The sequence below is a fragment of the Eutrema salsugineum genome, unplaced genomic scaffold (genome assembly GCF_000478725.1).
Source record: "Eutrema salsugineum unplaced genomic scaffold, Eutsalg1_0 scaffold_1, whole genome shotgun sequence".
Lineage (NCBI taxonomy): Eukaryota > Viridiplantae > Streptophyta > Magnoliopsida > Brassicales > Brassicaceae > Eutrema > Eutrema salsugineum.
In genome coordinates this window covers 13,560,805-13,704,983 of record NW_006256909.1, presented here as the reverse complement: position 1 = coordinate 13,704,983, position 144,179 = coordinate 13,560,805, and the positions used below count along the sequence as shown (strand labels likewise).

The window sequence follows — 144,179 nt, the reverse complement described above, 5'->3', positions numbered from 1 at the left end:
TGGCACAGACGGGAAACAGACTAAGATTTCCCGCGGAAAACCTCGGGGCTCCCGCGTGTGATCGGCACGCAGGGACATGAAGTGATGTTTTTTGTTGCTTTTTATTTTTGCGCTTCTCGAGGATGCTATCGAAGCTGCGTCATCATTAGGGTTTTTCCAAGTGTCGATCGCTCTTGCTTTGATTGGATATTTCTCTTTCCTTCTCTATTTAAGTTCTCTTCTTCTTCTTTCTTCTCACTTTTGCTTTTGCGAGACAGAACTGAGAAAATTCTTCGCAACTTTTTATTCCTTCGATTCCATTTCTCGTTTTCTCGATCCTTTGCGCTTTGCAATGGCAGATATTCTCAAAGGGATTTCGGTCAAATCTCAAACCGAATCTGGTTCTCGTGAGGATTGCGGTAGGGTGCCCTCAGATAGCTCGTCGCCGGCCGCTAGTTCTGAGCATACGACCTCTCCTCATCGTGAGGAAGAAGATGAAGCAAAACAGACTCCCTACTCAGCTGGCTCCGCGGAGATGAGACCATCGATGTGATGAAAGAGATGCACGAGGGCGCTGGCGGTAGTCATTCAAGCGGTCGTGCCCTCGCACTCCGGATCCGCAATCAAGGGCACTACTGGCCGACCATGGTCAAGACGGCAACAAGTTCGCAGCCCGGTGCGAGAAGTGCCAGCACCACGGTCCTATGATACACTCCCCGACCGAGCTCCTCACACAGCATCACCGTCATACCCCTCCTTCTAGCGCCAATTGTTAATCTTTGAGATCACTAAGTGTATTTAAGAGATTTTATAGAATATTAATGGATGAGTTTGGGGCAAGATTTCCGTACAATGAAAAAGATTCGATTTGGACGAGGAAAAAAAGTCAGGTCGGGACCGTATGCAATATGATAAAGAGAGAATATTTAGAACTTCGAACTAAGTCTGAAGAGGGTTCAGCTCGGCGTTCTAAGCACTATTACAAAGAGCTCGGTCTGAGAGATAGAGAGTTTTTATGTAGAGAGAGAGTGTAATAAATTTTGGATCCGTTCATAAATGATCTATGGGGAGTATTTATAGCGGGGGTTAGGTGACGAGTTTCCTTCAAACCGGGACGACGTGGCAGGTTCAGCGCATCCCGCGGGTATGGCATCTCGAGCCGTGCGTTTGAACCATTCCGCGGCGAGTGATGATGCTTCTTCGCCGAACTATTTGCGCATATAGGCCACTGTAGACGAACTGCTTCTACACGTGTCAAATTCTGCTCGGTTCCGCACACTGTAGATCGGCGTCGTGATGATGACAATTTGGGCAGAGCCATGCTGACTAGACTCATTAACTTTGGTTAGGTTCTGTTAACCTAATTCATAAACCTTATTATTCAAGATGGGTTTAGTTAAATAGGAGTGCTAAATCCACCTCCAACAATAATTATATGTTTATAGGTGTTGTCACATTTTCATTCAAAATTGAAAGTTTTGATCTCGCAATGGAATTTGTTATTTCATAGCCAATAAGAGTTAATTACATTGAAACAAACGGTGCAGTCCTAATCGGAAGCTCTTGAATAATAGCTAGGTTTTTGGAATGTAAATTAATAGGTTTAAATATGATATTAAAATAAAAAATCTAATATTACAGAAACCTTAAAAAAAAAATATTACACAATTTTTTTTGGTACCTAAAAAAGGGGAAAAAATTATACACAAAAGAAAGTTAATGTTTTGCGTGTTTATATAAGTTGGATTGACAAATTATTTGTGTTGTGGGCAAACAATCTAACTGGAATTGATGGCTGGACTTTAGATCCTCCTATTTAGTTTTGAAAGCTGCACGAAACCCATATCTTGTTTTTTTTTTCATTTCTTTTGTACAATAATTCAATTCTTTTTTTCTTATCGAAATGTTTGTATGAGACAAAGTAACAGGAAACATACGCATCTCCAATATTTAACAGAAAACATATGCACCTCCCATATTTAACACTTAACAGATCCAAAACCTGTTAACTTTTTCATCATAATCAATATTTAGATATTAGGCTTTTCAAAATTATATATAAGTGTCTTTTTAGGGGAAAATGTTTAGACATGTACATGTTTACATTCAAGAAAAATATTTAAGGAGACAGAATACTTTACATGCATGTTTGCATTTTATGTTTTAAAAAAAGCTTGCATTTTATGTGTTACAAATGTTGTAGATGAATATGAATTTCCAATTCGAAAGTCATTAATAATGAGTGGTTATGTTAGGTTTATTCTCATTTGGTATATTTGATTTCTAATGTGTTATTTTTTTCATTACTCATGACTAAAAAATAGAGCAAAAACAGATCTAAATATGTTTATTATATCTTTTATGATCAAAATCTGATTAGTTAATATAATATAAGTAAAATCGTTTATCGTAATCGTGGGTTTTAGTAGAACGGGTAACATTATTTTTTGTAAAATTATCTTTCTAGTAGTTCTCATAATTTCTATTAGTGTATAAAAAAGTCTAATTGATTAATATGAGTTTACAAATACATGTGTATAAATGTCTACACACAATTAATGTGGTTGTTTTTTTTTGTTACAGATATTCTTTTTGCATTTCTATGTTGATAGTCATTATCATTATTAGGAGATATTTATATTTCTGATTGCTTCACTCATGGATTTATGATTGCTTCAGTCACAGATTTATGATTGCTTCAGTCACGGGTCTATTTATGTATATTGTATATTTGATATTAACTCATTTGTAATACCCTAGCTCAACTCTCTCGATGTATATATTCCCTCTCTTTGTGAAATAAGAATCATCACTTCCACAAACATCTTTATGGTATCAAGAGCCACCGATCATTAGATCTAAATTTTTTTTTCTAAACATTCTTTTTTCTCTTTCGTTCCCATTCAAACAATCATGTCATCCACCGACACTACTTCATCCACACCAGTGAATAAAACCATCACTCTCAACAACCAAACACTTCTCACAATCAACATGTCCAGCGTTTCCAAACTAACTGCCACCAATTACCTCATGTGGAAGATCCAGGTTCAGGCTTTGCTTGATGGTTACGGCCTAGCTGGTTATCTCGACGGTTCCACCGCTGCTCCTCCCGCCACTCTCACTCTTGCCGGCGTTGTCACTGTGAATCAAGCATACACACTGTGGCGGCGTCAAGATCAACTGATTTTCAGTTCCCTCATTGGTGCTATCTCCGGCTCCATTCAATCTCTTGTTTCTCGTGCGACCACCTCCTCCGAGATCTGGACCACGCTAGCTGAAACCTACCCCGAACCGAACAGGGTCATATCAAACAATTGAAGACTCAATTGAAACACTGAAAGAAATAACACAAAACCATTGACGTCTACCTTCGAAGTATCACCACACGTCTCGATCAACTTGCCATTCTGGGCAAAGCTGTTGAACATGAAGATCAGATCGATCTTATCCTTGATGGACTGCTTGATGAGTACAAAACGATTGTCGATCAGATCAAAGGCCGAGACGTCTCACCGACACTCATTGAACTCCACGAGCGACTGCTCAACCATGAAGCCAAAATTCTTATGACGATGGACACTACGCTTCCTAATGTCCCCGTCACCGCCAATGTCATCCAACAACGCCACACCGGCAACAATTCCAAGAATCAGAATTGTTCTCGCTACAACAACAACGACACCAATAACTGGCACCACTCGCAACAATACACCAAAACTGACTCTCGGGGACCACGACCGTATCTTGGTCGATGTCGATATATGGAGTTCAGGGTCACAGTGCAAAACATTGCCCCCAGCTTCAAGCTTTTCAATCCATGACCCAACAGCAGCCACCGAGTCCTTTCACACCATGGCAGCCTCGAGCAAATCTTGCTATCAACTCTTAGTACTCTGCCAACAATTGGCTTCTCGACAGCGGAGCCACTCATCATATGACCTCTGACCTCAACAACTTAGCCCTGCACCAGCCATACCATGGTGGCAACGATGTGATCATTTCAGACGGTTCATCTCTTCCAATCACAAATACGGGTTTCACATCCTTCCCTACCAAAGCTCGTGATTTATATGTACAGAAAGTTTTATATGTTTCTAATCTACATAAAAACTTAATCTCTGTATATCGGCTGTGTTACACTAACTGTGTTTCTGTGGAATTCTTTTCTACATCCTTTCAGGTGAAGGATCTCAGCACGGGGGTCCTGTTACTCCGCGGTAGGACTAAAAATTAACTGTATGAGTGACCGCTAATGACGTCTCAACCTACTGCTATGTTTGCAGCACCATCATCTCCGACGTCTCTCTCCTCTTGTCACCCTTCCTCTTCAATTTTAAACACCATCATTTCCCATTTTTCTCTTCCTGTTTCAAATAAAATGCAACACACTATGTCTTGCTTAGATTGCTTCATCAATAAAAGCCATAAAATTCCCTTTGCTCAATCTACTATTACCTCTTCAAGACCCCTAGAATATATATATTCCGATGTATGGAGTTCTCGTATTCTATCACTTGACAATTTCAAATATTATGTCATCTTAATTGATCATTTTACCCGATACACCTGGTTATACCCACTCAAGCAAAAATCACAAGTCAAAGACACATTCATTGCGTTCAAAACTCTGGTGGAAAACAAGTTTCAACACAAAATTGGGAGTTTTTATTCAGATAATGGAGGAGAGTTCATAGCCTTGAGAGCATACCTTTCTTCCCATGGCATCTCTCATCTGACGTCGCCACCACATACTCCCGAACATAATAGGCTCTCAGAAAGAAAGCATCACCATATTGTGGAGACTGGACTCACACTTCTCTCTAAGGCCTCGGTTCCAAAGGTGTATTGGTCTTATGCATTTGCTACTGCCGTTTATCTGATTAATCGCTTACCTACGCTGGTTCTTCAACTGCAGTCATCTTTTCAGAAACTGTTCGGTGTTTCTCCCAACTATGACAAATTAAGAGTCTTCGGATCCACGTGCTATCCATGGTTGCGACCATATAACCGCCATAAACTTGAAGATCGATCACTCTGCTGTGTTTTCCTAGGATATTCGACCAGCCAGAGTGCTTACTATTGCTTTCACATTCCGACAGGCCACATATACACCTCCAGGCATGTACAATTCGATGAGAATCTTTTCTCGTTTGCCTCTTCTTCACCAAATTTGCTTCGTGAAGTCGATAAAACAGTTCCTAGAACGGGAAATTGGTTGCCTCACATGATGATTCCACACACTCATACGGTTCCGCCGCCAATACCCCCCCCCCCCCACTGAGATTTTTCACCACGTACCGCTGTCACCTGTCATACCACCGACCATTTCTGCGACATCTCAGGTATCTCCTCGACACTCTATTTCTCTTTCTTCTTCCCCTCACAATTCTGAGTCCACTGCTCCAATACAAAATGGGCCGCAACCCACGGCCCAGCAACTTTCCCCAAAGCCCACTGTTCTACTTGAAAATAGGCTGCAACCCACAGCCCAGAATACCCAAAACCCATCTATAGCCCAACAACCACAAATAGACCAACAAAATCCAAGCCCAACACGAAATGACAACCCCACCAGACCTAACCCAACCCGACAACGATCCCAAACCCAGAAACAAAATCACAATCTTCGAACAAACAACAATCCCACTCCATCTCCAAATCCCGACACCTCCACCATAAATCATCACCCAATGTCTACTCGTGCCAAAGCTGGAATCTCCAAACCAAACACCAAATATCTCCTCACCACTGTTACAAAATCCACACTGGATCCTGAGCCCCGAACAGCCATTCAAGCTCTTAAAGACCCGCGGTGGCGTAATGCCATGGGATCTGAATACAATGCTCAAGTTGTTAACCGTAATTGGGATTTTGTACCACCTCCCCACCGAATGTCACCGTCGTAGGTTGCCGCTGGATATTCACGAAAAAATACAACTCTAATGGTATTCTGAACCTCTACAAAGCACGCTTGGTTGCCAAATGGTATAATCAGCGACCCGAACTTGATTATACGGAGACGTTCGGTCCTGTCATTAAGTCCACTACTGTTCATATCGTTCTTGGAGTTGTCGTCGATCATTCATGGACAATACATCAACTAGATGTTAACAATGCATTTTTGTAAGGCACATTAACGGATGAAGTCTATATGTTCCAACCTACCGGTTTTGTTGATCAAGATAGACCCCACTATGTATGTCGTCTTCAGAAAGCAATTTATGGCCTCAAACAAGCACCAAGGGCTTGGTATGTGGAGCTACGTACTTATCTTCTTTCCGTGGGTTTTGTCAATTCCATTTCCAATACATCATTGTTTATTCTGCGCAAAGGAAGCTCCATTCTCTATATGCTAGTCTACGTTGATGACATTTTAGTAACTGGCAATGATAGTATTCTTCTCCAACAAATGCTTGATGCCCTGTCCAAACGATTCTCCATCAAAGACCCTGAAGATTTACACTATTTCTCAGGCATTGAGGCTAAGCGCGTCAAATCTGGACTTCAACTGAATCAAAGGAAATACATCACGGATATATTGGCGAGGATAAACATGCTATCAGCAAAACCGGTCACAACACCTATGGCTGCATCTCCGAAGCTCTCTCTTCACTCGGGCACTCGTTTCTCTGACCCAACCGAATACAGAGGTATTGTAGGAAGCCTGCAATATTTAGCTTTCACACGACCGGATTTGTCTTACGCTGTCAACAGACTGTCCCAGTTTATGTATGCCCCGACCACTGATCATTGGCAAGCCGTGAAACGAGTTCTCCGATATTTAGCAGGTACTTCTGATTATGGCATTTTTCTTAAGAAAGACAACAATACCGCACTTCATGCCTACTCCGATGCAAACTGGGCTGGTGACAAAGATGATTATGTCTCCACAAATGGTTACATAGTTTATTTAGGTACTCATCCCTTATCCTGGTCCTCAAAGAAGCAGAATGGCATTGCCCATTCATCTACGGAGGCTGAATATAGGTCAGTGGCGAACACAGCATCAGAACTCAAATGGATATGCTCCTTGCTTGGAGAACTTGGCATACATCTCTCACAACCGCCGGCGATTTACTGTATCAATGTCGGCACTACATATCTATGTGTTAACCCCATCTTCCATTCCAGAATGAAACACATTTTTTTAGACTACCATTTCATACGGAATAAAGTTCAAACAGAAGCTCTTCGGGTTGTCCATGTCTCCATTTATGATCAACTGGCTGACACACTAACCAAACCACTCTTCCGCTCTGCATTTCACAATCTCACAGGCAAGAGTGTAATTACAAAGGTCCCTCCATCTTGAGGGGGCGTATTAGAAGATATTCATATCTCTGGTTGCTTCACTCACAGATCTATGATTACTTCAGTCACAGATCTATTTATGTATACTGTATATTTGATATTAACTCAATACTTGTAATATCCTAGCTCAACTCTCTCGATGTATATATTTCCTTTCTCTGTGAAATTAGAATCATCATTTCCACAAAACATCTTTAGTCATGTCACTTTGGATTGCTCACTTGGACCAATGAAAAGACACATAAACATAGCAAATATGGACTTTTTGTCAACATTTCAGAAGTTCCTTTAAAAATTATCAGTAAATGAATGAGACACTTTGTTTCACCATTCTTTTGAAATCAATCTACATATATCTGAATTTTAGGAGTAGGCACGTACGAGAGTACGTGTAGAACAAATTATTCTAAACATTTGGATATCTGAAAGAATATTTCGAAATTACAATTAATCTTTTCAGTCGAAATTTTGATTTTAAGAACTATTCAATATTTTACTAACCATAAACATAAATTTAATCAAATTTGCTCGAAATATGCTAACTATTTAGAGCTCCTACTCGTGGCTTTCCAGTTTCAGTATATATTTGATATGTTGATCTAACTAAATATCAATTTTAGGAATTGATTTGCTCTATTCGATGGTCTATCTCTGAAAACATATAAAATCAGTTTTTTTATATATTGTAGTTACAATCCGGTTTTGTCCACCTTTTTATGAAGTTAATACTGTCATTACTATTACTTTGATGCATACACATGTAATAAACAACAAGAAAACTATAGCCCTTTGTTTTTAAAATATCACAACTAACAAGTTTAATAATGCTCCCAAACCTAATGATAATAATGTTGCAGTCGCATAAAGAATAATTAAAGAAGCTTTTGGACGATACGGCGCTGCCGCACTATGCGTTGACATTTTGTTCTCTTTTAGTTCATCGCTAACAATGATTGTTTGTGATTCTTGGTTTGCTCTTTCTAATGTTTATACGTAAAAGAAAATTTATTTCAATCTGCATAAATTATAAGAGATATTTACACCCAAAGGTACTTTTTACAACTCATATTACAGCAAAAAGTACTTCTTGCTATTAAGTGACTTTTCTTTGTTTTCAAAATTTTTTGGACTTTTTTGCCCCTCAATAAAACGAACACCCTAAAAATAAACTAAAATTGCCTTATGTGTTCACGATAATGGTGGATGCAAACGAATGGATACTCGATTACATCCAGATTTTTAAAAATATTAAATTTTTCCACATCTGTTTTGTTTTGTATTTTTCTATATTGTGAATGATTGAAAATAATTTTTTTTAGAATGAATCATAATTTTATTTTCTCATTATTTTAAGATCCATTATACTATAGTTTATTTATCAAACAAGAAATTCTTCAAAAAGCATTTATAAAAAAATTTTAAAAAAAAACACAAGTGTAGTTAAATATCCATTCACAAAATAAGATATGGATGATACATGATGGACATAAAACATGGACATGATAGCGTGGATTAGTTTTAATTGATGTATTCGACGTGGATATACATTTTACATTGTCTACAATATGGACATGATTGCGTGGATCTGTTTTCATTGATATATTCGACAAGGATATACATTTTACAACGTCTATAATCTATTCACATGATGCATGATGGACATATAACATGGACATGATTGCATGGATATGATTTCATTCATATATTTGACATGGATATACATTTTACATTGTCAATAACATGGACATGATAATGTGGATATATTATAGACAATGTAAAATGCATATTCATGTCAAATATATGAATGAAAACATATCCACGCAATCGTGTCCATGTTATATGTCAATCATGCATCATCCACATCATATTTTGTGAATGGATATCTAAGTAGATTTCTGTTTTTTTTTGAAATTTTTTTATAAAGGTTATTTGAAAATTTTCTTGTTTGATTAATAAAGTATAGCATAATGGGTCTTAAAACAATGAAAAAATAAAATTAGAATTCATTTTAACAAAAAAAATTATTTTATATATTTCACAATACAGAAAAATACAAAACAAAACAGAAGGGGAAAAAAATTATTGTTTTTAAAATCTGGGTTTAAACCAATATCCACGAACTCGTATCGACCATTATCGTGAACATGAGGGGCAATTTTGTATTATTTTGATGTGAAATTTAAAAAGAAGAAAAAAAAGTCCCCTAATAGTTAGAAGTGCCTTTTTGTAAGAAGAAGTGTAAAAAGTGCCTTTGAGTGTAAATCACTCAAATTATAAACTAGAAACAGCCAGTTCAGATTCTATTGGTCTTTATAACATGCTAAAACTGTATAAAAAGGGGATACATTATTTAGGTATTTGTAATAGTCAAATCAATCTTAAAATTATCTATTCTATTAAAACAGAAGCATTTTTAGTGCTTGTATCCAACACTCATAAAGTTTTTTTTTTTAAAATTGTTTAGAAATTGTTTTAAGATTATCCTATTTTTGTTGTAATATTATTTTAAAAACATATTTTTTATATATAAATTTTATTTTGAAAATTTGATATTAGTTTATATATCTAAAGATTTCTTTAAATATAGGTCATATTTAATTTAAATTTTAAACTATTTATTTTTAATTAAATTTAATTCTGAAAATAGATATTAATTAAAATTATTCTATACTTCCTTAAATATAGGTTAGATATGATTTAACATTTGAAATTTAAATAATATCAAAATAACACATATATGATTAACAAATTATTTTTTTCAATCATATTCAATCAAACTAAAATTTCACATATTAAAAACTGATAAATATTAATATTATATAGTGGGTGAATTAGATATTTTTTATAATTGTGCTCTTATACGGGTTAGGTTATCAAAACATGCAAGATATTAAGATAAAAATTATTTCAAAATTAGTAAATATTTATATTATATAGTAATATAAACAGGTGGGTTAGAATTAGGGTCTTTTAACCATGATTCTTTTCGAATTAATAAAATGAGTAATTTAGAAATATATTTTTATAATAATAGTCAGTTTTCAATTAATAGAATGGCAGGATTAGAACTATGGTTTTATGATAGTGATCATAATAATACTAAAAAAGTATTAATTTTTTTTTATAATTAAACACAAAAATGAATTTCTCATTTATTAGAAAATATAAATCTATAAAAAAACATAAATTATGTTATAATTTTTGTCTTAAAAAAATATCGTGCGGATGCACGGGATAAAATCTAGTTTCGTCATTAAATTTAATTCCTGTTAAAATTAATTTTCATTTTAAAGATCTAAGGAAATTAACAGTTTTTTAAAGAACCGAGAAACAGAAAAAGTATATAAAAAGTACTTTAATGAATATATATAGAATTAATTACATAATAAGACACTTTCTGAGTTTAGAATTACAGAAAAAGTTACTTTGTGCTATTGAGGCACTTTAAACATACAAGATTACATTTCTATCCTCCATGACATATGACGACAATTTCATTATTTTTTTAATTCTGTCATGAGAAAACTTGCTCCCCTGGTTTTCTCTTTCTGCAGTAAGAACAGAAAAAACTCAGAAATTAAATCTTCTAATTCAAGAACAAAGATGAGTGTAAATCAAACCTGACTTTGAAGAGATCTCAAATTCCCCAACACAGACATCAAAAAGCGTGAGGATATGGAGGGATGATGGCGGTTGGAGATGGTGAAGGGAAGAGAAGAATGGAACAGATTGATGAATTATCGGAAGTGGAGTTCTCTTTGTTCTTCTCTTTATGCTTCTTTCTCTCCACATCTATTCCAATGACGAGAATGTGCTGTCAAATTGTCGCTAATTAAGATCTGCACACCTTTGTTTGATTGTAATTTCTAACCAATTTTTATAAAATTGTGTCCTTACCCAAAGAATACAAGTTCGAAATATAGATTCAATACATTTTTTTTTTGCTCCGAATTTCTAGAACCAAATTGAGTAAACATGGGTTTCTTATCGTTGTTTTTGTTATCATGTCTTTTAGAGTATACTTCTTCATTTCTTTATGGTTTCCGTGGAATTCATGACCAAATTTATTGCAAATATTTGTTCTTGTGATAAAACAAATAAGAGATGCTTGGTTTCCTTTTTTTTTTTGACCTCGAGATGCTTGGTTTCCTTTAGCTTAATGTTGCAGAAACCTCAGGTAATCAGGTTTAATGTAGAGAAGCCTGCAACTTCTGAATAACAAGTTTATTGGAGATTTTGTTCTTAATACTTAAGAAACAATCCACTTATGTCGTACACGAAACTATATCCACAAGTCTTTTTCCATAGAGACCATAAACTTGTTTCCATCTTCAGTATATCCATAAACCATATCCACAAACCATATCAATATACCACATGTCTTCGTCCATAAACGCAAACTATATCGATGTCTGAACATTGCATTCTGCTAAGAGTGTACTTACTCCAAATCTACCATCTCTATATCCATATGTTCGGGTATATAGGTTCATAACATTTCATTTGTTTGAATATTTTTCCAAACCAATTGCATCTTATTATTTAGTACTTTACACCTGAAATTATGTCCAAAGCTGCCATTTTTAAACATTTATAGCCAACTTCTTAAACTCCTAATCCACATATTCAATCTTCAATGTACACAAATTCTGTTTACATATCCACCTCGCCATATCTACAAATAATTTGTCCATATCTTCGTCCATAAATGCATATCAAAGCATTAACATCACATTCTGCTAAAAGTGTACAAACTCCATATTGATATGACGTCCATGCTGAATTGTCTATAAACTCTTAGTTTATCCACATCTGATTCTGCCAAAAGCCACATCTAATTTGTCTAAAAATGTGCATACTCCATATCCACCAATTCATCATCCACCATCTATATATCCACATGTTTGAGTATATAGGCTGATTGCATCTTGTTATTTACTACCTTACTCCTGAAATTATGTCCAAAGCTGCTTTCTTAAACATTTGTAACCAACTTCCTAAATTCCTAATCCACTTATTCAATCGTCAATATACACAAATCATATCTATATGTCCACCTCGCCATATCCACAAATATTTATCCATGTCTGCAAGAGTACATCATCATCAATCGACATCGTCAACAGAACACCATCCACCTTATTCTATCCATATTGTAAAGGAGTTACGTCAATTAGAGCTGATATCTGAAGCAGATATTTGTCATATCTGTAACTAGAGGCTTCAACGGAGGAGAAATCTGCTCCGCCGCATTGTTAAAGAGTTCGGTCGTCGCTGCGGCGAGCATCAAAGACTCCATGGAAGTGAATCGCTTCGCTTTGCTTCGCCGTGAATGAGAAAAGAGAGAGAGAAAGTGTGATTTGATTCAAACACAAATTCATAAAGGGACATTTGTTGTTGGTGTTGGATTTAGCCCAAATCCATCATAAAGGACTTTGAGTGAACAAGCTATTATAAAGGAAGTTTTGGATCTTATAGGCCCGTAACTAAGGCAAAGAAAGCATCTCCAAAGAATATATTCAAGTACAAGTCAATATAAGAGGACGCGGAAAGCTGGATAAAAAGAGATCGTGGAGATCTCGGAGAAGAAGAGGTCGTGGAGAGATAGATAAAAAGAGATCACAGAGATCTCGGAGAAGGAGAGAACGTATCAACCTGCGGATCTCGGAACAGTTCGTCTCGTTCTATTTAGTATGTTTCGTTCTATTTAGTATAAATAGGATTTGAATCTTTTGTAAAGGGCATCCAATCTTTAGCTCAAAAAAGACTTTGTAAACATTCATCTTTCATCAATACAATCCAAATTCGTCGATCTTTGTCTTTATTTTTACATCGCTCTAACCAGAATTCTTGTCCAAATTCTTCTACCACAAAATCAACACACTAAATCCTTGAGTGTGGATTTTAGGATCCACATTTTTGCACCGTCTGTGGGAAAAAAACAGAGAAATTCTTACACCTGAGACCGATCTCAAAGACAAGTAAGAACGAAATGGATCCCAGAAACGTTGAAACATCTGGCTCAAAGACAAGCTCCGGCCTCGCACTAAACTTCAGCATCGCAGGACGATCTGGAGGTGCCGAGATCACCTATCCACAAAGCTCGTCTGCCCATGAACAGACAAACGAGTCGAGCGTCGTAAATCCGACAACCAGCTCGACTCAAACAGGTACTTCGAGCGCGATGCGAACTACAGGTATGCCTGCCGTGTCACGCTCAGAGTCCATAACGGCCCCAATATTCACATATTCGCGGACTTGGGCAAGATTTGGAATTCCACCGATCGGATTCACCAGTTCGAATCGAACTGAATCCGTCCGGGCCGGATTGTCTCAGACGGTAACCAGCGACGACCTAGAGGAATTCCGAAGGATGCTAGCCTTCTTGGCAGAACAAGCCCGCGAGCAACGAGCTATTCTCAGACAAAATGAGAAAGAGATAGCTAACATGCGACGAGAGCGGGCACAACCAACTCAGTCTCAGGGCGAAGATCACGATGATCTATCCGAAGAGGAAGATCGAAGTCCACCTCCGACTACTCGCTTGGAGTTCGAACACCTCGCAAATGACAATCTGTTAACGCAGTTCGTCACTCCACCGCGAACTAACAACACCCCAATGTTTAGAGAGATAGTCAATCATCTGCCGATATTCGAATCCGGAAAAACGGAGCACGAAATACCCGCGGCAGATGATCGTCAAGATCTGCTATCGTCGCCTCCGCCACTCTTCTGCTGACCACAGGGTTGCAGTGCGACTCACACTAACCTCCGTACAGACAGGCGATCTAACGAAGAACGGACAGCTAACAACACGTTCCCACTCAGAAGTCAGCATCAGAGGATTACGCGTGATAAAAAATACGCAGATGACTCTCCTACCATTATAGATCCACAATCTATAAACAACTCTGACGCGCTCCAGCGATACATCGAAGCTAACAACGCCGAGCTAAAACGTATGTACGCTGCAGTGCATAAAGCTACGAGCTCAGCCCCCGATATAGACCGCATGTTGGACGAAACTCGAAGGACTCCCTTCACCAACCGCATAGCTAATGCTACGGGAAAATGCGATTTCCAGAGTATAACGGAACAGCAGATCCCCTAGCCCATCTCAGAGCTTTCAGGCTAGCCGTAGCTCGAGCCCATCTCAACGACGAAGAGAAAGAGGCAGGCTATTTCCGGCTTTTTGCCGAAAATCTAGTCGGATCCGTCCTAGAAAGGTTCGCCGGACTAGAAGAAAGATCCATTGACAATTTCCAGCAGCTCGGTTTGGCCTTCCTTAAGCATTATTCAGTGTTTATAACGTCCAAGGCCATGGAAGCCGACCTATGGACCTGCAGACAGAATCACCAGGAGCCCCTGCGGTCTTACTTTGCTAGGTTCAAGGAAATCAAATCCAAGATATCCAAACTAAACGAGGGAGTAGCACTCTCCGCGCTCAAACAAGGGCTATGGTTCGACTCACCTTTTAGACAGGAACAATCGGTTCGCTGTCCGGTGTCTCTGGACGACGCTTTGCATCAAGCTTCGAGCTTTGCTCGCTAGGAGGAAGAACAAACCTTCCTCCGAGAACAGCTCGAAGCCGGGTTACTGACACCCAACCTCTCCACCTTTGCAGACACAAACTCCCTTATGAGATCGTGACAGACATTAGTACTAAGTATCCGCCGGACCTTTCTGTCCGGAAAACGGAGAACTTAACAAAGAAATGCCAAAACATCGGCAAGGTGATCAAATAACTAAGAGATCGAACCCTTATCCGAATCCAGAGTTACCAGCAGGCCGCAGTCCGCTACTATAATTATGGTGAAAAACACCTGAGCTTTAGTATTGGCGATCTCCTGCTACACAAGGTATTCGATAACACTAAAGAGTTTGACACCGACAAGCTGTGCTCTAACTGGGAAGGTCCTTACGGGATCGTCGAAGTAGTCCGCAGCGGTGTCTACAAACTCGCGAACATCAGAACCGGAGTGCCAGAGATAAGAACGTGGAATGTTTATAAATCTCAAACATTATCACCTCCGAGCACCAACAATAATCGAACTACGTTCAGGCTTGATCCCTTGACGGGGTACGTAGGCAGCTCAACACCGAGTCCAGCCACTATCTTTTCTTACATACTTAGTCAAAATTATAAAAAATGTATGTAACATCGCGTTTGTGAATAGAAACCCTTATTCCAAAACTCGCTCACTTCAAGATCTCTTAAAACGATCTCATAGCTTGAGGCCCCGAGCCCGCTAAGTAACGATTGAGCCGAACAATCTCAGCTTAGTTCGCTATCATATTGGGTAATTAATAGTCATAGTTTATACCTCGCTAAACGATAACGAACTCTACCAAAGTAGATTAAAAAGTCGTTATCCGCAGTAAACTATCATAAATCGATCTAAACAGAACGATCATCAAGCTCGTAGCTCGCTGAGTAACTTGGCGCCTACAAAATAAAAGTTACTATCACAGTTCGCTACTCGCTACTTGGCACCACAACGCGATCTCTCTAAGGCGATCGTATGGTCACAACTTATAAAACTTCGGCACATTTTAAACAAAGAGCATTTATAACGCCTTGTTCGAAATCCTGATCCCATGATCAAAAATCACGCGATATAGGTCGTTCGTATAGGTCTCACGGGGTGAAAAATCCTCCATAAAATAGTCTGTCCCTTTAGTTTGTTTCTCACTAAACGGGCTGGGGGGCAATTGTTGGTGTTGGATTTAGCCCAAATCCAGCCCATAAAGCACTTTGAGTGAACAAGCCAATATAAGGAAAGTTTTGGGCCCTATAGACCTGTAACTAAGGCAAAGAAAGTATCTCCAAGGAATATACTCAAGTACAAATCAATTTAAGAGGACGCGAAAAGCTGGATAAAAAGAGATCGCGGAGATCTCGGAGAAAAAGAGGTCGTGGAGAGATGGATAAAAGGAGATCGCGGAGATCTCGGAGAAGGAGAGAACGTATCAACCCGCGGATCTCGGAACAGTTCGTCTCGTTCTATTTAGTATGTTTCGTTCTATTTAGTATAAATAGGAGTTGAATCTTTTGTAAAGGGCATCCAATCTTTAGCTAAAAAAACACTTTGTAAACATTCATCTTTCATCAATACAATCCAAATTCGTCGATCTTTGTCTTTATTTTTACATCGCTCTTACCAGAATTTTTGTCCAAATTTTTCTACCACAAAATCAACACACTAAATTCTTGAGTGTGGATTTTAGGATCCACACATGTCCACAAGTATTCATTCACATCGAAAACCAGATTTAGTATCACCAAGGAGATGAACGTTTGTAATTTCAGGAAGATGTAAGTTTGCAATAGTGTTAGATGATGATTTAGAATAATAAAGGATGAAAGTTAGATATTTCTCAGAAATTGGATTGTTTGTCGGGTCTAGAGATGAAGAGGAAGTAAATTAATAAAAGAATAATTTGGGATTATCGTATTTCAAACAGTAAAAAAAGTGTTCAAATAGTTGAAAGTGTCTTTTTATGTAGAATAAGTGAGGAAAGTGTTTTTTTATGTAATTCACTCATATATATATATATTATAATATATATAATATATATATATATGTTTTAATATGTTTTGATGGTTTTCAGTTGGTCCCAACTCAAAAATGATAGTATTTTCTTGTTTACTGTATATGTGAGACTTGTATAACCGCCTTCTATTTTCGGGTCAAACATAATATTATAACATGTTAATTTATATTCGCATTATTGTATGTAGATTCCAGATCTGGACAAACGTTCAATCTCGAGTTAAACACGTGATTATTAAAATTACTAAAATAAGAAATGACGAACGACAAGACGAAAGCTTGACATTGGTTGTAAGCACAGCTAGTTGACATGGTTTTGTTTCTTTTGCGGTTGGCGATTGACAAGTGTTTAAGGGCCTCCCTAAGTACATTTAAAGTTCCAAATTATCAAAGCACAACTATTTGATTAATTGAGTTTCGTTAACAAACCAGAAACAAACTGATCAATTAGGAGGTTTGTCTCCTTCGTTGGTTTCATTGATTATCAACAAGTTCAGTTTCAACCAATGGATAGCGCGCTGGTAGTTCTAATTGTTAAAGAGTTGTCCCCTATATCTAAGCCAGAGATCATTCTCTGCAACCGTAGACCAAATCAAGCAAATAGGAGTGCTAAATAATGATGTTGTTCTGCGACATGGAAATGTGTGGAAGCTCATCAACGGCATTAGAAATGTTCAGAAACTTTCGTTATGTTCTTGTACGTTCGAGGTCAGTTTCTATTTTGTTCTCTCTTGTAGTTTGGCTGGAAGTAATTAGACATCCTTGTTTAGATTCAAATTCCTGAAGCATGAGATTTCATAGCCATGTTAGATTCTAATGCACATCAAAGATTGTCTTAATGTTCTAAGTCTCCTAGTTTTAAATAGAAAAACGATCATTGTGAATTTTGAAACAAATATTTCAGTTATGTTTTTTTTTTTTTTTCTTGTTTCGGTTGCTTTGTCTATGCTGTGAATTGATGCCGTTGTTCATCAACCTCAAAATGTTACAAATTAGGAGCAGCCAGGGAGGGGGATGGCAAGCAATGCCGGTTCTCCTAAAGAACTGTCCACATTTAGAAACTTTCCTCTTTGAGGTATAACAACACACAACTCATTTGTCAAAGCATTACCAAATAGAGAGACTATTTTTTGAAGCCCCTTATTGACTCTTTTGTGCTTTCAGAGTCTCTTACACTACGTGACAGATAAATGTGGGGATGCTTGTAACTGCATTATTATCCGGGAGGACAAAGGTTGTTCGCTCATATGTTGTCCAGTGAAGACGATACAGATTAATTTTTTTAGAGGAACAAAGAGGGAGATGGAGATGATAGAACATTTTTTGGACTCTTTCCGGTGTTTGAAGGAGATGGAGATAGATGCCAAAGAGAAATATGAACACGTTGTGAAGATGGTGAATCTCTATGCTGCACTGAGACATGAAACTGGGATGGGAATGGGGACGGGAAACCGCAAAATAAAAATTTATAGATATGGATACGACATAAATACATCAATAATAATATAAAAAATAATGCCTTTAAGTTTTTTTTTTCTCAAGATAATACCTTTAAAGTTATAAATAGAGAGTCCATCATCCAAGGCCAGCCCTCAAACTATTATTGTTTGTGATTCTTATTTGTTTTTTTCCTATTATTATTTGCTATTTTTGGTTTGCTCCTAATATTTATAGGGTCAAATTATTTACCAAATACAGCTATTTTAATGTGCATAAATTATTTCAACGTGCATAAATTATTTACCAAATACAGCTATTTTATTGGTCTTTTCACATCCGAAGACTGTTTGGGAAAACCTGGTATTTAGACATATGTAGTGGTCAAGTCAATCTCAAAATTATATAGTCATTGGAATTCAGTTCCCTTCTAAATCAATTTTCTTTTTGGAGTTCTAAAAGACATCAACCGTTCTTAGGAGAACTGAGAAAAGAAACAATATATAAAAAAATACGTTGATGAATAATTATTTTTATTATGTTATGTTGATTTAAAATGGTCCCAACTCAAAAATATATTTCCTCCGTTTTGATTTAAATAATGTTTTAGAGGTTTTTTTTTTGTTTTTACATATTTGATGTTCTTATTAATCAAAAAAAAATTAATTAACTTTTTATTAGATTTGACTTTTTATATTCTGCAAATTATTTTTTATTGGTTGTGTTATATTAAAGATGATAAAAATTAAAGTTTTAGTATAAAAAATAAATTAAATGTTTTTTAATCATATACATCAAAATAAAAACGGAAGGAGTAGTGTTTTGCTGTTTACTTTATATGTGATACTTGTATAGCCCCCTCTTATATTAGTGTTAAACACATATTATTATAACATGCAATTTTTAGTGATTATAATTGTAGTGATTTTACGCTAATTTTTTATTTATTTAGAATTTAAGCCATTCTACGATTTACTTCCTCGATCTAACTCTGTTTGTGCTCTGTTGTGCAGGTATAAACGAAATGAACGAGAAGACACAATATACAAGTTTCCAAGGCCTAAATCACCGGCCAAGGTACGTCTTGGAAAGCTAATGCCAGCTCTCAAGGCTTTCACTAAGGATCAGAGTGTTTACAAGACACTAGAGGTCAATCTACAAAGATTACAACTGAGATTATCAAGGATAGAGAAGAATGAAGAAGATAAGACCCTTTCTCACCCTAATCTCTCTCTCTTAGATCAGCGCCGACTCTCTGCTTGCTCACACACTCTTCTAGATCCTTCGTAACGTCTTTCATATGCTTGTGCAGGTTCCAGCTCATCACTCCGAGCTCATGCGAATCTCCTGCGTAACAACCTGATACCTTTTTTGACCAGAGTTGACTGCATACTCTCTGCATTATGAATGAATGAGCTTCATTGATGCCTCTTCCGGTTTGGGCCTAGTAATACCAACCAAGGCCCAGCTCCAGGATCAGCCGAACTGCAGAAATGAGGATCGTATCTCACATTCTCCACTTCGATCCACATTCCGACAACCTTTCCATCTTCTTACCTTTGTTCCGACCAACCATTTTTCCGAAACCCTAGCTCACTCCAGAGATAGACTAGCTCAACCTCGAGCTAGATCTGAGATCTCTAATTACCTTGAGATCACTTCTACCATCCTCGAATTTCTTCACTGGCAACGACTTAGTGAGTAAATCCGCAGGATTAACTTTTGTGTCGATCTTCGTTAGCACCACATCACCGTCTTCAACTACATCTCGGATGAAGTGATATCAATTATCAATGTGCTTTGTTCTCTCATGGAACACGTTGTTTTTCGCCAAACAGATCGCACTCTGGGAGTCACAGAACATCTCAACCAACTTCTGCGGAAACCCTAGCTCACTAGTAAGCCTTTTCAACCACAATTCCTCCTTAGTTGATTCGCCTAGGGCCATATATTCAGCCTCTATTGTTGACAGGGCTACAATTTGTTGCAGGCCCGATCTCCAGCTCACGGTGCCCACCCACCTGGAATGCATATCCTGTGATAGAACGCCTTTGATCCAGGTCAGACGCATAATCACTATCACAGAATCCTTTCACTTCGAACTTATCCGACTTCTTAAAAGTTAGCTTGAAATCTAAAGTTTCTTTCATATATCTGAGTATCCATTTAACTGCTTCTCAATGTGTTTTGCCAGGTGCACTCATGAACCGGCTAACCAGACCCACCGATGAACCACATCAGGACGAGAGCCAACCATCGCGTACATCAAGCTTCCGACTGCACTGGAGTAAGGTACATTCTTCATCTCTAACTCGGTCTCCTTTTAGTACTAGACAGCTTATAATGACAACCCATAGGACTTTGAACAGACTTGCAATCAATCATACCAAAACTCTTCAAAACTTTTGCAATGTAAGCTTCCTGCGAAAGCATTAACAAACCTTTAGCTCTGCCTAGGATCCTCTTTGCAGGTCCTAGGTCCTTCATCTCGAATTCCCTGCTCAAAACACTCTTAAGTCTTTGGACCTCATACATATCCTTAGCCACAACTAACATATCATCCACGTAGAGTAATAAATAAACCAAACTTCCATCACCATAACCTCGAAAATACACGCAACTATCACTACCACTTCTTGAATAACCTTGAGATTTCATAAACTGATTAAACCGTAGATTCCACTGCCATGGAGATTTTTTCAACCCATACAATGACATCTGAAGTAAACAGACTTTGTTTCCTTGGACATACCCTTCTGGTTGCTCCATTAAAATCATTTCTTCCAAATTCCATGTAAGAAAGCTGTTTTAACATCTAACTGTTCCAACTCATAATCGAAATTGACCACCATTGATAACCTTATGGTCGTATGTTTCACCACTGAAGAGAAAATTTCATTATAGTCAACCCCCTCAATTTGAGAATACCCTTTAGCCACCAACCGGGCCTTATACATGGGTTCTTCAACTCCTGGAATACCTGGTTTCAACTTGAAAACCCATTTACAACCAATAGTCCTTGCCCTTTCTGGTCAGTCTATCAACTTCCAAATCTTGTTTTTGTCTAATGAATTCATCTCCTCATCTGTAGCTCCCTTCCACTTTCTTTTGTTTTTTCCCTTCATGGCCTCTTTAAACGATTTTGGTTCTTCTTCTTCAATCAACTCGGCCACTATTAAAGCATATGCAGCTACATCAGCATCATCAAAGCAGCTTGGAGATTTGATCCCCAATCTCTTTTCCCTATCACGAGCCAACTGATAGTTACTTAGGTCTGGTAATTCAGTTTCATATTCAGATTCCTCTTCTGAATCTTCAGCCACCTTAGTTTCTGAGATAGCTCCACCTTCTTGTGTATCTACTCCACCTTGACTTTCAGAAGCCTCACCAACTCTTGTTGATACCTCCAAAGAAACATTGTTTTTCCCTTATGAGATATCTTTATTCGAATCTTCCTTAGACGACTTCTGTAAATCCTTGTAAACTACGTCTTCACAAAATGTAACATCTCTGCTAATGATACATTTCTTATCTTCAATAATCCAGATCCTATATCCCTTCACTCCTTGAGGATACCCTACAAAAATTCCCTTATTGGTCCTAGGCTTGAGCTTTCCTTGATCCACGTGAAAGTAAGCCAAACAGCCAAATCTTTTCATGTGTGCATATTCTGGCTTCTTTCCAGTCCAGATCTCTTCAGGGACTTCAAAGTTTAGCAGAACAGATTGTGATCTGTTTATCATATAAACCACAGTAGAAACAGCTTCAGCCCAAAATGATTCTCTTAAACCAGTTTCAGCCAACAAACTTCTCACCTTCTCTAAAATGGTCCGATTTAGCCTTTCAGCAACTCCGGTCTGCCGAGGGGTATAGAGACATGTCTTATGCAATACCATGTGTTTTACAATGATCATCAAATAGCTTGTTCACATACTCTAAGCCATTGTCCCTTCTTAGTGCTTTCAGCTTCTTCCCACTTTGTGTTTCAGCAAACACTTTCCACTCAATGAACTTACCAAAAGCTTCATCTTTAGTTCGTAAGAAATAAACTCATATCTTCCTCGAGAAGTCATCCACAAAAGATATGTAATATTGGCATCTTGAAAAGGCTTGGAGTCACAAATCCAAGTGGACATACTCGAGCTGTTGACTTGAAGTATGTTTATCCTTTCTGAAAGACAATTTATGTGACTTTCCAAGTACGCAGAACTCACAATGCGTCAATTCTGAAACCTCATCAGGCTTAATAAATTCTTTTTTGACCAGCAACTGAAGTCTTTTAGCACTTATATGTCACATCCTATTGTGCCACAGCAGTGTCTTGTCAGACGATTTCACTGCTGCATTCACTTGATTTATGACAGGCTCACCATCTAATATGTACAAAGTATCCTTATAGTCACCAGCCAAAACTTCTCTATCTTTTTGAAACACCTTGAATCTAAAATCCTTTGACTGGAACCAACAGCCTTGTGATTCCAGTTGACCAAGAGATATCAGATTCCTTTTTGCAGTAGCCGAGAATCTGACTTTAGTTAACACAACATTTGTATTGTTATAGTTAACGATTTTCAGTTTTCCAATTGCAGTAATTTCACAATGTGTGCCATTCTCCATAAGAATTTTCCCTCCGTTCACTTCCTCAATATCAAACAGAAAATCCTTTCTAAAGGTTAGATGGTAGGAACACCCTGAATCAAGGACCCAACCATCCCTTGAGGATTTCTATGAAGCAGTGAGAACTAGAGGTTCATCATCTTGTGCATGACCCACACTTGCCTCTCCATTTGATCTACTAGTTTGTCCTCTTCTAGTGCAGTCTTTCTTGAAATGCCCTTCTTCTCCGCAAATCCAACAAGCTTTCTTGCTCTTAACTTTTGCTTTTCCTTTATCTTGTTGCTTGCTTTTAGTGTTAGACTTCTTGCTAGTCTGTGACTTAGACTGAGCGTATATGTAACGTCCCCGATCCGCAATAGGATCGCCAGGACGGACCATGGCCGTGAAGTGGGGAATAATGACCAAGAATCTAAGGAAAATACGAGCCATGGTCCGGAATGATGGTTAAGTCTAGTTAATGTTGGACTTAGCTAGGAAAAAGGAGAGAAAGATAGCTCACTAGGGAGGACCGAGCTAAAGATGAGTTGGAAATGTGAGCTAAGCTAGCTGGACCAGCTGCCGGGAAGCTCAGTTCAGCTGGATTGAGAGTAAGCCAGTTGGTCTAGCTGAGTGGCCAGTGAACTAGCTGGACTGGGGTGGTTATGGGCGGTTATGGCCGAAGGGTTGCAAAGTCTATGCGCCTAATCAATGCACCTGTTCGGCCAACAACTCGCGCCTGTTCGCCCAAAGCGGTTATCGCAAGAGAAAGTCTATAAATAGACCCCTTGGACCATATTTTCGGGTACACACAAATAGGGAAAGAAACTCTGCCCAAATTTCTACCAAACCGTGAGACTAAGACAATCCGAGAGAGGGAAATAACTTGACCGGCGGTGAGGAAACCGACCGGAGCGGCTGGTGAGGATCGCGGAAGAAAGAAGAAGGAAAGGAAACGTGGCAAGAACAATCGACCGCGGGGATACTAAGGTGCGTTCTATTAGTAGATGCGTATGGTTAAACTATCGCACCGCCGGACGAACCGAACGATCGACCCAAGTATGGGCTAGGCCGATCAAACGGTAAGTCGCGGCTGAGACGATAAGGATCCGAACATGCCTGACGATCGGCCAAAGTATGGGTTAGGCCGGTCCGATCGCGAGCCTCGGTTGAATTTATAATAAAGGTCGCCGGCCATGGAATTGAGATTGGGCTGGCGATGATGCGCGATGGGTCGTATGGATGTAGGCCGGATCCGGTTGGTGCGACGGTTGAGCGGCTTGGGAGACAGAACGGATCTCGCCAAGACTCGGCCTGTCTAAGGCTGACCGATGATCCGGAATAGAATAGTTTACCGTGGGTTATAGTCGGGGTCGGGAATCATAAGCATGAAATGCATACATGTGCATAAATAATACTTAGCCAAAATAGCGAGTACTTATGATGTTGGTTTACAGGAAATGATGAACGCGGAAAGGAAAGAGGATAGGCGATGTGATAGAACAGATAGTTAGGATCATGCAAACTTATAATAGCTTATATGCAAACTCTTAAGTTGTATTGAATCCATTATTATATCAATACAATATCTGTTCTCTTACTTGTTTATTACATATTGACTCTAACTTAGTGAATCTCAGAATACACATATCGAATATGACTTAAACAAAGGACTTGACCCTAAAATTGGACTGATGGGGTCGGAGCCGTATAGCGGTCCGACCGGGAACAACCTCCACGGGCATAGAGTCCGGGATGGGGTGTTTCAAGTTGGTCTCAGAGCATGCTTGCTCCTAGGACGATTTTGTTGGGTTTTGGGTATACCACTCATCGGCTAAAGGGTCTCGCGCTAGGTTGTTGCTTAGGCTTGTCTAGAAATTTTGGTAAAATTTAGGATGCACTAACTAAACGATTTCTGCAGATGGTTAAAAGCAACAAGACGGAGAAAAGTAAAAAGAATAAGGAGACGGCCGAAACAAGTCAGGCCAATGTGGCGGATCAGCCTGCTCTCAACCCCACCAGACCTGAGGCTGAGGAAAGAGAGAAAAGCAACGGGAAAAGGCCGATGGTTGACCAGGATGGTCATGAGACGATGAATCGTGAGGATTTTGCCGAGACGTCGGATAAAGGTGCTGGGAATAAAGAAGGTGCGGCGGCTGGAACGGGAAACCAGACCGCAGTACCTACGCCTGCGGAGATGTGGCAAACACTCCAGACTATAATGACGCAACTGACGGTCCTGAGTCAGGCTGCAGCACCAGTGGGAAACCTGTCTGATGGGCAATCCACAAGGATCCGTACGGCCATTCCGATCGTAGCAGAGAAGGAAGGCATGGCTGCGGAGGTGGTGGAACTCGACTCATCACCGACTAAGCCAACAAAGAAGGTGGACTATTTGGTCGTGTTGGATCACGTGGCCAGGCTTGGAATTTTGAAATTCTGGGGTAGTTCTGACCCGATTGAGGCAGATGAGTGTAGAAACCGCCTAGTCCAAAATTTTCGATCCACAAGATGCCCGGAAAATTACAAGAAGGACATTGCGGTCCATTTTCTTGAAGGAGATGCGCACAATTGGTGAGTATCAGTGGAAAAAACGCTCGGGAGGAATTGATACTTTTGCCGAGTTCGAGGAGGAGTTCAACCAAAAGTATTTTCCTTTGGAAGCTTGGGATAGACTTGAACAGCAATTTCTGGAATTAACACAAGGAAACCGGACTGTCCATGAGTATGAGGTGGAATTCAACCGTCTGCAACGGTGTGTTGGAGGGGAATTGGGGAAGGAGGATACACAGATCCGGCGTTTACTCCGCGGCTTAAGAGGAGAACTTCGAACCCATTGCTCCTCACGCACTTTTAGATCAGTTGCAGAATTAGTGGAACAGGCTGCGGCTGTTGAGTCCAGCATTGAAGAGTAAAATAAGGAAAGAGCCCCGACACGTCCCAACCTGACGAGTAAGATCGTGGATAACAGGAAACGGAAATAGGATCAGGTCGGTGAAGGCGGTCAAGCCTCGGCTAAACAAAAGGAATGTGCGACTTGCGGAAAGAAGCACAGGGGTACATGCTGGAAAATTGTTGGAGCATGTGCCAAGTGCGGAAGCAAAGACCACACGGTTCAAAGCTGTCAGCGGATTGAGCAAGGGCAGCTCAAGGTTAAAAATGAGGAAAGATCCTGTTTCTATTGCAGAAAGGCCGGACATTTCAAGAAGGAATGTCCTAAGCTGCAAGCTAAAATACGGATGGAACAAAGAGGAAACCGTAGCGGGGACACACAGCAAGCCAAGAGACAGGCTGTAACACCCCGGATGTACGAGTTGTCCAAGGAAATTGATGAGGCCGGAAGTTACAGTGATATCACTGGTAAGTTTCCTAGCCTATTCAATAATTTAAATTTCGAGCATGGCATTGCATCAGGGTAGAAAGGATAGGGAACTTAGCATTTAGGAAAAAATGTGTAGGGACCCTAGAGATAGGCGGTGTGTCAACACACGTCTTATTTGATACCGGAGCTACACATAGTTTTGTGAGCCTGGAAATGATAGGAAAAGGCAGGTTCTGTAGAGAACCTGGGAAAGACTATGGGATAGTCAATGCTGCAGGTGGTCAGGTCATGTTCTCGCAGGGAACAGTCCATGACATCTCGGTAATGATCGGGGGTGTGAACCTACCGGCGGACCTGGTCATAGTCCGACTCAAGCATCACGAAGTGATATTGGGAATGGACTGGCTCGGAAAACATAAAGCAACGCTACACTGTTACCGGGGATGGGTGCGGTTCGAGCGAGATGCTGGAAAGTTGGAGTTTCAAGGAATTTGACCAATTTCAGGGAGTTTGATTGTCTCAACAATCCAAGCAGAAAAGATGCTAGAGAAGGGTTATGAGGCTTACTTGGCCACAATCAATCAAGGAAATCCCGGTAGTAAATGAATTTGCAGATGTGTTCCAGGCCTTAACAGGTCTACCACCTGACCGGTCGGATCCATTTACGATAGAACTTGAACCGGAAACAACCCCACTCTCGAAGGCACCTTACCGGATGGCTCCGGCAGAGATGGCCGAGCTTAAGAAACAGTTGGAAGAGCTATTGGAAAAGGGATTTATCAGGCCAAGTAGTTCACCATGGGGAGCGCCGGTTCTATTTGTTAAAAAGAAAGACGGAAGCTTTAGGCTGTGCATTGACTACCGAGGGCTTAACCGAGTAACTGTTAAGAACAAGTATCCATTGCCTCGGATAGACGAGTTGCTGGATCAGTTGAAAGGGTCGACGGTGTTCTCAAAGGTGGATTTGGCTTTGGGATATCATCAGATTCCCATAGAGCCTACGGATGTGTGCAAGACGGCTTTCCGGACTAGGTATGGCCACTTTGAATTTGTGGTCATGCCAGATTGACCAACGCACCAGCAGCCATCATGAAGATGATGAATGGGATTTTCCGTGATTGTCTGGACAAGTTTGTTATCATTTTCATCGATGACATTCTTGTTTATTCAAAGGACCGGGAAATGCATCAAGGTCATTTGAGGGCGGTGTTGCAACGATTAAGGGACCAAAAGCTATATGCGAAATTGAGCAAATGTAGCTTTTGGCAAAGGAGTATTGGGTTCCTAGGACATATTGTCTCGGACCAAGGTGTATCAGTGGATCCGGAGAAGATCAAAGCCATTGAAGAATGGCCAAGACCTAAGAACGCCTCGGAAATAAAGAGTTTTCTCGGTTTGGCGGGATATTATAGGAAGTTTGTGAGTAGATTCTCGAATTTAGCTAAGTCATTGACACGGTTGACTGGGAAGGATGTGAAATTCACGTGGACGGAGGAGTGTGAAAAGAGTTTCACCGGGCTGAAGGAGAAATTAACAAGCGCACCGGTTCTAGCCTTACCAAAAACAGACGAGTCGTATGTGGTGTACACGGATGCATCTATAAATGGGCAGGAATGTGTCCTTATGCAAAATGGCAAGGTGATCGCCTATGCATCAAGGCAGTTACGGAAACATGAAGGCAATTATCCAACCCATGATTTGGAAATGGCGGCAGTAGTCTTTGCACTTAAGATATGGTGATCTTACCTCTATGGAGCCAAAGTGCAAATCTACACCGACCATAAGAGTCCGAAGTACATCTTCACGCAGCCTGAATTAAACCTAAGGAAAAGGCGGTGGATGGAACTTGTGGCGGATTACGACTTGGATATAGTTTACCATCCTGGTAAAGCTAACTTAGTTGTGGATGCTCTAAGCAGAAGACGGTCCGAAGTGGCCGCAGGAAAAGAAGCGGAGATGCTAGTAAACATGATTGGGACATTGCACCTTAATGCCTTGTCCACCGAACCGGAACCGTTGGGCTTAGGAGCGGCAGATCAAGCTGACCTGCTTACCCAGATTCGGATTGCACAAGGAAAAGATGAGGTCTTGTGTAAGGCTGTGCAGAACGGGAAGACGGAGTACCAAACCTCATACAATGGTACGATTGTGGTTAATAGCCGGGTATGTGTTCCAGAGGTGAAGGAGTTAAAGGAAGAAATCCTTAGAGAGGCGCATCAATCTAAGTTCTCGATTCATCCTGGACTTAACAAGATGTAACAGGATCTGAAACGGTATTATCATTGGGTTGGGATGAAAAGGGACGTGGCTGAGTGGGTGGCAAGATGTCCTACTTGCCAACTGGTAAAGGTGGAACATCAAGTCCCGAGTGGGTTGCTACAGAGTTTACCCATTCCGGAGTGGAAATGGGACCATGTAACGATGGATTTCGTGACTGGTTTTCCCCGAACAAGGACCGGACGTGATGCGGTCTGGGTTGTGGTGGATCGATTAACTAAGTACGCTCACTTCATTGCAATTAAGAAGACGGATGGTATTGAACACATTGTGGACAGGTATTTGGATGAAATAGTCTGTTTGCATGGTGTTCCGGCAAGCATAGTTTCAGATCGGGATTCTCGGTTCACGTCTTTCTTCTGGAGGGCTTTTCAAAAGGCCTTAGGGACAAGAGTGAACATGAGTACGGCTTACCATCCGCAGACAGACGGTCAGTCAGAACGGACCATACAAGTCCTCGAAGACATGTTACGGGCTTGCGTTCTGGATTGGGGCGGGTCATGGGAGAAGTATTTACCCTTAGCCGAATTCGCCTACAACAACAGTTTTCAAGCCAGCATTGGGATGTCGCCATATGAAGCCTTATATGGACGGTCGTGCCGAACACCACTTTGTTGGACCCAAGTGGGATAACGGAGTGCAATTGGACCGGCTATTGTGGAGGAAATCACGGAAAGAATCAAGTTCCTAAAGATAAAAAATGAAGGAAGCCCAAGACAGACAGAAAAGCTATGCGGATAAGCGTCAGAAAGACCTTGAGTTCGCAGTGGGCGATCTGGTATATCTTAAGATGATAACATTCAAAGGAAGGGCTCGAACTTCCAAGAGGGGGAAGCTTGATCCAAGGTACATAGGGCCATTCCGGATCGCGGAAAGGGTTGGGGCAGTTGCATACAAGTTGGATTTACCACCAGCGATGAAAGCATTTCACAATGTTTTCCATGTATCCCAACTACGAAAGTGCTTAACGGATCAAGATAAAGTCCTGGCCGAGATTCCTTCAGACTTTAAAGGGAATCTGACTGTGGAAACAAGACCAGTCCGGATCATCGATAAGATGGAAAAAGCAACAAGGAAAAAGGTGATTCCGATGGTCAAAGTCGTTTGGGAAAGTAACGGTGTGGAAGAAGAAACTTGGGAAACAGAGTATCGGATGATGGCTGATTATCCCGAGTGGTTCGAGGAATGGAACAAGGTTCTACCCATTAGCCCGGATTCGAGGACGAATCCCTTTCACGGGGAGGAGACTTGTAACGTCCACGATCCACAATAGGGTCGCCGGGACGGACCATGGCCGTGAAGTGGGGAATAATAACCGAGAATCTAAGGAAAATACGAGCCATGGTCCGGAATGATGGTTAAGTCTAGTTAATGTTGGACTTAGCCAGGAAAAAGGAGAGAAAGATAGCTTAGTAAGGAGGACCGAGCTAAAGATGAGTTGGAAAGATGACCTAAGCTAGCTGGACCAGCTGCCGGGAAGCTCAGTTCAGCTGGATTAAGAGTAAGCCAGTTGGTCTAGCTGAGTGACCAGTGAACTAGCTGGACTGGGGTGGTTATGGGCGGTTATGGCCGAAGGGTTGCAAAGTCTATGCGCCCAATCAATGCACCTGTTCGGCCAACAACTCGCGCCTGTTCGCCCAAAGCGGTTATCGCAAGAGAAAGTCTATAAATAGACCCCTTGGGCCATATTTTCGGGTACACACAAACAGGGAGAGAAACTCTGCCCAAATTTCTACCAAACCGTGAGACTAAGGCAATCCGAGAGAGGGAAATAACTTGACCGGCGGTGAGGAAACCGACCGGAGCAGCTGGTGCGGGTCGCGGAAGAAAGAAGAAGGAAAGGAAACGCGACAAGAACAATCGACCGCGGGGATACTAAGGTGCGTTCTATTAGTAGATGCGTATGGTTAAACTATCGCACCACCGGACGAACCGAATGATCGACCCAAGTATGGGCTAGGCCGATCAAACGGTAAGTCGCGGCTGAGGCGATAAGGATCCACCGAACGTGCCTGACGATCGGCCAAAGTATGGGCTAGGCCGGTCCGATCGCGAGCCTCGGTTGGATTTATAATAAAGGTCGCCGGCCATGGAATTGAGATTGGGCCGGCGATGATGCTGGATGGGTCGTATGGATGTAGGCCGGATCCGGTTGGTGCGACGGTTGAGCGGCTTGGGAGACAGAACGGATCTCGCCAAGACTCGGCCTGTCTAAGGCTGACCGATGATCCGGAATAGAATAGTTTACCGTGGGTTATAGTCGGGGTCGGGAATCATAAGCATGAAATGCATACATGTGCATAAATAATACTTAGCCAAAATAGCGAGTACTTATGATGTTGGTTTACAGAAAACGATGAACGCGGAAAGGAAAGAGGATAGGCGCACAGACCGTTTAGCCAAGGATGATGGGTGGTGTGATATAACAGATAGTTAGGATCATGTGAATTTATAATAGCTTATATGCAAACTCTTAAGTTGTATTGAATCCTTTATTATATCAATAAAATATCTGTTCTCTTACTTGTTTATTACATATTGACTATAACTTAGTGAATCTCAGAATACACATATCGAATATGACACAAACAAAGGACTTGACCCTAAAATTGGACTGATGGGGTCGGAGTCGTATAGCGGTCCGACCGGGAACAACCTCCATGGGCATAGAGTCCGGGATGGGGTGTTTCAGTATAACCCTTCACCACTAGACTTAGACGAATAGATTCCTTTCTGCTTTAGTTCTATTTCTAAAGAATATGCAGCTTTTGTGACTTCTTTGAGCGAAATGGTTTGCTGTCCTCCTCTGTACTCTAGAGTATGGACTAGTTGAGCAAACTGAGACGGTAAACCATTCAATAGAGTCACTGCTTGATCCTCGTCACTTAACTCAACATCTAAATACGCCAAATGTGAAACCAGCTTTTTGAATGTATCTAAATTCTTGTCAAGATTTTTTCCCTCCTCCATCTTGAAACTATAGAACCTTTGCTTCAAGTAGAACCTATTTGGGAGTGACTTGTCCTGATACAACGACTCCAGGGAATCCCACATAGATTGAGCAGTCTTGTGTTTCATTCCAACCTTTCGAAGCACCATGTCTGACAAGCTCATACTTAGTAAATTTCTAACTCTTTGATCCTTTTCTATTTTCTTAGGATCTACTGCCTTCGAATCATCCCCATCGAGTCCTTTTCCCTTCAGATCTGGTGTTGAAGAGTCACAATTCACCTGAAGAACCGAGTCGAGACCTAGAATCTCGAGCTGAGCTAGAACTCTATGTTTCCAGATAGTGTAATCACCTTCTCCATCAAATTTTTCAACCTCCCACCTGCCTTGAGTAGGCTCAACCATCTTCCTGACTTTGATCGTACGCAGATAACCCAACCAGAAGAAAGAATTCCACACGCAGACGAGAATACCAAACAGAACAATCACCGAAGAAGAGAAACCAAACGACATTCGACGAAGAAAACCAGAAACCCAAAATAGCACTTCCAGATTCAGAAACCAGGTAAGATGTATTACCTGCTGAATCAGTGCCTTCCAAAGAAAAAAACTCAGATCTGCAGATGACTAAGTAAAATACACTTTAGATCAATTCAAACCATGAGCTCTGATACCACTTGTAGTGATTTTATGCTAATTTTTTTATCTAGGATCTAAGCCATTCTACGATTTACTTCCTCGATCTAACTCTGTTTGTGCTCTGTTTTGCAGGTATAAACGAAATGAACGAGTAGACACACGATATACAAGTTCCCAAGGCCTAAATCACCGGCGAATGTACGTCTTGGAGAGCTAATACCAGCTCTCAAGGCTTTCACTAAAGATCAGAGTGTTTACAAGACACCAGAGGTCAATCTACAGAGATTACAACCGAGATTATCAAGGATAGAGAAGAAGGAAGAAGATAAGACCCTTTCTCACCCTAATCTCTTTAGCTTAGATCAGCGCTGACTCTCTGCTTGCTCACACATTCTTCTAGATCCTTCGTGACGTCCTTTATATGCTTGTGCAGGTTCCATCTCATCACTCCGAGCTCACGCGAATCTCCTGCATAACAACCTGATATCTTTTTTGACCTGAGTTGACTGCACACTTTCTACATTATGAACGAATGGGCTTCACTGATGTCTCTTCCGGTTTGGGGCTAGTAATACCAACCAAGGCCCAGCTCCAGCATCAGCCCAACTGCAGAAATGAGGATTGTATCTCACAATAATTAATTTATGTATATTCACATTTTCGAATGTAGATCCAAATGTGGATACACCCTAATCTCGGGTTCAAAACACGTGATTATTGGAATCATTTAAAATAAATAAATAACTAAATTATGAATTATCAACGACAACCACGAAAGCTTGTTGTTGTTTGTAAGCACAATAGTTGAGATGGTTTTGTTTATTTTGTGGTTGGCGATTGACAAGTGTTTAAGAGCCTCCCTAACATATAAAGTTTCAAATTATCGAAGCAACAACTACTTGATTAATTGATGTTCGTTAGCATAAAAAATATGATTAATTGAGGTGGTTAGTCTCTTTGTTGTTTTCACAGATTATCAAAAGGTCGGTTTTGCTAGTAGGGTGTATAAAAACACCAAACCTATACGATTTCAAATTTCTTATTGATCGACAATTTGCAAACCAAACATGAAAATACAACCATTCTTCTTTGTTAGTGTTAAAAGAGAGTCAAATGAGGCCAGCTCATTTTACTTGCAAAGAGAGGAACTCCCAATAATGTTTAGTTTTCCCGTTATATGTATCCTGACATTGTCATTTTAAATTAATAAAATAAATCGGATAAAATAAATCAAAAAGGTTATTTTTTTTTTCGGTTTGTTTTTTCGTCTACTGAATCTAACTTCTAAGTATATATCTCTCTAGGGGTTTTAATGTGTGAGATAGTGTACTGCAAATCTAAAGAAAAAAAGGTAGATAATATAATGGTATAGTGTGAGAAAGTTAGAAGTCTTGCGGAAACTAGTAAAGTCTATAACATATGTTCTTTTTCTTTTTTTTTTCATATGTCAAATTTGCTATGTACCAAAACTGTGAATGGTGAATAGAAATTGGACTAGCTCTTTCCATTGTCAACATTTAAAACTTTGAAAACATATTTGGTTTATGCTTTGTTTTAACAACGGCTTTGTTTATAGGTCAGTTTCTATTTTGTTCCCTCTTGTAGTTTTGCTGGTTACTTTGGAAATAAAGAAATCAGACATCCTCGTATATATTCAAATATCCTAAAGCATGAGATTTCAAGCCACGTTAGTTTATGTAAGACTTTGTTTGCACAGATTCTAATGCACACGAAAGGCCTGTTTTAAATGTTCTCTAAGTCTCCCGGTTTAACTTAAACAGAAAACGACCGTTGTGAATTTGAAACAAATATTTCAGCTTGGGTTTTGTCTTTGTTTCAGTTGTATTCTCTATGCCGTGAATCTAAGGCCGGTTTTCAACAACCTCAAAATGTTACAAAATAAGAGTCACATGGAATATGAATGATGAATGAGCCGGATTTCCCAAAGAACTGTCCACATTTAGAAATTTTACTCCTTGAGGTATAAGCACACCTCATTTACCAAATAGAGAGATTATTTTTTCAAGCCCTTAGACCACCTCCATGGGTGATACCCTATGGGATATTAAAGGAAAAATGGATTTAAAATTAGTTGAAAAATGCATTTAATCTTAAGAATCATTTGTAAAGATCGATCTTAATGAGTCTCTTAATCAAGTGTCGTGTTAATTGATTAGGGAAAGCAGCTTAAAATTTGGGCCTAAATATTAAGAATCCCTAGTGGGTTTAAGGGGTGGAAATGCTCTTATACTGACTCTTTTGTGCTTTCAAGGTCTTCTACACTATGTTATCGGAATCACATATTCGGTTAACAAAAGCAAAACGGCATTTAGCTCTGTCGTTTTCTAGATCTGTAAGCCAAACAAAAGTCAAAATCAGAATTAAACAATAACAAAAGTCAAAATTGGAAACCAAACCCTAAGCTTTACCCCCAAATCACTTCTCTCTCTCTCTCTCGAAGGGGATGATGGAAAGCGGAAACCATTTGGTTGCGTCGAAACTGATTCGAGTCTCTCTACACGAAGTCGAAAACCATCTCGAACTCTCGCTGCGTCAAGCTTACGAGAGCCTCGAGCCGAAACTCCGGCCACCGTTTTCCCTGGAAATCCCAGACCCGCAAGAGTATCTTGAGCTCAATAGAGCCATCGTCTATGGCGTTTTATGTGATTCCGATTCTCGTAAAACCCATATCAAGCATCTACACGCTCTCGTCGCTGATGGGTATGCGTTTTTCACTAGTTTGCTCGTTGGAATCGTCGTTGAATTGTATGGTAAGCTTGTTGATTCCGCTAAGGAGCAGATGATTTGGGTAACGAAGGAGATGATCGGTGTTTCGAGTGTTGGGCTTGAGGATTTGCTCGTGTATTTGCTAAGAAGAATTGGAAGTGGGGATTATGGTGATGAGAATGTTTGGCTTTGTTCTGAATTGGTAAGCTTGTTTCTTGAAGAATGGGATTGTTTGCTTGAAGATTCTCCTTTGGTTTTGACTAGTGCTCTGTATGGTTTTCTTCGTTTATTAGCGGAACATTGTAAGGTTTCAGGCGTAGCAAAGCTCGAAAATTTGAAGAGATTGGAGATCAAATTCTGTGTTAAAATGTTTAGAGAGCAGATGGATTTGTGTTTGAAGATTGGAAGAGATCTTCTCCGGTTATTGCTGGATCTAGTTCACTTGTCTGAGTTCAGAGAGATATGGAACGATTTGTTCGTAAACTTTGACATTTCGCGGATTTACAAGTCGAAAACTTCGAGTAGATACTTCCTTCTCCGAATCACTCCTGAGATGGAAACTCAACTAAGGTTCTTGCTTGGAAATGTGAAACTAGGAAGCCATAAGCGGCATCAGATATGGTTCTTGAAGAAGTTTCTCTTAGGTCCTGAAAAAGAAACGCTTTTGATCGATATAGTGCGATTCATCTGCTGTGTGATTCACCCGAGTAACGAAATCATCCGATCAGAGATCTTGCCAAGATGGGCTATCATAGGATGGTTTCTTGAACTTTCTAGGCACAACCAATACATCGAACAAGGCGTTAAGCTGGCTCTGTTTTACGACTGGCTCTTCTTTGACGAAAGAGTCGATAATATAATGAATGTTGAACCAGCTGCTCTACTGATTGCATGGTCAATACCACAGTATCCACACATCACTCGCTCTTTACTTGAGTTCTTGCTTCATCTTGTGGACACTCAGGACACAAACCATCGAGATTTGGTTGCGAGAGGTGTGGCATCAACGTTTAGAGAGATTGAGCGGAAAGGAGTTGTTCGATCGTTAGATGTATTTCTATCAAATCCTGCAGTTGTATCAGACCTGAAGATGAAGCTAGCAAATCTGTTGTCATCTCATGGAGAGAAGGTGGAAGTGGAGAGAGTTGACAAATGAATTGGGCCTTTATATGAAAAAAGAAAGCCCAAACTAATAAAACTTGGCCTTTATATGAAAAACTAAAACTTTTATCTCGTCTCCTCCAATCATGTCATTTCAAAATCCCATTCTTGCTCCAGGGTTCTTCTTCTATCTGAATCTGAATCTCTCTCTTCCTCCGTAAATTGTCTCGGGAAAATTTTCGGAATCTCCACGATTAACGAAGAAGGTGATTAATTCGTCTCCTTTTAGGATTTTCCTTCACTTTCTGCGATTATTTGTTTGGTCTGCTTCTCATGGCTTTTATCACCTCTCTTTCAATGTTCAGCAGATTGGATTTTAGTTACTTCTCTGTTGCATCGACTTCATTGAAAGAGAAAAAAAACCCAAATAATGCAAACTTTTAGTCAGTTAGGACCGTCGGAGATTTTCTTCATCGCTAGAAGAGCTAATCCCATTACGAGGTTAGTTATTACATCTTCACTTTGGTCCGAATTATTCGATCTCGATTAATTTGGAGTTGAACAAAGAGATTAATATTTACCCAATGCTTCGATTTTTTTGAATAAGTTTCCTCTTTCGAGTGTTTGATCTTATTCATGTGAAATAATTTGAATATCTCAAATCTCTGAATGCATTTGATTCTTAGTAATTGCAGGGCACAGCTTTGGTTCACGGGAAGACTCTCTTTCCGACAAGAAACCTTTGGTGAGTAATTCAGAACGAGTCATTGAAGAAAAGAATCTCATCTCTTTTTCCCAATCTAATAAAAAAATCTTGGTACGTTTCGATGTGTTTATAGGCGTTCGATTAAAGAACAGAGTCGAGTTTAACCCAAGACCTGTGCCTCCAAACTTAATTGCAGCCGAGAAAGAAGAAGCTAAAGCCGTTTTAACTCTCTTCTTCAAGAAACAAGGTCTTAGCAACAGTGTCTCCGTTAGAATAATCAACAAATCCGAACACTTCATTGACCATTTAGTCTCTAGACTCCACTCTGTTCATAAAGCCCGATACCTCGTAGGTTCGATCCTTTCTCTTCATCTTCTTAAAACTTACATCAGCTTGAAAAGTTTGATCATTTGGATGTTTTAACAGGAAGAGAGCTAACCACACTTGAGATCCGAGACTCTCTAATTCCATACCTCGAACATCTTCACGAAGAACACGGAGATCTTCTCTCTGATCTCGTCGTGAGCTTTCCTGATCCACCAACCGACCCAAGACCAGTTTCTTCTTCCTCTCCAGCTCCTCTCTCACCACCTCGTGGTCTCACTGATTCCGCCTTAGACACACGAAAGCTAAGAGCCGTGTCTCGCGTCAGCGAACTCGACACAGAAGGTGCATTACGACCTCAAACACTTTACCTTCTCGACCTTGGCCTAACCCTCGAGCAGATCAAAACCATCACTCGAAAGTTCTCAGCTTTCCCTTACTACAGCCTCGAAGGAAAGATCAAACCCGTCGTCGAGTTTCTTCTAGACCTCGGGATTCCTAAATCAGACATCCCAACAATCCTCTGCAAACGCCCTCAGATCTGCGGAATCAGCTTAACCGATAATCTCAAACCGACCATGACCTTCCTCGAGACGTTAGGCATCGACAAGAACCAATGGGCAAAGATCATTTACCGTTTCCCGGCCATTTTAACTTACAGCCGCCAGAAACTCACCTCAACGGTCGAGTTCTTGACACAAACCGGTCTCTCTGAAGAACAGATTGGGAGAATCTTGACCAGATGTCCGAACATCATGAGTTACAGCGTGGAAGACAAGCTACGTCCGACCATGGAGTATTTTAGGTCGCTTAACGTCGATGTCGCAGTTCTACTTCATCGGTGTCCGCAAACGTTTGGACTTAGTATCGAGTCGAATCTTAAGCCTGTGACCGAGTTCTTCCTCGAGAAAGGTTATGGTATAGATGAAATTGGGATCATGATCTCTAGATATGGAGCTTTGTATACTTTCAGCTTGAAAGAGAATCTGACGCCGAAATGGGATTACTTTCAGACGATGGATTATCCGAAATCGGAGCTCGTGAAGTTTCCGCAGTTTTTCGGGTATAGTTTGCAGGAGAGGATCAAGCCGAGGTACGAGCTGGTGAAGAGAAGTGGAGTGAGACTGTTGTTGAACCAGGTTTTGTCTTTGTCCGGAGTCGAGTTCGAGAAAGTCGTTAAGAAGAAGATGATGAAGAAACTTGTGTCTGATAATAATAACGAAATTGCTGATTCAGAGTAGTAGCGATTTGTTGTGAATTTTTTTTTTCTAGTTTTAGAGTAGGTGAATCAAGAAAACCCCTCTCTTCTTGAATTTGTTTATTAACTTTTGCGCAGTAAGAAAACTCTTGTTCGAATTTATTGAGGCCTATTAAAATTCAGTATTTTTAATTGAAGCCGACAATTGATTTTTCCCTTGTTACAAATTTGGCCAAACCTAATTATAAAACTCCTTAGTTCCTTTCGTTTGTTTTAAGGCGGTATCGTCACGTTTAGCCGTCAATGTCGTCACCGGAGAAGAAGAAGAGGGAGCAGACTCCAACGCAACAGTCGACTCCAAAACCGTCACTTCCTTGATATTGAGCTTGCACGCTTCTCTAGATTGTACTAGGCTCTGTTGTTTGTTCATTTGTCTAGATGATCCATTTAAATGATTCATTTGGATGAGTTATTTGAGTGATGCACATAACAAATGAACAACACAAACATTTAAATGAGAAATTGACAAATGAGCAATGAAAATGAGATTTTACGTTTTTGGCGAGAAAATGAGATTTTATGTTTTGATGGAAAACAAAATTTTATGTTTTCTACGAAATAATAAAATTTTATGTTTTTTGACGGAAAAACAAAATTTTACGTTTTTTGACAGAAAAACGAAGTTTTATGCTTTTTGACAGAGAAAAAACAAAATTTTACGTTGTTGACAAAAAACATGATTTTACGTTTTGACGGGAAAACAAAATTCGTTTTTAAAGGGAAATCAAAATTATACGTTTTTAACGGGAAAACGAGATTTTACGTTTTTAATGGGAAAACGAGGTTTATGTTTTTTAACGGGAAAATGAGGTTTTACGTTTTTAACGAGAAAACAAGATTTTACGTTTTTAACGGAAAAACGAGATTTTATGTTTTTAACGAGAAAACGAAAATTTACGTTTTAATGAGAAAACGAGATTTTACGTTTTTAACGGGAAAACAAGATTTTATTTTTTTGACAGAAAAACGAGATTTTATGTTTTTAACGGAAAAACAAGATTTTATGTTTTTGACAGAAAAACGAGATTTTATGTTTTTAACGGAAAAACGAGATTTTACGTTTTTGACGGAAAGCGAGATTTTACGTTTTTAACGTTAAAACGAGATTTTACGTTTTTAACGTTAAAACGAGATTTTATGTTTTTAACGGGAAAACTAGATTTTATGTTTTTAACGAAAAATGAGATTTTACGTTTTTTTTACAGGGAAACGAAATTTTACGTTTTTGACGGGGAAACGAGATTTTACGTTTTTTTACGGGAAAACAAAATTTTAGGTTTTTGACGAGAAAACGAGATTTCATGTTTTTTTACAGTAAAACGAGATTTTACGTTTTTGATGGGAAAACGAGATTTTATGTTTTTTGACGGAAAAACGGGAATACGAGATTTTACGTTTTTTACGGTAAAACGAGATTGTACGTTTTTTACGGGAAAACAAGATTTTACGTTTTTTATGAAAAAATGAGATTTTACATGTTTTATCGAGAAAAAGTGATTTTTTTGACTGAGTCATGTTCATCCAAATGCTTCAAATTGAATCAGTTGGATGAGTTTCAAATTTCTTCATAAATTTATAAGTCATCCAAATGATTCATCTAGATCATCTAGATGAGTCAATTTATGTAATTAAACAAACATCATTTGACTGATTCATCTGGATGATCCATCCAAATGAGCAACAAATAGGCTCCTATCCGACTCTGTCCCTCGTCTCCAAACGCTTTAATCTCTCCTTGCTTCACCGGAGCTTTACAAGGCTAGGTCACTCTCCGGGAACACCGAGAGTTGTCTTATGTGTGCTTAAGGTGTACTACTCATTCTCGCTGGTACACCCTCTGCCCGAAACCTAATCAAACCCTAACCAATGACAACACCAGTGAGGAGAAGAAGTCATGTGGGTATCTTTTTGCTCTCGTCCAAATTTCCTGTTCTCCTCGTGCTTGCTTTTCTGGTCTCGTTGCGGTTGGTTCTAATATCTACAACATCGAAGAGCGTTCCTCTAGCATCTCGATTCTGGATTGTCGGTCTCACACGTGGCGCAAGGCTCCATGCTTGCGGGAGAAGGTATCTCCACTTTTCTACTAGCGTCGTTGATCAAAAGATATATGTAGCAGGAAGAATCTGCAAAGGTGACTGCAAGAACTCGTTCGAGGTGTTTGACACAAAAACACAAATTTGGGATCCTGAACCCATCCCTGACGGCTACAGTTTTGTTTACCCCAGAAGTGCATGTATTGACGGGAAGTTCTACACGAATGCTGGCACAAAGATGGTATGACACCAAGGTAAGAAAGTGGAGATATGTGATGGGTTCGCTAGATCTACCTGAGTTCCATCGTAATGTTCATGTTAGATTGGCTGATCATGGTGGAAACATGGCGGTTTTGTGGGAAGGGGATTTGCTTAATTCTAGGCCTGGTGGCGGCTATGAGAAGAAAATTTGGTGAGCAGAGGTTGTGCTTATTAGGATCCTTTCGCATGAAATGCTAGGGGTAGTAAAGTGGTGTGGTCATGTGCTTACGGTCCCTAAATCATATGGTCTCGTGAAGGTTCTTGCGGTTACGGTTTGATGGATGGATTTGTCTCTTGTTTCACTTCTAATAATTCGATGTCACTCTTTGATTGTTAAGCTTATCTTGGTGACCAAAAATTGTTTTCGTGTTGAATAGACCGAGATCTCTTTACGTCATTCGTGAAAAGAAAATAGCAAACTTCGAAGAGTATTTGATAATTGTTTATAATTTTGAGTAGTTAATTTTTCAGCAGAATGAGGTTTTGTTGTAAAAGGTAAAACAACTTTAATTTGTTCATATATTCTTGCTCCACAATTACAGTTTTTGTGTCCTATCTTTTATAACTAGGGTCGCTAGTGTTTTTTTATCTTCATATTTTACGAGGTGTAGACGTAGAAGATTTGTGTATATCTTAATATGATTGCATTACTTCTATATAAAATGTATGTATTATATAAGCTTCATTCTTAGGAATATGGAACACGAGATCTTCTAAATCATATCCCCAAGCTCTCATCAATCCAATACGATTGACTCTATCACGTGTCTTCAAGAACACGAGATCTCCTAAATGACTTGATCACTTGATTTTGTTGTTAAAAGAAAACATATATTACCACAAATGGAGGATAGTGTAAGAAATCATCAACGAACAAACATGGTTTGAATATGTAATCATCAACGAAGAAACATGGATACCCAAAATACCTGAGATATTATTACATATTTTCAAAATATTAGTTATATTTAAAAGTAAAAAACCATTAATATATTAGTTATGTGTAGACCAAAATAACCGCAATATCCTCAATTATACTCTTTCCGTTTTAATATAAGTTATTATTGATGTTTTTACTTGTTTCACAATATAAATTGTTTTCAAAATTTTATGCAATACTTATGGGAAATTGTGTTACCAATTATATTTTACAATAACTTTTATGATTGGTTGGATTATTTTTAATTTATTAAATAATACTTGTTAAAGAAGAAAAGTAATTTTCTTTATTTTGGTGCTTTTAACCAAAACAATTTATATGTATTTTAAAATTTGTCTAAAACCAAAAAAAGTATACCGAAATATGAAAGAAAAAATAAATCAAACCCGAATGCACAGGTCTATTGCACAATATGAAATGTATTGTTAAATTTATAGAGGCTTATTAAAAAGTCAGTATATATAATTGAAGCCCAGCACAAGTGCAAAACACCATAATTCCATAGGTTTGTTTTAAGCTTAAACCTAAGGGGATCACGTCACGTTAATTACGTCAATGTCTTCACTAGAGGAGAGGAAGTCGACAACGACGGAGAAGAAGAAAGAGCCGTCGCAGTTGCCGATTCCGGAGAAACAGTTGACCCCAAATCTGTCACTTCCCGATGATTTTCTAGTGAGCTGCTTCGCACGCGTCTCTAGATTGTACTATCCCACTCTCTCTCTCGTCTCCAAGCACTTTCGATCTCTCCTTGCTTCGCCGGAGCTTTACAAAGCCAGGTCACTCTTGGGACACACCGAGAGTTGTCTCTATGTGTGCTTAAAGTTCCATCCTGGCCTTTATCCTCGCTGGTACACCCTGTGCAGGAAACCTAATAAAACCCTAACCAATGACGACATCAGTGAGAAGGCGAAGTCAAGTGGGTATGTTTTGGCTCCTGTCCAAATTCCCCGTTCTCCTCCTGCTTGCTTTTCTGGTCTCGTTGCGGTTGGTTCTAATATCTACAACATTGAAGAGCGCTCCTCTTGGATTTCGATTCTAGAGTGCACTTCTCACACGTGGCGCGAGGCTCCAAACTTGCGGGAGAAGCTAACGTCACTTTCTGCTAGCGTTGTTGATCAAAAGATTTATGTAGCAGGAAGTAACCGCAAATTTGGCTGTGGCTTGAAGAACTCGTTGGAGGTGTTCGACACAAGAACACAAACTTGGGATCTTGACCCCATCCCTTGCAGCGAGACGAAATACGAATTTGTTAATCACAGAAGCGCCTGCATTGACGGGAAGTTCTACGTGAATGCTGGTGCAGAGACAGTTGCTTACGATTCCAAGGAAGGTAGGTGGGATCTGGAGGGAGGAGATATGAATGATCATATGCAACTTGATTCTTATTGCGAGATAGATAACGTTTTGTACTCTGTGTCTTTCGGAGAGTTGAGATGGTATGACAATCAGGTAAAAGAGTGGAGATATGTGATGGGTTTGCTAGATCTACCTGAGTTCCATCGTAATGTTCATGTTAGATTGGCTGATCATGGTGGAAACATGGCGTTTATGTGGGGAGGGGATTTGTTTGATTCTAGGCTTAGTGGCGGCTATGAGAAGAAGATATGGTGTGCAGAGATTGCGCTTAAAAGACGCCTTTCAAGTGAAATTCTAGGGATCATTGAGTGGTGTGATCATGTGCTTACGGTCCATCAACCATATGGTCTCGTGAAGGTTCTTGCTGTTACGGTTTGATGAATAGATTTGTCTCTTGTTTCACTTCTAATAATTATTGATGTCGCTTTTCGATTGTCAAGCTTATTTTGTTGACCAAACATCGTTTTTTGTGTTGAATACACTGAGTTCTCTTAATTTCATTCGTGAAAAGAAAACAACAAACTTAGAAGAGTATTTGGTCGTTGTTTATAATTTTGCAGCAGAATTGAGTTTGTTGTAAAGGGTAAAACAACCTTTGTTCATATAGAGTGTCGCTAATGTTTTTCAGTCTTCATATTTTATGAGGTGTAGACGATTTGTGTATATCTTAATTTGGTTCATTAACTCTTGTTCAAATTTTATTAAGGCTCATTAAAATTCATTTTTTAACGTCTGCTTATATTATTAAACTAGTTAACTTGCACGGATTATATATGTCTATTAAATGTAATTTTATAAATAAATTTTATAAATAAATGATCTAAAGAGAATTATGAATTTTTCATTTTTGTTCTATGTATTTTACATCTAGTTTGTTTGTGTTACTCGGTTGTCTTCTGCTTTTAAAATTAAAGGCTGATTTTTGTTGGATTTAAATGACATATTCGATTGCTATATAGGGTGTATTATGTTAGACAATATTGACTCTCTACACTTCATATTTATGGTTCACATCGATTTCGATTCAGTTGTTATTAACTCTTTATTGTTAAGTATATTTGAATATTTTATGTCTTTGCATGTTAATGTTTGAACAAAGACAAAACAGAGTAGATAACTAAAGCGAAATACATCGATGAAGTAAAGCATAGTAAACACAAAACTATCTGTAACAACAAATAACCCATTCCTGTACGTCTCTAACATGCCTATTATTGACACATAAAAAATATAGTTAAAACAAATGTATAGATAAATAAGATTTGCTCAATTATCTAAGAACATAAAATATTGATAGTAACACCATATCTAGAAAAAAATATGATCATTTTGGTTCATAACAAAAATTAACTGGTTAATAGAGTCTATATAAAAAAAAGTTAGAAATTAAGTGGTCGGTGCTACATCAGCAAAAATTTATGCTATTACCCTTAGGGCATCTCTATCGCTGATCTTTTTAACGGGAATCATAAGAATATTTTAATAATTTTTTTAGAACAATGAAGAACTTGTATTAAAAACCGATCTCTATCCGTGAACCCGTAATTGGGGTTATGCGATTAAATGGTACGAACAAAATTTGTCCCCACTTTTCTTCATAGGCGAATGAAAAACTGCCATGTATCCAGTCATACTCTAGATTCATCGGTATCAGTGAGAAAAATACCGTATGACTGGATTTGGGCTTTTATTATTAATTTTAAAGACAAAAAATGATGTTGGGCCCACCTATCATACTCCATTCATCCTGCGATGGAGATGCCCTTACACCAGTTGATGTCATTACAATTTGTAGCTGCAAAAAAAAGGAATTAACCAACAACAGCATTTAATGCTCGTCAGTTGGGGTCAGAGATAACCTTGATAATTATCTCCTGGATAATGACACCTGTCAAATGCCATAAGATATGGTGTATCCAAGTATTATGTGGTAGATGACGATATAACAATCCATATATTATTGTCATCGTTTGCTAACTTTAATGTATATATATATATCCGATAACTATATATGAGTGTTATCGTTTGTCCAGGTTATGCTAACAATAATATGTAATACAAGTTAACATCTTATGTTAATATCTCTACTTGTTAATAATGATATATGTTAACATCTATACTTATTAACAATAATATCTAAATATGTTACATGTTAACATACTATGTTACTATGATGCAATAAAATATATGATACTTGTTAACGTGCTAACAAAATATCAGATATTTATTAAGATGTTAATAATAATACATAGTGTTTGTTGACGTATTATCCGATATTTGGTAGCGTGATAACAATAATAACAAGTAGTGTCCAAATGTTATAAGTACAATATTATTGTTAATATGTTAATATACTAGTTAACACATTATAAGTATTACATACTGTTAACAAGTTAACAAGTAGAGATGTTAACACATATCATTGTTAACATGTAATAATAAGGAGAATGGTGAAGAAGGCGAAAATTAGAGAAAAATGAAATTTTTCTCTTTCTATATTCTATCATTTTCTAGAAAATAGTTTTGAAAACCGCGAAGAGTTGCGTATGAGAAAGAGAAAATATCAGCTGACACATTTTAATATTTACTAGTCTCACGCAAAGAGAGAGATATTGCATGGATAATAGACATAAGGATTGTTTGAAGATTTCTCGTTGAAAAATGGCGTGTGAATAGTCCTCGATTGTGTTAGTTAATTTTATTATTATTTATTTGGTATCTTCTCATATACTCAAAAAAAATATTAACTGCTAATGATGATACCATATAATCATTAACCATCTTCACATCCAAGCTTGTAAAACTCAATATAATTCTCTTTTTACAAAACTTATGATCAGTTTTTTTTTTCTAGAAAATAATTTCCCATGAAATTTAGCTGATTATTGATCATTCTCGACAAACATGTATAACTAACAACAAATTATTCTATTCACCAGCAAGTATGAACTCAGAGAACCATTAATAATATAATCATCATTGAATCCTCACATATTCCATCTTTGATTGTTCTATTGCACAAGTCTAAAAAATTAACGTAAGAATGTTTTTATACCCGGACCGACACATCCGGTTAGACTGGTTGAACCGGGACCCAGTTATTATTCCGATTTGGATTTACTGTTAAAATCTACCAGCAATAGAATCGGAAAAATCCAGAAAAACCGCTATTAACCTGGAACCCGGTGACTCGGATGAACCGGTTGGGTGCTGGTTCAAAAAAAAATCATAATAACTAAGGAATTTGAATTGATTTTGGATTAAATCATTAAACTATAAGGTTTACACAGTTTGATACCTATTTAGAACTTTTCGTTGAAACTAAGAACAATTGTGTTATCCACCTCGAACACACATCATTAAGTTAGTCTCTTTTATAATTTCTTTTTTCAATTTCTCTTTTTCAAATATAGTTGATTGTCTGTTTAGGATCATAAATTTTGTTCTCTTTTTCATATAATTGCTTCAAATCAATTACTTCTTGGTTTGCTGTGTACTTTGAAAGTTTGAGTTATGTTTGTATCATCACCTGCTATCGTTCATGAAACAAAACATATTTATTTCTTTTAGGAGTTTATCCATCATCAATTTTGTCTTTATTCTCACATGAAGTATCCTTTGATAATCAATGTTTGGTTGAAGTCTATTGGTTTTTTTTTAACAGGTTATTCAAGATAAACCAAACAGAAAATTATGAAAATATAGCTGCTGCAAATCGTTCAATCCAAGGAAAAAATGATATTGTTTGGTCCTATGTGATTCAATCGAAGGATTCAAGAGAAAAATGGATTTTAGAATGTGGATTTTGTCACAAAAATTTTTTTGGAGGTAACATTAATCGGATGAAACACCATCTTACTTGTATTAATCGGATCCGTGGTTGACCCGGTTCAACCTGGTTAAACCCGTTAACCCGGTGATCCAAAGGATACTCCAGTTTGCTTTCTGAGTCGGGTATAAAAACATGAGACAAAATAAAATTTACTTACCTAATCCAAGATTGAATGAAAGAGCCTTAAACTATCAATTTATACCATTATACAATTAAAAATTATTTACAGAGTAGAAAATTAAATCAAAATTTAGTAAAATTGAGATTAAACCTTGTTATATAATTTAAAATTAGTACGAGATTAAAATAAATAATACAATTGATTTGCCAGCGGTTCGTTTTAAGTATACCAGACACATAAACACATCACAACAAATGAAAAATAAACACATGTTTTTGAGATAATTCATTAAAAAAAAAAAAAATTTGTAGCGGAAACTCAACACATAAGCAAATGAACAATTAAGTATAGATGGTAAACGGAAAATACAAGAAATTACAAGTCAAAGTCAAGCAGATGGCACATCTAATATAGTAAAAATTACATCAGAGGCATTAAAATTCAGTTTTTATAAATCATGCCCACAACAGTTGTTTTTTTCCTGCAAAAATATTGCCCAAAACTAGATTATCTTTATTTTTTTTTACAGAATTATAAAACCCCTTAATTCCTTACGTTTGTTTTAACTTTTTTAGCAAAAACCTAAGGCGATTCCGTCAATGTCGTCACCTGAGAAGAAGAAGAACAAAAAGAAGGAGCTGTTGCCGACGCCAACCAAAAATCCATCACTTCCCGATGATTTGCTAGTGAGCTGCCTTGCACGCGTCTCCAGATTGTACTATCCGACTCTATCTCTCGTCTCCAAACGCTTTCAATCTCTCCTTGCTTCACCAGAGCTTTACAATGCCAGGTCACTCTTGGGACACACCGAGAATTTTCTCTATGTATGCTTAGGGATCTATCCTTGTTTTCTCTGGTACACCCTCCGCAGGAAACCTGATCAAACCCTAACCAGTGACACCAGTCAAGTGGAGAAGTCAAGTGGGTATATTTTGACTCCCGTCCCAGTTCCCCATTCTACTCGTGTGAAATTTTCGGGTCTCGTGGCAGTTGGTTCTAATATCTACAACATTGAAGAGCACTCCTCTAGCGTCTCGATTTTAGATTGCATGTCTCACACGTGGCGAGAGGCTCCAAGCTTGCGGGTGAAGCTATCGTCACTTTCTGCTAGCGTAGTTGATCAAAAGATTTATGTAGCAGGAATGAGAGAAAAAGATGAAGGTTCCTTCAAAAACTCTTTCGAGGTGTTGGACAAAAAAACACACATTAGGGATCCTGAGCCCATCCCTTGCAGCGAGACAAAATGCAGATTCTTCTGCCCTAAAACCGCATCTATTGATGGAAAGTTCCACGTTATAAATGGCAGAGAGGTGGACCAGGTGGTTGCTTACAATGCTAAGAAAAGTACATGGGACGTGGTTGAAGGGGTGATGAATCGTTATATGCATCCATATTCTACTTATTGCGTGATAGAGGATATTTTGTATTCTGCTTGCTACGGAGTGTTCAGATGGTATGACACTAAGCTTAGAATGTGGAGATGTTTGAAGGGTTTGGTAGGACTACCCAAGTTCTCTCTCGATGCTCATGTTAGATTGGCTGATTATGGTGGAAAGATGACGGTTTTTTGGAAAGATGATTTGCCCAGGCCTCGTAGCGTCTATGAGAAGAAGATTTGCTGTGCAGTGATTGCGCTTGAAAGGCGCAACGTTTGTGAAATTTGGGGGAAAGTTGAGTGGTGTGATCATGTGTATACAGTTCCTGAATTATATGATCTCGTGAAGGTTCTTGCTGTTACTATTTGATGAATGGCTTTGTCTCTTGTTTCACTTCCAATCATTTGATGTCATTTGTTTTGTTGTTAAGATTATTTTGTGACCAAAGTTTCTTTTAGATCGTTTTTCTATTGAATAGACTGAGTTCTCTTTACTTCATTCGTGAAAAGAAAACAACACGATTTAAAGAGTGTAATGATTGTTTAAAATCTGAGTGGTTAATTTAGTAGCAGTACCACTATGAGGTTTTGTTGTAGAGGGTAAAATACCTTTGTTCAAAAAATTAGTTTTTGTGTCCGATGTATCCATGGGCAACAATATTCCAATTCAGATACAGTGAAGAATTTTCCTTATGTTGGAGTTTCATTGGTAGGGTGATAAGTAATTATATAGATGCATTTTCTTTGTTGTATTGTATGGTGATATTCCTACAATTGCTGAAAATTAGCAGTTCTAAAATTTGAATTTTGGCTAACTTTGTTCTTGTATGTTCTGTTTCTTGAAATGATGTTACTTCTATTCAGCGTTCATTGGCTCAGAGGCTTGATCTTTATGCTTATGGAATGTGGCCTAACCAATAACCTTCTTTTTATTTTCCAAAAGATATGTGAAGGAGTTTATGGCTCATATGACGTCATCTTTTGTGGATTTATCCAATGACAGTGACCTTAAAAACCGAAAAGTACAAGGATTTAAATGCTCAGCTTCAGCTACTGTCTCATCTATGCTCAAAAGATATGGTAACGTTCTGTTTTTGCACTCACTGTATAAACTTTTAGCACATTTCGCTAGTATTCCTAATCTTCTAACAAGTGGTACTACCTTTTGCAGGTTGATTTTTCATCTGACAAGTATTAAGACAGAGCACAAATATATCCAAGAATGGTTTGTGTAAATTCAACGTAAAACTTGTCTCCATATGATCAAGCCACTTATAAACTTTGAAACTCACTCAAGTACCCAAAGCTTTGTTTCGACGTAAGGCCTTGAATTTACCATTGACTAATTATAAACCTATTATAGTACTTTTACTGTTATAAACTTTTAACAGCAGTATTCCTCACTGAAGTTCGTGGGTTTCTGAGGACAAGGTGATCGAATTTTAGAACTAAAAAGGCTTTGTAATTAAGTGATATATTCATCATCTTTATTTGTTCAGGATTTGAATCTTGTAATGAAATCTAAGGACACATGCCGGTTCTAATAGAAAACAAATATAATGAAGATTTGTCATATTAAAACTAGCTTTTAAACTGTTAACAAAGATGGCGGTTGGACTGCCCGGAGATGGAGGATTCTGCTTAAGGAACGAAGCATGTTGACCAGCTTTAGCAACATCACTAGGGTCACTTGCAGAATATATTTCAACCTCTTCAAGACCAACTTTCCGCTTGATCAAGTCCATGTTACTCTCAAGAACTTCCATCTCTCCAAAAGGAAACCTCAAATTTAGAGCCTGAGTGCCAAGAGCTATTGCCTCATTCTTCTTGTATTTAATAAAAGGCATGCAAAGACTCTGAATTTGCTCGAAGTTTTTTGCTTGTCGATCCCTCAGCAATATCTCCGCTAGTTCTGCAAGTATCTCTTCGTTTGGAGGAAAAGAACCTGTCTGTTGGTCAAACTTGCTTTGAAGAATCTTAAGGCAGTGAGCTCTCCATCCATCAAATTGCTCATTCACATATACAAGGCCTTTCAGCTTCTTCTCTGCCACTGCGGTTACTTGCGCATTTTTTTTAGCAGCCTTCTTGGGACTGGGACGTAGAAGCTTTCCCATTAAGGCGATAACATCTTGCAAATATTTTTTAGCACCCTTGAGAACCAAATCTGGCTCATTTGATGTTGGCCAGCCTGCCGTTACCACAGAGCCTTCTTTCTTCAAAAGCTTCCTCCAAACATATTCTGCAAACTGGGGACAGATTGGTTCAATGAGGCGTGTTTGCACATCCATAAATCTCAGTACCAAGTTATGGTTCATGCCGCCACTGCCGCAAGAGTCTCTATACTCATCTCGAGCATTTTGTAAGTCGTAAAACCCATTCTTAAGTGCCTCCCGAAACAAACAATCTTTGTAGGCTTTTTCAGTCAATCTGATAGCAATGTTCATGTCGTTTTCAAACACCTTATCAGCATATGTAGATGGAGAGCCCATTCTCAAAGAGGACTCAGCAGCCAAGACTTCTTCCATCCATGTGAGCTCTCTTGTCAGACCCAAAATTGCAGCATCTGCAGTTTTAAAAACAAAATTTGCATCGTCAACGCCATCACCAGCATCAGCCAAAGCAAACCTTGTAGCAGTGGCAGAGAATTCTTCAATAGCCTGTCGCAGGGTTCTGAAATTGCCAGTTGACTTGGACATTTTTTCAGAATTCAGCATAATGTGGCCATTACATCTGGTGCCACGTGGCCAGTTACGATTCGCCATTAGTGCAGTGTGGTTGTAGATGAAAAATGTCAAATGATTCTGAATAAGATCTTTTCCTGAAACTCGAAGATCTAGAGGGTACCAGTAGTCAAATTCCTGCTTCATCTTACTTAACAGATCCGAGGGAATGTCAGATGATTTTGGATACTGACCATCACAGAAGAGATACTCCCAGACTTCATCATTCATCTGGTGAGGGAGAATCAAAGACTTGCTGCCTTTATACATGTCTCCATCGTGAAAGATATGTGCAACTGTATAATAGGCCATATAAAGAGAAGAATCAGATAACGATTCCACAAGGAACTGTTCGTCCCAGGGAATACGAGTTCCAAGACCAAAAGACCGTGAGCAAGCCCACTGATTGAGCCAGCTCAAAGTGTGCTCAAAGCCATTCCTTGTTTCTTCAGAATAGAGATTCATGTTTGATAAGCAATCCTCAGCCATTTTCCGCCACTCTGATTCCCCGTACGTTATGTACCACTGATCTGTAAGAGCCACAACACATTCATCACCCGATCTTGACATCACCGGTTTCTCAGGTTCACTGTATATAACTGCCTCACGAGAATCTATAAGCTTTGCCTTGATAATGTTCTTGACTTCTTGAACTTTCCTACCAACAAACTCTCCAACAAGCATGGTTCCTTCGGTGAATCCTTTCAGGTAAGTCAACCTTTTTGCCTCTGCAAGCTTCTCCTTATCATTTTGACTTTGAACTTTCAGATCCAAGCAGACCTTCTCGGCAGCCTTATCCCCAAACTCTGGAATGTTGATAATCGGTACAATCTCAGATGGTAGCCACTCATCTTTCACACCATACTTTGCTCGAAGTGCAGGTTTTGCATTTAGATCATGTAAAGCCATGTAATCATCAGGGGCATCACTAGGCACGCTTGTGACAATTCCAGTACCTTTGTTGGTCAGAATGGTTAACATGGGCAGAGCATAGATGATCTCGTTCACTGCCAGAGGAGACCTCAAAGGGAGCCCAATCAGATCATAACCGGTCAACTCAACCAAGCAAGAAGGCTTGTGAGGGATCTTTGACAAGTTCTGGTAGGCAAGGTTTAGTGCAGCTCTCTCAGTAAGTATGAAGACATCGCCAGAATCATTGATTTCATAAGCTCCATATTTCCCATCAGGCAATACCCATGCGTTTGTTTGTCCATACATGGTCTCAGGCCTCAAAGTAGCTGCAGTCAAAAACACTCTCCTTCCTTCCAAAGGACTCAGCTTCAGAGGAAATGGCTTCAGTACTTGCATTTTAATAAGAGTGTACTCTTGAGGCTGAACACCTTCACCGGTAGCACGGTCGTGATCAGCACAAGGTTGCTTATCTAAAGGTGAGAAAATCGTGTACCTCCGGTCTTTGACAATCTTTCCCATAGATTTAAGCTTCCTCATCTGCCACCTCACGAAGGCATCGAAAAAGGGATTAACATCAGTGGTCACGAACGACCGTCTCCAGTCACAATCCAATCCATATGCCCTGAGGTCTTCAACAGCCAATGGCGGGAAGTAGTACAACCATTCGTATGGATCTTGGAACTTTGCTATCTCACTGTCAGTGAGTCCAAAGCGGCGCATAATCTCCCACTGGTAAACCTGTCCACATGATTTCGCAGCCACCTTTGACTTCTTTCCCCTGAAGTTATCAGGTAACGCTGGTGTATCCTCCTCAGCTTTGGGAGCTTGTTTGGTGTTGTCTTCAGCAGTGAACACAGGAGGGTTTCCGAACTGCTGGATCTCACGAGAGAGCTTATCCGCAGAAGCTTTAATTGGCATACCAGTGCAGTGGAAGCCAAATGGAAGAAGAACATTGGCACCTCTCAGTCTATGATAAGCAGAAGCAAAATCAACCTTGGAGAGTGAGAAGGCATGCCCAATATGTAGATAACCATTCATATACGGGAAAGGAAAGGTTGAGAAGAACTTTTCTCCTGGTTTTGGAACTTCCTTACGAGACTCAGCCCTGAACACCTCCTCATCTTCCCACCATTTACGAGCCGCCACCTCAATCTCCAGAAGACGATATCTCCTCGCGTGTGCCATTCCGTGACAGTGACTGCCGGAAACCAAAACCATTCAAAATCCACATAAATATTGAATCAAAAGATGATCCGAACGATTGAAAATTGAATCACAGACAGAGACGATATGGGATATGCGCTTGAGGGAAAACAAAAGAATTTTTAACGCAGCCAAGGTGAGAACATTACCTTGAGTATTGAATTCCCAGGAATAATGAAGAATCGAGTCCAACGTGAAAGCAATTCGAGGTTTTGGTAGAGGCTGAGCCACAGTGGGAGATGAAATAACGAAGGTGATGTCTAGGGTTTTTCAGCATATGAAGTAATTGAAACAACCCTCTCTTTTTCAACTTTGTTAATTAGCTCTTCTTGCACGGCAAGAAATCTCAGGCCCATTACAATTCAGAATTTATAAACGAAGCCCACAACTAAACTATCCCTTTTCATTAATTTGACCCAACCCTATATTTAAAAACTCCTTAATTTCTTGCGTTCGTTCCTGGCGATCTCGTCACGTTAATCCATCAATGTCGTCACCGGAGAAGACGAAGAAGAAAAAGAAGGAGCTGTCGCAGACGTCCACCCAAATTCCATCACTTCCTGATGATTTGCTAGTGAGCTGCTTCGCACGTGTCTCTAGATTGTACTATCCCACTCTCTCCCTCATCTCCAAGCGCTTTCGGTCTCTCCTTGCTTCACCAAAGGTTTACAAGGCTAGGTTGTGAATTACTTTAATGCTTTCAATTATGAAATCTACTACCCAAGACCTACTAGATTTGATTTAATTCAACCACAGAAATTACTTGTAAATGAAGAAAGACTAACCTTGATCCATATCTTCAATAGGCTTCAATGTGGAATCAATTCATCAATTGACTTATCCTCCCTTTCTCCTCTTTTTTTTTTTTTTTAATGATTCTTCTGATGGATGAAGAATCTTAAACTCTTTCTCTTAATCTTGTGTTTATCGATGGATACCTTTCTAAAATGGTGGTTATGTGCTTTTATAATAATGATTACACCTTATTAGTGAAACAACACTAATGAAACCAGACGTCTTTAAATTGCACCTTTTCGTCTATATACATATATGTTATATATATATATATGTTGTACTTTTATATGATTATGTTTTTAATCAACCACACAATATATAACTATATATATATAAGATAAACACTTGTATAATTTAATCAAGGTAAGGGAGAAGGGTTATCAATACACCCAAATTCTAATGACTTTAATCGAAACCGATCCATCACGGTATCGTCTTTTATATTAGAATCTTAAACTTTGATATGAACTTGATCTTTACAATTAAACCGAAAGACACATAGGTCACATAAGAATATAAATATTCTTACATTCTCCCACTTGACCTTTGTGTCGACTTAATGGTTCAATAACTATAATGCGCGCCTTTATATCAAGTTCACTTGACCTTTAACTATCATAATAAAATCGGAACTGATCGAATCATGGCGGTCACACGTCATTGAACGACATGATTCCTTCCATGTATCACAAACCAATCCTAATTCTATATAGATAGTTTTCCTTATGTTGAGAAGAACCTTACTTCTCAACTTAACCATATGTTATCCATGAACCTTAAGTGTATACACATACTTTACTGATAACATACTTAATAAAACAGAAACATAACTTTAAGTGAATTCATAGTAGTGTCACACACCTAATGAGCAAACCATAATCAATACAGCAATGTCTTATCTATAATACCCATACGCTCTACATGGCCAATGAACGCCTTCGGTGGTAATCCTTTCGTTAACGGATCCGCAACCATCATATCCGTTCTTATGTGCTCAAAAAACACTCTACGTTTCTGTACTTCTTCTTTGACAGACAAGTACTTTAACTCCATGTGCTTAGCACCCTTCGAGTACTTGTCATTCTTTGAAAAGAAGACAGCTGCGGAATTATCACAATAAATTCTCAGCGGCCTCTCTATACTGTCAACAATCCGAAGCCCTGAGATAAAGTTCCGCAGCCACAATGCATGAATTGTGGCCTCAAAACATGCCACAAATTCGGCCTCCATAGTGGAAGTAGCAATGACAGACTGCTTCCCACTTTTCCTTGATATTGCTCCTCCAGCTAATAGGAACAAATAGCCAAACGTCGATTTCCTGCTATCGACGCACCCGACATAGTCTGAATCTGAATATCCAATGACCTCTAGCTGGTCGGATCTCCTATATGTAAGCATGTGCTCTTTGGTGCCTTGCAAGTACCTGAGAACCTTCTTTGCATCTTTCCAGTGGTCCATTCCGGGAATACTTTGATATCGACCCAACATACCAACAGCAAAGCTGATATCTGGTCGAGTACATGTCTGAACATAGTTCAAACTTCCAACCACTGATGCATATGGAATTTTTTCCATTTCCTTACGCTCCAATTCATTTTTAGGACATTGCATTTTACTGAACTTGTCCCCCTTCTGAATTGGAGCTATCCCTGCGAAGCATTTATCCATTTTATATCTCTCTAAGACTTTATTGATATATCCTTTCTGAGACAAGCTTAACAGTCCTTGTGATCTATCTCGAAGAATTTCTATTCCGATCACATAAGATGCCTCACCCATATCTTTCATTTCAAAGTTCTTAGAGAGATACTTCTTTACATCATGTAGCATGCCCATGTCATTTGCAGCAAGCAAAATATCATCAACATATAGGACTAAAATCACAAATTTGCTCCCACTGACCTTAATGTAGATACAGCGATCAACAATGATCTCTACAAAACCGTATGACGTGATGGTATCATTAAACTTTAGGTACCATTGTCTAGAAGCTTGTTTTAGTCCATATATTGATTTTCTCAGCTTACATACCAGATGTTCTTTTCCTGTGGCCACAAACCCTTCAGGTTGGTCCATATATACTTCTTTCTCAAGCTCTCCATTCAGAAAGGCGGTTTTCACATCCATTTGGTGAAGCTCGAGATCATAATGAGCCACCAAAGCCAAAACAATCCTTAGAGAATCCTTCTTTGAAACCGGAGAAAAGGTCTCTTTGTAGTCGATGCCGTCTTTTTGGGTGAAACCTTTAGCAACAAGGCTAGCCTTGTACCTTTCAATGTTACCTTTCGAGTCGCATTTAGTCTTAAAGACCCATTTAGATCCAACGGTTTTGAAACCGTTAGGCAACTCTACTAAGTCCCATACTTTGTTATCATCCATAGACTTTATCTCTTCTTTTGAAGCAATCAACCACTTTTCAGAATTGTCACTTTCCATGGCTTTCTGGAATGACTTCGGGTCTTCATCAATGCTTATGTCACATTCACTTTCAATAGCATAAACCACATAGTCATTTGAAATGGCAGATCTTCTTTCCCTTCCAGATAGCCGTAATGGTTCTTGTGGTTCACTATTCTCTTCTTGAATTATGACTGGTTCATTAATTGTACTTTCAGCTAGTGGGGTTTGTACATCATTATGGTGTTCTATTGTGCCATTTAACTGTGATGCAACAATAGGAACATCAACCTTAGGTACAATACCAAGTGGAGGGACTTCAACTTGTATTTCTTGAATGTCAACCTTTCTTGGTTCACCACTCCCACTAGTTTCACCATTCTCAATGAACCGAGCATTACCCATCTCAACTATTCTCGTACTATGGCTAGGACAGTAAAAGGTATACCCCTTTGATTTTTCAGGATAGCCAATGAAAAATCCACTGACAGTCCTTGAATCAAGTTTCTTTTCATGTGGGTTATATAGCCTTACTTCTGCTGGACAACCCCAAACACGCAAATGCCTTAAACTAGGTTTCCATCCTGTCCACAGTTCATAAGGGGTCTTAGGAACTGCCTTACTAGGAACCCGGTTAAGTACATACATTGCAGTCCTTAAGGCATATACCCACAAAGAAAGAGGTAAAGAACAATTACTTAACATGCTCCTAACCATATCCATTAAAGTACGATTCCGCCTCTCAACTACACCATTCTGCTGAGGTGTACCAGGCATTGTATATTGTGCACAAATGCCTTTCCTTTCAAGTAACTTTGCAAATGGACCTGGACATTGTCCACTTTCATCGAATTTTCCAAAAAACTCACCACCTCTATCAGACCTCACAACCTTTACTTTTCTATCTAACTGCCTTTCCACTTCATCAATGAATACCTCTAGGACATTCACTGACTTGGACTTTTCATGCAGTAGATATGTATAACCATAACGTGAGTAATCATCGATAAAGGTGATAAAGTAATTTTCACCGCTCGAAGAAGGAGCATAAAAAGGGCCACAGATATAGGTATGTATTAACTCAAGAGGCTGAGTGCTTCTAGTGGCTGGTTTCTTTACAATATGCTTAGTTTGCTTTCCTTTAATGCAATCTATGCATACATTTAGGTCACTGAAATCCAACTGAGGAAGAATCTCATTCTTTACCAACCTCATCATCCTTTCTTTGGAAATGTGACCTAATCTTTGATGCCACAAGAAAGCAGAACTTTCATCAGATGCACTACGCTTTATGCCTCGACTTTCAATATTAAATAGGAATTCAGAGAACTTTGAATCAAGATTGAACTTGTATAGTGAATCAAACAAAGTACCACTACCATAAAAGTAATCATTCCGGTACAATGAGAAAACACCATGTCCAACCCTAAAGTCAAAACCTAAATTGTCCAATCTACTTACGAAAACAAGATTTCTAGCACATTCAGGTACATAAAGACACCCTTCAAGATCCAAATGACACTTAGTGTCCATGATCAATCTATATGTCCCAATGCCCTCTATTCTTGCCTTCATCCTATTTCCCATGAACAAATACTGTTCAGGTCCTCTTATGGGCTGGATCGAACTGAATCCCTGTTTAATATGAGACACATGAGTAGTGGCACCAGAATCTAACCACCAAGTATTATTAGGCACTTCAATAAGATTCAGTTCTGAGCAAACATAAACCTGATGCGTACCTTTCTTATCGAACCATGCCTTTCTTTTCGGACAATCTTTCTTGAAGTGTCCCATTTGCTTGCAAAAGAAACACTTCTTTTCCTTATGGATTTTGTTTTCAGGTCCTTTCATGAAAGCCTTTCCTTTGTCCTTTCTACTTGGTTTTCCTTTATTGCTGCTGGCACTTCCATGACCTACGAGGTTTGCAACTTGATCCTTCATCTTCTTTAATCTCCCTTCCTCTTGAACCAGCATAGCCTTTAATTCCTTAAAGTTCCACTTATCCTTAATGGTGTTGTAATTCACCTGGAACTGGCTAAAATCAAAAGGTAGAGAGTTCATGATGAATTGGACCAAGAACTGTTCATGAACCTCCATTCCCAAGGTCGTTAACTTTGCTGCCAAGTTAGACATGTGCGTCACATGATCATGGATTGGCTGAGACCAGTCAAACTTTCTTGTAGTAAGCTCGTTCATTAAGCTTCCTACAATTGACTTGTCAGCCAAATCCGAGTGGGAACACTCCTTAATTTTCTGTAAGAATTCCCTTGCTTTCTCTGTCTTAGGCATTGATGGCTTAATACTTTCCACCATCGTCATCTTCATGAGGTTCAAACTCAGCCTGTTAGATCGCTCCCATCTCTCATATCGAGACTTTTCAGATTCGGAGCTATCTTCTGTAATGGCTGAGGGCTCCTCATCAGTTAATATGGCAGAGTCCAATGCCATAACTCCCAGTGTAAACCGGATCTGTTCGGACCATTCCCCATAATTAAGCCCATTGAACTTTATGACAGAGTTAGCAGATGCAAACAAATTTGATGAAGCTGCAAACATTTATACATGCTTACCCATTAGTGCTTTGAGACTTTAATACAGATTCAAAATCCGTAATAAAAACTTTAAAGTATGAATTTAAGCAACCTTTGGGCAATACTTAAATGCATACACTTTCATCGATGCTAAATTTAAACTTTTATAATTAATCAAATCATACGCAAGTCAAATAAGTATTCTACCTTTGGGTATGCATATTATTGACTATAGTAAGAAATGATTAATCTTTTTTGTATTACTAACTATATTCAATGATCAACCTTTGGGTGATCTTCTAGAATATAGATAGTAAAACAATTGATCAATCAAAACTTTAATGTCATTTATAGCATCTCTTTAATCATGATCAATTATAAATTGTATTACTTTTTAATGTATATATGTAATATAACAAGGCCACTTTGGTGACTAACATGTTATATACAATATAAACATTAAAATTTTAATGGATAAAATATATATATATTTTTTATTGTGTTAATATTTCATAACACAAATTATCCTTTTATTCAAATGCACAACGGAAAATTTTAAATTACCCATGATTATAGATTCTGTTCACATTTATGAATCCACTCATGCAAATATTTTATGCTCTTATATACGTGTCTTAAGTTACTACATAAAAAACTTTATTATGCAGAAGTTTTATTCTTTCTTAAATAACTGCATGTCTTCAGTTTAATGGTGTTTTCATAAATTATGATTTTACTATGTAGAGCGACCTGAACAAAAGAACGGTTACATGCATATAACTTTTCATGCATAGCAGTATTATTGTTTATTCTCCAACACCACTAAAATTACGTTTCGAGTATGCCTTACACGTGCATGCAGTTTTGTTTAATTATGCATGCAAACTTCAAGAATTATGCCGATATGCATGCGATCATGAGAACAAAAACCTTTTCATGCATAAACGGTTACTTTATTAACGGCGTTATTACTATTCTTCTACTTTCCAATTGTGATTTGATCCACAAAATAGAACATGTAGTAACCGTCAACAATAAACCCAGAATTTCTAAATGATGCAGTAAAATGGTGTTCATGCGTCTTTTCATTATTATATATACAAGCCCATACATGCATATATAAATTCAGATTCATGCGACAATGAATCTTGATCCAGTAAGCATAACAATTTATGGAACAAGTCTTACGTTCATGGTTGCACGATCAGAATTCGATTATGTTTTGTTCATGAACACATATTTTAATTGGTGAATAAATTAAACCTAGTTTGGCTCTGATACCACATGTGAATTACTTTAATGATTTCAATTATGAAATCTACTTCCTAAGACCTACTAGATTTGATTTAATTCAACCACAGTAATTACTTGTAGATGAAGAAAGACTAACCTTGATCCATATCTTCAATAGGCTTGAATGTGGAATCAATTCATCAATTGACTTATCCTCCCTTTCTCTTCTTTTTTTTTTAATAATTCTTCTGATGGATGAAGAATCTTAAACTCTCTCTCTTAATCTTGTGTTTATCGATGGATACCTTTCTAAAATGGTGGTTATGTTCTTTTATAATAATGATTACACCTTATTAGTGAAACAACACTAATGAAACCACACGTCTTTAAGTTGCACCTTTTCGTCTATATACATATATGTTATATATATATATGTTGTACTTTTATGTGATTATGTTTTTAATCAACCACACAATATATAACATACATATATATATAAGATAAACACTTGTATAATTTAATCAAGGTAAGGGAGAAAGGTTATCAATACACCCAGATTCTAATGACTTTAATCGAAACCGATCCATCACGGTATCGTCTTTTATATTAGAATCTTAAACTTTGATATGAACTTGATCTTTACAATTAAACCGAAAGACACATAGGTCACATAAGAATATAAATATTCTTACATAGGTCACTCTTGGGAAACACCGAGAATATTCTCTATGTGTGCTTAGACCTATATCCTTGTTCTCGATGGTACACTCTCTGTCAAACCCTAACCAATGACACCAGTGAGGAGAAGAAGTCCAGTGGGTATGTTTTGGCTCCCCTCGCGATTCCCCATTCTCCTCATGCTCGCCCTTCGGGTCTCGTGGCGGTTGGTTCAAATATCTACAACATTGAGCACTCTTCTTGTGTGTCGATTCTGGATTGTCGGTCTCACACGTGGAGCGAGGCTCCATGCTTGCGGGAGAAGGTATCTTCACTTTCTGCTAGCGTCGTTGATCAAAAGATTGATGTTGCAGGAAGAATCTGCAAAGGTCCCTATTACTGCAAGAACTCGTTCGAGGTATTCGACACAAAAACACAAATTTGGGATCCTGACCCCATCCCTTGCGAATACAGTTTTGTGAACCCCAGAAGTGCATGTATTGACGGGAAGTTCTATGTGAATGCTGGCACAAACGTGGTTCCTTACGATTCCAAGGAAGGTAGGTGGGACCTGGATAGAGGAAATATGAATGATCATATGCATTTTGATTGTTATTGCGAGATAGAGAACGTTCTCTACTCTGCTTATTATGGAGTGTTGAGATGGTATGAATATAAATATTCTTACATTCTCCCACTTGACCTTTGTGTCGACTTAATGGTTCAATAACTATAATGCGCGCCTTTATATCAAGTTCACTTAACCTTTAACTATCATAATCAAATCGGAACTGATCGAATCATGGCGGTCACACGTCATTGAACGACATGATTCCTTCCATGTATCACAAACCAATCCTAATTCTATATAGATAGTTTTCCTTATGTTGAGAAGAACCTTAATTCTCAACTTAACCATATGTTATCCATGAACCTTAAGTGTATACACATACTTTACTGATAACATACTTAATAAAACAGAAACATAACTTTAAGTGAATTCATAGTAGTGTCACACACCTAATGAGCAAACCATAATCAATACAGCAAGGTCTTATCTATAATATCCATACGCTCTACATGGCCAATGAACGCCTTGGGTGGTAATCCTTTCGTTAACGGATCCGCAACCATCATATCCGTTCTTATGTGCTCAAAAAACACTCTACGTTTCTGTACTTCTTCTTTGACAGACAAGTACTTTAACTCCATGTGCTTAGCACCCTTCGAGTACTTGTCATTCTTTGAAAAGAAGACAGCTGCGGAATTATCACAATAAATTCTCAGCGGCCTCTCTATACTGTCAACAATCCGAAGCCCTGAGATAAAGTTCCGCAGCCACAATGCATGAATTGTGGCCTCAAAACATGCCACAAATTCGGCCTCCATAGTGGAAGTAGCAATGACAGACTGCTTCCCACTTTTCCTTGATATTGCTCCTCCAGCTAATAGGAACAAATAGCCAAACGTCGATTTCCTGCTATCGACGCACCCGACATAGTCTGAATCTGAATATCCAATGACCTCTAGCTGGTCGGATCTCCTATATGTAAGCATGTGCTCTTTGGTGCCTTGCAAGTACCTGAGAACCTTCTTTGCATCTTTCCAGTGGTCCATTCCGGGAATACTTTGATATCGACCCAACATACCAACAGCAAAGCTGATATCTGGTCGAGTACATGTCTGAACATAGTTCAAACTTCCAACCACTGATGCATATGGAATTTTTTCCATTTCCTTACGCTCCAATTCATTTTTAGGACATTGCATTTTACTGAACTTGTCCCCCTTCTGAATTGGAGCTATCCCTGCGAAGCATTTATCCATTTTATATCTCTCTAAGACTTTATTGATATATCCTTTCTGAGACAAGCTTAACAGTCCTTGTGATCTATCTCGAAGAATTTCTATTCCGATCACATAAGATGCCTCACCCATATCTTTCATTTCAAAGTTCTTAGAGAGATACTTCTTTACATCATGTAGCATGCCCATGTCATTTGCAGCAAGCAAAATATCATCAACATATAGGACTAAAATCACAAATTTGCTCCCACTGACCTTAATGTAGATACAGCGATCAACAATGATCTCTACAAAACCGTATGACGTGATGGTATCATTAAACTTTAGGTACCATTGTCTAGAAGCTTGTTTTAGTCCATATATTGATTTTCTCAGCTTACATACCAGATGTTCTTTTCCTGTGGCCACAAACCCTTCAGGTTGGTCCATATATACTTCTTTCTCAAGCTCTCCATTCAGAAAGGCGGTTTTCACATCCATTTGGTGAAGCTCGAGATCATAATGAGCCACCAAAGCCAAAACAATCCTTAGAGAATCCTTCTTTGAAACCGGAGAAAAGGTCTCTTTGTAGTCGATGCCGTCTTTTTGGGTGAAACCTTTAGCAACAAGGCTAGCCTTGTACCTTTCAATGTTACCTTTCGAGTCGCATTTAGTCTTAAAGACCCATTTAGATCCAACGGTTTTGAAACCGTTAGGCAACTCTACTAAGTCCCATACTTTGTTATCATCCATAGACTTTATCTCTTCTTTTGAAGCAATCAACCACTTTTCAGAATTGTCACTTTCCATGGCTTTCTGGAATGACTTCGGGTCTTCATCAATGCTTATGTCACATTCACTTTCAATAGCATAAACCACATAGTCATTTGAAATGGCAGATCTTCTTTCCCTTCCAGATAGCCGTAATGGTTCTTGTGGTTCACTATTCTCTTCTTGAATTATGACTGGTTCATTAATTGTACTTTCAGCTAGTGGGGTTTGTACATCATTATGGTGTTCTATTGTGCCATTTAACTGTGATGCAACAATAGGAACATCAACCATAGGTACAATACCAAGTGGAGGGACTTCAAATTGTATTTCTTGAATGTCAACCTTTCTTGGTTCACCACTCCCACTAGTTTCACCATTCTCAATGAACCGAGCATTACCCGTCTCAACTATTCTCGTACTATGGCTAGGACAGTAAAAGGTATACCCCTTTGATTTTTCAGGATAGCCAATGAAAAATCCACTGACAGTCCTTGAATCAAGTTTCTTTTCATGTGGGTTATATAGCCTTACTTCTACTGGACAACCCTAAACACGCAAATGCCTTAAACTAGGTTTCCTTCCTGTCCACAGTTCATAAGGGGTCTTAGGAACTGCCTTACTAGGAACCCGGTTAAGTACATACGTTGCAGTCCTTAATGCATATACCAACAAAGAAAGAGGTAAAGAACAATTACTTAACATGCTCCTAACCATATCCATTAAAGTACGATTCCGCCTCTCAACTACACCATTCTGCTGAGGTGTACCAGGCATTGTATACTGTGCACAAATGCCTTTCCTTTCAAGTAACTTTGCAAATGGACCTGGACATTGTCCACTTTCATCGAATTTTCCATAAAACTCACCACCTCTATCAGACCTCACAACCTTTACTTTTCTATCTAACTGCCTTTCCACTTCATCAATGAATACCTCTAGGACATTCACTGACTTGGACTTTTCATGCAGTAGATATGTATAACCATAACGTGAGTAATCATCGATAAAGGTGATAAAGTAATTTTCACCGCTCCAAGAAGGAGCATCAAAAGTGCCACAGATATCGGTATGTAGTAACTCAAGAAGCTGAGTGCTTCTAGTGGCTGGTTTCTTTACAATATGCTTAGTTTGCTTTCCTTTAATGCAATCTATGCATACATTTAGGTCACTGAAATCCAACTGAGGAAGAATCTCATTCTTTACCAACCTCATCATCCTTTCTTTGGAAATGTGACCTAATCTTTGATGCCACAAGAAAGCAGAACTTTCATCAGATGCACTACGCTTTATGCCTCGACTTTCAATATTAAATAGGAATTCAGAGAACTTTGAATCAAGATTGAACTTGTATAGTGAATCAAACAAAGTACCACTACCATAAAAGTAATCATTCCGGTACAATGAGAAAACACCATGTCCAACCCTAAAGTCAAAACCTAAATTGTCCAATCTACTTACGGAAACAAGATTTCTAGCACATTCAGGTACATAAAGACACCCTTCAAGATCCAAATGACACTTAGTGTCCATGATCAATCTATATGTCCCAATGCCCTCTATTCTTGCCTTCATCCTATTTCCCATGAACAAATACTGTTCAGGTCCTCTTATGGGCTGGATCGAACTGAATCCCTGTTTAATATGAGACACATGAGTAGTGGCACCAGAATCTAACCACCAAGTATTGTTAGGCACTTCAATAAGATTCAGTTCCGAGCAAACATAAACCTGATGCTTACCTTTCTTATCGAACCATGCCTTTCTTTTCGGACAATCTTTCTTGAAGTGTCCCATTTGCTTGCAAAAGAAACACTTCTTTTCCTTATGGATTTTGCTTTCAGGTCATTTCATGAAAGCCTTTCCTTTGTCCTTTCTACTTGGTTTTCCTTTATTGCTGCTGGCACTTCCATGACCTACGAGGTTTGCAACTAGATCATTCATCTTCTTTAATCTCCCTTCCTCTTGAACCAGCATAGCCTTTAATTCCTTAAAGTTCCACTTATCCTTAATGGTGTTGTAATTCACTTGAAACTGGCTAAACTCAAAAGGTAGAGAGTTCATGATGAATTGGACCAAGAACTGTTCATGAACCTCCATTCCCAAGGTCGTTAACTTTGCTGCCAAGTTAGACATGTGCGTCACATGATCATGGATTGGCTGAGACCAGTCAAACTTTCTTGTAGTAAGCTCGTTCATTAAGCTTCCTACAATTGACTTGTCAGCCAAATCCGAGTGGGAACACTCCTTAATTTTCTGTAAGAATTCCTTTGCTTTCTCTGTCTTAGGCATAGATGGCTTAATACTTTCCACCATCGTCATCTTCATGAGGTTCAAACTCAGCCTGTTAGATCGCTCCCATCTCTCATATCGAGACTTTTCAGATTCAGAGCTATCTTCTGTAATGGCTGAGGGCTCCTCATCAGTTAATATGGCAGAGTCCAATGCCATAACACCCAGTGTAAACCGGATCTGTTCGAACCATTCCCCATAATTAAGCCCATTGAACTTTATGACAGAGTTAGCAGATGCAAACAAATTTGATGAAGCTGCAAACATTTATACATGCTTACCCATTAGTGCTTTGAGACTTTAATACAGATGCAAAATCCGTGATAAAAACTTTAAAGTTTGAATTTAAGTAACCTTTGGGCAATACTTAAATGCATACACTTTCATCGATACTAAATTTAAACTTTTATAATTAATCAAATCATACGCAAGTCAAATAAGTATGCTACCTTTAGGTATGCATATTATTGACTATAGTAAGAAATGATTAATCTTTTTCGTATTACAAACTATATTCAATGATCCACCTTTGGGTGATCTCCTAGAATATAGATAGTAAACTAATTGATCAATCAAAACTTTAATGTCATTTATAGCATCTCTTTAATCATGATCAATTATAAATTTTATTACCTTTTAATGTATATATGTAATATAACAAGGCCACTTTGGTGACTAACATGTTATATACAATATAAACATTAAAATTTTAATGGATAAAATATATATATATATATATATATATATTATTGTGTTAATATTTCATAACACAAATTATCCTTTTATTCAAATGCACAGCGGAAAATTTTAAATTACCCATGATTATGGATTCTGTTCACATTTATGAATCCACTCATGCAAATATTTTATGCTCTTATATACGTGTCTTAAGTTACTACATAAAAATCTTTATTATGCAGAAGTTTTATTCTTTCTTAAATAACTGCATGTCTTCAGTTTAATGGTGTTTTCATAAATTATGATTTTACTATGTAGAGCGACGTGAACAAAAGAACGGTTACATGCATATAACTTTTCATGCATAGCAGTATTATTGTTTATTCTCCAACACCACTAAAATTACGTTTCGAGTATGCCTTACACATGCATGCAGTTTTGTTTAATTATGCATGCAAACTTCCAGAATTATGCCGATATGCATGCGATCATGAGAACAAAAAACTTTTCATGCATAAACGGTTACTTTATTAACGGCGTTATTACTATTCTTCTACTTTTCAATTGTGATTTTTTTTTATCGAAATGTTCCTTCATTTGATTAATTCATAAGCGGCCCAAGAGTAGCCCGGATCTCAGAAAAGACCCACAAACAGTTTTTTGCTACACGATCCGCCAAAGAATTAGCTTCACGGGGAATAAACACAAAGTCCACAAAATCAAAAGATCTTTTCATCTTCTTGATGTCTTGTAACACACCGTAGATCTCTGCTATGTTGATCTCCAAATTGATGCTCTTGTTGAGATTTTCGGAGTCCGAAGCGATCCATATTCGCTGAATGCCTCTATCCAGTGCAGATTGAAGCGACCTTCGGAGTGCCAACCCTTCTGCAACCAGAGCAGAACCCACTGGTGCATGTGCTTCCGATCCTGTGAGGAGGGTGTTTCCCTGTTCGTCCTGGAGAACCCAGCCTAATCCTGCGGCGAGAGTTGCACTGTTCCATGCTCCATCGACAAAACATCTGATCGAGTTCGTCGGGATTGGTGGTCTCCATGCTCTCCTCGTTGATTCAGGTATTGATTGTTTTACTGGTTGTGCTTCTTGCCACTCTCTAGCTCCTTTGACGATGTTGGATATTGTTTCTAGTGGAGTGAATGATCTCTCATTAAAGACTCTTCTGTTCCGTGATGTCCAGATATTCCACAGGATCCAGGGGTAAAGAGGTCCGCGACCAACTCCCGAAGGAGGGAGGCAGATCAGATGTCGCGAGGCTCTAATCCCGGAAATGATATCCAGGATCTGGGTTGTGTCAAGTGAGCTCGAGGTGGGGATCTGGTTCCATATTTCCACAGCAAAGGGACAATGAAAGAATAGGTGTACCTCTGATTCCGAGGCTCCACAGTGAATGCAGGAAGAATCCGAGATAACCTTTCGTTTGACAAGATTGTCTCCTAGCGGTAAGGCTCTTTTCACTAGTTTCCATAGAAACAGCTTTAATTTCTCTGAAGACGTTTCTTGCCAAATCTCCTTATTCCAATCAAAGTCTTCTCTTATATCTGTTGAGAGTGTGTTCATGATCGGTTGTGGCAGTGATGAATGGTATCCCGATCTTGTCGTGTAGTTTCCGGAGGGATGTGGTGTCCAGATGAATCTGTCTTCCACGTCCGTGTGGCTTAGCTTGATGCACTTTATCTCAGTTTCAAACTCGGGTAGTATCTCCCTGATCATATCTTCTTTCCATTCTTTTGTATCTTCGTTGATCAGGTCTGAGACTTTCAAATTGTAAACGTGTTCCAGGGCTGGCCCTATTGGCTTACGGAGCTGGGACGTGGATATCCAGTTTTCTTCCCATAGACTTGTTGTTTTGCCATTACCAATGGCTTTTCCCAACCTTTTCTTCAGTAAGTCACTTCCCACTATTATTCCTTTCCATCCGTGTGATGATGCATCTTGCAAATCTGCCTCCAAGAAATTAGAGCTCATGAAGTATTTCCCTTTTAGAATTCGGTGCAGGAGACAGTCTGGGTTCATTAGCATTCTACAGCTCAATTTGGCTAGCATTGCATCATTAAAGGTTTGTATCTCTCGAAATCCCAGTCCTCCTTCCTTTTTACTTCTCGCTAGCCTGTGCCAGGCGATCCAGCACATCTTTTTAGTATCTGGATCCGCGTCCCACCAGAATCTCGTTAACACAGACTGGATTCTGTTGCATAGGTTGATCGGGAGCTTGAAACAAGACATTGGATAGGTTGGCATTGACGATAGGACAGATTTGAGGAGAACCATCTTTCCCGCACTGGAAAGGAGTTTTGTTGATCTAGCAATTGCTTTCTGTCTTATTCGATCCACAATGGAGCTGAAAAGATCCTTTTTCTTCCTTCCAAAATGCTCAGGTAGGCCTAGGTATTTGCCTACTCCTCCTTCATTTTCGATTTCCAGGATCTGTTTAGCCCTTGCTCTTATAGCTTGAGAAGTTTTCCTTGAGAAAGTTATAGCTGACTTCTGACAGTTTATTTTTTGCCCTGATGCTTTCTCATATTTGTTTAGGATACTCTTCAATGTCTTACAGCTTTTGAGGTTCGGTAAGTGATCTTTTTCTCATCGTCAAAAATAGTAACCGTCAACAATAAACCCAGAATTTCTAAATGATGCAGTAAAATGGTGTTCATGCGTCTTTTCATTATTATATATACAAGCCCATACATGCATATATAAATTCAGATTCATGCGACAATGAATCTTGATCCAGTAAACATAACAATTTATGGAACAAGTCTTACGTTCATGGTTGCATGATCAGAATTCGATTATGTTTTGTTCATGAACACATATTTTAATTGGTGAATAAATTAAACCTAGTTTGGCTCTGATACCACATGTGAATTACTTTAATGATTTCAATTATGAAATCTACTTCCCAAGACCTACTAGATTTGATTTAATTCAACCACAGCAATTACTTGTAGATGAAGAAAGACTAACCTTGATCCATATCTTCAATAGGCTTGAATGTGGAATCAATTCATCAATTGACTTATCCTCCCTTTCTCCTCTTTTATTTTTTTTAATGATTCTTCTGATGGATGAAGAATCTTAAACTCTCTCTCTTAATCTTGTGTTTATCGATGGATACCTTTCTAAAATGGTGGTTATGTACTTTTATAATAATGATTACACCTTATTAGTGAAACAACACTAATGAAACCACACGTCTTTAAGTTGCACCTTTTCGTCTATATACATATATGTTATATATATGTTGTACTTTTATGTGATTATGTTTTTAATCAACCACACAATATATAACATACATATATATATAAGATAAACACTTGTATAATTTAATCAAGGTAAGGGAGAAAGGTTATCAATACACCCAGATTCTAATGACTTTAATCGAAACCGATCCATCACGGTATCGTCTTTTATATTAGAATCTTAAACTTTGATATGAACTTGATCTTTACAATTAAACCGAAAGACACATAGGTCACATAAGAATATAAATATTCTTACATAGGTCACTCTTGGGAAACACCGAGAATATTCTCTATGTGTGCTTAGACCTATATCCTTGTTCTCGATGGTACACTCTCTGTCAAACCCTAACCAATGACACCAGTGAGGAGAAGAAGTCCAGTGGGTATGTTTTGGCTCCCCTCGCGATTCCCCATTCTCCTCATGCTCGCCCTTCGGGTCTCGTAGCGGTTGGTTCAAATATCTACAACATTGAGCACTCTTCTTGTGTGTCGATTCTGAATTGTCTGTCTCACACGTGGAGCGAGGCTCCATGCTTGCGGGAGAAGGTATCTTCACTTTCTGCTAGCGTCGTTGATCAAAAGATTTATGTTGCAGGAAGAATCTGCAAAGGTCTCTATTACTGCAAGAACTCGTTCGAGGTGTTCGACACAAAAACACAAATTTGGGATCCTGACCCCATCCCTTGCGAATACAGTTTTGTGAACCCCAGAAGTGCATGTATTGACGGGAAGTTCTATGTGAATGCTGGCACAAACGTGGTTGCTTACGATTCCAAGGAAGGTAGGTGGGACCTGGATAGAGGAAATATGATTGATCATATGCATTTTGATTGTTATTGCGAGATAGAGAACGTTCTCTACTCTGCTTATTATGGAGTGTTGAGATGGTATGACACCAAGGTAAGAAAGTGGAGATCTGTGATGGGTTTGCTAGATCTACCTGAGTTCCATCGTAATATTCATGTTAGATTGGCTGATCATGGTGGAAACATGGCGGTTATGTGGAGAGGGGATTTGCTTGATTCTAGCCCTAGTACTGGCTTCTATAAGAAGAAGTTTTGGTGTGCAGAGATTGCGCTTAAAAGACGCCTTTCACGTGAAATTCTAGGGATAGTTGAGTGGTGTGATCATGTGCTTACGGACTGTAATCATATGGTCTCGTGAAGGTTCTTGCTGTTACGGTTTGATGAATATGGCTTTGTCTCTTGTTTCAATTCTAATAATTTGATGTCGTTCTTTGATTGTTAAGCTTATCTTGGTGATCTAAATTTGTTTTCGTGTTGAATAGACCGAGTTCTCTTTATTTCATTCGTAAAAAGAAAACAACACAATTTGAAGAGTATTTGATGAATATCTATAATTTTGAGTGGTTAATTTTTCAGCAGAAGGAGATGAAACTACCTTTGATCAAATATCCTTGCTCCACAATTAGTTTTTGTGTCCTATCTTTTATAACTAGGGTCGCTAGTGTTTTTTATCTTTACTAGGTCTGCGGCGCGCGGACACAATCAACATACAAATTTTATTATAATTTGATTTTAGAAATTCTTGTAATATAATCATCATATTTTATTTTCAATAATTGAGACTAAAATATTGTATAAACATAAATCATAAAAATACTAAATATTCATTACTATTATTTTAAATCGATTAATATCAATCGTATATTAGATTATTGAAAATCGTATCTACCTATTAAGTAATATTATAATAAACGACTATCAAATATAATTAGTAATAATAATAAAGAATAATTAAATTGTAGATGAAAATATAATAAAAAGAAATATCAAAATAAATAATAAGATCCAACACGCAAGTTTTAAGTTATATAAATATTTATACAAAGAAATTAAGAGAACACTACTCCATTAAGTATTGTTATATATATCTGGTTTAGGAGTGCCTTTTTATTCTTGTTACGACTTGTGTCTAAAATGTGCTTCACCTCTCCCGAATCCTGGAAGTGTAAGAGACATATACATATGTAAGGGTTGTTGTATATACTAAATTCTCCAATTATCATTTTCAGAATACTTACTTTCTCTTAAAAATCAGGGCATCATCAATGTTAGGATCAAGGAGAAGACAGGAAAAACCAATTGCTTCATGTGAATGGATAGTTCTTTCATCTACACGCATAAAATGATTTATAGGAAATATACATGCAATATAAAACATATATGGGACAAAATGAAAATAATAATGACATATGCTTGATTATCCATATCTTCTTTTTTATTTACACTCCAATCGGTTAAAACAGAAACCGCAAAATGACCAATGAATCTTTTGGTTCTTTTTTTGATATCAGCGGCAAATTTTCCATATGCGATACATTTCAACTTCACATCCCTTTGATTTAAACAATTTAAGTTACAAATTTGTTACCAAGACATAGTGATCGTGAGAGAAAATATAACTTACTCGAGATCTGTGATGGTGAAAGTTATTTTCTGAACAATCTCTCCATCAGGGTTATTTCTGTTTCAATGTTGCTAACATTTTCCATCACACCAATGAGATCTACAAATCAATTATGAGAGAAAAATTTATCATAAATGAACTTCATATATTTTTTTTCTATATATGTACAAATTTATAGATGAAAACACTAAAACGAATATTATAAGTTAATCTTACCAACAGGATACAACTGAGCGTAAGGAACTCTGTATATCTCACTAAAAGGGACAAATTTCATAAAGGGATCCATTGTCAATCGTCGTAGGCTTGAGACTTCTGTCTCAGTAGTGAGAACGATCTGATAATTGTGTCTCGTTGTCCTTCCCTCATTTTTCCATTCAAATGATATCAAGCCGAATTTATACAATTCAAACCACAGTCATTCAGTCCCAACACGGTAAAAATATGGAAAGGCGAGGTTACCACATGAAGCAATAATTCTGTAACCCTATATACAATGAATTTTTAAAAGATATCAAACAAACAATAAATATAGACAAAACAGTTATATATTCATATTAGATAATACTTACATTTTCGTCGACTAAAATGAAATTCATCCCTGGTAAGCCTTGTCGATCAGGTTTATTCCATCTTTTCAAAATTTTGACACGGATTTTCCAATCTCGTCTCGATGCATATAACTCATCAACAAAGTTATATGTAGCCATGGAGATAATGTTTTGAAAAAGTCAAAGAAATGGTTGGGAAGAAGGATTAGTAAATTAAACCGAAATTAGAATAAATTATTATTTATTAATAATTACAAAACAGACTTGTAAATACCAAAAAATGTGTCTAACAAAACTAATAATGCATCTGGATTATCAATTTTGAATCCTTATACTCGGTCCAATCCATTAGACACCATTTGTATCCAGTCCATCTAATTTCTCCCTAATCTTGAAATTTTAATAACAAAAAACAGATATACATAATATTGGCAAATTACTGTTACGCAATTTAGACAGATCTAAATATTGTTTTTTTTCTTCATAAATCAATTTAGATAACACAGAGAAACATACTTACCTATTGCGCAAGGTTAAAATTTCAGCAATCGGTGAATCAGTGATAAAACGGGACACACCATCATCATCATGATCCTTGATAGACACATTCTCTAATATATATATATATATATATATTAGAATATTATTACATTATATACTACGATTTTATAACTAACATATTGATATATCATCAGAAAAAAAACATACACCCGTCAATTGCTACACACCAATCAGTTAACACACATATAGCAAAGGGACCTTCATATTCTCTACACTTATCTCTTATTTCAGTTGCCAACTCACCGTGTGCAACACACTCAAGCATAAATTTCCTATATTTTGACAAGCAATGTAGTTAAGAATTAGTTAGTTAGACTTCAAACATATAGTTTGAGATATACTTACTCGTCATCTATTATCTTAAATCGAATTGATGATGAAGTCGTTCCATCCTGATCACAACGTCTCCAAGATGCATAAAAGCTTTTAGCCATCTCACCGAATAATTCACAACTCAAATTAACACTACTAAATTAAAACACGTCACACATAATCAGGTAGACAGAACAAATAAAACGATAATATACAGTTTAAAAACACTCAGGAGACAGTACCGTTTATCCCTCAGACAGAATGTTACAGTTGAATATGCACCCCATTTTTCAGAATCATATACATCCTTACATGGACTGCCATAGGAAGGAACAGGATGCTCTCCAGAGAGTAAACCACATCACGTCCCAGATCGACTTACATTTAAGACACAACCTATCAAATCTTCATAGACAATAAAAACTAAACCATATTAACATCAGCAACATAATAATAACGAAATTCAATATCTAAACCGAAAATAAACACACTAACTAAATAGTCATCATCATGGGCACGATCCAATATCCTTTGAAAATCAACGAAGTCGAAATAACTGTTTTCACTCCACGTGAAGTCTTGTCAATGATAGTTGATGGTAGGAACAATATTTTGTATCTATGAGAAATCAGTCTACAACTATCCTCACACTCGATAACAGAAAAACAACTGATAATAATCTAACTACCAACATCTATGCGAGACGCTGCGACATCGATCTCACCATCTCTAACAGTGGCCTGAATTTTAACACCCTGTGAATAAAACAGTCAATTAGACATCAACACAATTTTATAATATTTTTTTTCCATAATATAATAAATACTTGTTCATCCAATAATATGAGCTCCAAGGAAGAACGTTTCAAAATTAGCATATGGACCCACGTCTGTAAAACCTTAACAAAGATAGTACAACCATCTTTGGAAGGTCTCCAACGGGACACACACCCTCCAAAACACATTTAACCAAGAGAAACTGTATAAGTACACACCGAATTCTGGTGTCTCGATATACTAATATTCTTTTCGATGAGTATATCATTCGGTTCGACGTTTTGGTGATCCTCACTATCATTGTCACTCTCAGTCTCATCATCCAACATAACATCTTCATCATCATCCTCATCATCATCAGTCGAATCAGCATCGTCATCATCTTCATCTTCATCATCATCATCACCACTATCACCTTCCGAGTTATCACTTGAACCATCAGATCCTTCACAAGACTCACCGTCGTCAATAAAATCATCTTCAGAATCGTATTCATCTGTTTGGTTCATATCATCGGTATCATCGTGCGACTTGGCATCAGACCCCATGTAATCCTCAAAACCATAATCATCATCAGTACCACGGCCAGATAGCACCTCGGTATCATCAGACTCATTATCTTCTGCATAGATAAATATATGAAAAAACAACGTAGTTAGAATTTAAAAATAAATATTAAAAAAGGGGAAAAATGGTGCTCAAAGCAAAAAATGAACCATTGAAACCATTAGATTCTTTATTTATAATCCAAGCATTCCTTGCAAAATCCCAAAGAAAGGTCTTGTGAGCATGATCGCTCGAATTAACATGATCAGAACCTAAATGCACAAAACGAACATCAGAACAAACATAAACACATATAAAATTTAATATACATCATTAACAAAATGATATTACATGAAGAGGAGAAATACCTCCTTTGATCAAAACTTCTGATCAAGAATAGATATATAATACGCAGAATCAAGATCCATATAAAAAATGAATACGTTCGTAGATTAATATATAGTAAAGATACGAAATTGTAAGATTAAGATACAACACTACGAAAGGTACAAAATTGTAAGATTAATATACAGTACTACGAACCTTCAATTACAGGATTATATGTCCGCAAGGTCCACTCGTCGATAGCAAGATCCATAAGTAACTTGCATGGATAACCTAAAAATACAAAATAATTACTAATAAGTAGTATAACTTGCATGAATAACCTAAAAAGGCACAACAACCTTTTTTGTGATATCGACGAAAACGTATGGAGTTACGTAACGATAATCAGATATCTCTTTTTGATTCATATCCTGGCGATATGAATTCAACATAGATCTTAACTCGCGAGCATAAGCCTGGTTATCAAAACCTATGGACAAAAAAAAATTTAGAATCATTAAAAACGTAGAGAGCATATATATTATTATTAATTTGAGGAGAGCTAGATATATACCCGAAGCAGTAGACGAAACTTCCCAAGTAATCATGACTTTCGATGGATGATCAAAGCTGTACTTAGACGAATACATGGTTAGGTTTGCATGCAAATAGACAAACATGATAAATATTTTCTAAAGAGATCCAAAACGTTAATGCTATTATAAAAACCCTAGCAAAATAAATATGGAACTTTAACAGAGAAACTGTAAATTATGAGACGATTGTTTTAAAACACTCATATTTATACGTGTAAACAACCTAGGGTTTATTTTTTTATGAAAAATACTAAAAGGTAATTCTTGTTCTATATACGATATTATCTTCCCATGAATTTTATAGTTATTAACTATAAAAAATGTAAAGATTCCATTCTAGATAATAACAAAGGAAATTATAACATATTTCCGTTTGCAAAATATTTAAAACACTCATATTTATACGTGTAAACAACTTAGGGTTTATTTTTTTATGAAAAATACTAAAAGGTAATTCTTGTTCTATATACGATATTATCTTCCCATGAATTTTATAGTTATTAACTATAAAAAATGTAAATATTTCATTCTAGATCATAACAAAGTAAATTATGACATATTTTCGTTTCCAAAATATTTAGCAAATAAAAATTATTTCCAAACATTGAATTGTAACAAAATCTAAAAATTAAAAAAATATAACTCCATGACTTGAACCCGTGAGCTTTCACTGAACGGACAAAGCACCTAACCAACACAGCTACCATCTCATTCAGTGTAAATGATATATTGGAAGGTATGTATAATGTTTCTATATTTCCACGTAAAGTTACCAATTGCCAAAACCCTAAAACAAATCGTAAAAAAAAATAGTAAATGAATATAAGCGGAGACAGAAAATATTTATTTATATAGAAAACGATTCCGGGTTTATGTGTTTCCTTATTTATTTGTTCATTATTGATGTGATCAACTATTTCTTTATAATTATCACAAACATGGGCTTGTGCTCACTTTTCTCTAGATCTGATCCACGATTGGTTAAAAAATTGATTTAGAAAGAAAGAAATTTAGAAAAAAAACACAATTAAAGTAGTCTAAGATTCGAACTTGCTACCTATGAGATAAGAATTCGGGTCACTAACCATTGTAGTTTGTGTTATTTTTTTTGTTAACCAATCAGCAGTTAAATATATATTTTTATTGTCGACAAAAAATGGTATTATGTCATATATTTTCTGTGGGCTCTACTCCATGTTTTGTTGTGTATTAATTATGTAATATTTCCTTTTAATCAGATTTTTTTTAATTGCAGAATAATCAACTGATCAATCAGAATAAAGTATTTTCATTAATGGCAGAAATGTAATTTAACACATTCCACCAAAACAACAGAAAAATAATAATAATAAATTTATATCAACCAATCAAAATATAACATCAACTGACCAATCAGAACCTAAGAATTTCATTAATCAAAACGACATCAAAAGCTGTGCATTGAACCACAGCTCAAATCACTTTGCAAATACTATAATAGATATTTTACGAAGTGTATACTTAGACTATTTGTGTATATATTTTTTTGGTACAATATAAAAATTCTATTACTAATTTTCGTTTTCTACAAAGAAAACAAGAAACAAAAAATAGCAAAAATAACAAAAGCAATCTACAACTAATGAACAACCACGACCAAAAACAGCCACCCATCAAACAACCGGATAAGGAAACAAGAGAGCAGTGGAGCGAGTAGCGAACAGTAGGAAGGGAAGCTCCTCTCAACAAAACCTGCAATGTTACCACGAGAATCGGAAACCATGCAGGCCTGTCCTCAAAAACCTAGAACACAATGCCTATAGCTTCACCACGAACTTAGAAAACCTTCTTCATACTGATGAGAAAGCTGTTTTCATACACCACTGGACACTCGCGGGTAGAAATTGGTGTACCTCGCACGCAAGTAAGATAGCAAACGCAAACAGCCACACTAAGTCGAGGCCACCAAAATTCCCCGCTATACGAGTCTACAAGGAACTGATGCAAAGGAGACTCATCCCGTGCAATGCTACCAATACCACAAACCAAATGTATATATCTTAATATGATTGCATTAAATCTACATAAAATGTATGTATTATATGCTTAATTCTTAGGAACATGGAACACGAGATCTTCTAAATCATCCCCAAGCTCTCATCAATCCAATACGATTGACTCTATCACGTGTCTTCAAGAACACGAGATCTTCTAAATGACTTGATTTTTTTTTTTAAAATAACTTGATTTTGTTGTTGAAAGAAAACATATCACCACAAATGGAGGATAATGTAAGAAATCATCAACGAACAAACATGGTTCATGTAAGTAAAAGTCAATTAACACTCCAAAACATAAAAAGAGACAAGAGAAAAAGGAAGTTCCGGGAACATTTGCCAGTGTTCCATGTTTATTTTTCGTCTGAAAGCAAGAAGAATCTCTCATCCTTCCCTTATGTTAAAATTTTTCAAGCAGAATAACACACGTAAAAACCACACAATCAACTTAACAATCGAAATGCATCAAATAACTTATCAATGATGGGTTATTATTTTCAGATGATCTTTTCTTGTGCAAATGACGACGCCAACTGTTTTGGATAACCGCCACGGTTTTTGGACTCTTAAAGGTTTTATTGATGATTGTTCATTAGCTCTTCATGCACAGTTGGCCTTGACAAATTAACCGAGCCGGAAAAATCTAACCAAACTGAATTGGAACGTATCGAATCAAACTGTAACCACCATAAATACTCGAATCAATCTTAGACGATCACATACTGTATATGAAACTAGATAACTACCCGTATATATGCAAATTTAGAATAAGATATTTTATAACCCGTAACAAACTAAATAAAATATAAAAAATAGTAAACAAAATGAGATCGTCCGTGAAGATACATATTAAATAAATTTAGAATTATAAAATTATTTAAACACAAAACAATGAAATTATAATAATTAACACATGACTAATGTAACAATAACTCTTTGCATATGCATTAACCTAACGTGAATAATATGAAAAATATATTTGTAGCTTCTATACTAAAAAGATGAGCAAAAAGATTTTTTTTGTTGTAAAAAATTGTATTTATTGTTTAGTTTAAAGAAGTATAATTTTTTTATTTTTCCTTATATACTAGGGTTTTGTTTTTTATTTTTTTATCTATTGATTTTTTTCTTAATCTAAACATATTTTATCTCTTTTTACTTTTTATGATTAGAAATTCATTATAGAATTTCTTTTTCTAATAAAATTATTTAAAAATATGATTAAAAATTTATTAAACACATGTCAAAATCTGGTCGTTTATCTTGACATGTATCGCGTAAACAAGTTACTAACTTTGAATCATTCGTCTTTATATAACAAGATACTGGAACATTAAGGATAACCAAAATACCTGAGATATTATTATTTATTTAAAATATTAGTTATATTTAGAAGTAAAAACTAAAATACAGTAAAAACTCTATAAATTAATAACATTGGGACTCTTATATTTTATTAATTTAGAGAGTTATCAATTTATAAAGAAATTAATTAAACCAAAACATAAATTTGAGACAAAAAAAATTTATTAATTAATCGAGTTTATTAATTTATCGAATATTAATTTATAGAGTTTCTACTGTACCTAGAATCAATTATAAAATGAATATATTAATTAAGTTTAGACTGAAATAACTGCAATATTCTAAAACTTTTCGTTATACTCTTTCTGTTTTAATATTAGTTATTTTGATGTTTTTAGTTGTTTCACAATTGTTTTCAAAATTTATGCAACTTTTATATTTATGGGAAATTGTGTTACCAATTATATTTTACGATATATTTATGACTGGTTAGATTATTTTTAATTTATTAACTAATACTTTTTAAAAAAGTAATTTTAATAATTTTGGTGCTTTTAACTAAAACAATTTCAATTCTTAAATTGGGATCACGACTCCCCTTTTTTATGCTTAGGACTCTCTTGTCGATCTAGAGTCTTTAGTTTTTAGGAAAGTGGGGCTTTTGGTTGGGTTTTTTCCCCTTAGTTTTTTCGTTAAGAGTGGATATTTACAAAATTTTGGTGAATCTTTGGGAAATCTTGGTGTTTGCAGTAGGGTTTGGCTAGTTTTATTGTGTGTTCTTAAGCGCCGTCATCAAACTTTCAAGAACCCTAAATTGGCTAAACTGAGATTTCGTGTTTTGAAAGTCACCACGGCGTTATGGCGAGCATTGACAATGCGATGATGGCTTTATCCATCGAAGAGGAGGAAGAGGTACCCTTTGTGCTTCCAAACCTTCCGAAGTACTGCTCCAGTGAGAGAAACATTCTGAGCATTATGGGGAGAACTCTGAATCCATCGTGTCAGAATATGGCGGATTTAATCTTGGATATGCCAAGGAAGTGGCAGGTTTACGATAGGGTTCGAGGGGTGGCCCTATCAAGTGAACGATTCCAGTTCATCTTCAAGTACGAGCATGATCTGGAGGAGGTTCTCAAAAAGCGTGTATGGACTTTCAATGAATGGTCTATCATTATTGATCAATGGGTGGAGAAACCACCGGATGATTATTTGAAGTTTATGCCGGTGTAGATTCAAATCCGGAATATCCCGGTTAACTACTATACCGAGGCCTCGATCTATGACTTGGGAAGTATCATTGGGGAGGTTAAAGAGATGGCTTTTGATCCAAACAAGCCACAGAGCAAAGATTACGTGCGCGTCAAGGTGAATTTTGATGTTTCGAGACCTGTGCGCAGATCAAAGGAAGTGATCCTTCCAACTGGGGAGACTACGACAATTTGGTACGACTTCGAGCGAATCCAGAAAAGATGTTATAATTGTCAACGTTTAACTCATGAGAAGGATAAGTGTCCTATACTTATTAAGATGAGGAAGGAGAAAACAGAGGCGAGAAGAAGGAATATTGTTTTAGAAAAAAAGAAGTTGGAGCCAATCATTAAGGAAGCTGATCCCCTCTTTGGTGTACTAACAGAGGAACAAGTGGGTAATGATCCCAATTCAGGAAGACCAAAGATCCACCCGGAGGTGTTGCAGGAGATGCGCTTATACTTGCTGTCAGCTGAGGGGCCAGAAAGGAAGATCAGAGAGGAGAAAATAAAGAAGACGTTAATGGATCTCAAGCAGGACTCGAGGAACCAGAATATGGTGTTAAGACTGGAGCCTGGACCGATTTTGACTTCGTCTTTGGATAAGGAAAAAGGGCCTATTTATGAAGGTGAATCAAAGGACAAACTCCCTGAAGACAATGAGAAAATCAGTGGTTCAAACAAGGGTAGATCAGAGGAGAGGGGAGAGAAGTTGATGTCATCAGCCATAAATGCCGGTTTAGCGATGATACGGGGTAATGTGGCTTTGGCTGTGGCTTCGGAGAGAGCTGCAGGTAGTTTAGAATCGCAGTCGTCTGGTTTCCAATCGTGCTCTGGGGGTTTTGAGTTTGGGTCCTCTGAAGGGAGTTCTTCTGAAAAAAGGGTAAGGCGTTACCAACCGAGAAAAAAGAATGCAGCCCCAAGGAAAAGCTTACAAAGCAGATCGAAAGCAAAGATCAATGATATAGCTGAGAAGAATGGAGATGTAAGTCTGGGTGTATCCCCTCAGAAAAGAAAAGCTGATGGAGTTGAGAAGGTGGTGGCAGAAAGCAGGTCCAAAATCGCAAGGCGTAACAACTTGGAGGCGGTCTCGAATGAGGGACTGCCGTCGGCCCAATGAGCTTTATGAGCTGGAATTGTCAAGGCTTGGGCCGGACACAAGACTTGACAATTCCCCATCTCAAGGAGATGCGTCAAAAACATTTCCCTGAGCTTTTGTTCTTAATGGAAACGAAGAAATGTAGAGATGGTGTGGTTGATCTTCAAGCATGGTTAGGGTATGAACGGGTGTTTACGGTGGATCCTATTGGGTGGAGTGGTGGTTTAGCTCTTTTTACAAAGCACAATGTGATGGTGGAAGTGAAGTTTGCTGATAAACATCTCATTGATTGCTTTGTGCAATTCGGAGCTTTTGAGTTTTTTATTTCCTTTGTTTACGGTGACCCGGAGGTTAAAGGACGTGCTCACGTGTGGGAAAGACTTATGCGGATTGGTGTCCAGAGGAAGGAGGCTTGGTGTATGGTGGGTGACTTTAATGAGATTTTGCATAATGGTGAGAAGATTGGAGGCCCTAAAAGAAGTGATGCGTCTTTTAAACCTTTTGCTGAGATGTTGCAAGTGTGTGAGATGACTGAACTATTGGGAGCTGGAGATGGGTTTACATGGGCGGGTGTAAGACATAAACACTGGGTTCAAAGCAAGTTAGATCGGAGTTTTGGTAACAAACAATGGAGACAGGCCTTCCCCCAATCAAACCAAGTTCTTTTTGGAAAAGCTGGGTTCAGATCACAGACCTGTTCTGGTGAATTTGTTGAATAGTCAGCGTGCGTCCCACGGTTCTTTTCGCTTTGATAAGAGACTAATCGGGAAGCCTTTAGTGCTGGAGGCTATTCGATCGGCTTGGTTAGGGAATCATCAAACGACACCTCTCAGTTTGATGGACCGTATGGGTGCTTGCCGGAAAGCTCTGAGCAGATGGAAAAGAGAGAATCAGAACAATTCCATGGATAGAATAATGAAATTACGACATGAACTGGAGGTAGAAGAGTCGGCCTTATACCTGAGAATGAACTATCGCCAAGAACTGAAAGCGGAAATAGCAAAAGCATATAGAGAGGAGGAAAAGTTTTGGCAACAAAAATACAGAGAGAAATGGGTGCAGCTAGGTGACAAAAACACAAAGTTTTTTCATGCATCGGTTAAGGCTCAGAGGAACAGAAATAAGCTGGAATTTTTGGTTGATGACCAGGGGATGAAAGCGACTTCGACGGGCTCGATGGGGGCGGTTGCAGGGAAATACTTTCAAGATCTGTTTACATCATCAAGACAAAATAATATCGATGGTTTTTTCAATGGTTTTCCTTCAAGGGTAACATATCGTATGAATGCAGCTCTCATTAAATCAGTATCAATCTCTGAGGTTAAAGAAGCTGTTTTCTCTATTAAGGCGGGTAGTGCACCAGGAGTGGATGGAATGAATGGTCTCTTTTTTCAACATTATTGGGAGATTCTTGGTCCACAAGTAACGAAGGAGGTGATGGATTTTTTCGAAACAGGGAGGTTTCCATTAGAATGGAATTACACTCAGCTATGTCTCCTCCCTAAAGTGAATAAACCGTCTAAGATGGTGGACCTGCGACCAATAAGCCTCTGTACGGTCTTATACAAAATCGTGTCAAAGATTTTGGTTAAGAGATTGCAGCCGTGGCTTCCTGATATTGTATCACCTACTCAGTCGGCCTTTGTTTCAGATAGACTGATTACAGACAATATCATCATTGCCCATGAAATGATTCACGCTCTTCGAAGCCACCCTCGTATATCCTGTGAAAACATGGCCGTCAAAATTGACATGTCTAAAGCCTATGATCCCATTGAGTGGGATTATCTAGAGTCTCTGCTTCACGGTTTGGGGTTTCACGAAAAGATGGTATCGTGGATCATGTTCTGTGTTAGATCGGTAACTTATACGATGCTCATCAATGGAGAAGCACATGGCATGATCAAACCGGGAAGAGGGCTACGTCAGGGTGACCCTCTTTCCCCTTTTCTCTTTGATCTGTGCACAGAAGGATTCTCTCATCTTATGCGTAAAGCCGAACAGAGTGGAAAGATCAGTGGAATTGGTTTCTCAGAAGAGGGCCCAGAAATTCACCATTTATTATTTGCTGATGACTGTCTGATTCTATGCAAAGCTGATGAAGCTCACTCTGATGAGTTATACGCAATTCTTAAAGAGTATGAGCGAACATCAGGTCAAGTGATTAATTTCAACAAATCGGCAATCACTTTTGGCGCGTCTATAGATGAAGATACCAAAGCGAAAATCAAGGAAAGGTTGGGCATTGATAGTGAAGGGGGAGCTGGTAAACCCTAAATCGGCAATCACTTTTGGCGCGTCTATAGATGAAGATACCAAAGCGAAAATCAAGGAAAGGTTTGCCAGAGTGTTTCAGTGGGTCAAAGGTGGACATGTTGAACTATATTCAGGAGAAGATGAAGTCAAGGTTTCATGGATGGTATGGGCGTTTTTTATCTCAAGGAGGGAAAGAAATTCTTCTTAAATCTGTGGCAATGTCCATGCCAGTCTATGCGATGTCAGTCTTTAAATTGCCAAAGGTCACTTGTCAAAATCTAACAAGTGCAATGTCAAACTTCTGGTGGAATGCACAAGAGGATAAAAGAAAGATCCACTGGGTGTCTTGGGAGAAGATGTGCTTAGAAAAGGAGCTAGGAGGGCTCGGTTTCAGGGATATTGAACTCTTCAATCAGGCTTTACTTGCTAAGCAAGCGTGGAGACTCATATCGTTGCCAGATAGTTTATGTTCAAGGGTGCTTAAAAGTAGATATTACAGAAACTCGGAGCTGATGCAGGCTGGGGTGGGAAGCAGGCCATCTTTCGCATGGAGAAGCATTTTGCATGGAATAGCTCTGCTTGAAAAAGGTTTAAAAAAGTCGGTGGGATCAGGAGACACAATTAACGTATGGCTTGACCGATGGATTTTTGATGATTTCCCCCGAGCTCCTTTTAGAAGACAACTGTTCTGGGATTTAAACTTGATGGTGGGGGATCTCATCGATCCTCAAACTCGAACCTGGGACAGAGGAAAACTCAACGAGGTGATTGTGCCTGAAGATGTTGACAGAATTCTGCAACAAAAGCCAGCTGTTGGAAAGCAAGATAGTTTCGAATGGGTATATAATAAAAGTGGGGAATATTCGGAGAAATCAGGGTATTGGTTAGGGAGAAAACTAAGCCAATCGGAAGTTCGAACAGAGGCAATGGTATTCCCATCCCTGAATCCGCTCAAAGCAAAGGTGTGGCAGGTAAAAACCACATCGAAAATCCAAGTTTTTATGTGGAAGGCGCTGAGTGATGCTTTGCCGGTTGCGGATGGATTGAAAACCAGAGGATTAGTGGTGGATGAGGTGTGCCAGATTTGCGGTGGAAATGGCGAATCAATTAATCATGTCCTCTTTGATTGTACTGTGGCAAGACAAGTTTGGGCGCAGACAAATTTTCCCTTTCCAGGTGAAGGCTTTCATACGAGTTCAGTCTTTGTGAATTTCTCATACTTGCTCCAATGCCAAAAAGACCAACGGATTCCGGTGGAGATTAGGAGGAGCTTTCCATGGATCGTATGGCAACTTTGGAAAAATCGCAATGCTTATCTGTTCGAAGGGAAGCATTATACAGCCACACAAACAGCAGAGAAAGTGTGAGATGATTCGAATCACTGGTTTATGGTGCAAGAGAGACACGAGTTGGAAAGAGAGGAAAGTCTCTCTGGTGGTCCCGACAAGAACCAGAGATGGAGTCCTCCTGATTTGGGTTATATAAAATGTAACATAGCGGTGGCGTGGTCAAGACGAAAACATCTCTGTGGTGCGGCGTGGATAGTTCGTAATGCCGATGGGAATGTGCTCCTACATAGCCGGAGAGCTTTCGGAAATGTCGAGAATGTACGAGAGGCAAAGGCAATTAGTCATCTGTGGGCAATTGAAAGCATGTGTAGTCATCGGCTTGAGAAAGTTTTGTTTGCAACGGAAGCAACGGATATAGCGGATGCCATACAACGCCCTCAAGCGTGGCCGGCATTCAGAGGCCAGGTTGCAGAGCTTACTGAAGCCTTACAAGGGATTGTGGAATGGAAGTGGGTAAAGGAGAGCCATATGAACAACTTACCGGCTTTCAAGATGGTTAGGAGTGTCGTAACGGAAGATAGAATCCAATCATATGTGGCTCAGGGTGAACCGGTATGGCTACACGATCTTTTGCAGGCTGAGAAACCGAACACTGTTGTGTGAGGATGCTCTTTTAATAAACTAAAGTTTTTGGAAAGCCGAACACTGTTGTGTGTGAGGTCTGGTTCGGATGTAATAAAGTACTACTTGGTTTCCTTTTGAATTGGATTTCAATAAAAGTTTTCAGTGTTAAAAAAAAAAAAACTAAAACAATTTATATGTATTTTGAAAATTGTCTAGTACGAAAAAAAAGTACACCCGAAATCTGAAAGAAAAAAAAAATCAAACCCGAATGCTCAGGTCTATTGCACAATTAATATGAAATGTCTTGTTAAACTTAGGGCATCTCCATCGCGGGTTCATAGCAGGTTTATAAGTGGGCCTGTGCGCTTTTTTGTGTTAAAATTAATTAAAATCGGGCCATTTCCAGTGATACGGTATGACTGCAGTGATACTGATGATCCTGTATCATCCGAGTATCATCGAATACGTGGCGTGCTATGATTGGTGCGTGGGTTCAGGGATGAACCCCGAATTACAGGTTCAGGATGGAGCTCACTTTTCGATTCAGGTTCTTCACTGTTTCGAAAAAAAAAATTATTAAACAATTGCTATGATACCCACTTTGAAGATCAGCAATGGAGATGGCCTTATAGAGGCTTATAAAAAATTAGTACATTTATAATTGAGGCCCAGCACAACTATAAGACACCTTAATTACGTCAATGTCTTCACTAGAGGAAAGGAAGTCAACAACTACTACGATGTAGAAGAAGAAAGAGCCGTCTCTGTTGCCATTCTGGAGAAGCAGTCGACCCCAAATCACTTCCAGATGATTTGCTATTGAACTGCTTCGCACGCATCTCTAGATTGTACTATCCGACTCTGTCTTTCATCTCCAAGCGCTTTTGATCTCTCCTTGCTTCACCCGGGCTTTACAAAACCAGGTCACTCTTGGCAACACCGAGAATTGTCTCTATATGTGCTTTACAAGGCCAGATCTCTCTTTGTTTCATGGAAGCTTTACATGGCCTGACCATAACGCTCGCTGGTACACCCTGTGCCGGAAACCTAATCAAACTGTGAAACCTTGACCTTATTAGACCGGTTTGATTTTCTTTTTTCTTGTTCAATTTAATTTCTATTGTAAACAAAGATTAAAACCTCTATATAAACCCACCTTTTTCCAGAAAACTTTATCTCCTTCTTTTTTTCTCTCTTTCTCGACACCAGTCTCCCCTCTATCTCCTTGCGATTTCTCTTCTTCTTCTCTCCATGCCATGCTGCTGCTACTCCTCTTCTCCATGACGTGACTCTTCTTCTCCTCCTCACTCCTTGCTGCTGCTGCTCCTGCTCCTCCTCTCTTGCAAACGCATCTCTCCTCTCTTTTCCATCTCGGCCTCCTCCTCTCTCTTCCGCGTCCAAAATCTCCTAGCTCGTCCGATGAGGAGCCTCGTCAGCCTCGTCATCGTCTTCTACCGCCACTGCCACCTCTGTGGTAACTGTGAGGGTCGTTTCTTATTCAACTCATGCATTGAATGAATTAGGGTGTAGATTAATCATTCTTCATTTTCCTTTCCAGGTTAGCATTGGATCTAGTGTCTAATGTTACTCACCCTTCCTTTTCCTTTTCAGATTAGCACTGGATCTAATGTCTAATGTTATTGTTGCTACACAGGCGTTTTTGGTCCTGGCATTTATGTTGCTCATCATTGGACCAAACCAGGTGGTTAACTGAATGAGGTTAGACTATCGACCTAACAGACCTGATTCTCAGTTATCTCAAGAGATCCAAGATAGGAATATTACAAAGTGGTATCAGAGCTCTGAGAGACTTTTTATTTCTGTCCTAGGAGGTCACGCCCACGGTTTTGACGTTTTCACAAAATAAAAAATGTTTTGATTTAAAAACATGGATACCAAAAAAATAAAGAAGAAGAAAATGATCATCTTGGGATTTCAAAACTGGATGCATGACATGAGTTTTAGTTAGAAATTATGCTTTCTTGAGTGTCTCTTTTTCTATCTTCTATTTCTTGTTTGTTCTTCCCTACTTTCAGCCGGAGATTCTTCCATATTCGTCAGACATTGTGCAAGAAGGTCACGCCTCTTCCTCAAAGAAAGTTTAGCAAAGAGCCAATTATCATTATGTGTGAAGCAAATGAAGATCCATCTTTTGATAGACAATTTATAAAAAAAAAAGTTTTCTTTTGGAGAAGTATTTAGATTTTTAATTTCCTGATTAATTTTACACTACAAAAATGCAAGTTAAAAACCTACGGCAAATATCATCGTTAAAGCGTAAGAAACAGCCTTTTCTTACCCAATACCTACAAAAATAAGTTATAGGAAATCGGCCGTCGGAAATTTTAAATGGTAGAAAAGTCGTAGGAAATTTCCTACAAAAAATACAGATATTTTGGTAGGACTTTTTTCCGTAAATTTATGACCAGAATCCTACCAATATCCTGATATTAATTTTCTTACGATATTTTACCTTTAATTTCAAAATTGAATTAATTCCAAAAATTATTTTGAAATTAACTAATTAATATTAATTATAAATTCTAATTTTGTTTAAAAAATTATATTATATTAAAATCCCAAACTGGGAAAAAGAACTGGTTTACAAAAATATTAAACCGGAAAAAAAATTAAACCAAACCAACTAAATACTCCTCTTTTGACTTTAAAAAAAGAAATGATTTGGTTTATAAGTCAAAATGTTTTTGCATGCATTGCATTCCCTTGAACTCTCTATCTCTCTTTCACATTTTTGTCTACAATGCGATTCCGAACCCTAAACTTCCAGCACTGTGGCGAGTCAGACGTTGCAACCAAATCATTTTTGCAAAAATCAAGATCTCCTCTTTTCGTCTTTTCCTTCCTTTCTTCACCATAAATTCATGAACAAAAGGAAGGAGCTGTCGTAGACGCCAACCCAAATTCCACCACTTCCTGATGATTTGCTATTGAGCTGCTTCTCATGTGTCTCTAGATTTTACTATCCGACTCTGTCCCTCGTCTCCAAGCGCTTTTGATCTCTCCTTGCTTCACCGGAGCTTTACAAGGCTAGGTCACTCTCAGTGGTGGAGCCACATTGTCCAAGACGGGGTCATTCGCCCCAAATAATTTTAAAAAATTAGTGTATTTTATTAAAGCCTAATATCAATGCCTCCACTCCTAACATCATATATACATCTATTTGCCCCCAATGAAAAAAATTCTGGCTCCGCCACTGGTCACTCTTGGGGAACTCCGAGAATATTCTCTATGTGTGCTTAGGGTTCACTACTCATTTTCACTGGTACATCCTGTGCCGACAACCTAATCAAACCCTAACAATGACACTGGTGGGGAGAAGAAGTCAAGTGGGTATGTTTTGGCTCTCCTCGCGATTCCCCATACTCCTCAGGCTCGCCCTTCGGGTCTTGTGGCGGTTGGTTCAAATATCTACAACATTGAGCGCTCCTCTTGGGTCTCGGTTCTAGATTGTTGGTCTCACACGTGGAGCGCTTGCAGGAGAAGTTATCTTCACTTTCTGCTAGCTTCATTGATCAAAAGATATATGTAGCAGGAAACATTTTTGAAGGTGTCTATTACTGCAAGAACTGTTCGAGGTGTTCGACACAAAAATACAAATTTGGGATCCTGAACCCATCCCTTGCGACTACAGTTTTGTTTACCCTAGAAGCGCATGTATTGATGGGAAGTTCTACACGAATGCTGGCACAGAGGTGGTTGCTTACGATTCCAAGGAAGGTAGGTGCATGGGACCTGGATAGAGGAAATATGAATGATCATATGCTTTTTGATTGTTATTGAGAGATTGAAAACGTTTTTTACTCTGCTTATTATGGAGTGTTGAGATGGTATGGCACCAAGGCAAGAATGTGGAGATATGTGATGGGGATGGAAGGACTACCTGAGTTCTCTCGTAATGCTTTTGTTAGATTGGCTGATTATGGTGGAAACATGGCGGTTTTGTGGGAAGGGATTTGCTTGATTCTAGGCCTGGTGGCCTCTATCAGAGGAAGATTTGGTGTGCACAGGTTAAGCTTATTAAAATCCTTTCGCGTGTAATTGTAGGGATAGTTAAGTGGTGTGATCATGTGCTTACGGTCCCTAAATCATATGGTCTCGTGAAGGTTCTTGCTGTTACGGTTTGATGAATATGGATTTGTCTCTTGTTTCAACTAATAATTTGATGTCGCTCTTTGATTGTTAAGCTTATCTTGGTGACCAAAAATTGTTTTCCGTGTTGAATAGACCGAGTTCTCACACATTAAAGAGTATTTAATTTGATGATTGTTTATAACTTGAGTGGATAATTTTTCACCGGAAAAAGATTTTGTTGTAATGGGTAAAACAACCTTTGTTCACATAACCTTGCTCCACAATTAGCTTTTTGTGTGCTATATATATTTTATAAGTAGAGTCGCTAGTGCTTTTTGTGCGTATTTTGATACGATTGCATTACTTATACATAAATTTAGGTGTCCTGTCCGTACTTTGCGTAGGCTCCCGAGAGGTTTAAAATTGTAAAACAAAACTTTTTATTATGTGAATTAAGAGAATTAGAACAATTGAGACGTATATAATCAAAATAAAACAAACCCACAAAATGAAACACCCAAAATACAATACTAAATAAGTGTATAAAACCCACTAATCAACTGAACTAATACAAAAACAAATTCTTCATTTCCACATAATGGTTATTCGTTTTCATTTTTTTTCCTCTTCTTTATCTTTTGGTTGTTCTTCTTTACCGTTTTTTTTTATTATTCTTCATTGTCTTCCAACTATCCAATATCTGTGTCGGTAGATCGTAAATATCAATACTCTAATACCTACGTAGAGATGGCACGATAATCACGTTCAAAATATATAAGAGAAAAAGAATGCACGTATGCACTGTAAGACAACAAAAAGCAATGACCAGTTATAGTCAAAAGCTTAGACAATTACAATATGTATAAACAATAAGAAGAATCATGTATAAAAAATATTATTTTTGATCCTCTTTGCTTTTTCTTCTTTTTCCCCTTATTTATTTTTCGGTTTTCTTATTCTTCATCTTTTCATTTCTACTTCTTCTTTCTCTTCTGATATGTCTTCTTCCTCGTTTTCTCCTTCTTTGTTCGATTCTTCTTCATATTCTTTATCTTTCAGTTTTTTCTTCTTCGTATTTTCCTTTTTATTTTTCATTGTGTTTGATCAATTTTTCCTGTGACTTTTTTTCCGGGTATTATTCGTATTCTTCTTTCTTATCCCATTTCAGTGTATTTTCCTCCTTTCTCTTTGAATTTTTCTTCTTTATCTTTTCCATCGAATTCATTTTTTTATTTTTCCTCTTATTCATCATTCGGAGTTTTTTCTTCCTCGTTTTTTCCTTCTTCTTCTCCATCGTTTTTGACTTCTACTTCTACTTCTTCTTGTTACATATCTTTCAATCTTTTTATCCCTCATCCTTTTCTTCTTCATCGTCTATGTCTTCCCGACTTTATATTTTGATTTTTCCTCACATTTTCTTTGTTTCCCAATTTTTATTGTATTCATCTTTTCAGAATAATTATTATTCTGATACATATTTTCTCTTGTGTCCATATTCTGATTTGTTTAGATTTTTCTTCATCTTTTCTTTGTTTCTCAGTCTTCATTGTATTTGTCTTTTCAGAATGATTATTATTCTGATTCATATTTTCTCTTGTCTCCATATTCTGATTTGTTTACTTGCACGGACAATGGTTTCATCTCTCTCTCTATGTCTCTCTCTCCCACCCTCTCCTCCTCTTTTTGTATCTCCTTCACTCCCCCTCTTTAAATTAATGATAAATTCTACAATATAGCTTTAGCCTTATCTCCTCAACTTCTCCTTCTCTCTTTTGTTCTCTTCGTTACCTTTAAGCCTTTCGTCATCTCTTTTTCCACTTTTTTATATCAATCACACATTTCTTTGCCACCCAACTATCTTTCCTCGTTTCATCCATTGTTTTCTTTAGCTTCCGTGTTTTCCTCATGCATTTCAATCAGGGGTTCAGACTCGTTTTAGTATTGTCGAATTCAATGTGTGAGGGCTCGATCAATCTCTGTTGGCTCGTGTTCAAGGAAACCAGTGAACTTCAGAAACACATAACAATCTGATTTGAGTTTTTTTTTTTAACATAGAAACCTATTCGAGATTTCATCTCATTCTTTAACTCTTATTAGAAGATACAATATGAGCTTTGTCTTGGGTTTTAGAGAAGCAATCAAAGGATGGACTGTTTTAGAATTAAATTTGATTCAAAACTAAATTTTTAAAGCAACAGAGAGTTATACGACACAAGAATTACTTGTTACACATCAAAACATATGAGAAATGCAACGTGTGAGTATGTTCATTCTTCAATTCACAAGAATTTCAGTCATCTATGTTTCTTAGATTCTAGTGTCAGAGAATCATCAATTTATTCAGTACTCCGATGAAGCCTGAAACACTAAAAATTTAGTTCCAGCAAGCTGAAACACATTACAAAGATGATGAAAATTACGACCGGAATATTTCTCTAGCAAACATTCTTTTTCCTCTGTATTGGTGACTCTCCTTCCTTCAGCTGGTTTTATCTCTCACCAGGGGTTGAAAAAAAAACCAATGAGTTCAGTAACAAACGATGAAACTAAGAAGTGGGTCAGGGATTAACTATAATATAATTCAACACCAATTCGATGGTGCCATTTGCAATTGGTTTGCACTCTGTTCTTAATACGATTGTTGTATATCAACACAAGAACTTGACATGCATAAATATTCTAATCACACCGAATCTAGTCTCGTTGTCACCTGTTTTTCCTTTGCTCTTTGAAGTTATAAGACATCACATTCCCGTTCATCGACTTACCAACAAAGATATTGCTGTAATGCCTGATAGGTGTAGTCTTAAGAGTAATTTAATATTTTTCTGATAAAAGAATGTGTTGGGTAAAAATCAAAACTATAAAACATTTTTTTCTTGAAACAACATAATTGTCTTTGGGCAGAAAACAATAGGAAAATTATAAAACAATAGACCTTGTTTTGTTCATGTTACATATCTTTAGTAAACTATGAAACCAAAACTAATCCGAACTGGTTACTCTTTTTTTGCTTAAAGATCTATGTCCACACAAGCTACCACGAAAATAAACCATAAATTAAATTTAGAAATAAAAATAAACATAAACAACAATATAAAGAAAATATATAGTAGAATCTAAGAAGAAACAAAAAACAATCAAACAATCAAACAATAAATAACATCCATTCACAAATAGATTACCAGAAAAAATTAATACGAACCTAAACTAAAACATGAATTATACACACACAAAAAAAAATCTTTTTATGGTTTTGATCCTTCTAAGAAGATCAAAATAATAAATTAAAGAGTTTACGATATTTATTAAGCAAATTAAAAGTTTTAATAATTTTTTGATCCAAAAAAAGAAGTACTAATGATTTATTTACAATTACCAGTTAGATTCATTTGAAGATATGATTGCAAAAGTTTGAACCAATCACCTATAGTTTGCGGGATGAACTCTAGATTGAAGAAAAACATTAAAGAAGCTCAAGTCAATCTATATTTACGAACAATAATTCAAATATATCTATAGGAAAACTTAATAAAGAGGAACACGATTAAAATTACAAAGCAAAACAAAAAACATAATTATGATATCTCTATGACCAATCACATAGAGAGTAAAACAGGGGTTAAAAAATAAGATAACTATGATGCATAGTAATATAGAACACGATAGAGAAAAAGCATATATATTTGACCGGTTAGCATAGAAGAATCCCGATCGGAACAAAACGATTAAAAGGTTAGCATGGAAGAACAACCAACTAAACAAATGATATAATTAAACCAGATTGAGATATACAAAAGATGTATTCGTGAAAAAGAGGTGGATGAGTTTTTGTAAAAGTTGCTAGATCTTAGAAGACGGTTGTTATATGTAAAAATATGTGTAGGTGATATGGGTATATATTGTAGAATAGATGATTTAAGTTTTAGGTTTTCGACGTCGGTGCCCCATTACTAGAATCGGGGGCTATGAATGAAAACAAAATCGGTGGCCCATGGACAAACTCGTTGGCTCATTATCGAAGAAAAAAGCCATATCACCAGTTTTTACACGTAGAATTAATGATCAACCTATCAAAACAAATTAAAACGACACATAATATTTTTTCATTAATGCCACATAGGACAATTGCTCTGAAAACAATACCTAAGATTTTTGACCACGCAAATAATAGTATAAATAAATGTGTGTATTATATTATGCTTCCTTCTTACGATCGAATATGTAACATGAATTCTGGAGATCTCTAAATCATTACAAGCTCTGATCAGTCAAATACGATTGACTCTATCACATGTCTTAAAGAATACAAGATCTTCTAAATGACTATATTTGATTTTGCTGTTGAAAGAAAACATATATCACCACCAATGGAGGATAATGTAAGAAAGCATCACGGAACAAACATTGTTTATGTAAGTAAAAGTCAACTAACACTCCTCAAAACATTCAAAAAAAAAAGACGAGAGAAAAAGGAAGTTCATGGGTTAGCATGGTGTGCAACTAGCCAAGAAACGAAGCTCAGTCTCTTTGTTTTCCCATTCAATACCTTCCAATTACTTGTTTTCTCCGTATTTCAAGACAAGCTCTACACCAGCAGCTGCACCTTTAGTATCCAATAGAAGCCTTTTCAGGTTTGTACAACGTTCATGTACGGCGAGCTTGCTCAGACGTGGAAAAGATAGAGGTCTCCAGTAGATGCTTTTAAGCTTAGGTAGATGAGACAAGCTAAGACATTCTAGTTTTTGAAACGGAATGATTATGATACTTGCATTTTCATCAGTGAACCTCGCGGCTTTTTCTTCACTTATGCTATCTTCTAGTTGCTCCGCGAAAGGAACATCGAGATAAGTAAGGTTTGGAGCAAACAATAGCCATGTCAAATCCTTTAGACCATCGCATTGTCCTATAACAACTTTGGACAGGTTGGAGTAGAATGGAGTTCTGGGATTTGTGTCCCATGATGATGTTCTCACTGCTCCTGTCTATCTTTATCTCCTTCATTCCACACTTCCATATGCTGATACGACGGATATTACATACATGTTTGGAAAATTTAATATTTCGAAATGATTATTCCTCAACCTCTATATATAACCTCCACATATTGAATAGAATTCGCCAACCTTTGAGAGCATAACAACTCCTCCAAAACCAACCTTAAGAAGATTCTATGGTTAGAACTTCTAAATGCTCCAAGAGCTTCAGCTCCTAATTTGCTGAGTTCACTCTAAAGACTTTTTGGACTTTTGCTTTTGTTGTCTCAGTGTCCATAAACTCGACAAGTTAGATATCGTGGAAATACTCTCTAGTCTCTTCAAGTTCAGATGTATTAGTCTTTTCAACTCTTTTAAACCAACAGGCAACCGTTCTATGTTCGGATATAACAAGTCAAGATACCGAAAAGAGACTAACTCTGATATTTGCTTCGCTAATCCAGTATGTATATCCAATACCACAAGGTTAGGCATAAACCGGAAGAACTCTCCTGAAATATTTACCATTTTGTGGTTTTTATGGAGGAGAGTTGTAAGTTAAGGACATATGAGGCCACCATATATCTTTTCAAGATCATTTTACATCATCAACATCTTCTCAATAGCATACGTGTACCACACGTAACCCAACACCGACTCGCACAATGCATTGATAAGATGATATATTGATATCCATAGAGCCATCTCAAGGACAACATCATACATTTTCACTTCTGGCTTTTGCCATCCTTTTTCCAACAATTTTTTTTTTGTCAACGTCTAATAAATTTACGAAGATCCAAACTTAAAACTTCTAACGTCATCAACCACTGCCTTCTTAAACAAAGGCACGTCAGTAGCTCCAAGTATCATGTGATATCCACGTAACCTCAGATCCACCGGTTTGTCCTCAGCCGTGGCCATCCCGGCCAAGTAAGCTCCGCCATTGGCCGGATCGGAAGCTAGCACCGCCGTCTCAGCCGTCCTCATGACAGACTTCACCTTCGGGTTTCCTGGATCATGGAGGAGCCCCATACTCGCGCTTAGATCCCTTGGCCCCATCATCACGCAATCCATCCCATCAACGGCTACAATGTCCTTCACGTTCTTCACACCTTCCTCCGATTCTATCTGGATGAAATAGACGTTTATATCAGCAAACAATCCGATATACTATGGACTTGAATGGTATGTATCATTTTTTTATGTTTTTACGTTTTCAAAACGTGATTCCACCAAGTACATACCAGTCAAGCCCTATATTTCTAAATTTCTAGCTACTCAAATAAAACTGCAAGACCTGGCACATGATCAGAAGCTGATCGGAGTAACTACGTAAATACTCCTCGTCAAAACCGAACTTGGAATCTCTCACGATCGTGTAAGCACATCCACGGAGTCCCTTAGGTCGGTACCGGCAGTACGAGACAGCATCGGAAGCTGCTTTTCCGGTCTCTATCATCGGAAACATAATGCCGGCCGGGCCAAGATCAAGAGCCTTCTTGGTCCATGCTTGACAATTATCTGGAACACGGAGTACTGTGGAAGATCCTGCTGCCTCAACAGCGCGTATACAGTGTAGCGCTTCCCGAATACCGCCGGCACCGTGCTCAAGGTCAATGACTATGAAGTCGTAGCCGGCGAATGCAGCTACCTCCGCCATCTCCGGCGAGAATGAAAGGAGAAATAAGCCATAGAGATTTTCTCCTTCTCTCAGGCGTGTTTTCAGAGATCTCTGAGATGAGAAAAAGGCCTTCGAGGGTATTAATGAGTTAGTTGGTAATGGTTGTACACTATGAAGCATCGAAGTCCGATACAGATTTGGAATCATGGACGTGTACGGGAAGCGCTTGTAAAACCGGGAAAACATTTTTCCAAGAGGAATGAAAAAGAGACAAAGAATATTACTTCAGAAAATTTGTCCAAAAAAAGCAGGAGAGAAAGAAGACAATGTAGGTGCGGCTGTATGTTAGATAAATAGGGTTGTTTTACTACTTGAATGAATGGGCAATTGGATTTAGGGTTTGGTTCCATTTCAGTTTTCTCGGTTTCATGGTTGACGAGCTTTATAAAAATCAAACCATATATATTTTTGTTTGGCACAGTTCGATTTTCTCTGGTTATGGTTTACCGATTTTATATTTAAAACAAAAATCATATAAAAAATCATATTTTGGTTTGTTTTTATTTGCTTTCGGTTTTCTTTTCAATTTGGTTTAGTTTGATTCCATAACATCCAATCATGGTAGATAAAACTTAAAAAACAAAAAAAAAATCCAGAAAACAACACAACTTCTTAAAACGACTTTGAATGAAAAAAAAAGTTAAATAGATGTAATCAATTTTTAATTCCACATTATATCATATGAGGAAATACAGAAAAAGCGTACAAATACAAGTTGTTTTTTATGGTAATACAATATTTCGACGGAATTAAAATGCAAGATACAGTATGTGTAATTGTGTATTTTGGGATTTTGAAAGTTGTTCTTTACCGGACAATTTCGATATCTTTCATACATTCTTCTAAACATCAAAATTTACCTAAAAATGCATTTTAGTGGTGAGACCAAAATGTTTGCTATTAGCGAGCGTTGATCACTCCAAAAATTTTATTGTGGAAGAGTGTTTTGGTTAATTTATATTTATAACAGCATCACATTGTTTTCCCCATCTCAGCTTGCTAACCTTATTAAAGGAACAAAAAATTAATTCGGAATAAATAATGAAAATTTCAACAAGTCAGGTTACTTTTTCCTTATTGAAAAAAAATAATGGAATCCGGAAAATTCGAGCGATGGAGGTGATGATTCCTCTCTATTCTCAGGGATTCAAGCCAAAATCAAGACAATCCGAATGATTATTTCACCATGGACCTGCAGTAATAAACCAAGTTTCATAATCTTTCAATCTCTACTACGTAGTCATAACTAGGATGACTTGGCCACCAATCTTCGACTTGCATAGAAGGCATGGAAGAAAAGTCTTCTTCGCAGGTGGAACCATACCACTACCATGCCATCAGTGGCGGAGTTAGAAGTATTTTTGACTGAGGGCAAAAACAATCTTCTTATATATAAAACTTGACCAACTTTCTCCAGCTGATCGCCATATCAGCATGGGAGAAATTGATACATGTCCACTTATATATAAATTTAATATTAATTAATATTACATTAATAATCATTTATAATAATAAATTTAATTATTATTAGTTACCTGATGATATTAATATTAACATCACTTATTTGTAACTGATATAATTATTATATTAATTAAAATTATTTATTATAAACGAGATAAATTATAATATCATTTATTTTAATTGAGATAAATGTTAAATATTCGCATCAATTACTATAAATGATTAAAGTATTTACATCAATCGGTAAAAATACTGCAAAATATTAAAGTCACCACTTCTAGAGTTAGTTTTATAAATGATGCAAAGTTCAAATAATATAAACAAATATAATAAATGATACAACACACCTTAATTGTTGTAGTGTAAGTTTTTAACTATTTAAAAATTATTTTTTATTATTAATTGACACTTCAATAATATTTATGTAAATGTTAAATAAAAATTTATGTTATAATTAATTAAAATTATTAATGAATATTTATTTTATTTTTATAGAACTCTAGATTACTTAATAATATTCAATATATATTTTAAACTGATATGATTTTTTATAATAATATATTAATAAATAATGATTATATTTACTTTTATGAAAATTTAAATTTGAAATAGTTGAAAAGAAAAAACCCGCACGTAATGTGCGGGTATTCACCTAGTTATGCTAAAACATTATCAAATGATGAGGGAAAATATATTATGTGGTGTGGGGGCAATAATTATTTTTCTTATTAATTTACACTAATTATTTTTTTTATTGGGGGCACCTGCCCCCATAGTATATTGTGAAATATTTATTTTTTTGTTTCTTAATTTTTTTTGGTATACAACTGAGAAATAAAAACTAACTTTGCAACCTAGAAACTAATATATTAAGATAATTTACTTAATTTTTTGTATAAAAGTTTTCTTGGCTTTTAAGTAGTAATAAATTTAGATCTCTTTTGCATTGTATAATAACTCAATAATGGAAAAAGAAAAAAAAAATCTAAATATAGGCCTTGCTTGGCATGGCTTTTATGACTTTTAGACTTATTTTACAGTTTTAAAAGTCATATATATTTTTGCCAAACAATTCTTTTTTTAATTAGTTTCAAAGTCTTTAAAACCAAACTTTTTGGGTTTGGTCATAAATTCTAAAAGTCTTTCTCAGAAATACTTTTAATTTCGTTATCTAATTTTTTCTTTCCCAGAATTATTCAAATGACTTTGCAGATTTATATATAAGTAATTACAAACTAAATTTAATTGATTAAATTTTATTTTTTCTGCTTTCTTTTGAGATCTATTTCTTAAAAAAAAAAAAAAAATTTGTAATGTAAAAGTTAGCAGTTAGTTTCTACAGTTTTATCACCAAATATTTTTTATTTTATTTTTTTTAATATATAAGCAAAAGTTTTTACAGCAGAAGTTTTTACAGTTAAAAGACTACATAGATAAATCGATTAACTCGTACTCGGTTATCACTTTATCATGAAAATAGAAACAAATATATAAAATGTAACTAAAACTAGTATTATCGCCCACATTTCCTTCAAATTATTTTTTTTCTTTAGTTTTACACTTTCACTTAATCTCAGTACACCTAGCTGGCAGAAAATTTAAGTAATAGCGGTAGTAAAATGGTGATAGAGGAGGAATACCTAAGAGCTGGAAAGAAAATCATCACTAAGGTTTTATATGGGATAAACTGTATAGAGGGTTGAATCACGGCTATTACCTTTATATCCATAAACCTGACGTGTATTACCTCTTCCAGGTATGTCAATGTCGATCTCAAATCTCTTTTTGTGATTGATCATTCGCATAACCTGTCTTACTGCCACCATTCCTTTCGAGCTCACCAAGTTGAAATTGACAAGCTTGGATCTTTCCTATAATTGAATTCATGGGATAGTACCACAATTTGGGACAATATTTCAAAACACTGAAGGGAATCCGGAGATTGAGACAAACCGCATGTTTCTTCACAAATAGGTAACACAAAAGAAAAAAACTTTTTGCACCGTTCCTATCTGAATTACCCAAACCAACTTATTACCTAAAAATCCTGTCTTATAATGTATTGGATATACTTTGGATATTGTAATAATTGAAAATTTAAAATAATTAAAGATCGACAAAGATAAGTAAACAATAAGAAAAATAGAAGCAAAAAATAAGAAAAAAGCAAAAAATAAAATAAAAAATAAAACAAATGAAAGAAATAGAAATACATGTTCAATATATGCATGTTTTGGTTGATTCTTCAGATGGCTCCCCTTCAATGCTGCAAGTTATTTTATAACTCTATGTTGTAAAAAAAATTGTACATTAAGAATTATTACTATTGGATAATTAGTATTCATGACATTTACTCAGCCATAATTGTAGAGTTATTTTACAATATTAATAGTGATGACATTTAGATAGCCATATTTGTACTATTTGAATATTTACAAAACGCAAATCCATTATCACTAATTTCACTAAAAATTACAGTATATATTTTTGTTGGGTTTACAATATTAAATGAATTTATTGTTATCATGAAAACATAAACTTTGATATAAATATGAAGGCAGACTCCCTACTACCCATCATATTTCAAGTTTCTCATTATTTTGTAATTTCATATAGCTAATGGTGCCTCAATCTTTTTGTTGTGTTATTTTGGACAGATTCTGAAGTAACTTAAATTCAAAAGAACTTTTACTGAATAACATCAACTGTATTTTAGTTTTGCATCATGATTACAGAGTACATATTTATTTATACAAGAGTTTGTGGATAATATAAATTTAATATGGTGTTCCAAAATGTTTATTATGGTATTTTTACAGTTTTAAGAAACAAATGTAGATTTGATAGTTCAACGCCATTACCTCGTAAAATATTAAATACTAGGTGGTCGTCCGCGCCAAGCGCGGACATGATATTTTTAAAATTTAATAAAGAAAACACTTTTAGTTTATGACACAAACTAACATAATATTCAATTATATAATTATTCTACTTGAATACAGGGTTATAAAAATGATTATTATATATTATTAAAACCAAATCCTTCATAAATATATAATAATTTTATAAATAGATAAAACAATCCAAAAAAACTAAACACAAACCAAATAAAAATATTTTATAAAATAACAAAAACATCATTTATAACATATATAAGAATACAACGATATCACTATCAGGCATTTCTAATTTAAGAAGTTTTTGCACAGGATGACAAAAAAAAAAAAAAGTTTTTGCACATTTGTCTATATTCCTTATCTTCTCTCAAATCATGAAATTTTGATTAGAAAGAAAAAAATATACTACAACTGAATTTAAATGACTGTTATTATTAAATCAGAAGAAAGCCTACATTTTATGTTAACTATACTAATTAATATGTTTTTTTTGAAAATTTGAAAAATGATCTAATTTAAAATGCTGAAAAATGAATTAATATTTGAGGTATCTTATTTGATTTTGTATTGGTCTTAAAAGTGGATTTAGTTTGAACATTGATGTATACATTTCCTCTAATCTTGTATAGCTATTTGGACGATATTGTTTTCGTTTAGAAGAAAACAGTAATATTATTTTTTTCAGGTGTGTGAATATCCATTATTCGTTATTATGTGCTTTCTCTTTTTTATCTTTAGATTATTCCTTGTATTTTTGTTCTTTTATTCGTTGTCATTAGATTTTTATTTCACCATCCTCAACATTCCCAACTACTTTTTCTTGTTTTTCCCAATTTTAACTCATCCTCTTTCTTTTTTTCATATAATTTTTCTTATGTGAATTATGTATTCCTCATCTTCACCTTATTCTACTTCGTGTACATCATTTTATGAGCTTCTTCATCTTTCAGTTTTCTTTTTCTTGTTCAACTTTCTCATCTTCTTATTTTAATCCTTCTTAGTTATTTCGTGTTATTCATCTTCTTCCTAGTCTATCATGATAGTCTTATTCGTCTTCTTAATATTCTTTTAGTTTTCATAAGCTTCGTTTCTCATTCTTGGTCATTTTCATCTTTCGGTCTTCTTTCTCATCTTCAACGTTTTTCTCCTTGTATTTTTTTAATTTTTCTTTATCATCACCGTCTTGTTATTCATCATCTTCTTTTAATTCATTTTTTTTTTCATCTTCCTCTTCGACTTCTACTTCTTCTTCATTATCCTCTTTGTCCTCTTTATTTTTTTTGTTTTTTTTTGTTTTTTTTAGTTTTCTCATCTTAATTCTTCTTCTTCTTCTTCTGATACATATTATTTCTCTTATTGTTACTTATCTCGTGCACATCTGCTCCCTCTTCTACTGCACCTTTATCTGCTTCCTATTACCCTTTATCTGCTTCCTATTACTATCTTACGGGGTTTTCCTCCTCATTTTTTTCTTCCTTTTTATCGTCTTTGACTCTTTTTCTACCATCCTCATATTCTTCAACTTCTTATTTTTCTTTTTATTTTCCAATTTTTACTCCTCTTTTTTTTTTCATATTCTTTGTTTGATTTGAATTCTTATTTCTAATCTTCACCTTCTTCTACTTCATCTACATCATCTTATTTCTTCTTCATCTTTAACTTCTCATTCCCCTTCTTCTTATCCTTCTTCTTTATTTCGTGTTATCCATCTTCTTCCTAATTTAGTTGTATTTTTCTTCTTCATGTTCTTACTCATATGTTTTTTTTCTTATCCTTCTTCCTCATATTCACATTCTCATACTTTGTCAGTCATCATCTTCCGGTATCCTTTCTTATCTTCAACATTTTGGTCCTTTGTTTTTCAAAATACTTCTTCATCGCCCATGCTAAAGAGCTTCACTGTTTCAGGTTTCTGATAATATCCATCTTCATCCGAGTTTATTGTATATGTCTTTCATCTACTTATCATTCTGATTTTTGTTAGCCTCTTTACTCATTTTCACATACTCATAATTTGTCATTATTATCTTCAGGTCTTTTTCCTTATCTTTAACGTCTCTACCTTTGTATTTTCCGAAATTATTTTTCTTCCGCTTTGTCCTCTTCCTCCTTTTTCTATCTTTCATTTCTTCATCTTTCTCTTCATGGTCTTTACTTCTACTTCTTCTTCTTTATCCTCTTTGTCTTCTTCGACTTATTTTTCTTCATCATCTTTTTATAATTTTTCTTCTTTCTGTTATTTGTACTTATCTCATCTTAGTCATCTTCTACTTCTACTTTGTCTATATCTGCTTCCTCATCTTTATCTCTTGGTTTTTCTTTTTGTATATTTTTTTTTCATCATCCTCGTATTCTCCAACTTTTTCTTTGTTTTTTTGTCAATTTTTACTCATCGTCTTCGTCTTCATATTTTTATCTTATTTAAAAACATATTAATCATCTTCATATTCCTCTACTTTATCTACATCATTTTTTGATTTTCTTCTTCTATTACTGCTTTCTTGTTATCTTCGTGTTTCTTCTTCTTCAATTTCCTCCTCTTATAATCCTTATCCCTTTTCGTCATTCAGTGCTTTTCATCTTCTTCTTAATTCATCAAATATTTTTTCTTCATCTTCTTAAGCAGTGAAACAAATGTTTCAATATGAAAAAAAAATATTCGACTCTCAACAGTCATGGTCACTGCTATAACTTTAATTTACGTTGAAGCTAACTTAGACTGAATAATTTACGTTATACATATACAAACCTGAACTAAATAATTTTTAGAGTCACTGAGTTGAAACAAAATTCTAATGAAACAATACAAAAATGCAGTCTCATGAAAAATATATTACGTGATTTTGTCCTCAACGTCCTTCGATTCCTTTTTCTTAGCCACCAGAGCATCTGATTTAAGCAAAATTCAAACTAACATAAGATTAACATATTGAATTTATTTTTCTGTTTAATTTCTTGAAAGATTGAAAATCAGCAAATGGTTTTGAAGATAGATATTCAAATCAGAAACTCAAACAGTGATCTTCTTCAACATGGCTGCTACAGCAACTGCGATGGCATCTTCCACCTTCATAGACAAAAAAAAAGACATCAAATGAAATGAAGAATAAGTCCACACTTTTATTGCAACAAATTTTACTCCTCTTCTTCTTCATAATCTTTGTTTTATTTGAATTCATAATCCCTACTTTTATCTTTTACTTCTAATTTTTCTTCATTTTCAAATTTGTCATCTTCTTATTCATATATGTCTTTTTTATTTCTTGTTATCCATATTCTTCTTACTTCATTGTATTTGTCTTCTTTCTCTTTTTCTTCTAATTTTTCACATTCTCATACTTTGTCGTCTTAATCTTCCAATCTCCTTTCCCATCTTTAATGTTTTGTATGTGTTTTCCGAGCTCTTCTGCATCAGATTCTTCTTACTCTCTCCACTTCTTTGTCTTTCAATTTTTTCATCGTCTTCTTCTTCGTTTCTATATCTTTGTCTTCTTTGATTTTTTCTGTATTTTCTTCATCTTTTTCTATATCTTTGTTAATTATTTTACGTAGATATGAAAACCAACAAAATATTTATTTCTAAAACATAACCAATTAACCACAGTGTGAATTAGTTTTAACATGTAAGAGGAATAAACTCAAAATAACATGTCGAAATAATTCTGAAGACGACTAACAAAGGAAATGAGTATGCAATCTACGCATACAGTATGCTTCAAAAAGGCATTTTCAATAATACCATAGAAGGAGAAAGATGTCTTGGAAGATTGAGCAAGGACACAATAAAAAGTATCAGCCTTAAAATGGATACAAGTTGGAGTTACTATCTAAATTTGTAGCAACAAGCAGAACTCCTTTGTATTTACTCTTCAAAAATGTACCATCGAGCACAATAACCCTACGAATGCCTGCATAGAATCCTCTAATTGACTGACCGAAAGATAGAAATAGATATTTAAATCTATCATTGCAATCAGTCTGGTAATGTGTATGCGTACCAGGATTAGCTGCTTTCAACATATGCAAGTATTTTGGAAGTTTACCATAACCTTTCTCTAGGATGCCCCAAACAGCGTTAATTGCAAATTCTCGAGCCTCCCAAGCATGGTTATAGGAGATTTTGCATCCATACTCTGTACGCATAAACTGTATAATATCTCTCGCTGTAGGCCCTTCCTTCACACCCTCGTACTTGTACATAATCAGGGTGCCAATCGTTTTCGCCGAAGCAGTCCTGCTGGCATTGTTTTTGTTCAAAGGAGCACAAGTATGGTCAGCAACGTATTTATTGATTTTGAAATACCTAGAACCATGTAAACTCTCAGCACGAACACGCCAAGTGCATCCATTATCCTTGCAGCGTATATACCACCACTGTTTTGTTGATTTTTCAACCTTGTAGTCAAAGTTATGCTTCATTGCACATACTTCCAGAGTTGCCTTGAGAACATTTTTGCTGCTGAAAGTTTGGTCCTTCTTTACAACATCAGGCAAGGAGAACCGAACTTTCCTCTCACTTTCTTCTTTTTTTTTGACCAATTTCGAACTCATCACCATCGTCATTAACGTTTCGGGCATTGTTTTCCGAATCATCACATCGCTGAAATTGCACAATTTCCAAACCGTCGGACTTTTGATGGAACATAGTGTCATCCTCTCTGTCTCTCTGCTAATATGACCAGATGGTTCCTTATTCAAGTCGATGTTGCCTTTATTCTTCTGTAATTCAGATGTAAAAGTGACACACAAATGTATTGATAAGTGGAGATTTTGATTCATTCTAACCCGTGTTTACTAATCTTTTTAGGAGTCTTTGGAGTCTTTTCAGGATGTTTCAGGTAACTAGGAGGCTTTAGGAGAGGATTGGAGCAGCTGGAGTCTTTGGAGCAAAAAAGAGTTGAAGCTGAGCAAATGAGCATAAATCATACGCAGAAGTACCATTCTTAGTAGGAGCACATGCTCCCGACTAAGCCCTTTCGTGGAGCAGCTGCTCCAACCTACAGAGAAAAATAAGGAAACAGATTTTACCTAGTTCTGGGACGTGAAAGAAGAGAAATAAAGCACCAGAGCCGCCTAATTTGAGACAGAACCTTTTTTACGCTTTCTTTTACAATTTCTAGACCTTGAGAGTTTTTGCTTGTAAGATTTGGGAGAAGAATTTCTGCAACACTTTGAGAAGAATTATGAACCCTTTGTTATCTCTTATTTTTATTCATGAATTTCTTTTCATCTTTTGTTGTTTCTCTTTTCTCCATGTCTGAGTAGATCACTTAGCTAGATTAAGGTTTTCAAAGGGTTTCATGAGTAAGAGAATTAGATGCAAATAGGGCTTAATATCGATTTGTCTTCACCATTGTTAAAATTAATACTTAGGTTGAATTGATCACTCAATCTGCGATTTTAGGTTAACTTGGTCATCAAAAGTGTAATAGGTTGCTAGAAAGAACATTGGTGAGCGATTTGTCTTTAGCCAACGACAGTTGATGTTAAGGCAAATTGTGAACAGATCAAACCTGCTCGTTAATGTTTTTCTGTGATTTCTATTTTCAAACGACAGTTTAGAATTTAGTTTGTTAGACAAAATTATTGGTGCCACGACAGTGGGTTGATATGCATCTATGTTTGAGTTCGAGACTTGCGTTTAAACTGTGCCCTGAATAGTCATTTGATTTCTATCTCTGAGATTCTTGCGAATTTCCTTGGTCTAGTGCTTGTTTTAATTCGAATTTAAATCCTTTCTAGTTTGCTTTTACTTGTCGTTTAAGACACATTCAAATCATCTTCTCTTAGCTTTATTTTAGTCTTCGTAGAGTCATAGAGTAACACTGGTCCTCTGGATTTCAAATCTTTTAGATTACAATCTCAACGCTGTTCTATTGCAGTAGAAACTAGGAGATACATCCAGTGAATCATGTATCAAGGAACTCTTCCTTGCATAACCAACAAAGTTTTTGAGTTGGCGATCGTTTGTGATAATGATGCTGCTAGGGTTGACTTCGCGGCTTTATGTTTTAAATTTATAACCCTAGATATCTGCAAGTGCACAGCAGTGCGTTGTAGTACTTAGGGTGTCGATCCACAGAGAATCCACGCTTTACCTGCGGAACCTTAGAACCAGAATTAGTAAACGAAGTCTAAGACGAAATACGTGTTTTGGATAGGTTGTGCGATTTCTATATATGTATTTTAAAAAGGGATTTGAAAACTAGAAGTGAATAAATCGATAATAAATCTAAAGGATGAACAAAACTCTTAATATTGATCCTAGTAAATTCTTAGAACTCGAGTCACGGACGTATGAATACGCCACTGTCGGATCATAAACAACTATCTCTCGCAACCCTGACCAGTAGGTTTCCACTCTGGCCCTGGAAGGGAAAAGATGCATTATGTTTAAGACTCGTCAACATTCACAGCTCGCCCATAGGTAGGTTTCCACTCCTATGGTTGATCTGCTCTTCTCAAACTAGATCCAGCCCCGGATGAATACTTTCGCAACACCAAGGACCTAGATCAGTCTCTAGTTCGCGACGCTAGATCCATGCTTTAAGTATAAGTTTAGAAGAAAGATTTCTAGAATTCGGCTTTGGTTTATCTCGCGAAGATCCTTATCGAACATAGTCGATTCCCTTCGATCGAGCCTTTAAACTCATACCTCATCATTCCAAAACGTGCATAAAGTAAATAGAAGAGACGTGCATAGATTAATAAGAAGAAAGAAGTAGAGAAAAACAGACAAGGAGATGAAGAAGAAGCATCTCGATTTCGAGATCTAAGCTCGGAGAAAACTTCTCTTCAAATCCTTTAAACAACTAATCTAATATGAAGAAGATAAAAACGAAATTGAAAGATGCATAACAGTAAAAACCGAATTAAGATAAAGGTAGAACATAAAGAGGGTTCAAGAGAAATCTCTATCTCCCTAAACTAAGAACTAAGAACATAAGAACATAAAAACCCTAAAAAAACTAAATTTGGTGGCTTCCAAAAGGGATTCTTCTGAGGCACACGAAAATAGGTCTCCTTAGACACATATTTATAGGTCTTGAACTCTCTCCAGTCGTCCTTAGGGTTTCCAATGAAGAAAAGACGAATTGGGCTTGAAACAGGGTCATGGGCCAGCCTTTTAGTCGGCACCGGTCGCGAGGCTTCTGACCGCGGTGAATTGGGGTTTGGCCGCGGCCAGAAACTCGTAACCGCGGTCGAGAGTGTGTTCTCCGCGGTCGTGGCTCCTGGACCCGCGGGGATTGGTCTTTGAGGTTGAATCTTCATTCTGTGCGTGCTTCCTTCGCGAGACTGCAGAACATGTCTTCAGTGCATCAAGGATATCTGGAGATCTAACCATTGGATTGTCTTCAAACCAATTGCATTTGAAAGCTAGTTGTCTCTTTTATATTATGTTCGATTTTGGGGATGATCTGACGGTGGAAAAGTCTTCATCGGATGTGAAACTTATGAGGATCCGAATTTATCCAAAATGGTCTTTTGCTTCAAAATGCACATCTTTTGCCTTAATTACCTGAAAAGAGTCTTGGAACTACAAATACTAGAAAACCATAATTAAAACACTTAAAAGAAATAAAAAACATTTGAAAAGCATTTAAAAACAATCCATAAAAGTTGTCAAAATACGGTGTTATCAAATAACAACTGGGGGAGATTTGTTGCTGTGAATCAAATTGGCCGGTAAATAACTGAACTCCACAATCTGTTCGCATACTCCAAAATCCTACAACACCATCGCGTTTAACTCCTCTAGAGTAGTACTTGATTCCAGCATAACTAACCTACCACGCTTGTCTTTATCATCGGTAAATACCCACCCCTTATTGCTATCAGACCTTCTCCATTCACCAGATGATACATACATATGTAACATGTTTTTGTTAAAGGACAGAGTGAAGAAATTCTGTGGAAGAGAAGAAAAAGTAGAAAAAAACGTGAAGAACCTCAAGAGAAAAAAAAACGTGTATGAAAATTCTGGGCAAGAAAACGTGGGGGAAGAAATGGAAATGAATATTTGGAAATATTCTCTTTGGTGGTTAAGCGCATAAAACCTAGATTTTCTCAGATTCTCTTAAAAACTTCGTAGAATACATTTTCCACATTACGTAGAACAAAGAAAAGTCAGTAGAACACACATTCTAATAAAATGTAAAACGTAGTGAAAAATGTAGAATATATATTCATAAGCTATATAACGATGATGAATCTGTAGAATACTTATTCTATAAGTATCCTAGAATGAAGAAGAACTTATAGAACATCGATTCTAGGTTTCGTAGATTGTAGAAGAATATCTAGAAAACATATTCTATAAAACTGTAGAATGTAGAATACGTTTTCTACATATTGTGGAAAATAATTTTAAAAAAAATAAAACTTTCCATAACTGATTTTTGAGAATTAATTTATTTCTTTATTTGGTATATTGATTTTTTTTAAAAAAAATTAAAAAGTAAATTCGAATTTCTGAAATTAATGTAATACTTAATTAAAGGGTAACTAGATTCTAACCCCGTGTATCCGCACAAGAATTTATTGTTTTTGTATTTCTACTATAACTTGTATTTATTTTTTTGTTTAGATATAATTTATTTTTATTTTTTTTTATTTTTTAAATCAAAATTTTTGTTATTATGTTTTAATTTGTAAATAGTATAGATTGTATATTAGTAGAAGAAAATATGAGTTAATTAAGTATATATCGATCTAATGTTAATTATAAACTTTGTTATTATGTGAATTTATATTTATACATAAACATTTTATATATCTATGAATTGGCTAGCCTGTCTGTTTTGTTGCCTTAAATCAGTTTTTACATGTTTTGACGAACTAATCTATATAAAATTGTAATTATTAATGCATAACCCTAATCTGCTCTATCATATTATTGTATAACATAATATTTACTAATATTAAATAATTTGATATTTTAGACCAATTGATTATGATAAAATATAAAGATATTTATTTACCATTTGTGATATTATAAAAAATGTATATATCTATAAATTGGTTAACTTGTTCGTTTAATTGTCTCAAATCATCTGAATATTTAACATCTTTTAACAAACTATAACCCGTATAGAACCTTCAATATAAATATATAACTTTAATCAGCTCTATCATATTATTGTATAATATAAATATTTATTAATCTTAAATATTTGATATTTTATACTAATTGATTATGATAAAATACAATAAAATATTCGTTTACCATTTGCGCTTTTATGAAAATACTAGATTTTGTATTCACGCTACGCGTGGATAGTTTTTAATGCTATTATATTAAAAAATAATATTTAAACAATTATATTTATTTAGATTTTAATTTGTTGTAATAAAATTTATCAAAAATAATCCAGTTTTAATTTCAAAATTTATATATGGATTTTGAGGTTTTAACGATCTTGTTTGAATTTATATATGTGTCATTTTAAAAACATATTTTTTTGTCGAACGCTTAACATTTTGTATACCAAAACCAACCCAAAATGTAACAAACTAATTAAATAGTACTTAATTAGTATTAACACAAAGATAAAGTACTACACATCACTTATTAGTCAAAAAAATAAATTTATCTTTTCATCTATATGTTTTTTATGAAAAATGATAAAGTTAAAAATTATTCTCTTTTCTTAGCTAGTTTAGTCGATACAAATTTCTGATTTATTTTAAATTAAAAAAACCAAACTAATAAACATAATTTTTTCTCTCATATATTTTAAAACGTAAATAAATATAAAATAAAATTTGAACCTAATTTTAAGTCACAAAGATTGATGAGTTCAATATAAATTTTTTTCAATCTTATCTTAAATTGGTAAATACCAAGCTTTTATCGAGTAACATATTGTGTGTGATAATGGATTTTTATTGACAATTAAGAAAGACAAAAAAATCTCCAAATTTTACTGTATTAATGAGTACAAATTATAATTGATAGCATTGAATTACCTCTCAATAAACTATTAAATTTATTTTTGGTATATCTTAAAATAGATTTCACAAACTTATTGTCACCCTTAAATTATGTTTAAAACACTAATTATCTCCACATATTAATATATGTGTTTTTTTTATGTTGTAGGAAATATTATTTTAATTTGTTTTATAATTTCAACTTGTATAAATATTTTTAAATTCTTCTAATGCTTGTAGGTTAGTATACTAAAAAGATAACTAAAACCTATAACAAAATAATCAATTATTATTTATTAAAAATAGTATTGACACGAAAAAATTAGTATATGTTCTTCTATAATGAAAGAAAAAAATTTATCATCTTTAATTTCATTATTTTTATATCAGGTTTATAAGAAAATCGAAAAATAATGTTAATATTTAGTTTCATTTCTTAATTAATTACATATTATTTTATATCTAAGTAATTGGTATTTTGTCTAAGAAATGTTTTTAATTTTTTATTATTTTAGTTTTTATTGTTAAGGGAAATTATATATATATATATATTTTATTCTTATATATATATATATATTATTAACAATAATATTATTTTTTGAAACTTTCTTAATTTTGATTATTGATATGGATCCATATAATTTCTCTTTTTAATCCTATGTGGACACTCTTAAATGCATTTAGCTTTAATTTTTATTAGTAATATGATTAATTAAATTCAAAATTTTAAATTAAATCTAACTTGTATTTAAAAAATCTAAAGTAATTAAAAGTATTATTTAAATTTTTGTATTAAAAGTAATTCTAAATTTTTTGAATTTTAAATTAAATTAAATCCAAATTTTTATAATTCAATTTAATTATTAAAAATTTGAATAATTTGAAATTTAAATTAAATATGGTCTACAATTAAAAAAAAATCTAAAAATATCTAAATTAATAACTAATTTAAATTCTATTAAATTTAATCTTTGTGAGTGTTTGGACGCAAGCGCTAAAAGTGTTTTTGTTTTATTATAATAGATTAAATTTAAAAGTGATAGATTCCAAAAAGTCTTATAAAGATAATTATTTGCAAAATGTGTCCTAAATTTACAATTCTTTTTTTATTATTGATTAATTCGGAGCATAAAAACATTGACTGAGTTGGCAATGATTGAATTTACCTAGAACCAGAAGGTAATTGCATTGGAGATTTCTTCATGGTCTAGAGAGTCTTATGTTTTTGGCTTTATGAAACGAACAACATAATGTAATCAATGATTCTCTAATGAGGCCGGCCCAGATTCTTTCATTTGGGCTTTTGATAATTTAAAAACCCTAATTTATTTACTCTTAACACCTCTAATTTTTAAGAAATATCCAAATTAACACAATCTTTCAGTTATTGTCTTATTGGCAGTTTGAAGTTCGTTCGCTTCATCGATTTCCCCCAAATTCTCTTAATCGATAAACCCTAAAAACTCTAATCATTTGTTTCTATCTGAATTTACATCGATCTCGGTCTCTATTCCTCGATCTCTGAGTAAAAATGTCGTCCGTTGGAACATCAAAAGGGATTCTAGAGATCGCCAAGTTCGGTTTCTACGTCGCTGTTCCTATCGGCCTCATGTATACATTCGCCAACAACAGCACCAATATCAAGAAATTCATGGGAAATGTAATCTTCTCCTTCTCTCTCGTTTACCCTTTTCATAAATCAGCAATCGTTGATGCTTCGAATTTAAACGAATCTCGTTGGATTTTTGTGCTCTGTTACGGATATAGATTGATGGGTTTTGCTTGAAAATTAGGAATGATAACTCTAGAAATTGGGTTAGCGCATTGCTGAACACAGAGTATGTAGTTTACTACAATGTCAGAAACTTACAAGATACTGGTTTGATCCCCAATGAGTCGTCTTCGTAGTTTCATTTGCTGCATTTGAATAATCTGCAAATTCGTCTTCTCCATCTCTTTCTCATTTACCCTTTTCATAAATCAGCAATCTTTTAGGTTGATGCTTCGAATTCAAACGTATCTCGTTGGATTGTTGTGCTCTGTTACGCATTTAGATTGATGGGTTTTGCTTAATAATTAGTAATTATAACTCTAGAAATTGGGTTAACGCATTGTTGAACACATAGTATATAGGTTAGTCATTGTTTCTTCTTCGTAGTTTCATTTGCTGCATTTGAATAATCTGCAAATAGTAGTTTTTGTAGTGTAAGTTTTGGCTATTTTGTGTGGTTTTGCTCGATGATTAGGAAACTAAATTCGAAAATGGATTACACGCTTTGTTACTTGACTGTTTTGAGTGAGGAAAAACCACACAAAATAGTTTGTCTGCGCTTGAATCATTGAAGAACTTAGAAATATTTAAAACGATCTGATTTGTTCTGGTTTAATGTTCAATATGATTCTACATCAGATGTCTATTTTCTGCTGCATTTGAGATTCTGATAGTTGTCGGGTTTCTCCGGGTCTTCAGAGCACCATATGGTGATTTTGTAGTGCAATAGAAGGATGCATTCACTGATCATGTCTCTAAATTTGGCTACTTTTGTTGTGTAGCGTTCATATGTTGTGTATCCAGAAGAAGCACCTCGACCTCCTTCACCTGAGGAGCTTAGGGAGATGGCACGAGAGCTTGCGCGTAAGAAGAACATTCCGTGAGCTGATGAGACGGAAATATACAGAAGTTTGATGTTCGAGGTTATAGTAAATTGCTCGGCATAGCAACTGATATAATAAGGTAATAATGTTATGTTGTGTTGTTGATTCCTGTAAGATCAAAATGAGATGTACAAGTTAAAGCTATAGTAAGGAAGAAGAAGACGAAGGCGTTTGTTTTGTTAATGAACCTTAGTTACATATTTTGTGTTTATACACAAACACACATCAATGGATGAAGTCTAAAACATTTTCTGATAAAATTTCAGTGCAGAATCAGGGATTCACCATCTCATATCCAAGTGTTTGCATTTTGTTATATGTTATTATCATTAAATGTTAATGGGCCTCGAAATTTCAGCGAGAATTATAATAATTTGGTTCTGAAAATAATATCCATATTCGTTGTATTTCTTTGATTCTGACTTTCTTTTTTGGGTAGGTTCTATATTTAGTTCACAAAAAAAAAATCTTCTCTGAGTTTCTTATGGATAACCTCTGAATCCTATTAATGGGTGTCATCATCTTTTCTTAGCTGTCACAATGTCAGTGCTTTTGCTTTTATTTTTATAACGGGTCATTAGAGAAGTTAATGAAGCTTCTCAGCTTTATAATTACTTTCTTTTTTTCTACTTATATACTTACTAGAATTTTATTGTATACATTCTTAAACAATTTTTTGCAAGCTGTCTGATTTGATAAGGAATTGACTTTAAAGATCTGCACTGTAGAACAGAAAAATTATAAATGTGGGTGTTGTTGCCTACCCAAGCAACACTATTTTATAATTAGCATTTCTTTGTTGCCTGATTTCCCTAAACCAATACGTAATATAAATTCAGTGATCCTTATCTATCTGCTTAGCAGCTTTTCACATTTAATAAAAGTAAAAGAATTTAAACACGTTAGTGAAAAGAAAAAGTTTTTTAAGAAAATAAATAAATCAAAAGTCACATTCTACACCAAAACACAAGAGTGTTGTAAAAAAAGGTCTCTGGTCTAGTAGTAATCTCACGTTTTACGTGATGTTCTATCGTTCTGGATTTAAATCGGAATCTCCTTCAGAAATCATAATACTATTTCAGTAAAGTAAAGAACAAAAAAAAAGGTTACTAGTTTATTTACATATTTACCTTTAGAGGGAAAATAATGAAAAAAAAAAAGGATTATAACAAAAAGAAGTATGTGTTATAACACATATCATATATGGACTCTTATACCGGCCCATTAGGCCCATCAGGGCATTGTACTTAACCTAGATTCCCTATGTACTCTATATATACATTCCAGTGATTAATAAAGTTTCTAAGTTTTCACAACACGTTATCAGCACGATAAGACTCTCTGAGCGAAAAACCCTAATAAATCCGGCCACCACCAAAACCCTAAAAGCAAGTCGAAACTTAAAAGACGCATATCTTCCAAACCATGAGGAACCAGAAGACGGTCTACATATCAAATCGAAGCCCTCGACGAGACGAATCTACTGGTGAAAACCGTTTGTCGATCCAACGTCGGACGCGCCCTCACGCACACTTACAGTACACGACGATCAACCGAAAAAAAAACCAGATCCGAGTTTTTTCTTCTTCAACCAGCAGCTTCTCCAGTTTTGGTGATCAATCCTTGGAATTTGTAGCGGCTAACTGAGGTCTATTAGCTCCCAGTTTCATTAGCCTGTCAGAAATCCAAAGGTGGAAAAGCACACCAGCAAATGGAAACCATAGTCGTAGATAGTGGATCCAGCCACACTATCTTAAGAAACAAAAGTTACTTCATAAACCTAACCTATCAAACCGCAAATATTAGCACCATCGCGGGTCCCTCAAACCTTATCGAAGGATATGGCCATGCCTATGTGTTGCTATCAAATGGCACACAACTTGAAATACCAGATGCTCTATATTCTCCTAGTTCGAAGAGAAATCTTCTGAGCTTCAAGGATATAAGACAGAATGGTTTCCACATAGAAACCCAAGGTCAAGGGAACAAAGAATCCCTCCTAGTCACTAAAACCGTAGACGGCCATAAACAAATCCTCGAAACCATACCCGCGCTCTCTACTGGACTTTACCATGCTAAAGTCAGTATGATTGAAGCTAATACCACTCTCAAAGCCCGGTTTACTGATTATACTATTTGGCACGAAGGCTCGGTCATCCCGGTGCAAATATGATGCGTAAACTAATTCAAAACTCTCAAGGGCATACCCTCAAAGAAAACCGAGCTTATCCTCAACACCTCATGTGCACAGCTTGTTCTCAAGGCAAATTGATCACTCGGCCTTCACCAGTTAAAATCTCTAAACAAACACTTCATTTCCTAGAAAGAATCCAGGGCGATATCTGTGGACCTATACATCCATCTTCCGGACCATTCTGGTACTTCATGGTCCTTATAGACGCATCGACCCGTTGGTCATATGTTTGTCTCTTGTCCTCTCGGAACCAAGCCTTCGCTAGGTTCTTGGCCCAAATCATAAAATTGCGGGCCCATTTCCCTGACTTCCCACTAAAGACTATCCGCCTTGACAATGCTGGTGAATTTACCTTACAAGCGTTTAATGACTACTGTATGGCCATGGGGGTAACCGTGGAACATCCTGTAGCACATGTCCATACTCAAAATGGATTGGCTGAATCATTCATTAAACGCATTCAATGGATAGCCCGACCATTACTCATGAGATCAAAGCTCCCGGCCTCAGCATGGGGACATGCAGTATTACATGCTGCTGAACTCATACGCATCCGGCCATCTAGTGAACACAAATATTCCCCATCCCAACTACTCTCGGGTCATGAGCCAGACATCTCCCATCTCAAAACATTTGGGTGTTCAGTATATGTACCCATTGCTCCACCACATCAAACCAAAATGGGACCTCAAAGAAGGATGGGAATATATGTTGGTTTTGACTCTCCCACCATCATAAGATATCTTGAGCCAACCACTGGAGATCTCTTCAAGGCCAGATATGCGGATTGCCAATTCGATGAATCGGTATATCCCTCTTTAGGTGGTGAGACAAACAAGCTGGTCAAAGATCTTTCATGGAATCAAACATCATTAAATTGGCAAGATCCTCGGACTCTAGAATGTGATTCAGAGATCCAAAAGATTATTCATTATCAAAAGCTAGCTAATCAATTGCCAGATTCCTTTGCTGACCCGACCAAAGTAACCAAATCGTACATCCCAGCTTGTAATGCACCAGTACGAATAGCTGTCCCAACGGGACAGACCCAAGTTGCTACAGAGTCTGCACCACGTCTCAAACGGGGCAGACCTCTCGGTTCCAAAGATAAGAATCCCCGGAAATCAAAGAAAGGTGCAATAACCGAAACCGGGATTCCTGCAATATCAGACATAGCCGCGGCTGAGACTCAATCTAATGAACCCTCAATGGAAGTTCGGGACGCCGAATCTCCAGGTTCAGAAGATAACAATGAGATCTCCATCAATTACAATATGTCCGGAATACAATGGAATCGAAAAGAAGTCGACTTAAATGCACTCTTTGCATACAAAGTAGCACTTGATGTTGCGCTCACGCAAGAGGATCTAGAACCCACGTCAATAACACAGTGTACACATCGAACAGATTGGCTAAAATGGAAAGAAGCCATAAACGTGGAGTTAAAGAGTCTCAAACTCAGAAACGTGTTCGGTCCGATCATCCGGACCCCATCACACATCAAGCCAGTGGGCCACAAATGGGTTTTTGTGCGCAAAAGGAACGAACTCGGTGAAGTCGTTCGATACAAAGCACGGCTTGTAGCACAAGGATTCTCACAGAGACCCGGAATCGATTATGAGGAGACTTATTCTCCAGTGGTGGATGCAACAACATTCCGATTCCTCATAAGTCTGGCCATAAGAGAAAATCTTGATCTGCGGTTAATGGATGTTGTAACCGCATATCTCTATGGGCCCCTGGACAACGAAATATATATGAGACTCCCAGATGGCATTGAACTAAAAGACAAAAATGCATCTCGAGATCAATACTGCATCAGGCTGAACAAATCCTTGTATGGACTGAAACAAAGTGGGCGTATGTGGTACAACCACCTCAGCGATTACCTCATCAAAGAAGGCTACAAAAATGACCCCATCAGTCCATGCATCTTCATCAAGAAGTACTCAAACAAAGGATTTGTAATCATAGCAGTATACGTGGATGATCTAAACATCCTCGGAACATCTGGTGAGATCTCCCAAACAGTCGACTGCTTAAAAGCAGAATTCGAAATGAAAGACCTAGGCAAAACAAAGTACTGTTTGGGATTACAACTTGAGTACATCAAAGGAGGAATCCTTGTGCATCAATCGGCTTATATCGAAAAGGTACTCAAGCGATTTAATATGGACCAAGCTCACCCATTGACCAACCCAATGGTAGTTAGAAGCTTAAGTGATGACCCTCTTGGTCCCAAAAAGGATGATGAAGAAATCCTTGGTCCTGAAAAGCCATACCTCAGTGCTGTAGGAGCGTTAATGTACCTGGCTAGTCACACTAGACCAGACATATGTTTTGCCGTGAACCTCCTCGCTCGATATAGTTCATTTCCAACTCAGAGGCACTGGAACGGTATAAAACATCTCCTAAGATACCTTCGAGGTACTCAAGACTTAGGACTCTTCTATACTAACCAAAATAAAGATGGGTTAGTCGGCTTCGCCGATGCAGGATATCTATCAGATCCGCACACTGCCAAGTCTCAAACTGGCTACGTTTTTACGCATGGAGGAACAGCCATCTCTTGGAGATCAATGAAGCAGACACTCACTGCCACTTCATCAAACCATGCTGAAATCCTAGCCATTCATGAGGCTAGTAGGGAATGTGTCTGGCTGCGCTCCATGACTCAGCACATCCGCAGAGATTGTGGTATGGACGAAGACACACAGCCCACGGTGATGTATGAAGACAACGCGGCATGCATAGCTCAGCTCAAGGAAGGATATATCAAAGGAGATCGGACGAAGCACATTCTACCGAAGTTCTTCTCAACCTCAGACTGGCAGAAGGACGGCACTCTCAGCGTTCAGCAAGTCCGATCCAGTGAGAATTCAGCTGACCTCTTCACCAAATCATTGCCTACTTCAACACACCGGAAGCTCGTCAAACAGATAGGAATGTATAGACTTAGAGATCTGCAGTGATGCTACAATCAGGGAGAGTAATGCGTGTTGTACTCTTTTTCCTTCACCATGGTTTTGTTCCACTGGGTTTTTCCTGGTAAGGTTTTAATGAGGCAACATTCCCCAGCGCATTATCGAGATCTCGATTGAATAGCTGACCCGGTTCACTCGTCCAAGGGGGAGTGTTATAACACATATCATATATGGACTCTTATACCGGCCCATTAGGCCCATCAGGGCATTGTACTTAACCTAGATTCCCTATGTACTCTATATATACATTCCAGTGATTAATAAAGTTTCTAAGTTTTCACAACAGTATGGAAGAAAACAAAAGGAGGAGGACCACATTTCACCAAATATTCGGGGTCTCATGTTAAATGCGGATAAGTCTCTGTATTTATGTGTTCTAAAAATAGAGAAACAGCTAAATATCATAATTCCTCTGCCTTCATTATGTATTTTCATGTAAAAATATCTACGATACCCTAATCTCTACAATATGATCCTATATATGTTCAAGTCATTTTTTACAATATCATAATATTCACTGTATGATCATAAGTATATTTATGTCATAATTTTTTTTTAAGTATTTGGCTACTATAGTAATATATAACTAAAAAAAAAGCTGAGAGGCATGTGAATAACCATATTCAGCCGATGTCAATGCGCCACACAAAGTAACCACACCATCTATTTCGGATATTTGTGTATTTTTGTATATGAGGTCAATAATGTTAGTAAGACTTTAGGCATGTCAATGTAGATAGGTCTCGTTACCATTAGACTCGCCATTTTGCAGGTTGGTCCCAAACATTAACACGCTACGTAATCCTTATCTTTCTTTTCTTTAAATATATATACCCATGTTTTTTATTTTTTTTATAACTTTGCACAATATATTGAAAAATTTCTAGAAGTATTATATTAAATATTAAGTTGGTATAAATTCTCACACTACAATTCTAATATATTTTTTCTTAAAGCACCAGTTATATAATTATAAGAATAATTATTATATGGGTTTATACACAATTGTAAATCTTTTAGTTATGATTAATTACATTCATCTATTTGTGATTAATTAATTATATATATATGTATATATATATATATGTGTGTGTTTAACGCGTAAGTCAACATACTGACCTGTAAATTGCAATTATGAGGGACACATCTTGTGAAATCTGTTTATTGAAAGTTTAATGCAAAACTTTGTTTCTTGCACGCCAAAACTTCAATCTATTGCGAGAAAATGTATTAAATCTGAATAGCGAAGTCAATTTAAACATTTTCTGAAAATTCAACCAATACTCTTACTAATATTCTTGGGAAATCGATTGAAAACTAATTATATTTTTAATGATGTCTAGAATATTTAGAACTATCAATAATGTAGTAATTTATCCACACAAAAAAAGTTAAGAAAATGGTTAGGTAAACTGATTGGGGAGAGAAAGTAATACAAGAGAGTAGACAGTAGCTAAATATTTCAATAGTAAGGAGAGGAATCTCCAAATCCCCAACGACTAATGTAGAAAGTAATACAACAGTAGCTAAATATATAGTGTATATATATATATATATACTATATAAGATATATCTTATAACCAAATCATTATACCATGCATGTGTGAAGAGCTAGGAGGTCCAATATGATGATAACACTAACAGTACCAGTGTACCACAACTCACAACGCAAGAACTCAGGTGATAAATTAAAAAGCAAAGAAACAATAAGAGAAGATAAGAGACGGGTCTCACAACTATTAAAGTGTGATGGTCCTTATGGAGTGGAACTAAATAGACCATGAAAATAGTATATACTTTTTCTGGAGTCGAATTTAATTTGGTTAGCATAATCTCCTTTACATTTATTTTTGTGATGATACTCGTTCAAAGCCAATTAATACTGATGATAATCATACCATATTAAAGAGATTCATTTTTTAAGTCGACAAAGACATTCTAATTAAAAACAGTAAATGTGAAAGGGAAGTTTATTGAACTATAGTATAATATTTAGAACGATAATAATGTTGTTGAAAAATATTATAATTATGTTTTATCTCTATGGCGAAAATGTCTTTTTCTACTCTTAGAAAATGTCAAAACTTGGAGAAAATACCGGAATAGCCAAGAGGTCTCACAGCTTCTGAGATTATTGTAACCGGCCCTATCCACTTCATGCAACCTAAAATTATTGCAATAATATAAAGAGTACTCTAATATAAATAATCCTTATTATTTAAGAACTTGTGTATTTCTTAAAAAATTATTATAAATGTGTGTACAGTGTAATGTGTACTATGACATCAAGAAAAGAATAATAAAAGTCTCATAATGGATTACATGGTGCCCCCACATCAATGATTGCGATGCATAACATCTTGGTATGGTTTAACCGTTTGAAAGAGAATTGATTTTAAATCACAACAACACATCTTTTATGGGAAACAAAGTTAGGTCCATGTAGAAAGTTGGTCTCGACTTCAACTAAATATAAAAGCAAACACAAGTTTTGATTTTTCCAACAAATAGGAAATATAAGAAAATCAAAACTAAATATTTTCATATAAAAGATCAACAAAACATTGCATTTTAATTTTATAAAACAAACTTGTTAAAAAAAACATTTATAGAACAAACCAATGATTTTTATTTAGTTCAATCTAGTTTGATTTACTTTAAGATGATATAACTACTCAAATGTAAAATTAATTGAAATAACATGTAAACATTGATTTTTTCTTTCTTTTCATGCTTTAATAGTTTTGTAAATTTTGTTTGTATATACATAATACATCATAGCTAACCTTTTTTATATATAGATGTAACCAAATCATAAACCAAAATATTTATTTCACTGACATAAGTGGAATAACACGATTACAGGAACAATAAATAATCTGAAAAGTTAATAAAAAGAAAAGAGAAAACAGTAAGAGAATATTACACTGTTGAAACGAACAGCTCTTGCCTCTTGCAATCCACATTATCAAGAAACCACTGGCTTCTTCTTTCTTCTCGAATGCTGCCGTCATCATAAGAAATTATTTAATCTAAATTTTGCAACCTTTATTTTTCTGACATCGATAAATGCTTTGTTTTTTGTTTTAATTCCACTGATAATTTGCTTGCAGTGTTTATGGAAATATGAGCAATTAGAGTTGTCATAAATCGTCTGTTCCTTTAGCGCCAACATATTTTTAAGTGAAGGTCTCAGTGAATTTCCTTAAAACGTTAAAACATTTTCAAGAACCTAAAAAATAAAACATTAACTGCACGTAAAATAAAACATTTTCAAGAACCTAAAAAAAAAAAAAAAACTGCACGTATCTCAGGCGTAAACAAAACACTTGATATTTCGTTTTACTTTCCCGAACGCGTTTAAGTTATCCCAATGTATTAATATAACATCACATAGGAAAAAAATAATAGCCCTTGAAATGTCGGAAAAGAAAGAAAGTAAGATGTCGCAAAAAGAGGAAGATATACTATTGTTATATTTTTATATGCTTTTTACTCTCATTTTTTTTTGTTTTGTTTTCTTTATTTCTGCAGCTTTTCTCAAAATTTTAACTAGAAAATTAAGAAAATTAGAAATCCAAAAACTTTTTTTAGGGATTTTCTTTGAACAGTGAAGCTAATCCCGTGACGACCTTCGCTTCTCTCTCCAACGGCTTTGCCACGTCATCATTCCCGGCAACCAACGGAGGAGGAGAGGAAGAAGAATTCACCGACGACAAAAATTTCTCCTCGAAACTCAGCACAATCTCCGACCTATCTAGCTCCGGTTCAGCCACGGCGGCGGAAGAAACCTGCGGCTCCTGGGCGGAGTTTCGGGTGTACGAAGAAAGCCATTTAGCTCGCATGTAATCAGCTTTCCTCCACGGCGGAAAATGCATCCCCTTCTTCTTCAAGCTCTGCTTGGTCGCCTCCGAGACCATTGAAACGATCTGACAAATCCGGTCAGACTTTCCGACGAAGATGAACGGTAGAGATTGAAGCAGCGACTTGTAAGCATTCGTCTGCCGTGCGATCTCGAACTCCGATCGAAAATCCACGTCGATTAGGAACCTCTCACCGTTCACAATCACATCAATGTACTCATACTCACCTGAAAATTTCCGAAATTCAAAAAAAAAATCAGACGAAACATCATGAGAAATTGAGAATCGAAGAAGAAGAAGAAGGAAACCGGTTTAATGGATAACGTACCGGACGGTATAGACCGAGTTTTATCCCATTTCGATTTACAAATTGAGGAATCGTATCCGAGAGATGAAAGTCCATCGACGACGATCTTCCTCAAATCGACTTTCCTTTTGATTGATTTGTTCTTCTCTACGATCTTCGCAACATCAGCCAACAGATTCCTCTCAGTGACGCTCGCGCATGGAATCAAGCTCTATTCAAAATCCATGGACGATGATGAATTCGTTAAGAGTTATAATAGACCAAAGTTTTAGTTGAGGAAGAAAAAGAGAAGCTGAGTTTATATACCTTGAAATGATCATAAGCGTCGTTGAGAGAATCGACGGAGAAACCGAACAAATCGAATTCGTCGTCGGAGCTATCATCGTTGGTGTTCCCGTTGAAACAATTGCAGCGATTGCGTCCGTTTCTACCTTGTTTCTCGTTGGTTTCCTCCATGTAGTTCTGAACCATCTTTGATAAAGCGACGGAGCTAGGCTCGAACTCAGTTCCGACGCCGTCTTCAGAGGCGGCGGCGTTGAGTGATTTATCCGAGTTTGAGCTTCTCAGAACATTTGTAAACGGCCGATCTAAGAGACGCTTGAGGCGAGATTTGAGCACTGGTTTTCCTGATTCCGCACGAGCTGAGTCTCTACTCGCCGGAAAATCGTTGTTAATCGGCTGGATCTTCATCGGAAAAGGCATTGATTATAGATCTAATCTGATTTCTCGCTCGACGAAGTAAGGAACAAGTCAATTCTCCGTTCAAACAAAGCTAAGCGAAACAAATATATTCAAAAATTCACTCAGAAACTTCCCTAGAATTTAGATCTCTTTCCAGGAAAATTCAAAATCAGAAACTCCACAGCTTCAAAACCTCACAAGAAGAAGAGAAGAAGAAACGAAATCCACTAAAAAACCTCTCAGCTACTAGAAACTACCAAGTAGAAAAACTATACGATCTTCTAAAAAAATTAGTTAGGAAATCGGAGTTTCTTAACGCCGACGATTTTCACGGAAAACATGACGGCGATTGTCGGAAACATCGTTACTAAGAACGGTAAGAGAGGAAAAAGTGACCGGAATACTCATTTTCCCGGCGATATTTAATTCGCCGGAGATTGATTTAAGGTTTTGAGAAAAAACTAAGAGGTAAATTGTCTATTTGAAAACGCAATTCTCAATTTTTTTTTTTTTGTTTCCTTCATCTGGTTGGAGTAAAGCGAGATTGGTTGATTATATAGGTGCAGAGATTAGAACGAAGCTGAAGAGGCCAAAGAAGAAAATGGTGACTAGACAAGATGATGCCACGTCATAAATTAATACGTGATATTGTTTTTGGTTTTGACAAATTACATTACGTGATATCAGAAATGACCGTTTAACTCTCTTAGTGGGACGGTGTGGTTACTGTTTTGTTACTGATCATAGTAATTGTGGTTGATCCTTTTTACGGTAAACTGTCAGTAAGTAAATTGTAATGATGAAAATTTACGATTTTGTCTTCGCGAGTTGGGATTTTCGGAAAACTTATTTCTTTTTTTTTTGTTTTGTTTTATATTATTAATTACAGAGATTTAATATAATTACAGCTATTTTGCAGGAAAAATATGACATTGTGCCAATATGAGCACACCACGTAGCACAAAATCCATCTTTTACTACTCTATTCTTGAACTGCTATTAGGGCATCAGCAACGCAGAGACGGGTCGCGTTTTTACGAGAAACAAAATAATAAAATAGTTGGGCCGCGTCTCTATTTGGCCCGAGACGTTTCTTATTTCGGGACAATTGAAGACGTCTCTCGGGACAGGTGGCAGCTGTTAATTGGGTCACGAAATTGGGGGAAAAAAAAACCTAGTTGCTCGAAACTCATTTTCCCCGACCCTTCTTTCTTTCACTCGTGTTTTCCTCTCCGACGAATACGCGAGATCGTTGGTGCTGCATGTCCGATCGATCGATTTCTGATGACTAGCGACGTTTGTCCGGACCATCTCCGATATCGGCGACAACTCGAGAAGGAAAAGGTACAGATAAGTTGAACAAACCCTAAAACTCCTCTGTTAGTGTTTCTTCTTTGGTCGATTCTTTGGTTGTTTTTTCGTTTTATTTCTAAATCGAGGACATTGCGATGTTTTAGGGTTAGATTCAGATGTGCGTTGATTAGATAGTTCATATATGTGATGATTTGCGATGAAACCCTAATTTGAAATTTGGGGGTTTTCGTTATTCTAAAAAATTTCATGTTTAGATCGTAATTTCGGGTACATTAGCTTGCAGTATGTCCTATTTGAACTGGAAATATTCATTTGATGCACGAATTGGTTGATTATCTCTTTGATCCATAAATTGCGAGCAAACCCTAGTTACTGAAAATTGGGGCTTTTGTCTTATGATGAAATATATTTGTTTTGGTCGCTTTTTCTTGTTAATTATAGTGTCTGTGAAGAAGAAATCTGTGGTTTGTGGTCATTTTGATGTTGAGTGATTCATCGTTGCCATGTCCATTTCAGCTTAGAGTTTAGGGTTTGATATGTTTGACTTGTTTGTGGGCTTCGATTTGTGCTTTCGATGTGTTTCTTTGACCAAATAGACTCTATGTGAAGAAGATATGTTTAGCTAGTTTGTGGGTTATATGTCCATTTGATCTTTGACTACGATGAAGCAATCTACAGGGTTTAGTGGGCTTAAAATGTGGTTTTCATCTGTGTGTTTCGGGTTTTGGATTCTGTACTTTTATGTTTAGTTTTTGTGATTGATTAAACCGTTTTATTTCATGTTATTTACAGACAAATGCCGATAAGCTATACCAACAGCTCATCGTCCAAAGCAAGCTTTGATAGCGGATGTGCAAAGGCTGATGGGGACTTCGGGATTCCTGAACGATGCTACTGTGGGCTTCGTGTTAGGCTTGAAGAGTCTACAGCTCCAGCAACATTTGGGAGGAAGTTTTATTGTTGTCCTGAAAGATTGGGCGAGGTAAGATGTTATATGTTTTCATTTAATGTATACTTATATTCTAAGAAAGTCAGTAACAGGTTTAGTCTTCAACTATGTAATCTGTAGGATAAGCCCGATCACATCTGCAAATGGTGGGATGAAGCCATTGAAGAGCAGCTGACCATTCTCCAAATTCGCATTGACAAGCAGAGTTCAATGATGTTTAGTGACAACAGAACAGCCCTGCTTCAGTCCTATGAGAATCAGCTCTACGCTTTGGAGGATCGCATTACCTTAGTCGAGAAGACTGTTGCCGAGATCGAGGAGTTCATTGGGTACATTCAGAGTGAGTTTGCTGGTGCGAAAGAAACACTTGAGCATCGAGGTTCTGATTTGCTCCTTGCTGTATTTTTAGTTATCTTTGCTGTTTTCACTTGTGTTTTCATGCGATGGGATTTAGCATATTGACATTCCAGTTGTTTAGGCTGATCACTGATTGTCTTACGTATTCTGACTTTGTTGACTATGATGGTTTAGTTAAATGAATGTTTGCTATCAGAGTACTGTGTTGTTTGTATTGGTGTTTGGAAATCTATGTTTCGTTTGTCTCTTATATCAAAGTGTAGGCTATGAGTTCGAATGAGAGGATCCTAGCCATGTTTTGGGATTACTGAAGGAGGTAAGTTGTTGTTCTCTTTATCTTCTCTTTATCTTCTATATTTGCTGTTCTATAATAGTCGCTCACACTTTTTTTTTGGTTTCATATCAGGTGACCGTGTGATACTATTGGTTCGGGTAACTGGAAGGTGGATAAACAAGATACTCTTCTCCGACTTCATTTGTAACGGTAAGTTTGAATTTAGTTTACTCTTCTGGTTGTTGTCATTAGTGATTGGAAAGAAATGGGTTTGGCTATTAGGTTGTCATAAATGCTGATTAGATTTTGGAATTAAAGTCATATAATGGTGTTCATTGCCTTTTAGGTTTGTGTCATGTCGAACTTGAGTGATATTTTGGTAGGTGATTTAGTTTTAATTTCCTTTACTGTTGTCATTAACTCACCACTTCTAAACCCTATTTATCAGCCTCTTTGGTAGCCTCTTCCATCTCTCTTCCAAGTCTCTTTCACTCATTCAGCCTCTTTCATCTCTGTTCCTATCCATTTTCGCCTCTTTCATCCTCTTTCAGCCTCTTTCAGCCTCTTTCATCTCTGTTCCAAGCCTCTTTATCAGCCTCTTTTGTATACTCTAAACTCTTTAAAATGGATTCATATCCATTTTCGCAACCGGCTAACTTTGTTGACCTACTTAATAGTCAACAAGAGCCACCTTACAATGATGGCTTTCCCTCAGTGGAGCAACTCCCTGTCTTCAGCACTCAACCCGCTTCCAATTTGCACATGTATATTTATGTCTGAATGGCTATTTCATGTATGATGTTTCAGGGAATATTTGGGAAGCGTATGCAAACAGCAATGCTGAGTCAGGGATGCGTTGGACTCAACTATTTTCTGACTCAGGGAATCGTTTGAGTGGACAATAAAGCAGTCCACTATATGTCTTTTAGTACTCTTTTGTTGTAGACCACAAATGAATTGTAATTTTTTTTTTGAATCAATTGAGTGTAACCGAGACAATGCTATAAAGAATTGTCTATAAATTGTGAGGGAAACCATTCATCAAGTTAGGAAAACACCACCCTCATAGTTCTTGCTTTCTCCTTCTATTCTACGTTTTCCAAGTTTGTCCTTCTATTCTACTTCTTCCAAGTGTATTTTTTTACAACTCATTCACCAAAACCCTTTTTTAACATATTTTATAACCGGTCAATTGGAGTATGATGGCATCATCATCAAATAACCCTAATGATAACACAGAAGATAACCAAAACGATGGTTATGGTGAGCAAAATATGGAGATGGGCAACTATATGGGCAAAAGGTTCGAGCAATATTTTCAGCAATCTTTCCAAAATATGTTCAACAGTTATGGAGAGGATCAAGAGTCAAGCAGACCTAAACAAAGAAGGGCTTATGTTGAAAGAGATCGTCAGGAAGGCCACAATCGTCTGTGGAACGATTATTTCAGTGATATTCCTACATATCCTACAACTTATTTCAGACGGAGGTTTAGGATGAACAAGTCTTTGTTTGTCCGTATTGTCGAAAAACTTTCCAATGAGGTTAGATTCTTTCGTCAGAAGAGAGATGCTTTGGGGAAACCAGGACTCTCCGCACTACAGAAGTGTACAGCTGCAATCCGTCTCTTGGCGTATGGTGCTGCAGCTGATACGGTCGATGAGTATCTTAGGCTTGGTGAAACAACAGCTCGGTCATGCTTGGAAAATTTTGTTGATTCAATAATCACTTTGTACGGGGATGAGTATCTGCGGAGACCAACACAGGAGGATCTAAACCGTTTGCTATACGTTGGAGAAGAACACGGATTCCCGGGAATGATAGGAAGCATAGACTGCATGCATTGGGAGTGGAAGAACTGTCCAACCGCTTGGAAAGGACAATATACTCGTGGGACAGGGAAACCAACTATTGTTTTAGAGGCCGTCGCTTCATATGACCTATGGATTTGGCATGCCTTTTTTGGATCTCCAGGTACACTAAACGATATAAATGTTCTAGACCGTTCACCTGTATTTGATGATATCTTACAAGGTAGAGCCCAGGAAGTAAATTTTTCTGTCAACGGAAGACATTACAATCTGGCATACTATCTCACCGATGGTATATATCCAAATTGGGCAGCGTTCATAAAATCAATTCCACTTCCACAAGGTGAGAAAGCTACTTTATTTGCTGAGCGTCAGGAATCCGTTCGAAAAGATGTCGAACGTGCTTTTGGAGTCTTGCAATCTCGGTTTGCAATTGTTAAAAACCCAGCTCTTTTCTGGGATAAAGCTAAAATAGGCAAAATTATCCGAGCTTGTATCATCCTCCATAATATGATAGTTGAAGACGAGAGAGATGCACGCATGCAATATAATTTTTCAGAATTTCAACAAGGAGAAGGAACTAGTAGTTCACAAGAAGCTCAGTCGTACTCAACAACTATGGCAACAAATATTCGAAATCTGATGGATAATCGGTTGAGAGTTCGTGATAAAAAAATACATGATCGGTTACAAGCAGATTTGTTGGAGCATATCTGGCAAAAATTTGGATTCACTCAAAATATTACTTAAGTTTTTCATTAAATTTGTATGTTTTATGTTTATTTTCCCTATTTCAAGGTATTACATGAGTTTTATTAAATAAAATGTACTTCTTATTAAAATATTTTTTTTTCTTAAATAAAATTTTATTTCTAGAGACCTACATACGTCTCTCCCATTGCACACACTACAAATGAGGGTTTCTACACCCAGTTTCTAAATCCACTTTATCATCACATATTAATAAAAAATTAATTTAGAGACTCATGATGGTTTCTACATTGAGGATACCCTTAAAACTTGCTTTAAATAAGCTGTTGGACGATCCACTACTGCCAAAAATGAAAAGAAAAGTGGACACGGTCTTATTAATTTCATGCGTTAGTCAATTTGGGAATTGGATGGTTATTTTGCTTCTTTTAAAAAGTTTTTTTTTTATATTTAGAAAAGAATTAAATATGAAACATTAATATCTGAAACGAAAGAGAAAGAGTTTTACTCTTTCTTTTATGTAAAAAAAGAAATGAAAGAAAGTAAAATTTACTTTCATCTAGAAAAACTTGAGTGAAAATAATGATATGATGAGATTTTTTTTTCATTTAAAAAGAAAATTTACATTCAATGGTAACTTAAAGGTAACTAGTTTACAATTATTTTAGTTACGTTAAGAATCGATATTATAGTACATCTAAATCATTTTTTCTGTTATTTATTTCGAGATTGAGTTTAACTTTCCTTTTTGTTTTGTAAATACATTGTATTTTTTTTTCCAAAACCTTCTAGTTTAAAACTTTTAAATTTACACCAACGTTCAATATTTTTGTTTAACAACTTTTAAACATTTTCTTCAATTGAAAAATTAAACAGTATAGGGATCGAAATTATGATCATTCATTTCACAAATTCCATTTAAACTATTAACGGAGCTTAGAGATGCCGTATCTTACCAATATTGGTTTGTCCAATTTTCTTTGACCAATTTTAATTGGTTTGCCCATGAAAAAGAAAAAAACTTAAATGGTTTTTAAATATTGACTACAAGAACATTTAGTCGTCTAAACTGGTTAGAAGATAATTTGAAATTGACTTGTATCTCTTATTAAGATTGACTTTCGTAACGAGCACAAGTACAACACTACATTTGGTGCCTTTGATCTTTTTTTTTTGTTTTTTTCCTCCAGTGGTAATATTGATCTGAATGCAGACTCAAACAAAAAAAATCAAACATAAACATAACTAAAACTAAAGATACGATACAACAACTCATACTAAACCGAAAAACCAAAATCAACGAAATGTGATTTTGTTCTATTCATATATATATATATATATATAAATAATACTAGTAAAGAAAAGTAAAAAGTAACAAAGGAACAGTAATTGAGAAAAAAAAGTAAAAGTAAAAAAAAAGGTTGGTATTAGAATTTGGAGACACGTGTAGGAATCAAGTGGAATAGAAGGTATGAAAAGAGGAGTCTTCCTTTGTACGCATGTCCGTAATGATCCAACTTGCTAGACGGGAAAGCACAGCTAGCCATAGGAATCAGGCATTGAATATTGGAAAAAGAAAATCCGGTGGGTTTTTATCGTGAGCTCAATGCTGCTGGTGAATTAAAGGACAACCAATGCTTTCCTTTTATCCCCCAAGCTATTACTACATACAAAAATTAAATTTTGGTACGCATATAAATAACGTATTAACGTATAAGGTCAGACTGACGATCAGTAACATTTGATCCGTTTCCATATACACTGTTGTTTTAGAATAAATTTTGTTTTTAAATAATTGTCATTTTATATTGTCAACTTGATTTTTTTCAAACTATTTTCCAAATTTACTCTTTACCCAAAAAGATAAATTGCTTTTATTTTTTAGATTATTTTAATCAATCATAGATATTAACTAGATAAATTGCTTTTGTTTTTTTAGATTATTTCACAGTATAGTCAGTGAAATACATCAAAAAGACAATTTTTATTATATGTAAATAATATGAAAATAGTGATTATTTTAGATTATTTTAATTAGAATTTTGAAATTAATTGTTTGATCTACGATGATGAGTTTAGATAATAATTTCTCTGTTGTGTTGGTCTTGACACAGAAACGAGGACTCAAAACTTGTACAAAAGATTGTTCAAAATGTTTGTGATAAGATATACTCAGAGTCAGAGCCAGCAGACAAAACAAGTGAATTTGTTGGGATAAGTTTCCATAAGAAATGCATGAAGTCTCTCTTATCAGTGGAGACTAAAGATGTCCAAATGGTAGGAGTCTGGGGTATGGGATGCAGAGGGAAAACAACCATTGCTAAGTATGTATTCGATGACATCTCGAGTCAGTTCCCTGCTCGTTGCTTTGTAGAAAACGTGAAAACTGATTCCCAAAAACATGGTGCATCACATTTGTGGAAGCAGATCATGTCTGATATCTTCCCCAAAACAGATCATGTATGAAATCGACCCATTGATAATACCGTATTTTGACCACTTTTATGGATCGTTTTGAAATACTTTTTCTATGTTTTTAATTGCTTTTAAGTACGTTTATTACGTTTTTCTAGTATTTGTAGTTCCAAGACTATTTTCAGGAAACTTAGGGAAAAACTTAACAAAATGGATAGAAAACCAGATTTCAGCTCAGAGTCAAACCGTCAGAAGTTCACCCTTGATTGAAGGCTTTTTCACCGTCTGATCCAGCTCAAATTTGGAGACCTTAAATATGGAAGTATCAGCTTTCCAGTGCACTTTACAGCTTGGCAATCCAACGGTTCAATCAAAAGATACGCGAAGAGCAAGATGTCTCGTAAACCAGCCGGCAAGCACTTCACCCGCGGCCAACAAGCAATTTCCCGCGGTCAGAAGCATCCCGACCGCGGCAAACCACTCATTCCCCACGGTCAGAGCACTCCCGACCGCGGCCATCAACCTCCGAGCCCAAAAAGCCCATTTCTGAAGCCCACATTTGGAGAAACCCTAAGTGACGCCCAGAGAGGTCTTGAGCACTAGAAATACATGTCTTAGGAACCCTAAACGAAAAAAAACCTAATCACCACCGAATTATTTACTTCATATTTTTATTGTTTTTGCTTTAGCTATTAGGGAGAGAGAGATTTGTTCTCTTGAACCCTTGTTCTTTCTTTTTCAATTTCGGTTTCTATTCCACTTCTTAATACTATGTTTTTGATTTCGTTCATTATGTCTGAGTAGTTCTATTGTTGGGATTAAGGGATTTTTGATGGGGATTTATATGTTCGATTAGGATTCCATGAGCTTTTGAGCCGAATCTTAGAACTTTTTCTTCTGAATTCGTTTTTACTGCATGAGAGTAGAGTCATGAACTACAATCTGATCCAGATGCTTGGTGACACGAAAGTGTTCATCAGGTATCAGATCTAGTTTGAGAGAGCAAAACAAACATAGGAGTGGAAACCTACCTATGGGCGATTTGTGAATTAGGACGAGTCTTAAACATAATGCATCTCTTCTCTTCCAGGGCCAGAGTGGAAACCTACTGGTCAGGGTTGAGAGAGATAGTTGTCTATGATCACGACAGTGGCGTATTCATACGTCCGTGACTCCAGTTCGAAAAGTTTAAGCTAAGATCTTATCAAATTTTCTCTCTAGCAATGTTTTGAATCGTTCGTACCCCTAAGAAAACTTCCCTGAACCCCAACGCTTTCTTTCCCATTGATTTTCACCGATTTTCTTCAAGCTTTAGTTCAATATTGTCTTTCCTTTTTAGTTCATTTTCATTTAAGCAATTAGATATCTGTTTTTTACATTTTTAGTTATTTTCGTTAAGTTTAGTTATTACGTCATTTAATTCTCGTATTCTCTTTTAATATTTCGTTTTTACATTTTAAACACACTACCAAACCCCCACAAAACCGTTTTGGTTCTAGACTTCCTTACTTAATACTTATTTCAAAGGCTTTTTGCAGGAAAAGATCCTCCTTCCCTGTGGATTTGATCCCTAAGTACTACAATCGATCAGCTGTGCACTTGCGGCTATTGATTTCAATTAGGGTAAAACTTGACACACCCTCTCAACACACGACAGCACACATCACCCATCAAACTTGAAGAGCCGAACAGAGTATTTCAGCAAAGCTTTTGAGAAGCATGAGCTGAGATTTGGTAAGGAGACGGTGAGTAGATGGAGAAGTGCCTTGGCTACAGTTGGTAACATCTCTGGCTGGGATTCCAAATGCAGGTTTATTGTCTTTTCTTTAAAATTATCTCAAATTCGATTCTTGAAACTGGCTGCTTGATCTACGCTGATAGAATTTATATAGTATCTCTAATGTTGTGCTGTGATTGACGCAGGAACAAGGACTCAAAGCTTGTACAGAATGTTGTTCAAGATCTTTGTGACAGGTTATATTCAGAGCCAGAGCCATCAGACGAAACAACTGAATTGGATTGGGGGCTGAATTACCACAAGAACTTCATAGAAGATCTCTTATCAATGAACTCTGAAGATGTTCAATTAATGGTAGGAGTCTGGGGTAAAGGAGGTAGAGGGAAAACCACCATCGCTAAGCATATCTTCGATGGCCTTTCGAGTCAGTTTCCTGCTCGTTGCTTCTTAAAAGACGTGATAGGTGAACTCCAAAGACATGGTGTATCACATTTGCGGAGGCAGATCATGTCTGAGGCTTTCCCTAAATCCCTTTTGAATGCACTGTGCATTAGCTCTAATGCAATGAAGCGAAGGTTACGTGGCAAGAAGGTTCTTCTCGTTCTTGATGGTGTCGATGACGTTCAACAACTGCAAGAATTGGCTGGGAAGTGCGAGTGGTTTGGACCAGGAAGCAGGATCATTATAACTACAAGGGACAAGCGTTTGTTAGATGAGCACTCTGTGGAAGGCATTCACCAAGTGCTTCCACCTATTCCCAAAGAAATTGAGTTTTGGTGTGATACAATTATGGACATATTTGATTATTATGAAAGAAGACAAGCTAGGTTTCATCCGGCTTGTATAGGAACAACAATGGAGGCAGCTAAAAACCTCAATCACTTCTACTGCAAAGAATATGACCCAGGAGTTGGAGAACTCTGATAAAACTCCATAGAAAAGCGTCTCTCTAATTATTATTCAATTACCTTATTCAAACAACAATTTTCTTATTTTTAAAAAGGAATTGTTGATCGAAAAAAAAGAAAAAATGTTCCTTTTTTTGTGGCTAAAATATAAAAAAATGAAAAAGTAATCGTTTCTTTATTTTGTTTCGAGGCAGAATCTACAGAACATTGATATGAATTCTCTGTATATGTATTGAATCGAGAAGTGTTTACAAAAAAATATCAGTGTGTCATAACGACCTGTACCAGAATCTCATAACGATTCCTCTAACCTCATAATGCTCTACAACAAACTCAGATAAAGCACAAAAAGATACAAAATATCTCATCCTATATTCATATCTCCCGATCTTGAACACTTCTCTTTCTTTTCACGGCAGCAGTTACTCAAGTTCTCACGTTTAGACTCGTAAAGCCTTCTTCCGATATTGACATGAAAACAACAATCATGCTTTCTGCTCAAATGCTATAAAACTTTGATTAGTAGTAGAAAAGAACCAGTTTCCCTTACTATTTGTCTTTGCTTTTCAAGCTCTTTCTGTTCCCATGAGTCTTGTACTGCTCAAGCATAGTTAAAACTCGGACCTGAAGAACAGAGCTTGATTTTGTGTAAAAGATGTTGATTTGTAAGTATGATTAACAGAGTCATTGATCAGTAAAGATACTTACACCAGCGTATAAGAATTTGTGGCCTCTTTCATCCTCCCAAGCAGTGACTTTAGCAGTCAAATCCTCCACCATCCCAGACAGTTTGTCAACAAGAATCTGGGTTTCTTCTGCATGATTCATCGTAAGATGAGCAGCACGTAGAGCCTGTGTAACACAGTGAAAAGTATGAGAAAGGAAGGTGAATAGAGAAAGCACATCATACACCGAAAAACGATCACCAACCTGAATAAGATGACCAGTGATGTCGTTGAAGTCATTCGGACCACCTCCACTCATTCCATTCACATTCTATGTCATAACTGGTTATCCAAACCGTCTCCAACTTCCCTAGGATCTTTCCGTGAACAGAAGCCAATATAAGGTGCCATCATCATAGTCCGGTGTACTATACTTTCGGAGCTGGAATCTACCAACTGGTGGCAGAGGTAACAGAGACCATAAGGATACAGTAATTCTTCCTCCCAAACTTCTTTCACCATTACGGATCCAGATCTCGCCTGGTCTTGTGTTATCAGAAATGAAAACTCATGCCCGAGATGATTCACCTTCCACAGGGATGAAATCAAGTTCAACTGTATTCCATGGGAATTCATTTAGTATGTCGGTATCCGTATTCCACAATGTCAGTATGCCACAATACTCATGAACAGACTTCAAGGCAAACACTTTTTGGCTGCTCAGATCTTGCACTTTCAAATCCATGCCGTCAACTACAACTACAGCTCCTGCATTATCTTCCTTGGTGATTCCTAAGTATTGATCATGCTCAGTAGAGCAATAGGGTTTGTCTCCCCTCTGACAATCCCACAGCTGGCACTGTTCTATTGTACGCTTTGGAAACACTTTCACAGCAAGATATCCATTTTCTGTCAACAAGTTAAAACAAAAGCATTACAAAAACCACCATAGAAACAAGAAAGATTTGGTTGTCTGATAATAGAAACTAGTACACCGCTTGGCATCAGAAGATTTGACTAAAAAATACTTTTAGATATAATAACCCTCTAGATTTAGCGTATACGAAGAGATGAGAAGCAACAAAGTAACATACCGTCAGAAGTAAAATCAACATGACTGTTATTCTTTTTTCTTCTGCAGCAGAAAAAGAAGAAATTATCATTAATTTCTATTAACCAAGAAAAAGAAGAAATCATCTTCAATCATCATCAATCATCATCATCATCATCAATCATCATCAATTTCTGTTGGAATCTTCCGATTTCATGGATTTAGACACAAGAAAAACCACAAAAAAAACTGTAAGTAAACGAGTGTTAGGGTTAGGGATTCAGAGGGATACCGACATTGGATCTGAATGAGAAGAGCGATTGATCTGATAGCGAAGAGCGATTGATTTGATAGCGAAGAGTGATGGATCTGGTTTAAGGATCTTGTTCGAATTGGCTGAGCAGATCTTGCTTTGAACCCTACGACGTTGTGCGATCAAAGAAGATATGTTTAATCCCCAAATTCTGGAAGAAGAAGATCATCATCAAAGCAGAAAAAGAAGAAGATCATCATCAATTTCTATTATCCACAGCTCTAGCGAAGTTGGAATCGTTAGACACAAGAAAAAAAAACTGTCAGTAAACGAGTGTTAGGGTTAGGGATTCATAGGGATACCTAGTTGCATCATAGTGAACCCAATTGCCTACTAAAGAGATTGATGAAACGGTCGAGAAACCATTATGGAACCGCTTAATTTCCACTTCGAGACTGAAAAGACCATTCCAATGGAAGAACGGTTGAAACAATCCGGCGAATCGTGGATCACTGGAAATAACGATAGGATCACCCCAAAAATTGTCCTCAGAAACATTTTGTTATCTTGATCTTGATCTTATTTTTTAACGAAATTTGGAATCTTTATCTTATATTACTAAAGCACAAGTCATTGTACCAATTACATGGTGGTCTGTGGCCTGTACTTACATTTAAAATTAAAAAAAAACTATGAAACGGTTTCACGAAAAAAACCCATGACCCACGATTATTCTTCTTCATCCACAATCAATCGTAGCATCGGGATTAAATGGTGAAGTGATAAGTGGTAAGAATTTTATCCTGTTGCTGTTCGTGCATTATTGCATATTGCACAAAATCTGATTCCAGTATCTTGCTGTTTATTATTGCAATTTGTTTATGGGTTTTGCTCTTGGTCTCTGGGTTTTTCCAAATTCTCAGTTTTCGGACGAGAAGCGTAATGGAAATGGATTAGAAGATAAAGATCATTTAGGGTCTATTCGTGCGAAAGTGCGAGATCTGGATTAAGGTAATTCTGGATTTGCCTAGCTTGAAGAGCGAAATTGCAAAATGTATTACAATTGTTTTTATAACTGAAATTTTGGATGATTTGTTGAAATTTTCCTGCTTTTCTTTTATATTTTTGCTACAGATACTAAAAACCAGTAAACTGCAATTTGATAAAGACACTGGAGCCGTTCAGAAATCAAATCGTATTAGCGAACAGATGTCTGGAGTATTTGAGATGCTTGTGGCTCTTGATGCTGAAAGTTTAGGAAGGGTAGTGTCGTAGTGATAGAGAAAGAAGTTTTGGCTACAGATATGAAACCTTCTGCAGTTCTTAAGACGAGTATATGTTGGCCTAAAGCTAAGTCAATTTCTAGTTTCGCCGGATGATGTTTTGGATTGGCGCCACAACAAAGAGGGAAGGGTTGAGGTGTTAGTATCGTGGAAGAGTCACCAAGAGGACTTTCTGATGGCGTTTCATAGAATAGCAGCCTATTGAAACCAAGGGAGATATTTTTGATTGCAAGATCATTCTCAAAGGGGGGGGGGGGTATTGATAGACCCGTGAATGTATATAGAAGAAGAGAAAAGAAGGATCATATGGGAGTAGTCGTTGAAGAAATAGAGGATACACGTGGACAAAGCGAATGAAGACACGAGTGGAGGAGTGAAAGTATAAATAGAAGATACAGTTAGGAGATAGTTATGCACCTTGTATGTTGTTAAGCGATATGAGCTTGAGTATTCTGTTACAATCGCTATAAGATTGTAAAGAATACAGATACAGATACATTGTGTAATTCTTCATATTCAATAAAGTGATTCTTTCTGGAGAGATTCGATCTTGAATCTATCAGAATGTTAATCTCTTAATCTTACTAGCTATGGAGTCAGCTGCGAAGAGAAAAGCAATTACGGAGAATGAAGAAGACGAGTACGATATCGCAGCGATGAAGTCACTTTAACAATGTTGCTATGCCCTCCAATGATTTAGTTTTGAATTGTTTATTCATTCACAGAGCAAATTGCAGAATCTGGTATTGTCAATGGCTAAATCTGCATAATTCTATCTATATATAACATTTTGGTCGGTAAAAACACAGATTTTTAAATCCAATGGTTTGAAATATTGTTTTTGATTGTTTTGTTTCAACACATTCACTTTCAATTTTATGTGCATTTATTCATCAGTTGATATCAGTTGTGTTGTTCCAACTCTTAAAAATGTGTGAACAAAATAATATTCTATCTTGATGGAAATAATCATTCAAATGAAAGCAAAATTGACCCGTGCAATACTAGTAGAAAAATAAAACTAAAACAATGTTATCTTTTGAAGTCACGTGATCAATTTGGGAGGGAAATGTTTAACTGTTACTGTATCAGCAATTCAGAACCGTTCATTTTTTACACGTAGAACCATTCTGATTAACGTTTATGCCGAACCTAGAAAATTGGGCCTGTTTGCATTTCTAATCCATTGAGAAACTGGTTTAACTTGGTTCACTCCACTGAAATTACTAGGCTTGAGCATATTAATCGAACTCGAAAAACCCGATCCGAACCGAACCGAAAAATAGGGACGGATCGGATTCAGTTTTAATGTTAAAACCAAATGGTTCTTGCATAAAATTATTTTGGTTTACAGTTTGGTTCGGGTCTAAACCGAGAACCATTTGGTTACCTAAAAGGCTAAAACTAAGTACTACATGACATAATTAGCAACTGTTGATAATGAAGTGTTTAAACTGGTTTTTTACATTCCGATGCTATTCTCCAGTACTTTCAAAACCCGAAAAAACAAATCAAGTGTTCTTAAAACATAAATTCAAAGCACCAAAATGAAATGAAATCATTATAATGTAATATTCTATTTATTCACATTACTATTTTGATTTTGGAATAATACACGACTTAATTTAAAACTATTGTTAATTAAGTGTTTGAATGGTTTTTTTACATTTGTCAATTCCATCAGCCATTATATGACCGATGCTATTCTCCAGAATTTCCAAGAAACAAAAAACAAATCAAGTCTTCATAAAACATAAATGCAAAACACCAAAATGAAATGAAATCATTGTTCTCTTGTTTTTATTAATCTTCTTCTTCGTCAACTAATGGAAAGCTGCTTATTATTGGTTGATCTTTCTTTTTTGTTCATGAAGAACCTCAATTCAGTTTTAATATAATCTGGAGCATATGTAGTAACCATTGTTTTTCTCTCTTTACAGGTTTGATGGTTTGGACTTTAGAAGTTGGAACTGATTTTATAAGAAATAGAGTCATGAGTAATGAATCTGAAAACCTGATAATACAATGGCTTTTGTTACTTGTCTTTTGTGTTATGTTTGTCACTTCTTCTCTAGTGTTATGGATTTGAATTTGTCTTTTGGATTGGGAAATAATTCTCTTGTTTTGAATTTTTGATTTAATATTTTCTGACTATTGTGTTCTAGCTTCTGAATATTAAACATTTCAACTTGATTTGGTTTGTACCTTTTTTTCTCAGGATATTTCAGATTGGTGAGTAAGTCGGGTAAAATTAGAACCGAAAAATTGTTTTCAGTTAGTTTAAAATTCTAAAACCGAACCAAATCCAAATAGATCTGAACCGAACTGAACCAAATTTTTTTGGATCTAATACGGGTCCAATCACCTTACACTTCAGTTACCCAAAAACAGAAGAACTGATCGAAACCCAAACTGTGGAACCGTATGCCCAGGCCTAGAAATCACCTTATTCAAACAACAATTTCCTTATTTTTAAAAGGAATCGTTGATCGAAAAAAAAAGATAAGAAATGTTCTTTTTTTGTGTGGCTAAAATATGGAAAACAGTAAAAAGCAATCGTTTTGGTATGGTTTGAAGGAGACTGTTTGGAATAGGTGAATCTGATTAACCATCAAGAAGACAGCACAGAAATAAATATATATTCTTTTGTCTTGAATCTGATTAACCGTCTCTCTCTTGTCTCTTTTTCTTATTCACAAAGGAATATATATATATATATATATATATATATTTTTATGTTTCTTGTTAAAACAGAAAATATTGATCGACTCTGAAAATTAGAGCTTCTAAGATACACAGACGCATGAATTCATAACTCAATCTCTCTCGATTCTAAATCTTATCATTGATTGTTTCCAAAGAAAAAATCGTGCCAACAATGTCGATGAAGATTGCTTTGAAGAGCTCCAATGGTGAATCGTTAGAGATGGACAAAGCGATCTCACTCCAATCGCAGACAATAACTCACTTATCGTCGACAAAGAAGGCTTTGAAGAGCTCCGATGGTGAATTGTTAGGGATCGAAGAAGCAATCGCAGACAAGAACTCACTTGATGTCGATGAAGATTGCATTAAAGAACTCCGATGGTGAATCCTTTGTGATGGACGAAGCGATCTCACATCAATCGCAGGCTAGAACTCACCTGAGTTTCAGGAATTCTATAAACAGAGTATTCGCTTTGCAATCCGGTTTACCTACCAAGAAATTATCTCTAAAATATCACATTGAAGAAGACAGCGAAATTGCTTATGTGTGCCCCTGGATATGTTATGCCGTTGAGCAAGGTGTTTTGGAGCTGAAGGTAACTATAAAGATGACTCACAGTCAACTCTCTCTGCCCTGTGAGCTCTTCACGAGCAAGACGCTGGTTAAACTGACACTAGGAACCGGAATCAATCTTGCAAAACTTCCTCCAGATGTGTCCCTTCCAGCGCTCAAGAGTCTCTTCATCGATTCAATCCTTTTTTGTAGAAGAAGATCTGTGCAATGTGCTTCTTTCTGGTTGTCCAGTGCTCGAAGAGTTGTTTGTGCGTCACGAGGACTATATCGGGAGCCCATTCTACATATCGAATAAGATCATCAAGAAACTATCAGTTCACTATGATTATGAGTCTGAATTTGATATTACGATGCCTTGTATGTCATTTGACGCCCCAAGTCTTGTCTCCCTGGACTACTCTGATTTGGCCTTGTCTGAGTACCCACAAGTTAACTTGGAGTCCCTTGTCAAAGCTAGGCTGGATATTTGTTATTCTAATATGATCGAGAGGCCAGATGTATCGAGTCTTGTTACAGGGATAAGCAACGTCGAGACTCTGCATCTTTCTCCCGCTTCTTCTGATGTAAGTTCACCACTTTCTTTCTAACTAACTAACTAACTTTTAGAAAGCTTGGACATTCTTAAAAAGTAAGTGTGTGTGTGTTTCAGGTGATTTCTCGATGTGTTGGACATGGACTACTTCTACCGTTGTTCGACAATCTGGTTAATTTGTCTTTTGGGAGTAAGAATAAACGAGGTTGGAAACTGCTGCCATATCTGCTTCGGCAGTCTCCAAAGCTTGAAACTCTAATCATCCAGGTATATTCAATAAGCAAAAACCCTCCTCTGAACAAATATATATATCTATAGACGAACTTAGTGGTTGATCATTTTTGCATACAATTTTTTTTTGCTTTCCTCAGGATTTGAATGCTTACACAGACGATGTCTCCTTGCCTCCCAACCAAATGAAGGTGTTGCATATTCTTGGTTATCGAAGAACTGCACAAGAGTTGGAACAGTTGAAAAGTTTGCTGACGGAATTCGAATGCATTGAATTTGTTCAAGTGGATGTTAGCGAAGAGGACGACGGCATAATATTGCAAGCCACAAAGGATCTAATGATGCTTCCCGGAGTTTCAGTTTCATCCAAGTGCCACATCAAAATCACACATTGTGCCTCCTAGTTTATTCATATTAGTGTGTGTATATTATTATCCTTTTCAAGTCTAAACTTATTAAGGCAGAATTACAACAATCTTTTTCATTTCAACTACAACCGTTTTTCAAATTTGTTGTTTTTTCCTCTTCTTTCTTGCATTATTCCTTGTATTCATCAAATTTGAAGCGGGGAAACCATATATTGCACATCGTTTTGTTCCTCTTTTTGTTTTACACAATTTTCATATGGGATTGTAAGATTATTGATTTGTAATATCGTTTATCGTGGTGGAGAAAAGTTATGGTCTCGGTGCTGGTCCTGGAGATGATTTATGTAGTTGGGTACTATTGGTTTAGCGATATAAAACAAAAAAAAAACATTAGGCACAGGGTTTAAACTATGAAGTATGTGATTTCATTAAAGTAATATAAGCACATTTTTTCTTTGAATAGTTGTCTCGTATGCTGTCGATTGTTTTTATTTGAGGAATCGTCTTGCGTTGAAATGAAGTTGTTTTCTTTTAAACTACTTGCAGGCATCAACATTCATTAAAATAAGTTAATATGCATGCATCCATTGCAATTCGCTTCGGCCGAGTGGTTTAGAGCGGTGAGAGTGTGTATGCGTCTAATTATTTTTATTTTATTATATTTGATTCTTGTAGTTTTACGCTGTCGACAATTTATATTGAGTTGATTCATGTAGTTTTGCGCTGGCGACAATTTACAATATTCCAGTTGCCAGCAACAATCAACAGAAAGAAACTTAAATTTTTTTTTGTAGAAAAAAAAAAAGAATCTCTGAGAAATTGCTATCAAAGATTCAACCCATTCACTGATCTTTTGCAAGCAAACAAAATTCAGCTATAACCAAATCTGGAAAAACCCAAATGATTTCTCAGGCTATCCTTTATCCTTCTCTCTCTGGTCACTTCAATTTTAAATATTTTCTGTTGGTTTCCAAGATTTTTTAATAGTAATTTCAAGTTTTCAACCAAAAGAAAACTTCCGATGACCACATTAATGACGTTGGAATAAATGTTTTACGGTAAGTGGGATATGGCTGGGCGTTCGGACAACCAAACCCGAACTGAACCGATATATTCGGGTGGTTCGGTTATCAGATTTAATATTCATTCGGTTTTTTTTTTAAGGATTTCGGATCTGTTCGGATCAGATTATTTCGGTTTCATATCGGTTCAAATATTTCTAAAAACATCCGATTTTAATCCGAAAAAATCAGATATTGGATGTTCGGAAAGTTGTAAACTGAAAATAGTAAAAAAAAAAACCGAAATAATCTAAATAACCAAAAAACCAAATTATCCAACAAATAGCCAATATATCCAAAAATATTTCAAAAAAAAAAATGTGTTTCAATCCCAACACAAACATAAAAGATGAGTGACAATCCAAACATAAACGAAGAGTTCTAATCAAAAACAGAAACATAAAAGATGAGTTCCAATCCAAAAAATACTAAGGCAAAGAAACAAAGTTCCAATCATAAAAGAAAAACCAAATTCCAAACTTCAAACAATACATCTGATACCTGTAAACATACAAAAAAAATTATGAGAATCATTCAGCTTGAGAAGATGAGAATTTGGATAATTCAGCTTAAAAAAAGAAAATAAGAATCATTCAGCTTGAGAAGATATATATTTACATAAAACTGAGACTTGAGAAGATGAGTAGCTTGATTTGGTTGGATATCAAATTCTGTGCATGTGAACAATGAAAAAAAAAGTTAGAACACTAGAATGATATAAGTTAAATAGACGAATAATGAAAATTACCTCTCATAAACTTGTCTTCATATTCAATTCGGACATGATTTGTTCCTTTGTAACCATAGTCCAACATCATTGCATCAAAGATCTTGCTTCATCCACTGCTCTGTGCACATTAAAACCTCAACCATATAGTGAGTTAGACAAGTTTTATAGGGAGTAATGATCCTACCACATGTGCTAAAAACACTTTCCGAAGCAACATATGACACTTGCATTGCAAGGATATCTTTTGCCATTTCAGTGTATGAGGAACTTGGAAACATTGTATTTCCACCAGTCAAACACACCACATTCTGTTCTAGCCATAGTGATCGGGTTCTCAATAGGCTCCCTTAACTACCTATCTAGTTCATCTCTTGTATCATGCACTCTAGTCTCAGCTACCTTTTCCTTGTATATAGAGTCCATCCTTTCATATCTTAAACCAAGATCATCTTCAACAACTTCCATCTTATCTTGTGAGTGCCCTGAAGAGTATGTTTGATTGGATTGAGAGGATTGCGTCTGAGATGGCAGTTTTTGAGCATACCTAACACTATACTCCTCAAACATTGCACGCAGACCTATAGTCGTTGACTGATGAAGCTCTTGTGCATCAATACTTACAATCTCTCAAAACACATATCAGCCAAATCTTCTTCCTAGGATCAAATAATGAAGCTATAATCAACAGCTTTTTCAAATATTTCATTCTGTCCCAATATTTATCAAACTTCATGAACATCACATCGGCCTCACTCCTCAACTCTAAGTCTGGACTATTTCTGAGGTTCATTAGATCTTTCTCTATTGTCATTATTGTCACTTCCATAACATGCATCAACACAAAGAAGCCTCGTATGACTCAAACTGCTTGTCCACACCAAAAAGCTCTTCATATGAGTCGAATTGTCCAGTACATGCACCAACACCAAGAAGCCTTTCAGATGGCGTTGCTGTGTAAGCATTCAAAAGTTTGGAAGTAAGAGGTGAAAGAGGCTTCCTAAGCATTGGACTTTTTCCTGCAACCGAAAGGTTCTCTGATCTGAGGAGACCAAGAACCTCTGATTTTCTCTTCCCTACACATATTTGACACAAGTTTTTATAGCATTAATCTCTCTTGGTCTTTGTAAAACCAAAATCTTTTGTTATTATTATGTACCTAAAGGAGTTGGAAGAGTTGAATTTTTGCTGCTACTAGTAGTGTTCTCGTCACAGTAAGCCTTCTCAAGCTTC

The 144,179-nt window shown here is 36.7% G+C and overlaps 16 protein-coding genes, 1 non-coding gene and 3 pseudogenes across 19 annotated transcripts; 14 read left to right on the top strand and 6 right to left on the bottom strand.

Annotated features, from left to right (window-relative positions):
* The first annotated feature begins 3,398 nt into the window (after positions 1 to 3,398).
* Positions 3,399 to 3,531, top strand: LOC112082595. Its single transcript, XR_002897260.1, has one exon. It is a non-coding gene; the product is annotated as a small nucleolar RNA Z247 (small nucleolar RNA).
* Positions 3,532 to 34,480: 30,949 nt separating this feature from the next.
* On the top strand, positions 34,481 to 35,965 carry LOC18029325 (integrator complex subunit 3). Its single transcript, XM_024149323.1, has one exon. The coding sequence runs from the start codon at positions 34,529 to 34,531 to the stop codon at positions 35,945 to 35,947; it is 1,419 nt and encodes a 472-aa protein (XP_024005091.1). The 5' UTR covers positions 34,481 to 34,528; the 3' UTR covers positions 35,948 to 35,965.
* LOC18029324 (transcription termination factor MTERF5, chloroplastic) lies at positions 35,892 to 38,312 on the top strand. 3 transcript variants are annotated; one of them, XM_006414625.2, is made up of 5 exons: positions 35,892 to 36,158; positions 36,261 to 36,393; positions 36,588 to 36,637; positions 36,732 to 36,950; positions 37,025 to 38,312. In XM_006414625.2, exons 2-5 carry the CDS (start codon positions 36,323 to 36,325, stop codon positions 38,161 to 38,163), a joined length of 1,479 nt encoding a protein of 492 aa, XP_006414688.1. In that variant the 5' UTR covers positions 35,892 to 36,158; positions 36,261 to 36,322; the 3' UTR covers positions 38,164 to 38,312. The 3 variants fall into 3 exon arrangements, with proteins under 3 accessions (XP_006414688.1, XP_024005089.1, XP_024005090.1); XM_024149321.1 differs by having other exon boundaries at positions 36,579 to 36,637; XM_024149322.1 differs by having other exon boundaries at positions 36,047 to 36,158; positions 36,258 to 36,393.
* A 111-nt stretch (positions 38,313 to 38,423) lies between these two features.
* On the top strand, positions 38,424 to 40,752 carry LOC112082384 (annotated as a pseudogene).
* A 1,217-nt stretch (positions 40,753 to 41,969) lies between these two features.
* On the top strand, positions 41,970 to 43,148 carry LOC18029323 (F-box/kelch-repeat protein At5g51250). The gene has a single exon (XM_006414624.1). The coding sequence runs from the start codon at positions 41,970 to 41,972 to the stop codon at positions 43,146 to 43,148; it is 1,179 nt and encodes a 392-aa protein (XP_006414687.1).
* Positions 43,149 to 47,322: 4,174 nt separating this feature from the next.
* Positions 47,323 to 48,468, top strand: LOC18029322 (F-box/kelch-repeat protein At5g51250). Its single transcript, XM_006414623.1, has one exon. The coding sequence runs from the start codon at positions 47,323 to 47,325 to the stop codon at positions 48,466 to 48,468; it is 1,146 nt and encodes a 381-aa protein (XP_006414686.1).
* Positions 48,469 to 49,585: 1,117 nt separating this feature from the next.
* Positions 49,586 to 52,915, bottom strand: LOC18029321 (leucine--tRNA ligase, cytoplasmic). The gene has a single exon (XM_006414622.2). It carries the CDS (start codon positions 52,913 to 52,915, stop codon positions 49,586 to 49,588), a length of 3,330 nt encoding a protein of 1,109 aa, XP_006414685.2.
* A 505-nt stretch (positions 52,916 to 53,420) lies between these two features.
* On the top strand, positions 53,421 to 61,279 carry LOC18029320 (F-box/kelch-repeat protein At5g51250). Its single transcript, XM_006414621.2, has 2 exons — positions 53,421 to 53,611; positions 60,589 to 61,279. The coding sequence occupies exons 1-2, from the start codon at positions 53,421 to 53,423 to the stop codon at positions 61,277 to 61,279; spliced, it is 882 nt and encodes a 293-aa protein (XP_006414684.2).
* Positions 61,280 to 64,950: 3,671 nt separating this feature from the next.
* LOC112082010 lies at positions 64,951 to 65,664 on the bottom strand. Its single transcript, XM_024149093.1, has one exon. It carries the CDS (start codon positions 65,662 to 65,664, stop codon positions 64,951 to 64,953), a length of 714 nt encoding a protein of 237 aa, XP_024004861.1.
* A 1,012-nt stretch (positions 65,665 to 66,676) lies between these two features.
* On the bottom strand, positions 66,677 to 68,362 carry LOC112082009. The gene has a single exon (XM_024149092.1). It carries the CDS (start codon positions 68,360 to 68,362, stop codon positions 66,677 to 66,679), a length of 1,686 nt encoding a protein of 561 aa, XP_024004860.1.
* A 1,100-nt stretch (positions 68,363 to 69,462) lies between these two features.
* Positions 69,463 to 70,500, top strand: LOC18029319 (F-box/kelch-repeat protein At5g51250). The gene is made up of 2 exons (XM_006414620.2): positions 69,463 to 69,491; positions 69,597 to 70,500. Exons 1-2 carry the CDS (start codon positions 69,463 to 69,465, stop codon positions 70,498 to 70,500), a joined length of 933 nt encoding a protein of 310 aa, XP_006414683.2.
* A 3,370-nt stretch (positions 70,501 to 73,870) lies between these two features.
* On the bottom strand, positions 73,871 to 75,489 carry LOC112082008 (clumping factor A-like). The gene is made up of 6 exons (XM_024149091.1): positions 75,414 to 75,489; positions 75,240 to 75,329; positions 75,056 to 75,130; positions 74,683 to 74,784; positions 74,185 to 74,588; positions 73,871 to 73,945 (listed from the first exon to the last, which is right to left on the bottom strand). Exons 1-6 carry the CDS (start codon positions 75,487 to 75,489, stop codon positions 73,871 to 73,873), a joined length of 822 nt encoding a protein of 273 aa, XP_024004859.1.
* Positions 75,490 to 79,634: 4,145 nt separating this feature from the next.
* On the top strand, positions 79,635 to 80,006 carry LOC112082007. Its single transcript, XM_024149090.1, has one exon. It carries the CDS (start codon positions 79,635 to 79,637, stop codon positions 80,004 to 80,006), a length of 372 nt encoding a protein of 123 aa, XP_024004858.1.
* Positions 80,007 to 80,090: 84 nt separating this feature from the next.
* LOC112082006 lies at positions 80,091 to 81,143 on the top strand. The gene has a single exon (XM_024149089.1). The coding sequence runs from the start codon at positions 80,091 to 80,093 to the stop codon at positions 81,141 to 81,143; it is 1,053 nt and encodes a 350-aa protein (XP_024004857.1).
* Positions 81,144 to 85,706: 4,563 nt separating this feature from the next.
* Positions 85,707 to 89,436, top strand: LOC18029318 (annotated as a pseudogene).
* Positions 89,437 to 95,148: 5,712 nt separating this feature from the next.
* On the bottom strand, positions 95,149 to 96,229 carry LOC18029316 (2-keto-3-deoxy-L-rhamnonate aldolase). The gene is made up of 2 exons (XM_006414617.2): positions 95,660 to 96,229; positions 95,149 to 95,490 (listed from the first exon to the last, which is right to left on the bottom strand). Exons 1-2 carry the CDS (start codon positions 96,227 to 96,229, stop codon positions 95,149 to 95,151), a joined length of 912 nt encoding a protein of 303 aa, XP_006414680.2.
* Positions 96,230 to 111,688: 15,459 nt separating this feature from the next.
* LOC18029315 lies at positions 111,689 to 113,244 on the top strand. The gene is made up of 2 exons (XM_006414616.2): positions 111,689 to 111,994; positions 112,888 to 113,244. The coding sequence occupies exons 1-2, from the start codon at positions 111,866 to 111,868 to the stop codon at positions 112,987 to 112,989; spliced, it is 231 nt and encodes a 76-aa protein (XP_006414679.1). The 5' UTR covers positions 111,689 to 111,865; the 3' UTR covers positions 112,990 to 113,244.
* Positions 113,245 to 121,528: 8,284 nt separating this feature from the next.
* Positions 121,529 to 123,529, bottom strand: LOC112082436. Its single transcript, XM_024150135.1, has 3 exons — positions 122,644 to 123,529; positions 122,359 to 122,548; positions 121,529 to 122,257 (listed from the first exon to the last, which is right to left on the bottom strand). Exons 1-3 carry the CDS (start codon positions 123,037 to 123,039, stop codon positions 121,758 to 121,760), a joined length of 1,086 nt encoding a protein of 361 aa, XP_024005903.1. The 5' UTR covers positions 123,040 to 123,529; the 3' UTR covers positions 121,529 to 121,757.
* A 3,585-nt stretch (positions 123,530 to 127,114) lies between these two features.
* On the top strand, positions 127,115 to 128,473 carry LOC112082005 (putative nuclease HARBI1). Its single transcript, XM_024149088.1, has one exon. It carries the CDS (start codon positions 127,115 to 127,117, stop codon positions 128,471 to 128,473), a length of 1,359 nt encoding a protein of 452 aa, XP_024004856.1.
* An 11,333-nt stretch (positions 128,474 to 139,806) lies between these two features.
* On the top strand, positions 139,807 to 141,281 carry LOC18029313 (annotated as a pseudogene).
* The last annotated feature ends 2,898 nt before the right edge of the window (positions 141,282 to 144,179 follow it).

Coding starts and splice junctions, on each gene's coding strand:
- LOC112082006 (XM_024149089.1), top strand. CDS start 80,091: ATGGCTTTTGATCCAAACAAGCCACAGAGCAAAGATTACGTGCGCGTC.
- LOC18029322 (XM_006414623.1), top strand. CDS start 47,323: ATGTCGTCACCTGAGAAGAAGAAGAACAAAAAGAAGGAGCTGTTGCCG.
- LOC18029325 (XM_024149323.1), top strand. CDS start 34,529: ATGATGGAAAGCGGAAACCATTTGGTTGCGTCGAAACTGATTCGAGTC.
- LOC112082007 (XM_024149090.1), top strand. CDS start 79,635: ATGGCGAGCATTGACAATGCGATGATGGCTTTATCCATCGAAGAGGAG.
- LOC112082008 (XM_024149091.1), bottom strand. CDS start 75,489: ATGTATTCGTCTAAGTACAGCTTTGATCATCCATCGAAAGTCATGATT. Junction 75,131..75,239: donor AAAAGAGATATCTGATTATC/GTTACGTAACTC, acceptor TTGTATTTTTAG/GTTATCCATGCAAGTTACTT. Junction 74,785..75,055: donor ATATAATCCTGTAATTGAAG/GTTCGTAGTACT, acceptor TTGTGCATTTAG/GTTCTGATCATGTTAATTCG.
- LOC18029316 (XM_006414617.2), bottom strand. CDS start 96,229: ATGTTTTCCCGGTTTTACAAGCGCTTCCCGTACACGTCCATGATTCCA. Junction 95,491..95,659: donor AGCTTCTGATCATGTGCCAG/GTCTTGCAGTTT, acceptor TATTTCATCCAG/ATAGAATCGGAGGAAGGTGT.
- LOC18029324 (XM_024149321.1), top strand. CDS start 36,323: ATGCAAACTTTTAGTCAGTTAGGACCGTCGGAGATTTTCTTCATCGCT. Junction 36,394..36,578: donor AGAGCTAATCCCATTACGAG/GTTAGTTATTAC, acceptor TTTGATTCTTAG/TAATTGCAGGGCACAGCTTT. Junction 36,638..36,731: donor TTTCCGACAAGAAACCTTTG/GTGAGTAATTCA, acceptor ATGTGTTTATAG/GCGTTCGATTAAAGAACAGA.
- LOC18029323 (XM_006414624.1), top strand. CDS start 41,970: ATGTCTTCACTAGAGGAGAGGAAGTCGACAACGACGGAGAAGAAGAAA.
- LOC18029319 (XM_006414620.2), top strand. CDS start 69,463: ATGACTTTAATCGAAACCGATCCATCACG. Junction 69,492..69,596: donor ATCGAAACCGATCCATCACG/GTATCGTCTTTT, acceptor ATTCTTACATAG/GTCACTCTTGGGAAACACCG.
- LOC18029320 (XM_006414621.2), top strand. CDS start 53,421: ATGTCGTCACCGGAGAAGACGAAGAAGAAAAAGAAGGAGCTGTCGCAG. Junction 53,612..60,588: donor CCAAAGGTTTACAAGGCTAG/GTTGTGAATTAC, acceptor ATTCTTACATAG/GTCACTCTTGGGAAACACCG.
- LOC112082010 (XM_024149093.1), bottom strand. CDS start 65,664: ATGTTTGCAGCTTCATCAAATTTGTTTGCATCTGCTAACTCTGTCATA.
- LOC112082436 (XM_024150135.1), bottom strand. CDS start 123,039: ATGCCTTTTCCGATGAAGATCCAGCCGATTAACAACGATTTTCCGGCG. Junction 122,549..122,643: donor ACGCTTATGATCATTTCAAG/GTATATAAACTC, acceptor GATTTTGAATAG/AGCTTGATTCCATGCGCGAG. Junction 122,258..122,358: donor AACTCGGTCTATACCGTCCG/GTACGTTATCCA, acceptor GGAAATTTTCAG/GTGAGTATGAGTACATTGAT.
- LOC18029315 (XM_006414616.2), top strand. CDS start 111,866: ATGTCGTCCGTTGGAACATCAAAAGGGATTCTAGAGATCGCCAAGTTC. Junction 111,995..112,887: donor TCAAGAAATTCATGGGAAAT/GTAATCTTCTCC, acceptor TTTGTTGTGTAG/CGTTCATATGTTGTGTATCC.
- LOC112082005 (XM_024149088.1), top strand. CDS start 127,115: ATGGCATCATCATCAAATAACCCTAATGATAACACAGAAGATAACCAA.
- LOC18029321 (XM_006414622.2), bottom strand. CDS start 52,915: ATGGCACACGCGAGGAGATATCGTCTTCTGGAGATTGAGGTGGCGGCT.
- LOC112082009 (XM_024149092.1), bottom strand. CDS start 68,362: ATGGTTCTCCTCAAATCTGTCCTATCGTCAATGCCAACCTATCCAATG.